General features: G+C 60.9%; 11 protein-coding genes and 4 long non-coding RNA genes across 26 annotated transcripts; 5 read left to right on the top strand and 10 right to left on the bottom strand.

Moving 5' to 3' along the window:
- The first annotated feature begins 940 nt into the window (after positions 1–940).
- LOC120324689 lies at positions 941–3,581 on the top strand. The gene is made up of 3 exons (XR_005566182.1): positions 941–1,119; positions 2,857–3,353; positions 3,431–3,581. It is a non-coding gene; the product is annotated as an uncharacterized LOC120324689 (long non-coding RNA).
- Positions 1,143–5,997, bottom strand: LOC120324688. The gene is made up of 5 exons (XR_005566181.1): positions 5,961–5,997; positions 4,283–4,431; positions 4,125–4,201; positions 3,459–3,526; positions 1,143–3,326 (listed from the first exon to the last, which is right to left on the bottom strand). It is a non-coding gene; the product is annotated as an uncharacterized LOC120324688 (long non-coding RNA).
- A 1,196-nt stretch (positions 5,998–7,193) lies between these two features.
- LOC120324687 lies at positions 7,194–8,134 on the bottom strand. Its single transcript, XR_005566180.1, has 2 exons — positions 7,907–8,134; positions 7,194–7,667 (listed from the first exon to the last, which is right to left on the bottom strand). It is a non-coding gene; the product is annotated as an uncharacterized LOC120324687 (long non-coding RNA).
- A 698-nt stretch (positions 8,135–8,832) lies between these two features.
- LOC113986340 lies at positions 8,833–23,963 on the bottom strand. Of its 4 annotated transcripts, none has more exons than XR_005566177.1 (4): positions 23,836–23,925; positions 23,430–23,568; positions 22,935–23,167; positions 8,833–8,869 (listed from the first exon to the last, which is right to left on the bottom strand). It is a non-coding gene; the product is annotated as an uncharacterized LOC113986340 (long non-coding RNA). The 4 variants fall into 4 exon arrangements; XR_005566178.1 differs by lacking the exon at positions 8,833–8,869 and adding an exon at positions 21,814–21,850; XR_005566179.1 differs by lacking the exons at positions 8,833–8,869; positions 23,836–23,925 and adding an exon at positions 23,940–23,963 and having other exon boundaries at positions 22,915–23,167.
- A 5,549-nt stretch (positions 23,964–29,512) lies between these two features.
- Positions 29,513–31,869, top strand: MPEG1 (macrophage expressed 1). The gene has a single exon (XM_027717967.2). The coding sequence runs from the start codon at positions 29,521–29,523 to the stop codon at positions 31,675–31,677; it is 2,157 nt and encodes a 718-aa protein (XP_027573768.2). The 5' UTR covers positions 29,513–29,520; the 3' UTR covers positions 31,678–31,869.
- On the bottom strand, positions 31,808–40,993 carry DTX4 (deltex E3 ubiquitin ligase 4). Its single transcript, XM_027717968.2, has 9 exons — positions 40,660–40,993; positions 37,536–38,259; positions 36,643–36,704; positions 36,334–36,495; positions 36,150–36,211; positions 35,716–35,868; positions 34,889–35,050; positions 34,493–34,582; positions 31,808–34,178 (listed from the first exon to the last, which is right to left on the bottom strand). Exons 1-9 carry the CDS (start codon positions 40,868–40,870, stop codon positions 33,945–33,947), a joined length of 1,860 nt encoding a protein of 619 aa, XP_027573769.1. The 5' UTR covers positions 40,871–40,993; the 3' UTR covers positions 31,808–33,944.
- Positions 40,994–45,279: 4,286 nt separating this feature from the next.
- CNTF (ciliary neurotrophic factor) lies at positions 45,280–48,227 on the bottom strand. The gene is made up of 2 exons (XM_027718024.2): positions 46,561–48,227; positions 45,280–46,265 (listed from the first exon to the last, which is right to left on the bottom strand). Exons 1-2 carry the CDS (start codon positions 46,672–46,674, stop codon positions 45,795–45,797), a joined length of 585 nt encoding a protein of 194 aa, XP_027573825.1. The 5' UTR covers positions 46,675–48,227; the 3' UTR covers positions 45,280–45,794.
- Positions 48,228–48,310: 83 nt separating this feature from the next.
- ZFP91 (ZFP91 zinc finger protein, atypical E3 ubiquitin ligase) lies at positions 48,311–61,573 on the bottom strand. Of its 2 annotated transcripts, none has more exons than XM_027718010.2 (11): positions 61,209–61,573; positions 60,547–60,572; positions 56,337–56,552; positions 56,091–56,127; positions 55,545–55,637; positions 55,087–55,209; positions 53,538–53,588; positions 52,865–52,943; positions 52,556–52,670; positions 51,920–52,019; positions 48,311–51,577 (listed from the first exon to the last, which is right to left on the bottom strand). In XM_027718010.2, exons 1-11 carry the CDS (start codon positions 61,556–61,558, stop codon positions 51,064–51,066), a joined length of 1,704 nt encoding a protein of 567 aa, XP_027573811.2. In that variant the 5' UTR covers positions 61,559–61,573; the 3' UTR covers positions 48,311–51,063. The 2 variants fall into 2 exon arrangements, with proteins under 2 accessions (XP_027573811.2, XP_027573808.1); XM_027718007.2 differs by having other exon boundaries at positions 55,545–55,634.
- Positions 61,574–65,136: 3,563 nt separating this feature from the next.
- Positions 65,137–68,416, top strand: LPXN (leupaxin). The gene is made up of 9 exons (XM_039388472.1): positions 65,137–65,149; positions 65,936–66,048; positions 66,154–66,203; positions 66,480–66,570; positions 66,645–66,788; positions 66,872–67,045; positions 67,117–67,198; positions 67,382–67,530; positions 67,608–68,416. The coding sequence occupies exons 1-9, from the start codon at positions 65,137–65,139 to the stop codon at positions 67,872–67,874; spliced, it is 1,083 nt and encodes a 360-aa protein (XP_039244406.1). The 3' UTR covers positions 67,875–68,416.
- A 489-nt stretch (positions 68,417–68,905) lies between these two features.
- On the bottom strand, positions 68,906–97,845 carry CTNND1 (catenin delta 1). 8 transcript variants are annotated; one of them, XM_039388468.1, is made up of 20 exons: positions 97,806–97,845; positions 83,888–84,009; positions 82,763–83,077; positions 81,632–81,703; positions 81,198–81,356; positions 80,449–80,981; positions 76,699–77,162; positions 76,417–76,600; positions 76,056–76,173; positions 75,490–75,643; positions 75,085–75,102; positions 74,756–74,824; positions 73,481–73,608; positions 72,909–73,059; positions 72,519–72,711; positions 72,297–72,411; positions 71,626–71,713; positions 71,226–71,273; positions 70,993–71,090; positions 68,906–70,850 (listed from the first exon to the last, which is right to left on the bottom strand). In XM_039388468.1, the coding sequence occupies exons 3-20, from the start codon at positions 82,955–82,957 to the stop codon at positions 70,743–70,745; spliced, it is 2,895 nt and encodes a 964-aa protein (XP_039244402.1). In that variant the 5' UTR covers positions 82,958–83,077; positions 83,888–84,009; positions 97,806–97,845; the 3' UTR covers positions 68,906–70,742. The 8 variants fall into 8 exon arrangements, with proteins under 8 accessions (XP_039244402.1, XP_039244401.1, XP_027573796.1 ...); XM_039388467.1 differs by lacking the exon at positions 97,806–97,845 and adding an exon at positions 86,116–86,877; XM_027717995.2 differs by lacking the exon at positions 97,806–97,845 and having other exon boundaries at positions 68,906–70,597; positions 70,773–70,850; positions 83,888–84,165.
- A 4,311-nt stretch (positions 97,846–102,156) lies between these two features.
- BTBD18 (BTB domain containing 18) lies at positions 102,157–103,661 on the top strand. Its single transcript, XM_027718021.1, has 3 exons — positions 102,157–102,245; positions 102,502–102,638; positions 102,756–103,661. The coding sequence occupies exons 2-3, from the start codon at positions 102,509–102,511 to the stop codon at positions 103,574–103,576; spliced, it is 951 nt and encodes a 316-aa protein (XP_027573822.1). The 5' UTR covers positions 102,157–102,245; positions 102,502–102,508; the 3' UTR covers positions 103,577–103,661.
- Positions 103,662–103,663: 2 nt separating this feature from the next.
- Positions 103,664–104,828, bottom strand: SELENOH (selenoprotein H). The gene is made up of 5 exons (XM_027718029.2): positions 104,806–104,828; positions 104,330–104,482; positions 104,101–104,246; positions 103,914–104,027; positions 103,664–103,837 (listed from the first exon to the last, which is right to left on the bottom strand). The coding sequence occupies exons 2-4, from the start codon at positions 104,479–104,481 to the stop codon at positions 103,927–103,929; spliced, it is 399 nt and encodes a 132-aa protein (XP_027573830.1). The 5' UTR covers position 104,482; positions 104,806–104,828; the 3' UTR covers positions 103,664–103,837; positions 103,914–103,926.
- Positions 104,829–105,002: 174 nt separating this feature from the next.
- TMX2 (thioredoxin related transmembrane protein 2) lies at positions 105,003–107,208 on the bottom strand. The gene is made up of 8 exons (XM_027718022.2): positions 107,002–107,208; positions 106,649–106,709; positions 106,372–106,485; positions 106,049–106,125; positions 105,862–105,968; positions 105,710–105,775; positions 105,473–105,602; positions 105,003–105,385 (listed from the first exon to the last, which is right to left on the bottom strand). The coding sequence occupies exons 1-8, from the start codon at positions 107,188–107,190 to the stop codon at positions 105,239–105,241; spliced, it is 891 nt and encodes a 296-aa protein (XP_027573823.1). The 5' UTR covers positions 107,191–107,208; the 3' UTR covers positions 105,003–105,238.
- A 179-nt stretch (positions 107,209–107,387) lies between these two features.
- Positions 107,388–109,827, top strand: MED19 (mediator complex subunit 19). Its single transcript, XM_027718023.2, has 5 exons — positions 107,388–107,621; positions 107,983–108,239; positions 108,315–108,411; positions 108,492–108,586; positions 108,685–109,827. Exons 1-5 carry the CDS (start codon positions 107,426–107,428, stop codon positions 108,745–108,747), a joined length of 708 nt encoding a protein of 235 aa, XP_027573824.1. The 5' UTR covers positions 107,388–107,425; the 3' UTR covers positions 108,748–109,827.
- Positions 109,828–110,370: 543 nt separating this feature from the next.
- On the bottom strand, positions 110,371–121,270 carry ZDHHC5 (zinc finger DHHC-type palmitoyltransferase 5). The gene is made up of 11 exons (XM_027718004.2): positions 120,863–121,270; positions 115,398–115,519; positions 114,889–115,046; positions 114,625–114,797; positions 114,422–114,524; positions 113,928–114,019; positions 113,693–113,825; positions 113,179–113,302; positions 112,266–112,378; positions 111,257–112,137; positions 110,371–110,843 (listed from the first exon to the last, which is right to left on the bottom strand). Exons 1-11 carry the CDS (start codon positions 120,964–120,966, stop codon positions 110,684–110,686), a joined length of 2,163 nt encoding a protein of 720 aa, XP_027573805.1. The 5' UTR covers positions 120,967–121,270; the 3' UTR covers positions 110,371–110,683.
- Positions 121,271–122,451: the final 1,181 nt, after the last annotated feature.

Here is a 122,451-nt window from a genome sequence, read left to right as displayed (position 1 = left end):
CCAAAGTTTCCCCTTCCAGCCCACTCCTGATTACCTTTTCTTGAACACAAAAGAGTCATTCTCTCCCCTAGAGATCATCTCCTTTTTAACCCCCTAAGTCTTCCTTACCTGCACACTCCTGATTATCTCTTTTGGACTTCCAAATATTCATTCTCTGCCCTGCAGATTTGCTTAAGTTTGACACCCGAAATTTTCCCTACCTCTCCACAGCTGATCCCCTCATGTATACCTAAATATGTTCCTGCTCTACCCTACAGACCACCTCAAATTTACTCTCCAAACTTTCCCTACCTGCTCACCACTGACTACGTCCTTTTGACCTCCAAATATTCATTCTCCACCCTGGAGGGTTTCTCAAGTTTTCCCTGTCCACTGATGACTGCCTTAGTTTATCCCAAAATGTTCATTCTCTCTGCCAGACACTGCCACACATTTTACCCCCAGAACCTTCCCTTGGCCTGCTGTGGTGTCCACTCCTGATTGCCTCCTCTGCACCTCTCAGGATTCATTCTGGACCCTGGAGATTACCTCAGAGATTTCTGCCCTAAATGTCCCCACCTGGCCACCACTGATTACCTCAGTTGACCTCCTGATGTCCTTTCTCTCCCCTGGAGATAACCTCGTTCAAAACCCCCAAAGTTTGAACTCAAAATATTCATTCTCTGCCCTGGACGTTCCCTCAAGGTTTACCCCTGTAATTTTCCCCATATGTCCACAACTGATTACCCCAGTTTACCTCATGGTGTACATTCTCTCTGCTCCACGTGACCTCAAAGTTTACAAACACAAATTTTCCCTCCCTGCCCAACACTGACTGCCTCACTTTACCCCACGGTATTCCTTCTCTCTGCTACAGATTCTACTCCCAAAATTCTCCTTACCTACCCACATGTAATCAGCTCCTCTCTACAAATACATGTACATTCTTTACTCTGTGGGCTACCCCAAGTTTACCCTAAAACACTCCCCAGCTGTCCACCACTGAGCACCTCATTTATCCTTCAAAATATTCACTCTCTGCCCTGGACGTTCCCTCAAGTTTTACCCCCAAAGGTTTCCCCTCCTGCCCACCCCTGACTGCCTCAGTGTCCAGCAGGAGGTACATCCTCTCTGCTACAGGTGACCTCACACTGGACCCACTGCATTTTCCCGACCCCTCCACATCTCAGCAACTCACTCCTACATCAAGATGTTCATTCTCCACCCAGCAGATCCCCTCCAGTTTACTCTCAACACTTTCCCCACCTCTCCACCACCCAGGAACTCATTTTCACCTCACAAGATTCACTCTCTGCCCTGCAGATTCCCACAAGTTTTACCCCCCACATTTTCCCTGCAGGTCCGCAAGGTTTACCCCAGTTTAGCCCAGGAGGTGCATTCTCTCTCCTCCACATGACCTCTGATTTTACAAACACAAATTTTCCCTCCCTGCCCACCCCTGACTGCCTCACTGGACCTCAAAAGGCTCCTTTTCTCCCCTAGGTGACATCCAGACTTACCCTCACAGTTTTCCCTGCCTGCAAACTACTTATTACTTCATTTTTACCTCCAAAGATTTGTCCTCTGCCACAGAGATTACCTCAAAGTTTCCCCCAAAACCTCCTTACCTGTCCACTACTGATTACCCCAGTTTACCCCAGGAGGTGCATTCTCTCTGCTGCACATTACCTCAGGGTTGACAAACAAAGATTTCCCTCCCTGCCCACTACTGACTGCCTCACCTTACCCCAAAAGATTCATTCTCTCTGGGACAGATTGCCCCACATTTTACTCCCAACATCTGCCTTACCTGTCCACGTCTGACCAGCTCCTTAGTACCTACAGAGGGTCATTCTGCACCCCACAGACACCTCAGGCTTATCTCAAAGCTCTCCCCACCTGTCTGCCACCGAGTGCCTCATCTTTACCTCAACAGGTTCCTTCTCTTCCCAGCAGATCACCTGAACTTTAACACACACAGATTTCTGTGTCTCTCACCACTCATCACCTCAGGTTACCTCAGTGTGTTCATTCCCTGCCCTGGAGAGAATGAACCTCCTTCTTAACCCCCAAAATCTCCCCTTTCAGCCCACTCCTGATTACCTCTCCTTGAACACAAAAGAGTCATTCTCTCCCCCAGAGATTACCTCCTTTTTAACCCCCAGAGTCTTCCCTACTGCACACTCCTGATTACCTCTTTTGGACCTCCAAATATTCATTCTTTGCCCTGCAGACTGGCTCAAGTTTCACCCTCAGAAATTTCTCAGCCTCTCCCCCACTGACTGCCTCACTTTGTTCCAAAATGTTCCTTCTCTCTGCTGCACATTGCCACAGATTTGACCCCCACAATTTTCCCTACAAGTCCACCACTGAGTACCTCATGTTCACCTCTCAATATTCATCCTCTACCATGCAGATTACCTCAGATATTTCCCCCCCCAATTTTCCCTATGAGTCCACAAATGATTACCCCAGTTTACCTCAAGATGTACATTCTCTGCTCCACCTGACCTCAAAGTTTACAAACAGAAATCTTCCCTACCTGCCCGACACTGACTGTCTCACTTCACACCAAGGTATTCATTCTCTCTGCTACAGATTGCCCAGATTTTACTCCCAAAATTCTCCTTACCTACTCACATGTAGGGGTAGGTCAGCTCCTCTGTACAAATACATGTTCACTCTCTACCCTGTGGGCTACCCCAAGTTTACCCTAAAACACTCCCCAGCTGTCCACCACTGAGCACCTCATTTATCCTTCAAAATATTCACTCTCTGCCCTGGACGTTCCCTCAAGTTTTACCCCCAAAGGTTTCCCCTCCTGCCCACCCCTGACTGCCTCAGTGTCCAGCAGGAGGTACATCCTCTCTGCTACAGGTGACCTGAAATTTTACACACACAAATTTTCCCTACCTGCCCACCACTCACTGCCTCACTTTATCTCTAAATGGTCATTCTGTCCTCTACAGATGAGATCAACTCTTACACCCAACATTTCCCTTCCTCTACATCACCCATTTTCTCTTCCTGACGCCCCAAATTTCCCTTCCATCCCTACACATTCCCTGAGTGTTTCCCTCCCAAGCATCCTTCCCTTCTTCCCTGTTTAAGAACTCACACTCCAGCCCCAGGCTCTCCACTCCCCCTCAGTGGGACCCCTCCAAAATGCCACCTCCCTCCCCTCTGCAGCACCTCACCTTTTCCTTCAGAAACAGTTGCTGGGGCCCCTCGAAATTACCCCAAGTTGGCAGCTACAAATGTCACCTCTGTCCCTGCCATGTTCTCCCAGGTTTCCCCAGCTGGGAGCTGCAAGGAATTCAGGCCAGGGAATGGACAGCAGGGAACAGCTGTACATGCAAAGGCAGAAAGAGAAGGTCTGTCAGCAAAAGGCACAAAGAAGGGGACAGGCTCCAGAAAACATTTCTGCAATCTAATGAAGAACTCTTTCCAGTTTCCCAGGGAGAAGAACAGGAACTCACAGCCACCAAGGCCTGACAGTCCCCTGCAGCCAGAGCTCAGCACACACCCAGAGAGGCAATTCCAGCATCTAAAAGGAAAAAAAAAAAAGAACAAAAAAAGTGATTTATTTTGTTTTAAAGTTACTATAAGTCGTTCCAAGCAAAGCAAGCCCTGCTCTGGTTTCAGTTGGGTGAACAGTGAGTGCTGGGCACAGGGCACGTCATTAATGCCCAGGGGATGGGGCTTGGTGGGGGAGGGAAGAGCAGCTGATGGAGTTGCCCAGTGCAATTCCTGCCCAAGGCCTGATGGCCCAGGACAAACCCTCTGGCAGGCAGTGGGTTTGTTCCCTCTCATGGTCTGTGCCCAGTGTGTCCCTGTGGGCAGTGCCAGGCTGGGGACAGGCACACGCAGCTGGCAGCACTCTCTGCTCCAAAGACACTTCTGGCCTCCTTGGCAAACTGCCTCTGACACTTGGTTTTCTCCAGCAGAAATTAAGGAATTGCTCATGGCAGTCTGGAGATGAAGTTATCCCAAAGGGAAGGAAAGAACAAATATTCCTGTCAGAGCCCTTGGGATCTGCTGGGCTGAATTGGGAAGGGCCCCTTATCTGCAGAGCAAATACAGGACAACCTCAAACACAAAGCCCAGCCTGTCCAGTGGGGTGTGAAAGCACCACTGGGACAAACCTCCACTCTCCTGATTCTTTCCAGGGGCTGCTCCGTCCCAGCTCTGAAGCTGCCAAGCCCAAACTGTCCCCAGCGCTCTGGAACAACAGGATCTTCCCAGGGATGATGCACTGGAAGCACAGCCCTCATTCTCACCCTCCACACGCTCCCAGGCTCACCCCAAATTCAGGACAAGGGGCCAAAGGCCCCTCGGGCCGGGGCTCTCTCTGTCTCTGCGGGCTCAGGGACTGCAGCCACCAGGGCCCTCCAGCACGGACAGCCTGGACCCAGAGCAGATCCCTGGGCATTGGCAGCGTCCTGGGCACACCTGGAGACAGAAACCATCAGCCTCTGGGGACAGCACTTCATTGCCAGCACACACAGCCTGCCACATTTAGGGGGGCAGCTCTCGGAGCACAAAGCCCAGTCTGACCCAGTTCTCCTGGGCACCAACACGGACTCCACAGACCCACAGGAATGAGAATGTTCTGCTGCTTTGACAAACTTCAGCCCAGCTTTGCAAACCTCAGTCCCTGCAGCTCCTGCTCTCCAGAGCCCCGTTCAGGGCTGGCTCCAGTTCCCTGGAGAACCTGCCCCAGCCCCACTCTGGGCCAGCCTGAGCAGAAGCCACTGGGCTGCACAAGGAAGAACCCTCCCCTGGCTGCTGCAGCTGGAGGCAGATCCAGCTCCCAAGGGAACCCTGGCAACAGCCTCCCAGATGGTCTCTCCCCAGCCCTTGGCAGTGGCTCAGGATGGCAGCAGCTCCAGTGCCAGCTGGGTCCCTGCACGAGTCCTTGTCCCAGCCCTGCCCCACGGACACACACGGGAGACACCCACGGGCACACAGGCCTTGCTGGCACAATTCCTCACCCACAGCTGAGGGAAAGCCACACAATAGTAAGAAATACCCTGGGCTGAGAGCACTCATCACTCCAGTCCATCAGTTTGGTAGGGAACACACCCACATTCTAACCCCACCTCTGCATTTCTAACAGGTTCTCTTAGAAAGATCCTGGACAGGAACTCAGACAACAGAACCCAAAGACTGCCCAAGCAATAACAGCAGGTTTGCCAGGAAGAACAGGAGTTCCTTGTTTTCCTTAACACCCTGGGACTGTAGGACCCAATCTTTGCAACCAAGGGACACCAGAGATGTGATTAATACTTAAACCTCTCCCCCACGGATCTGTCTCAGAGAACTGGGCCAGCCCTGAGCTACTCCCAGGTGCCTGCAGTGCTTTGGGGAGGGGCAGGACAATGTCCCACTTCTGCTTGGAAACATCCAAGATGAGGAAAAGCCACTTCCCTTCTCTCTCTCTGACCCAGAACCAGAACAGTCCTGTAGGACAACACGGACTATGCACGGAAGGCCCGAGTCAGTGGGGGAAAAAACACCCTAAACAAACCAAACCACCCCAAATTTCCAGATAAAAACATGCTGCTTCCTTAACAGGAGCACACCAAACTCATTGAAGCCAGAGAGGAAATTACAAACAAACAAAGAAAGACCTAAAAAGATGCTTTGCACTGATACATTCCCTGGTTGATCATCCCAAAGGAAATTCTGCAAAAATCAGAAGGAAGTACCAATTCTTTGTCCTCTGTGGAAAATTAACAACTTGAGGGGCTGGACATGTCCAGTGAGGGTTCAGGGTCTGGTGGGTCCTTTATGGCTGATCCCGACTGGCCCAGGCCAAACCCAACCACCCCCATGGCTGCTCCATCCCAGACCTGGGGCAACATTCAGACAGTTTGGAAACGCTCCCCTTCCCTGCTACTCCCTCCTTCCTTACACACCCAGTGCCCAGGGAGCAAATGCCAACAGCAGGAGGAGAGAAAGGTGTCCCTCTGACTTACCCCCCCCCACGGGCAGCACCAGGAGCCCCCAGCCCGGCCGGCGGGGCTGCAGCCTCTTGCCTTTGGCTGCTCCCAGCCCAGGGCACTTGGCAGAGCTGGGCTGGATCAGGGCTTTGGCCTGGCCTGGAAGACAGGAGAACAAGGCAATTAAGGGCACTGGGCAAGTCAAAGGCTCCTGCCCTTCACCCTTCTGTTCAATTGCTCACTAGAGAGTTTGAGCCATGAAAAATCCAGGGGGACAAAAAATAAAATGTGGCCTTCTCCAGCATTTCCATTCCTATCTGTTTCAGGCACTAAAAGGAGGCTCACCTTTCTTACTGCATTCCTTGCCCCATTGGAACAGAACCCTTTTCATTCCAAACCCCCCTTGTGAGTCAGTCAATGCTCTGCCACTGGACTTTGGACAAAGGAAGAGACACCTGGGATGCTGGAGCCCAGGAAATGAGGGAGAGAAACCTGGCAGGGAAAGGTTTCAAGGCACTCCAGAACTCAGAAATGTGTTCATGCCTTGCCAGCCCACCCCAATTCTGTGCCACCCACCTGAGCTGGGCAGGTGAGGCCAAGGCTCCCCTCCCTCCTGCCAATCACTGTCCCAGCACACGGATCCCCAGGCTGGGCAGCACTTGGGAAAACTTGGGAAAGGCAGAAGGGAAATGGCACTGCCTGTCAGAAAACGAGTGTCTGTGAACATCCCTTCTGCACCAATGGAATCCCATCCCTCTGCTCCAAGAAACCCAGGGCAGGCAGGTCTCTCCAGCCCAGGGAGAGCAGGAAGGAGAACTGCAGGAACACAGGCAGGCACGGGCAGCTCTTGGCACTGATTCCCTGCAGACCTCTCTGCACTTGGGGCTCTGGGCACTTCAGTTCTAAGCAATGGGGGAGCAGCAGCCCAGGAATGCCCCTCAAAACCAGGGGCCTGGGCAGCTGGAGATCATAGGAGGGGAGTTGGGAGGGGAGACACAGAGAGAGAACAGGAACGGGGGCTGTTTGGGAACAGGCTGTGTGTCCAGCAGGGATGGGAACTGGAAACACGGGAGGCTGGAGGAAGGCAGGGGGTGAGCACGGGCCTGCCTTGGATGGATCCTTTTTCCCTTGGCTCAGGGGCCTCAGCTCCACCCTCTCTGAGAGCAGCAGGGAACTGCTGCAGGGGAAGAGTTCATTTAGGCACAAGGCAGTGATGCAGCCACGGGGGCAGGGGAAGAGGGGAGAGGAACTGACACCAAAGTGACACAATCACCACTGAAAGGGACTTTATTGAGCTGCAACACAAACACCTTCCCAGCAGGCCAGGGCAGGAGGTGCCCCCAGGACCACCAGCCCAGCAGCTGGGCTGGCAGGAACACCATCTTCTCAAGGGCTGGAGCCAGGGGCTGACAGTTGGGATCCAGCCTGGGGGGCTGGAGAGCACTCAGGCATCAGGGCCAAGTCCTGCCCCCTCACTGCACACAGTTCAGCCCCAGCAGCAGGGGCATTCTCTGCCTCTCCCTCCACTATTCTTTGGGACCCAACAGCTCAAGGCTGTGGAATTTTAGCTCCCTAAATGTTTTACACAGTTGAGCTTCACAAGAAATGGGACACTTGTCATTATTCCTCATGCCTCCAGGGCTGCACTTCCAGGCTCCTTTGGGCACGAGGAACCCTCCAGACTGCTCCAAACCTTCACAGGACACTTGCTCTTCTTGCCACAGCTGGACCAGCTCAGTGTCTCTGCAGAAAGAGAAGACAATGATCCTTTCTGAAACCAGAATCTCCCCCCCTTTGCTTTCCCATTCCAGGTTTGCTTCCCTACACAACTGAGGCCCTTCCATGCCTTGCCAAGTGGCAGCCAAGGAATCCAACCCAAGAACCTGCCAGGGAGCAACATCTGTGCCACAGCAACATCATTCCAGGCCTCTCCCTGACAACCCTCCGCTTCTCCCAACAGCTCCAGTGCCAACACAACTTACCCTGAAGGCACAAAGGCTCCTTTTGGGAGCACCACGAGCCATCTGCTCTGTAGCACTAGAATTCCATCTCCTGGGCAAGATGGGAGAAGCAGAAAAGATAACCAGGCCCTTACAGGTGAATTGCAAAAAGTGCTATAAATGTGATCCACAAGACCTGCAAAGGCCCTTCCCACTTCCCCTGCAGGGCTGGCAGTGCCACCACTGGACACGGCCCCAGGGGCTGGGCAGGAACGGAGGGGCTGGGGCGTCCAATCCATCGGCCCAGGCGGCACCAGGAGTTCCTGGAGTTCCTGAGGGGAGAGCCTCAAGCCAACAAAGGATTAGGAAGAGCATTTCAAACTTCAATATGTCTATCTCCTGGAAGATGGGGAGTTGGACAAGGCCTACTGGGGCAACAAGGACACACTCAAGGCTATCTATTAAAAGGACCTACCAGCACTCAAAAGCTGTCACTGTCCTTCTGTCAGGGGGAACTCAGCAAACTCTCTTTGCCAAGAGCCTCCAGCAGGATTTCCAGCTTTTGGGGCTCTCTTTTAACTATTTTTCCCATCACTGGAGCTGGGACTGTCACCTGCCCTACAGGGGGAACAGCCCACAAAGTTCACTTGCAGGGATGCCATTAACTCAAAGTCCCTTCTCAGGGGGGTCACTGCACACCTTGGCCTTTCTTTGCCCTCCCCACCAAAGATGCTTCCAACACTTCTGACACATCTGGCAGACCCAGAGCTCTCCTCAGGGAAGGCTTCAGCTGCTTAAAGGCTGCCCTTGCACCATCTAGCCAAGGCAGCAAATGCTTACAGGCTGTTGGAAAAGTTGGCATAACAGTCTTACCACACATGCAGAGGGAGCAATCCAGAGTCCAGCCCGTCCCACCATTCCCAGGGAGGCAGTTCAGGGGCTGGCTGGGGCTCAGGGAGGAGTCATGGGGCTTCTCTTCTTCCTGCCCACTTGCCCCAGTTTCTCCTGCAAAAGCAAAGCTTTCTTGGCTTTCCTTGTTCAAGGAGATGCAGCAAAGGCCATCTTTGCAATCTAATCCTGGAAACCACTCCAGGTTGTCATTTCAGGGGCTTCTCTCAGGTCCTGCACTAATCAATCCCCTTGGCCATTGGTTTCCTTGGCAGGTTCTTGCCCTCACCTTCTACAAGCAAACCAGGAGGAGCAAATTCAGCTGTTCCTGCAACCAATCCAAGCTGCCATTCTGATTTTAAAGGATACTGGCTTGGCCTTACCAGGAGAGATCCCACATCAGGGGTAATACCTACAGGTTCTGCCCTCTTCCACTCTCCTGCAGTTCCACTGGCCCACACCACAGGAACAGCTGCAGCTGCCACTTCAGTCGGGGCCTTGCTGCTGACAGGAGTTATTCCCTGCACAACAAGAGCTGCTGCTTGGACACACTGAGTTACAGCAATTACAGTGTCAATAGCCACAGTTTTCAATTGCATTTCTGCCTCAACTTTTACACTCCATCTCTTCCTAGCACAGGTCTGGAAAACAGACAAACTCAGGAATTACCCAATGTTTTCCCAGTTTAACCCCTGTCACACCAATCACCTGAACACTGCCAGTCCTTCATTCTCCCTCTATTGTGTTTAGTACTGAGGAAGTTGGACCTGTGTCTGACCAGGACATGTGCAAACCAAATGCTGGGGACTGGAACACACACCTGGCACTCCTGCAGCTCTCACCAACACAGTCAAGAGAAAACAGCCAATTGGACCCTCACTGCTCATTTCTTAATCCCAATCCCACACTTCTTTGGCACTTGGAGCACCACTTTTATCACCCAATTCCAGCCCATTAGAGAGCTCCCTGTCTAGCAGGGACAGGGACCCCTGGGATACTCTCAGCAATGCCTGAATCCATGGCAGGGACCTTGCTTTGAGCGCCCCAGGGCCGGGCACCCCGAGGATCTCCCCGAAGAATCCTTTCGGTGCGCGCTGGAGTCCTCGGGGTGCCCCAACCCGGGGGGCACCCACAGCACTGTCCCTACAGGGGGCCAAGTTGGTCCTAAACTGCAGGGGGATCTTGCCTGTGTCCCAGACTGGTCCGGGGATCTGAGGCCCTTCCCGAGAAAATCTCGGTGCCGGCGTGAAGGGCCAGAGATCCCTTGGAGCCACGGGAGAGCAGGCACAGAGTCCCTCCTGGGGGGCAATTCTGCTGCCTCAAATCAGCTCTTCAAAGAGGCATTTTAAGACTCAATTTATGAGTTTTAGAAGCCAGGTATTCCTTGCTTACAACACCCTGCCATGATCCCAGCCCCACGGGGGTCCTGGCAATCAGCTCCCAAAGGGCACACGGAGGGGTCTCCACTGCAGCTCATGGGAGGGGTCACCATTACAGGAGGGCTCATTTTCCTTCCCTGCATTGCTGTTTCACATTCAGGACATTTTCCAACACTTATCACCATACACACCTACCCTTAGAAGGTTTCCAAGGGCCTTCCCAGGTCTTCTCTGTCTGGAGCCCTCAAAGTCCTCAGGGCCTGCCTCAGGAACCTCAACACAACTCACCTGCTTACACAGCAACTTGGTGCTGCTTGGCTGCTGCCTCACTTCCCTTCTTCCTTCTTTCTTCAGCTCCCTTGCTTGGTCCCTTTCAATCCCTGGGCTCAGCTCTCTGCAGTTTCCAGGCTCCATCCCACTGCAAAAAGGATTAGCCCTTGTTACATCTCAACACTCAGATATCATTCCACCTTTTTTTCCTTCACATTGGGCCACTAGGCCAGTGTCTCATAATTAAAAGCACAGTTTGACTCCTCAGTGACAACAACTGACAGCCCTGAATCCTAACACAGGCTGAGACACAAACACGGATGGGAACTCTGAAGGATCCACTTTGTTCTGCTCACCAATCAAAAGGAGCTTTCCTAACTCAAGAATAACAGACCCCAGGTCCTTTTTCTGCAACTTTACCTGCTATAAATGTGATCAAACAGACCTGGAAAGGCCCTTCCCACTTCACCTGCAGGGCTGGCAGTGCCACCACTGGACACGGCCCCAGGGGCTGGGCAGGAACGGAGGGGCTGGGGCGTCCAATCCATCGGCCCAGGCGGCACCAGGAGTTCCTGCAGTTCCTGAGGGGAGAGCCTCAAGACAACAAAGGATTAGGAAGAGCATTTCAAACTTTAATATGTATATCTCCTGGAAGATGGGGAGTTGGACAAGGCCCACTGGGGTAACAAGGACACACTCAAGGCTATCTACTCAAAGGATCTACCAGCACTCAAAAGCTGTCACTGTCCTTCTGTCAGGGGGAACTCAGCAAACTCTCTTTGCCAAGAGCCTCCAGCAGGATTTCCAGCTTTTGGGGCTCTCTTTTAACTATTGTTCCCATCCCTGTAGCTGGGACTATCACCTGCCCTACAGGGGAACAGCCCACAGAGTTCACTTGCAGGGATGCCATTAACTCAAAGTCCCTTCTCAGGGGGTCACTGCACACCTTGGCCTTTCTTTGCCCTCCCCACCAAAGATGATTCCAAAACTTCTGACACATCTGGCAGACCCAGAGCTCTCCTCAGGGAAGGCTTCAGCTGCTTAAAGGCTGCCCTTGCACCATCTAGCCAAGGCAGCAAATGCTTACAGGCTGTTCTTAAAAGCTGGTATAACAGTCTTACCACACATCCAGAGGGAGCAATCCAGAGTCCACCCTGTCCTACCATTCCCAGGAAGGCAGTTCAGGGGCTGTCTGGGGCTCAGGAGGAGTCAAGTGGCTTCTCTTCTTCCTTTCCCCTTTCCAGATTTTCTCCTCCAAAGGCAAAGGTTTCTTGGCTTTCCTTGCTCAAGGAGATGCAGCAAAGGCCATCTTTTCAATCCAATACTGGAAACTCCTCGAGGTTGTCATTCAAGGTGCTTCTCTCAGGTCCTGCACTCATCAATCATCTTGGCCATTGGTTTCTTAGCAGGTTCTTGCATTCACGTCCTACAAGCAAACCAGGATGAGCAAATTCAGCTGTTACTGCAACCAATCCAAGCTGGAATTCTGATTTTAAAGGATACTGGTTTTGCCTTACCCATATAGATCCCACAGGAGGGGTAATACCTACAGGTTCTGCCCTCTTCCACTCTCCTGCAGTTCCACTGGCCCACACCACAGGAACAACTGCAGCTGCCACTTCAGTCAGGGCCTTGCTGCTGACAGGAGTTATTCCCTGCACAACAAGAGCTGCTGCTTGGACACATTGAGTTTCAGCAATTACAGTGTCAATAGCCCCAGTTTTCAATTCCATTTCTGCCTCAACTTTTACACTCCATCTCTTCCTAGCACAGGTTTGGGTGAGTTTGGAAAATAGATAAACTGAGGAATTACCCAATGTTTTCCCAGTTTAACCCCTGACACACCAATCACCTTAACACTGCCAGTCCTTCATTCTCCCTCTCTTGGATTAAGGACTGAGCAAGTTGGACCTGTGTCTGAGCAGGACAGGTGCAAACCAAATGCTGGGGACTGGAACACACACCTGGCACTCCTGCAGCTCTCACTATTACAATCAAGAGAAAACAGCCAGTTGTTCCATCATTGCTCATTTCTTCCCAACAGCTCAAGGGGCACCAGAACTTGCCCTGAAGACACAAAGGCTTTTTTTGGGACCACCACGACCCATCTAGACTCTAGCACTGGAATTCCATCTCCTGGACAAGCTGGGAGAAGCAGGGAAGAAAACCAGGACCTTCCAGGTGAACTGGGGGCACCTCTTCATCCAACAGCAGCTCCAAGAAAGGTACTGAGTCAACACCTCACCAAAGACACAGGAAAACAAGTGCCAACACCTCGACAATCACTTCAGTTTTCAACTGATAAAGCAACACTAAAGAAAAGCTTTTCAGACACTTGGGAAGAGTCCATCCCACTTTAACCAGTGTGTGGGACTCGTTCCCAGCCTCCTGAGGTTCATTTCCCACCTCACTCAGGGCTGCAGAACACCTGGTTCTACACACACACACAGGGAGCTGCTGCTCCTGGATTCCAGTCTCCTGCTTCTCCTTGCAACTCCTCCAGCTGTTTGCCCAGCTCTCCAGTGCCCATTCCTTTGCCCACTGCACTTGGTCACAGCCCCAGGGCTCCCAGGGCCACCCTGGGCTCTCCCCTGCCCTGACACTCAGGGACCTTTCCCAGCCTGACTCCATCCAGCACTGACCCAGCTGCTGCACCTGCAATTCTCCTGCTCCTGCCCTCCCTCTGCCTGCAAAACACCCCTGCCAGCTCCTGCACCCCCACCTCTTACCTCCCAGACAACAGGAGCTGCATCCTCCTGGATCCTCCAGCTGGATGCTGCTGGCTCTGGGCAGCTCCCACCCTTCAGCAGGGGATGCCAAAGGCAGCTCTGGGGACTGTCCCGAGGGCAGGGACACCCACTGTGGCTCACACCAACACTCAGCCATCTCAGGCCTGGGCTCTTCTGCCTGCAGGGCAACAAACAGCCAAGCAGGGACACTGGGACACTCCAAGGAAACAGGGACAACAAACTCAGGAGCCTGGGACACCACAGCCCCCAAACCTGCCCAGGCTCCAGCTGCTGCACAGACCTGTGGCCACACAGGACCCAAACCCACCCCCAGCACAGACAACCCTGGGCAGGTCAAGCTGCTCATTCCCCACCACAACCAAACATCCAGTGCCACTGTCTGTCAGCCCCTGCTCCCAGCAATCAATCATCTTTGTCATTTGCTTTCCCTACAGGTCCTTGCATTCACCTTCTACTATCAAACCATGAGGAGCAAACTTGGCTCTTACCTGGAACCAATCCAGCTTGGCTTCCTAATTTTAAAGGATGCTGACTTTGCCTTACCAGTACAGACTCTGGCTTAGGGGTAATACCTACAGGATCTGCCCTCTTCCACTCTCCTGCAGTTCCACTGGCCCACACCACAGGAACAGCTGCAGCTGCCACTTCAGTCGGGGCCTTGCTGCTGACAGGAGTTATTCCCTGCACAACAAGAGCTGCTGCTTGGACACAATGAGTTTCAGCAATTACAGTGTCAATAGCCCCACTTTTCAATTTCATTTCTGCCTCAACTTTCCCAATCTTCTCCTAGCACAGGTTTGGGTGAGTTTGGTAAATAGAGAAATGAGGAATTACCCAGTGTTTTCCCAGTTTAACCCATGACACACCAATCACCTGAACACTGCCAGTCCTTCATTCTCCCTCTCTTGGGTTAAGGACTGAGCAAGTTGGACCTGTGTCTGAGCAGGACAGGTGCAAACCAAATGCTGGGGACTGGAACACACACCTGGCACTCCTGCAGCTCTCACCATTACAGTCAAGAGAAAACAGCCAATTGGACCCTCCCTGCTCATTTCTTAATCCCAATCCCACACTTCTTTGGCACTTGGAGCACCACTTTTATCACCCAATTCCAGCCCTTTAGAGAGCTCCATGTCTAGCAGGGACAGGGACCCCTGGGATACTCTCAGCAATGCCTGAATCCATGGCAGGGACCTTGCTTTGAGCTCCCCAGGGCCGGGCACCCCGAGGATCTCCCCGAAGAATCCTTTCGGTGCGCGCTGGAGTCCTCGGGGTGCCCCAACCCGGGGGGCACCCACAGCACTGTCCCTCCAGGGGGCCAATTTGGTCCTAAACTGCAGGGGGATCTTGCCTGTGTCCCAGACTGGTCCGGGGATCTGAGGCCCTTCCCGAGAAAATCTCGGTGCCGGCGTGAAGGGCCAGAGATCCCTTGGAGCCACGGGAGAGCAGGCACAGAGTCCCTCCTGGGGGGCAATTCTGCTGCCTGAAATCAGCTCTTCAAAGAAGCCTCTAACACTCAGCTGGGGACTTTTAGAAGCCAGGCATTCCCTGCTTACAACACCCTGCCATGATCCCAGCCCCACGGGGGTCCTGGCAATCCGCTCCCAAAGGGCACACGGAGGGGTCTCCACTGCAGCTGATGGGAGGGGTCAGCATTACAGGAGGGTTCACTTTCCTTCTCTGCATTCCTGTTCCACTTTCAAGACATTCCCAACACCTGTTACCATATACACAAAGCTTTGTAAATCTACGAAAGGCTCAATCAGGGGTCTCTGGTGGTCCCCTGTGCCTGCAGCCCCCAAAGTTCTCAGTGACCACCTTAGCAACTTCAACACAACTCACTTGGTTGTGGAGGAATTTGGTGCTGCTTGGCTGCTGCCTCAGTTCCCTTCTTCTTTCTTTCTTGACTTTGCTTGCTCAGTCCCTTTAAGTTCCTTGGCTCAGCTCCATGCAGTTTCTAGGGAACATCCCACTGCAAAAACTACCAGTTCTTGGTACATCTCCAAACTCAGACATCAGGGAGCGAGGCAGAAATCAACTAATCCAGGGCACTGCCTCCAAATATTGGGAAAAAAACACCAGAATATTCCATGGCCTCCCTTGGAAAATTAACCCCAAACTGCTCAGACACAAACAATACCCTGCACACCACAACAATCTGGCACTGCTGGTTCAACCCGGCCAAGTCAGTTGGGAAATGACACAAGGTCAACTTTCTTCCAAGTTTCAGTTATGATACAACAATCAGGGAGATCACAGACTCCCCTGGACAGTTTTACTCTGAGGAGAGAAAGAAACCAAAGCCATCCCCAGGGCTGCAATAGCTCAGGCTCACAAAGAGACCCAGGGCCTTCAGGTTTCTGAGTGGCTTCACTGAGGGGCTTCCCAGGTCTGCTCTGTCTGGAACCCTCAAAGTCCTCAGGGCCTGCCTCAGGAACCTCAACACAACTCACCTGCTTACACAGGAACTTGGTGCTGCTAGGCTGATGCCTCAGTTCCTTCTTTCTTCACCTCCCTTGCTTGGTCCCTTTCAATCCCTGGGCTCAGCTCTCTGCAGTTTCCAGGCTCCATCCCACTGCAAAAAGGATTAGCTCTTGTTACATCTCAACACTCACATATCATTCCAGCTTTTTTCTTCACACTGGGGCACTAGGCCAGTGTCTGACAATTAAAGCATGGTTTGACTCCTCAGTGACAACAACTGACAGCCCTGAATCCTAACACAGGCTGAGACACAAACACGGGTGGGAACTCTGAAGGATCCACTTGGTTCTGCTCACCAACCAAAAGAAGCTTTCTGAACTCAAGAATAACAGACCCCAGGTCCTTTTACTGCAATTTTACCTGCTAGAAATGTGACCCACAAGACCTGCAAAGGCCCTTCCCACTTCCCCTGCAGGGCTGGCAGTGCCACCACTGGACACGGCCCCAGGGGCTGGGCAGGAACGGAGGGGCTGGGGCGTCCAATCCATCGGCCCAGGCGGCACCAGGAGTTCCTGCAGTTCCTGAGGGGAGAGCCTCAAGACAACAAAGGATTAGGAAGAGCATTTGAAACTTTAATATCTATATCCCCTGGAAGATGGGGAGTTGGACAAGGTCTACTGGGGCAACAAGGACACACTCAAGGCTGTCTATTCAAAGGATCTACCAGCACTCAAAAGCTGTCACTGTCCTTCTGTCAGGGGGAACTCAGCAAACTCTCTTTGCCAAGAGCCTCCAGCAGGATTTCCAGCTTTTGGGGCTCCCTTTTAACCATTTTTCCCATCATTGTAGCTGGGACTGTCATCTGCCCTACAGGGGGAACAGCCCACAGAGTTCACTTGCAGGGATGCCATTAACTCAAAGTCCCTTCTCAGGGGGTCACTGCACACCTTGGCCTTTCTTTGCCCTCCCCACCAAAGATCCTTCCAACAGTTCTGACACATCTGGCACACCCAGAGCTCTCCTCAGGGAAGGCTTCAGCTGCTTAAAGGCTGCCCTTGCACCATCTAGCCAAGGCAGCAAATGCTTACAGGCTCTTGGAAAAGTTGCCATAACAGTCTTACCACACATCCAGAGGGAGCAATCCAGAGTCCAGCCCGTCCCACCATTCCCAGGGAGGCAGTTCAGGGGCTGGCTGGGGCTCAGGGAGGAGTCACGGGGCTTCTCTTCTTCCTGCCCGCTTTCCCCATTTTCTCCTGCAAAAGCAAAGCTTTCTTGGCTTTCCTTGCTCAAGGAGATGCAGCCAAGGCCATCTTTGCAATCTAATCCTGGAAACTACTCCAGGTTGTCATTTCAGGGGGTTCTCTCAGGTCCTGCACTAATCAATCCCCTTGGCCATTGGTTTCCTTTGCAGGTTCTTGCCCTCACCTTCTACAAGCAAACCAGGAGGAGCAAATTCAGCTGTTCCTGCAACCAATCCAAGCTGCCATTCTGATTTTAAAGGATACTGGCTTGGCCTTACCAGGAGAGATCCCACATCAGGGGTAATACCTACAGGTTCTGCCCTCTTCCACTCTCCTGCAGTTCCACTGGCCCACACCACAGGAACAGCTGCAGCTGCCACTTCAGTCGGGGCCTTGCTGCTGACAGGAGTTATTCCCTGCACAACAAGAGTTGCTGCTTGGACACACTGAGTTTCACCAATTACAGTTTCAATATTCCCATTTTCAATTTCATTTTCGCCTCAACTTTTCCAATCTTTTCCTAGCACAGGTTTGGGTGAGTTTGGTAAATAGAGCAATGAGGAATTACTCAATGTTTTCCCAGTTGAACCCCTGTCACACCAATCACCTGAACACTGCCAGTCCTTCATTCTCCCTCTACTGTCTTAAGGACTGAGGAAGTTGGACCTGTGTCTGAGCAGGACATGTGCAAACCACATGTTGGGGACTGGAACACACACCTGGCACTCCTGCAGCTCTCACAGTCACATTCCAGAGAAAACAGCCAATTGGACCCTCACTGCTCATTTCTTAATCCCAATCCCACACTTCTTTGGCACTTGGAGAACCACTTTTATCACCCAATTACAGCCCATTAGAGAGCTCCATGTCTAGCAGGGACAGGGACCCCTGGGATACTCTCAGCAATGCCTGAATCCATGGCAGGGACCTTGCTTTGAGCTCCCCAGGGCCGGGCACCCCGAGGATCTCCCCGAATAATCCTTTCGGTGCGCGCTGGAGTCCTCGGGGTGCCCCAACCCGGGGGGCACCCACAGCACTGTCCCTCCAGGGGGCCAAGTTGGTCCTAAACTGCAGGGGGATCTTGCCTGTGTCCCAGACTGGTCCGGGGATCTGAGGCCCTTCCCGAGAAAATCTCGGTGCCGGCGTGAAGGGCCAGAGATCCCTTGGAGCCACGGGAGAGCAGGCACAGAGTCCCTCCTGGGGGGCAATTCTGCTGCCTGAAATCAGCTCTTCAAAGAAGCCTCTAACACTCAGCTGGGGACTTTTAGAAGCCAGGCATTCCTTGCTTACAACACCCTGCCATGATCCCAGCCCCACGGGGGTCCTGGCAATCAGCTCCCAAAGGGCACACGGAGGGGTCTCCACTGCAGCTCATGGGAGGGGTCACCATTACAGGAGGGTTCATTTTCCTTCCCTGCATTCCTGTTCTGCATGCAGGAAAATTCACAACACTTATCACCATACACACCTACCCTTAGAAGGTTTCCAAGGGCCTTCCCAGGTCTTCTCTGTCTGGAGCCCTCAAAGTCCTCAGGGCCTGCCTCAGGAACCTCAACACAACTCACCTGCTTACACAGGAACTTGGTGCTGCTTGGCTGATGCCTCAGTTCCTTCTTCCTTCTTTCTTCACCTCCCTTGCTTGGTCCCTTTCAATCCCTGGGCTCAGCTCTCTGCAGTTTCCAGGCTCCATCCCACTGCAAAAAGGATTAGCTCTTGTTACATCTCAACACTCAGATATCATTCCACCTTTTTTCCCTTCACATTGGGCCACTAGGCCAGTGTCTCATAATTAAAAGCACAGTTTGACTCCTCAGTGACAACAACTGACAGCCCTGAATCCTAACACAGGCTGAGACACAAACACAGATGGGAACTCTGAAGGATCCACTTGGTTCTGCTCACCAATCAAAAGGAGCTTTCCTAACTCAAGAATAACAGACCCCAGGTCCTTTTTCTGCAACTTTACCTGCTATAAATGTGATCCACAGGACCTGCAAAGGCCCTTCCCACTTCCCCTGCAGGGCTGGCAGTGCCACCACTGGACACGGCCCCAGGGGCTGGGCAGGAACGGAGGGGCTGGGGCGTCCAATCCATCGGCCCAGGCGGCACCAGGAGTTCCTGCAGTTCCTGAGGGGAGAGCCTCAAGACAACAAAGGATTATGGAGATCATTTTAAACTTCAATATGTATATCTCTTGGAATAGGGGGAGTTGGACAAGGCCCACTGGTGCAACAAGGACACACTCAAGGCTATCTATTCAAAGGATCTACCAGCACTCAAAAGCTGTCACTGTCCTTCTGTCAGGGCAGAACGCTGAAAACTCTCTTTGCCAAGAGCCTCCAGCAGGATTTCCAGCTTTTGGGGCTCCCTTTTAACCATTTTTCCCATCACTGGAGCTGGGACTGTCACCTGCCCTACAGGGGGAACAGCCCACAGAGTTCACTTGCAGGGATGCCATTAACTCAAAGTCCCTTCTCAGGGGGGGTCACTGCACACCTTGGCCTTTCTTTGCCCTCCCCACCAAAGATGATTCCAACAGTTCTGACACATCTGGCAAACCAAAGCTCTCCTCAATGAAGGCTTCAGCTGCTTAAAGGCTGCCCTTGCACCATCTAGCCAAGGCAGCAAAGTCTTACAGGCTGTTGGCAAAGTTGGCATAACAGTCTTACCACACATGCAGAGGGAGCAATCCAGAGTCCAGCCCGTCCCACCATTCCCAGGGAGGCAGTTCAGGGGCTGGCTGGGGCTCAGGGAGGAGTCATGGGGCTTCTCTTCTTCCTGCCTGCTTGCACCAGTTTCTCCTGCAAAAGCAAAGCTTTCTTGGCTTTCCTTGCTCAAGGACATGCAGCCAAGGCCGTCTTTGCAATCTCATACTGGAAACTACTCCAGGTTGTCATTTCAGGGGGCTCTCTCAGGTCCTGCACTAATCAATCCCCTTGGCCATTGGTTTCTTGGCAGGTTCTTGAATTCACCTTCTACAAGCAAACCAGGAGGAGCAAATTCAGCTGTTCCTGCAACCAATCCAAGCTGGCATTCTGATTTTAAAGGATACTGGCTTGGCCTTACCAGGAGAGATCCCACATCAGGGGTAATACCTACAGGTTCTGCCCTCTTCCACTCTCCTGCAGTTCCACTGGCCCACACCACAGGAACAGCTGCAGCTGCCACTTCAGTCAGGACCTTGCTGCTGACAGGAGTTATTCCCTGCACAACAAGAGCTGCTGCTTGGACACATTTGAGTTTCACCAATTACTGCTTCAGTATCTCCAGTTTTCAATTCCATTTCTGCCTCAACTTTGCCAGTCAATCTCTTCCTGGCACAGGTTTGGGTGAGTTTGGCAAAGACAGAAACTGAGGAATTCCCCAATGTTTTCCCAGTTTAACCCCTGACACACCAATCACCTTAACACTGCCAGTCCTTCATTCTCCCTCTCTTGGGTTAGGGACTGAGGAAGTTGGACCTGTGTCTGAGCAGGACATGTGCAAACCAAATGCTGGGGACTGGAACACACACCTGGCACTCCTGCAGCTCTCACAGTCACATTCCAGAGAAAACAGCCAATTGGACCATCACTGCTCATTTCTTCTCTGCCACAGCAACATCATTCCAGGCCTCTCCCTGCCAACCTTCCGCCTCTCCCAACAGCTCCAGTGGCAACACAACTTACCCTGAAGGCACAAAGGCTCCTTTTGGGAGCACCACGAGCCATCTAGACTCTAGCACTGGAATTCCATCTCCTGGACAAGCTGGGAGAAGCAGGGAAGAAAACCAGGACCTTCCAGGTGAACTGGGGGCACCTCTTCATCCAACAGCAGCTCCAATAAAGGTACTGAGTCAACACCTCACCAAAGACACAGGAAAACAAGTGCCAACACCTTGACAATCACTCCAGTTTTCAACTGATAAAAGCAACACTAAAGAAAAGCTTTTCAGACACTTGGGAAGAGTCCATCCCACTTTAACCAGTGTGTGGGACTCGTTCCCAGCCTCCTGAGGTTCATTTCCCACCTCACTCAGGGCTGCAGAACACCTGGTTCTACACACACACACAGGGAGCTGCTGCTCCTGGATTCCAGTCTCCTGCTTCTCCTTGCAACTCCTCCAGCTGTTTGCCCAGCTCTCCAGTGCCCATTCCTTTGCCCACTGCACTTGGTCACAGCCCCAGGGCTCCCAGGGCCACCCTGGGCTCTCCCCTGCCCTGACACTCAGGGACCTTTCCCAGCCTGACTCCATCCAGCACTGACCCAGCTGCTGCACCTGCAATTCTCCTGCTCCTGCCCTCCCTCTGCCTGCAAAACACCCCTGCCAGCTCCTGCACCCCCACCTCTTACCTCCCAGACAACAGGAGCTGCATCCTCCTGGATCCTCCAGCTGGATGCTGCTGGCTCTGGGCAGCTCCCACCCTTCAGCAGGGGATGCCAAAGGCAGCTCTGGGGACTGTCCCGAGGGCAGGGACACCCACTGTGGCTCACACCAACACTCAGCCATCTCAGGCCTGGGCTCTTCTGCCTGCAGGGCAACAAACAGCCAAGCAGGGACACTGGGACACTCCAAGGAAACAGGGACAACACGCTCAGGAGCCTGGCACACCACAGCCCCCAGACCTGCCCAGGCTCCAGCTGCTGCACAGACCTGTGGCCACACAGGACCCAAACCCACCCCCAGCACAGACAACCCTGGGCAGGTCAAGCTGCTCATTCCCCACCACAACCAAACATCCAGTGCCACTGTCTGCCAGCCCCTGCTCCCAGCAATCAATCACCTTTCCCATTTCCTTTCTTTACAGCTCCTTGCATTCACATTCTACTATCAAACCATGAGGAGCAAACTCGGCTCTTACCTGGAACCAATCCAATTTGGCTTCCTAATTTTAAAGGATACTGACTTTGCCTTACCAGTACAGACTCTGGCTTAGGGGTAATACCTACAGGTTCTGCCCTCTTCCACTCTCCTGCAGTTCCACTGGCCCACACCACAGGAACAACTGCAGCTGCCACTTCAGTCGGGGCCTTGCTGCTGACAGGAGTTATTCCCTGCACAACAAGAGCTGCTGCTTGGACACACTGAGTTTCAGCAATTACAGTTTCAATATTCCCATTTTCAATTTCATTTTCGCCTCAACTTTTCCAATCTTTTCCTAGCACAGGTTTGGGTGAGTTTGGTAAATAGAGCAATGAGGAATTCCCCAATGTTTTCCCAGTTGAACCCCTGACACACCAATCACCTTAACACTGCCAGTCCTTCATTCTCCCTCTACTGTCTTAAGGACTGAGGAAGTTGGACCTGTGTCTGACCAGGACAGGTGCAAACCACATGTTGGGGACTGGAACACACACCTGGCACTCCTGCAGCTCTCACAGTCACATTCCAGAGGAAACAGCCAATTGGACCCTCACTGCTCATTTCTTAATCCCAATCCCACACTTCTTTGGCACTTGGAGAACCACTTTTATCACCCAATTCCAGCCCATTAGAGAGCTCCATGTCTAGCAGGGACAGGGACCCCTGGGATACTCTCAGCAATGCCTGAATCCATGGCAGGGACCTTGCTTTGAGCTCCCCAGGGCCGGGCACCCCGAGGATCTCCCCGAAGAATCCTTTCGGTGCGCGCTGGAGTCCTCGGGGTGCCCCAACCCGGGGGGCACCCACAGCACTGTCCCTCCAGGGGGCCCAATTTGGTCCTAAACTGCAGGGGGATCTTGCCTGTGTCCCAGACTGGTCCGGGGATCTGAGGCCCTTCCCGAGAAAATCTCGGTGCCGGCGTGAAGGGCCAGAGATCCCTTGGAGCCACGGGAGAGCAGGCACAGAGTCCCTCCTGGGGGCCAATTCTGCTGCCTGAAATCAGCTCTTCAAAGAAGCCTCTAAGACTCAGCTGGTGAGTTTTAGAAGCCAGGTATTCCTACACACTGTTAGATATTTTAAGAGCTTACTGACTGAAAACACATAAGGCTTTTATCATGGACATCTGAACTTTCACAGACAGCTCCTTTCCCCTTTCAGTACAAAATTATTTTCATAGTATCATTTAATAAGAAGTGCCCAGGAACCCCAGACCATGCTTTCCAGAACAGAAAATAAACAGAGGGAAGGACAAGTGTAACACACTCCAGAACAGACCTGACTTCAGTTTTACTCATTGTGTTCAAATACAGCAGACAAAAACTTCAGCAGGAGAGTGCTGGCACATTCCCAATGCTATCTTGAAAGTCCATCCTACAGCTGCAGTAGGCAAGTTGGAGTCATAGAAGTCCCTTGTTCCTGCAGATGCCTGGGGATCCTCTCCATCCGTCTCGTGCTCTCCCAACAGGAGAAAGGGGGACCTCAGGGACACGGTGGCACTCGACATCCTGCTGAGAGAGCAAGGAAACCTTTTTTTGCTAGAGAGCACAGCAACCCCCCTGTCCTTGCAAACTGCCTCCCTGCAAACAAGGAACCAGTTCTCCTGGACATTTCTCCAACACTCAAGGTCTTTTGAAGCTGCTCTCGTGGCACCAAACCTGCTCGGGGTCTCTCCCAGCTGTTGGTTCTCCGTGGAGTTAACAGGCACACACTCCATTCCCTCCTCCCCCAGCCAAACCCAATTCTCACCGGCAGGACGGGCCCTGCCCTTACCTGTCCAAGCTCCCAGCTCGGCACAGCCGTGGGGACAGAGCAGCTTCCCAAGGCAGCTCCCGCCCGGCAGGAAGCACAACTCGCCACACTCCACCAGCCGCTGGGCACGGACCTGAGCTGAGCCCCAGGGAGGGCACGGCTGGACAGAGAAGGAGCAAAGAGCATTAATGCAGCACCGAGAAACTGAGACCAGTCTTTGCCTTTGAGTCTAGCCAAACCCTGCACGGGGAAAGACTTTGGGATTCCGAAGCAAACCCTGAGACACCCAGAGAGTAACAGCCCCGCAGCCCTGCCACGGCTCCCCCCGGGGGCACCCGGCAGGTAACAGGTTTATCCGGCCCCCAGCTTATCCGGCTGCCCAGCACAACGCGCCCCTAAACGCCCCCCGGCTCCCCCGGTCACAAACCCAGCGGCCAAGGCGCTCTCCCCTCCGCAGCCCGGGCAGCAGCGGGGCCGCACCCTCAGCCCTCACACACAACCGCCCGCACCCGCCCCGCCGGCCCTTTATACCGCGGCCCGGCAGCGCTGCCCAATCAGCGCTCGAGCGCCTCCGCCCAATCCCAGCCCGCCCGGCCCTGCGGCCCCGCCCCGCCCGCTCAGCCCGGCCCCGCCCCTCGGCGCGGCCCCGCCCCCCGTTCCCTCAGCGCGGCTCCCGGCGGGCGCTGCTGGGGCCGGGGAAGGGCGGGTGGGAGCTCCGCGGTCACGGCCCGGCCGGGAGATCTCCCGGGACAAGGGGAGCGAGGCGGGCAGCGGGGCCTGCGGGGACAGCGGCCTTCTTGGGGGCGGGCAGGGCGGGGCCGGGCGGGCCGGGGGGCGGGGCCGGCGCGAGCCGGGGGGCGGGCCTGGGCGGGTGGAGGGGCGGGGCCGGCGCGATCCCGCGGGGGCGGGTCCCGCGGCTGCGACCCCGCGGGGAAGGGACCCCCGGGCCGGCCCCGTCCGGCCCCGCCGCTGGCCCTGATCGGGCACCGCCCCTCGACCACAGTTTTAACATTAGAGAGCCAAGTTTAACCCAGAGCCTGCAAGCTCCCAAGTGCTGGGCATTTCCACAGACTTTTTATTTTTCTCTTTTTAATGACCGCGTTGCCAAAGTTTGGGAAATACAATCAGCGTTCCCTAAACACCGTCACTTCCATAGCCACCTGCTGATGGGCAGCAGCCTGCCCTGGACGGGCTGCGGGGATGCTGTGAAGGCCACTGTTGCCCAGGTTTGAAGGACTCTGGCCATGATCCCCGGCCCGTGGGCAGAAAGCCCAGAGCCAAGGGGAACTCCAGCCAGCTGCAGGCAGATGTTACTCCGTCCCGGTGCCGGGGGTGGGGGCGAAGGTGCCCTTCCCCGGCCGGCAGCGGCGGTCGTCCCCTGGGCAGAGTCCGCCCTGATCCTCGGCGTCACTGGAGCCAATTCCCCTGTCCCCTGGGGCACAGGATGATCGTACATTGGTCTCTCCGTTATTTCTCAGGCACTCACACACCCAGGTCCTGCCTCTTTTTGACCCCCCCCCAGGGGGCTGCATTTTGCCAGTGGGATTTTCCCACTTTTCAGCAGACCGGGGATCATTTTCCAAGGTCCCCAGGACATTTCTGGAGCTGACCCGTTACCGAGCACAGAGCACAGGACAAGGGAAGAACAAAGTTTTTAGCCCCTACCACACAACATTTTCTTTTCCCGTAGCAACTCGCTCCAACTCTTCCCATCTCGGAAGGTTCCTTGACTTTGGTCAGCCTCCAAGGATTCTGGGAGGAGATTTCACACCCACAAATCAAGATCCCAGACCCAGAGGGCTGTCCATGGAGGTGGAGGAGTGCTGGCTGCTCCAGTGAATTTCCTCCATGTGCCAACATAAAATTAATGGCATCGCTTTCCAATCCTCTTGGGCTGGTACTGTCACAATGGAAAACTCCTTTTCCATGTCCAGAGGCAGGAGATTGTCCTGGTCAGGCTGTGGGACCTTAAACTGCACGTTTCTCTGGGGGCTGTGACTGGGATTCCAGCAGGGAATGAGCCTCCTGTGTGTGGGACTGGGCAGGTTTTCCCTCAGGGAGGCTCTCACTTTACTCCTTGGCACATTTTCTCTGGAATACGAAATGAAGATTGTTATCAGATACCCACGGGGAAGCAAATTACTGTTTCTTGTTCACCAGCTACGAACAAAACTCTTCCAGAAACCAGCACTGGAAAGGCTGGAAGCTGCTGCTTCACCCTACGGTGTCAGAAAAAGAGAGAAAACACAAAATTGTGTATCCCAAAATAACGATAAAACGATTCCACCTGCTCTTAGTGCGACCAGGGATAACTCCGCCATTCCAGTGACACTGAGGAATTGGAAGTGTCCTAAAGGCACCTCCACTCAGACCTCCATTTTGAGCCTTCTGCCACCCGTGAATTTTGCTGTTCTTTTGCCAGGAACACTCCACCCCTGCTTCTTTAGGCATCTCCACCTGGGGGATAAAACAGACTTGGAAAAAGTTTGGAATGCTGCTTCCAAGTCAGGTTCCCTGCTAGGAAATGACTCCAGCTGGGAGGTAAATGGATTTCTCAAGAGTTCTCTCATTATCTCCCATTTGTTGGGACATAAGAGGAAAAACCCCCTGGGATCTGACTCGGATACAACCCCTCCAGATATTCCACGAGGAGAACACTCCTTTGCTTTCTCTGCGAATCTCTCAGAGCAGCTGAAACAGGGTGGCTGGAACAATATTTATGGGAATGTTCCAGCCTGTGAGTGAGCAATCCCTTATCCTGTAACTCCCATGGACTGAAATACCGGAGATCCAAGCTCAGTATTGGAGCTGAACTCACCAGTCCCTGGGTCTCCCTGTGGCTGTGCTCGGATTGCTCCTGCCTGGACATTTTGAACACTGACCAGTTCCTGCCCAAATGACAAAAATCAGCATTTGCAGTCACATCCCATTCGTTGCCCCCTCCCGTTGTTATTTCTGTGATATTCATTATTGTTGCAGTGAGAGAAATAAACTGGAGGGGAAACTTGAGAGATAAAGGATAAAAAAATGGATTTTGTGGTGCATTTTTGGGGGGAACTCAATTTGATTTTTGGGGGGATGTAAGTCACCTAAAAAGGCTGGAATTTCAGTGGGAGCAGGAGAGAAAACACCCGGAGAGCCCATTGGATCTGACAGAGCTGGGCAGGTACAGAGAGTGGCTTTGGGAGCTCCTGGAGTCAGTGAGGAGGGTGCAAGGACCAGCTCAGGATCAGAGCCCACCAAGGCTCAGCCGGGGAGGGTCTGCAGGAGCCAGATCCCAGCTAAGGGCATTCCCCAGGGAATCCTCCTCCAGGGAAACGGGAGTACCTTCCAGATCCTGACACCTCTGCACAGTTAAGGAAAACTGTCAGCTTTGCACAGCTGTGCCATCCCCAAACCACGCTCCTTTCTGAAAACCAGAAAATAAGGAAAACACCTGGGGAGCAACGGGAAGAAAAGCTGCTGGAACAGCTCTGATTTCCCAGGTGGGTTTTATTATCCATTTTATCCAGGCTGGGATTTTCCCTACCTGTCCACCGCCGATTCCCTCATTCTTACCCCAAAATGTCCGCCCTCTCCCCAACATGTCTCCTTTGTCCCCTGCAGAATCCCCCCGACGGTGACGCCCCGGGACCTGCGTGGGCGAGCGGAGCCTCCGGTGCCCCGAGCCCTCAGCTCCCGGTGCCGCCGCCTTCCCGGGAATCCCACCGGGACACCGATCCCTGCACCGGGACACCGAGACCCATCAGGGACACCGAGACTCAGCCGAGACACCGAGCCCCCCGTACTCCCCGCTCCTTGCCCGGGCAGCCCCGCTCGGTTCATCCCCGGGCAGTGCCGCTCCCCGTCCCATTCCCGCTCTCATTCCCGGTCCTGTTCCCATTCCCTCTCCCGTTCCCATTCCCGCTCCCATTCCCATTCCCGGTCCCGCTCCCATTCCCGGTCCCGCTCCCATTCCCGGTCCCGCTCCCATTCCCAGTCCCACTCCCATTCCCGGTGCCGCTCCCATTCCCGGTGCCGCTCCAATTCCCGCTCCCACTCCCATTCCCGGTCCCACTCCCACTCTCGGTGCTGCTCCCATTCCCATTCCCGGTCCCATTCCCATTCCCGCTCCCGCTCCCAGTTCCCGGTGCTGTTCCCGTTCCCGGTGCCGTTCCCATTCCCGATGCCGCTCCCATTCCCGGTCCCGTTCCCGGTCCCACTCCCATTCCCGGTGCCGCTCCCGCTCCCATTCCCGCTCCCAGTCCCGTTCCCGGTGCCGCTCCCATTCCCAGTCCCGCTCCCATTCCCGGTGCCATTCCCATTCCCGGTCCCGCTCCCATTCCCATTCCCGCTCCCATTCCCGCTCCCGTTCCCGTTCCCGAGCTGCAGTGCCGGGCGTTCCCCGCAGACGGCAGCACTGAGCGCAAAGAGCAGCCGTGGGTTAATTAATGAGCCCCCCCTGAAATCCCGGCCCAGATCCCGGATTTGGGGAGTCACAGCGAGGGGAGAGAGAACAAACATCTGAACACGCAGAGCTGTTCCCAGTTCCTTCCTACGGGTCGCCTTCCCCTACGTTTCCGAGCCCTTTATTGTTTTATTTATGTACACAAACCCTTTTATTTGTGTTTTCAGTCCCTACAGATCCATAATCAGAATTCCTCTCATAGTCCAGAATCCTGTCTATAATACAGCAGATACGTGGGTTTATTTTGAAATCAATTTATATATACATTAATGGTATTTCCTGGTATATATAAAAATGAGGGACTTTACAGTTTGCAGTGTTTTACACACACACACCCCATGTGAATTTTCAGGTGTTTTGGGGCTGTCACCTCCCTTTTTGGGGGGGAACCCACATGACCACCCTCATCCTCCACTCACCTGCTCTGTGACACCATCAGCCCCCAGACTCCCCCACCCCCAGAGAAGGCACAAAACGAGTCCAGCTGCCCTGACCAGCAGCTCAGTGCTTCAAGAAAGCCCTTGATACATGGACATCCCCCCAGAAAAAGCAGGAAAAATCAAGGGAGGGCAGGGCAGCCCCCCAAGGAGTTGGAGTCCCCCCCCAGCTCCCATCCAGCTGCCCCACAGCCCAGGGAATGTCCCCAGGGATGGGGGGCATTTGCCCATCACACAGTTCAGAGGGACCTCTGGCAGCAGCACTGCCCAAGAGAGATGCATCTATGGTCTCCCCACCTCCATCACAGCTCTGACTTCAACCTCCTCCTTGCCAGAACTGTCCTGGAAAGAGGAACCAACCAGCAAAACCAGGGGAAGTGAGCCCGTCTACGTGGAAGGAGTCACGGCTTTCACATCACAAACTGCTTCAACTGTTTCTTCCCCAAAACGTGCAGCAGGTGCCCCGTGCCACTGAAACCAGAGCCCAGCCACTCACCAGCATCCCCGGGCAGAGCTGGGGCAGTGCCCCTGGCACCAGGTTCCTGGGGTTCAGCATTCCCGAGCAGGAGGTGGTTTCCCCAGTGCTGCAGACCCTGGGGGAAGGACAGGAATGGGATAGAGGAGGCTGCAGAGGGCCCAGACACCTGTGCCGTGGGCTGGGACCTCCAGAACCACCGGTGCCTGCCCCAGGGTCTTGTGCAGCCTCTTCCCCAAGAGAGAAGGGAGACAAGCATTGCACTGTCCCCCACACTGCACCACCTCTCCTTTTCTGCCAAGGAAAGCCTTGGAGTCGGCAGCAAAGCCTGTGTGAGCCAGATCCCACGAGGGTGGGACCCCAAGGCTGTGGGGTTGGGGACAGGTCCCTTGCATTGGCACCAAGGAACCAGGGGCCACCCAGGGGCAGGGGGGAGTCACCCAAGCACTGGAGGAGGGAGCTTTACACAGTGAAATTCCCTGGGTACAGTGAAGAGCTGAAAGCCAGATTTCTCCCTGTCCCACCCGTGGCAGAGCAGCTTTCACAGGAAGGGAGCTTCTGCAACAGGGAGGGCAACGAGCTCTGTGCACCTCAACCTCCTGCTCCCCACACCCTTGTCTCGGTTCCACTGTCATTTCTCACATGCCTCAGCTCTCACTTCTCCTTTCCCTTTCGTTTATCCCCCAGCCAGCCCCTTTCCCCAGCTCCCGCCTCCCCGCTCAGACTGGTGGAGGGTTCTGCACCGGTTCAGCCATGGGCTGGGTGCTCTGGGGGGTCTTGCTCACCTGGGTGCCCACAGCTTGGGTGAGAGGCGCTGAGCAGCCCCAGGAGCTCTCCCCCTCTTCGGGGTTTCTGGAGTGCAGGAAGGCCCTGAAGCTCTCACGTCTGGAGGTCCTGCCGGGAGGGGGCTGGGATAACCTCAGAAATTTGGATATGGGCAGAGTCATCAACCTGGGCTACTCGCTGTGTAAGACCACAGAAGACGGATCTTATATCATCCCGGACGAGATCTTCACTATCCCTGTCAAGCAGAGCAACCTGGACATCCACTCTGAGATCATCGAGTCCTGGAAAGATTATCGGAGCCTCACCTCTGCCTCCATCAACCTGGAGCTGTCCCTCTTCTCCTCCATCAACGGCAAGTTCTCCTACGACTTCTGCCGGACCAAGACCCACCACGTGAAGGACCGCGCTGTGACCACCCGGGTGCAGGTCAGGAACCTGGTTTACACCGCCAAGGTCGACCCGGGGGCAGCCCTGGACCCGAGCTTCAAGAAGCAGCTGCTGACCATCGCCAGCCACCTGGAGAACAACCAGACACGCATGGCCGATTTCCTGGCCGAGGTGCTGGTGCTCGACTACGGCACCCACGCCGTCACCTCCGTGGACGCCGGAGCCAGCCTGGTGCAGGAGGATCAGATCAAGGTGACCTTCCTGCAGGACAGCTGGGGCGCACGGAGCGCGGTCACCGCCTCGGCCGGCGCGGCCTTCCACAGCATCGTCAGCGCGGAAACCCAGGAGACCCTGGACGTCAGCTCTGGCTTCACCAAGCAGTACCTGCAGAACCGCACCCACTCCAGGGTGGAGAGCGTCGGCGGGACCCCCTTTTACCCGGGCATCACCCTCAAGACCTGGCAGGAGAGGATTCAAAACCAGCTGGTGGCTCTCGACCGCTCAGGGCTGCCCCTGTACTACTTCATCAAGCCCAGCGTGCTGCCAGAGCTGCCCACCCCGACGGTGAGGAGGCTGGCCCGGCGGGTGGAGATGGCCATCCGCCGCTACTACACCTTCAACACCTACCCGGGCTGCACCGACGCCTCCTCGCCCAACTTCAACTTCCACGCCAACACCGACGACGGCTCCTGCGAGGGCGCCGTGGCCAACTTCACCTTCGGGGGAGCCTTCCAGGAGTGCGTGGGGCTGGCCGGCCCCGACACCAGCGCCCTGTGCCGGGGGCTGGAGCAGAGGAACCCGCTCACCGGGGCGTTCTCCTGCCCTGCCCCCTACACCCCGGTGCTGCTGGGCGTGCAGGAGCGGGAGGAGGGCCACAGCCACCTGGAGTGCCACAACAAGTGCGTCCTGGGCATCTTCTGCCACCGCAAGTGCCAGGACGTCTTCTGGCTCTCCCGGGTGCAGTTCAGCGCCTACTGGTGTGCCGCCAACGGGACGGTGGCCCCGAGCTCGGGATACCTCTTTGGGGGGCTGTTCAGCACCCACGGCGCCAACCCCGTCACCGGTGCCCAGTCCTGTCCCTCGGGGTACTTCCCCCTGAAGCTCTTTGGCGAGCTCAGAGTGTGTGTGAGCCAGGATTACGAGGCGGGGGCCCAGTACGCGGTGCCCTTCGGGGGCTTCTTCAGCTGCCAGGCGGGGAACCCCTTGGCCGGGCGGCACCAGGGCACCGCCGAGGACCCCCACGCCAAGGGCTGTCCCCCGGGCTTCAGCCAGCACTTGGCACTCATCAGCGACAGCTGCCAGGTGGAATTCTGTGTCCGGGCCGGGCTCTTCACGGGGGGCTCGCTGCCGCCCGCCCGCCTGCCCCCCTTCACCCGGCCCCCCGCCAACCTGCCGGCCGTGGACACCGTGCTGGTGCGGGACGGGGACAGCAGCTGGGTGAGGGATGGGCAGAGCCACGTGTGGCGGCTGGCGCGGCCCGAGGAGATCCGGCACACGACGCAGATGGTGGGGGAGCAGGGGCTGACGGGGGGCGAGGTGGCCGGCGTCACCGTGGCGGTCCTGGCCGGCTCGGCCACCCTCCTGGTGACGGCCTGGTACGGCCACCGCAGGTACAGAGCACGGGGGTACCGCGCCCTGGGCACGGGGGACGGCGCGGCCCCCGCCGGGCCCCCTGACAGCACCGTGCTGAGCGTGGGCGAGGGGTACCAGCAAGAGCCCCAGGGGCTGGCGGCCTGAGTGCCCCCTGCCCGCATTGCGTGCCCCAAACGTGGGCAAAGCCCCCCCCCGGCTCCACCCCGCGGGGAAGGAGGGAGCGGAGGGGCCGCCCGGCTTTGTATATCTATCGGGATAGATATACACACGCATGCACGGAGCCACGGAGCAGTTTTATTTCAGCCAGCAACCGACTGTGTAGTCAACAGAGCATTAAAAAAGGAAAAAAAAAAGTCACGTCGTGGAAAGGCTTAGTCACAATAAAAGCCACCGGGCTGGAACCGCGGAGTGGGGGGGGGGGGGAGGACCCTCCCCTTCCTTGCCCGGATCACGGCAGGGTTTTGCATAGCTCCAGACGGGGTTTGTGTGCACCGGGGAAAACCCAGGGCTGGCGTGGGGGAGGAATCACACTGCTGTGCAGCTCCCTGGGCGGCCGAGCCGCCCAAAAAGGGGGGTGGTGTTCCTGGGGAAAAAGGTTTTCTCCCTTGAGGTAGAAAATAACAACCCAGGCTAAGGACGGCCGGGGACGGATGGGTGCCAAGGGGCTTCAGGGGGACGAGGGGTGCCTGGCCCTGCCCACGGTGCCCCTCGCTCGCCTGGCCACACAGACGACTGACAGAAGACAACAGAGAGGCCAGGCCGTGCAGGGACCACGAGGGTCCCCTGCCATTCGCTTTATTGACCCCCCACCCCCCTCCACGGGGTGGCCAGCGGGGGTGACAGACCCCCCCGGACCACGGAGAGGGAAAACAGCAACGACAACAGAACGATGCACAGAAGGATGGGCCCCCTTCCCGCGCCACTGTCCCCAGCACAGAGGGCGAGGTGTGACCCTCCCCGGGCAAACCAGGAGGGAAATGCAACAAAACCGGCTGGGAGGCCCCACCTTCCCCCGGGGGGCAACAGCACAGGGCTGGGGGTAGCCTGGGCAGCGGTGGGTGCTGCCCCCCCTCTTGCTCTCCAAGCCCAGGGGTCTCGTGGGCAGCCAGACCCCAGCAGTGGGGACAGTGCCCCCGGGGCAGCCCTCAAAACTGTGGGGACCTCGCCAGCACCCTGGCACAGGCAGCTCTGAGAGGCCCTATGAATCCCACACTGGTTTGGGCTGGAAGGGACCTCACAGACCATCTCATCCCAACCCCCCTGGGCAGGGACACATTCGGCCAGCCCGGGTCACCCAAAGGCCCGGGGAGCCCAAGATGACACAGAACACACTTCCCCCACCCCCCCATCACCCACACTCTCCTACCCACACCCCAGCCCATGCCAGTCCCTCACCAGCCCCTCCAAGGCCTCTCTGGGGGCAGCAAGGGGAACAGTTCTCAGCCCTGCCTGCACCTTGGCCCCATGGGGACCCACAGGTAACAGCCCTCCTGTGGGGCAGAGCCCTGTTGGGGTGGGGGGTCTCCACAGCCCCTGTCCCATCCCCAAGCACCACCGTGCCCAGTCCCAGTCTGGCTGCAGCACCATGTTCTCCCAGGCCTCAGGCTGCCTCCCAAAACGCCCCCCTATATGTACATATATACGACAAAACCCCAAAATTCGAGGTATTATAGAAATTCAACGCGGGGACACCCCCATACGAACAGTTCAAGGAACCCACTGTGGTGGGGGTGGGACACAGGCCAGAAAATGTCCATCACTGTCCCCCCCTCTCCACTTCCTAGCACCCACCAGCCCCTCCCTGGCATGCAGAGGCGGGGGCAGCCCAGACAAGGGGACCCTGCAGGGCACAGCTCAGACACAGCCAAGAGGAGCAGAGGGCACAGGGCTGGGGGGCAGCCCAGGGCCCCCCAACCTCCACGGACACAGGAGACCAGAGGGAAGGTACCGGACAGAACGAACAAACAAACGTCAGAGGGACGAGGCAGAGCAAGGGGGACTCCCACAGCTCCAGCTCCCGCCCCAGGCCAGGTCCCAGCCCCAGGAGGGTGTCAGGGGAGTTGGGTCAGGCTGGCACCGGTGTGGATGAGGAGGGAGGGGAGCCTGGCACCCCCCAAGCCCTCAGCACAGTGGCAGCGAGGATAGCACACCATCCAGAAGGGTGGTCACGCCAGCCTGAAGCCCCACAGCTGCGTGTGGGGAGGTTCCCGCCCCGCAGGAGTGAAGGGGACGGCCAAAAGGACCTTCTCCCGCATTCCCGGCCAGCCTGGGGATGCTCCCACCGCGCAGGCACCACTGGGAGCGGGGGGCTCCGGGTGCACCCCGAAAAGCCCCCAGGCGGGTTTCTCCAGCAGCTTTATCCTGGTGGGTGCCAGCACAGGCAACCCTTTCCTTGCCTCCTCGCCACGGTGTCAGTCCTTCTCCTGTGCCAGGCTCTCCTCCGTGATGCCCTGGGCCGCCAGCTCGGCCAGGACATTGTCCAGGTAGTTGATGTCAGGGTAGCCGTGGCCAGTGAGGTTGGAGCCGAACTCTGTCTTGTGGTGGATCTCGTTCCAGATCACCGTGTCCGACTCGCCCGTGGTGCTGGAGGTCCCAATGGCGAAGATCAGGCGCCGGTCCCAGGCTACCAGCAGCAGCCTCAGCACCTGTGGGGGCGGGAGAGGGGTCAGGCAGCAAAGCAAACACCGGGTGGGGAAGCACCCGCTTCTGTTCAAGGCACGCCCGATCATCCTGGTGTGCCCTGGCAACGTGGGCAACTCACAGCCAAGCCCTGCAGGGAGCTCGGGATCCCAGCACAGGGTCCTGCCCCGGCCAAAACAGAGGGACCAGCCTGCTGAGCTCCCCCCGGCGCACGGGAAGGTTCTCCATGGGAAAACCTCCCCCTGAGCAAGTCCATTTTTCCCCACGCTCCCCCTCGACACGCCTGGGCCAGCTGGAGCTGCCCAGGTGAGCCCCTCACCTTCCTGCCCTTCTCGCTGTCTGGCAGGTAGCAGTGCCGGGGGAAGCCACGGGCCGTGAAGCTCTTCCCAGGGTTTGGATGCTCCGGTCCCTGCAATGTGGCAAGCGGGAGAAGAAAACCCTTTTGGAGCTCAAAAGGATGCTCTGGGCACAAGGTAACCCCCCCCCAGCCTCAGTGGGCACTGATTGCCGCCATCCCCCTGCCACCAGGCAGACTGGGACAACACTCCCACGCAGACACAACCCAGGTTTCCCACAACATCCTTACGGACAAGCAGCTCCTGAGCGGAGGCACGAGCTGCAGCACGACCCGGGGGGTAACACAGCAGCAACGAGGGCCGCCAGCCCCACGGGGGATCTCCCACACACCCGCCCTGGCCACGGGGCCAGGCCTCACCTGCACCCCCGGGGGGATGTTGTAGATGATGCGGATGGTTTTGCAGTCGGCGTGGCCGGGCAGGGCGTGAGGGATGATGTGATACTCCATCTTCCCCGGGGGCTGCGTCCCCGTCTTCACCCCGTAGATGGTTTTGCAGGTGGGACACTGCAGGCTCCCGTCCTGAGAGCAGGAAGAGGGGAACACACTAAAACCCATGTCTGCAAGCCACACCCAGTGCCTGGGCAGCACTGAACACTGCTTTAACCGTGAAAGCCACCAAAAAACCACCCAGGAAGCGCAGGATAGGGCTGGGGGAATCACTATGGCTACCCAGCTTCACCCAAAAACCTGGGGTCTGTGTTCCTCTTCCCCATCAGTTTCTCATTGCTTTCCCTACCTCTGATTTCATGGTTTGTTTTGTTTTGTTTGTTTGTTTGTTTGTTTGTTTTTAAGGGAGAAATACAATAAATATTAAACATCTCCAAGCGATGTGGAACACATTTTCTAGGGAATGTCAGGCAATTTACAGCGGGCTCAGGAAAGCCCTCCTGTGGCTGGAAAAGCGCTGCCTGGCACCAGATTCCAGGCAGCCCTGCTCAAACATTCAGGGGATGAAAGTTCACCCCGGGAAGGAAAGCGAGCAAATAAAACTGGGCATAGTGGGGGTGAAAACACACCCGTGCAACCCCCAGGTTCTGACTCAGCAGTCCCAAAGCACCTGCTGCTGATAAAAATTAAACTGTGCCAGGGTGGGAGGTCAGAGTCCTCTGGGGCAGCAGGACTCGAGTGCTGCTCCCCGGGAGCAGGGGGAGCTCAGCACAGGCTGCCGAGCCGAGGCCTCTCACCTTGTTGCCGTTGTTGTACATGGCCACCAGGCAGTGGAGGTGGAAGACGTGGCTACACTTGACCAGCTTCCCCACGAGGTCAGGCTTGACGGCTGGCTGGGGCCCCTTGTAGCCAGAGGGGGCAGAGAGACGCTCCATGCAGATGGTGCAGTCCTGCAGGGAAGGGGAGGAGAGGGATCACACGGATGGATGCAGCCAGAGCCGAGGACACGGGGCTGATGAGCTGCCCTGGGACCAGCACCCACCCCTGGGGCTGGGCTGCCACCCCTCTTTGGAGGGGACAGGGACAGGGAAGAGCCATGAGGGATGGTGGGACACCCCTGCACGGGAAGGGAGGAGATCCCCACGTGGCCCAGGGCGTTGTGCACGTCCCGCTGCCCATCCCAGAGCAAAGCACCCTGGGGACACCCCAGCACAAGCCCCGGCGCTCGCACCTCGTCCGGCGGATGCCGCACCTTCTGCAGGTACTTTTTCAGTACCTCCTCCGGGGTTTTACCTGTGGGAGAGCAAGAATCAGAGGGAGAAACCCACTGCCAGGGGCAGCAGAGGGGACAAGGGGCACAGGGGAACCAGGCAGGGAAGGGGGGACTGGGGCCAAGCAGCAAAAGTGCCTCTCACCCTTCTTGGCCTGTTTCTTGGTGGTCTTGCGGCAGGTGTGGGAGATGCCGGGGATGGACTGGATCTCGCTCTTGCTGACGGGCGGGGGGTGCAGCACCAGCTTGGGGGGCCGTGTCAGGCACACGGGCAGCCCGGCCGCGCTCATCAGGATCCCTGTGATCCCTGGGAGAAACGGGGCTTCAAAACGGCGCCGAGGAACCAGCCACGCCTCAAACCCCACGTGATCCCCAAAAACTGCCCCCTACCCCGGGGCTGTTTATCCTTCCACCCCAGGGAACCCACAGGCACCCGCTGTGGCCCCATCCTCACCTGCCAGTGCTGGGTTGACGGGGCTGGAGCCAGTGAGGTTCTTCACAGGGACAGTGGGGACCCTGAGGGGAGCCAGCAGAGACCACATCAGGAGCGGTGGTAGCACCCACGTCCCCACGGGGCCCAGGGGCCAGACAACAGTTGCCTGAGCAACTGCACGGGCCCTGGCTGGAAACAGAGAATCCCCCGATGGGGTAACATGCCCCCCCTGCCCCACCACCGCCTTTTCTCTGGCGCTTTAGAAACCCTGCCTGCATCTCCATTCATGGCCCCTTTTTGTCACTGCTCCCCGGGCCAGTCTGTTGTTTCTTTTCCTCTTTTCTCCTATGGCCACGTCACTGCCACAGCTCTTTTCCCCCCCTCCCCTTGGGGCTCTCTTCCATGGGAAAGTTTCCCGGCAGGTCAGGAGCAGAGGGAAGGGGGAGGATGGAGAGGGAGAGGAAAGGGGCCAGGCTGCGACAGAAGGCTGACGGCAGAGCCAGACAAAGGGGAGAAACAGGCTCATTAAATGTCCACCCCCTCACAAAAATGTGTCTTTGGTGGGTGGGGGTCTGGAGGGACCCCTTCTCATGGGGCATGAATGGCTTTTCTTCGGGCCTTTCGCAGTCCCTCACCCAACCCCTGCCTCCAAGAGAAAGAGCAGCCTCAGCCTCTCCATTGAGATGCAGGAGCCACCCCGTCCCCGCTCCAGTCCCCAGGCACCTGCGGGGAAGGCGAGGGGCCCAGCGGAGCCCCCCGGCCCCGGGAGCTTGGGGAGCACCGAGGTCTGTCTCCCACCAGGCTCAGGGCTGGCAGGGCCCCTCCGTGCCCCGGGGAGGGGGAAAAGCTCACGCTGCCCCTCCCTCTGCCCAGGCACCCCCTCGCTGGCACTGCTGGCACACGGCAGGACTCACCCCGAGGCGATGAGCACGCGGGACTGGGCGATGGCCAGGCGCTGGAGGTGGCTGCGGTTCAGGGTGCCCAGGCCAGGACGGGCTGCTTTGCCACTGCCGGCACCGGGGGGGCTGCCGGTGGAGCCGGCCGAGCTGAGGGCGGGCGTGCTGGCCGCCTGACGCCGGCCCCCCTGGGCCGCCAGCGGCTTCAACGAGCCGCGCACCACGGCCACGCCGTCGGGCGCCTTGGCCGCCGGGGCGGGTGCCGGGGCTTTGGGGGCGGCCGGCGGCGGGGCGGGGGCTTTGCGGGGCTGCAGGGTGGCGGTGCCGGGGCCGGCGGCCGACACGGTGGCTTTGACGCTCATGACCAGGAGGCACTGGGGGCAGGTGCAGGCGGGGACCGGCGGGGCTGCCGCTGCCCCGGGGCTGGCCGGCCACGACTGGGACTTGGGCAGGGTGCCCGAGACCAGCGGGTAGACCATGTCGAGCCTGCGGCGGACGCGGCGCTTGCGCTGGGTCTGCCGGTTGATCTGGCCCATGGTGGCGAAGTCGATGACGTAGCAGAAGCCGATGGCGCTCAGGTCCACCCAGGGGTGCTGCTTCTCGTAGGCGCGCTGGATGGTGATGCCCACGTCCATGTCGTAGGGCGTCCACGTCCCGCTGTCATTCTCCCACTCCCAGACGACTCCCTTGCCGGGCGCCGACGATGGGTCGTAGTAGCTGCGCCGGACGGGGCGGATCGTGCCTGAGGGAGGGCGACACAACAGACGCCGTCAGACCCTGGCGCCAGCACCCACCCGTGGGCAGGGAGCAAAACCACCCCGACCTGCCCCGCCGGCACCATCCGCACGGGGACAGGACGGCTTTCTGGCTCAGCTGCTGTCCCCGCCCTGCCAGGGGACTGGCGTGCCTTGGGCTCCCCCGGCTGCTGCCTGCGAGCCGCCCTGCCACAAAGCACCCCGAGGTCCGTGCACGGCCCGGGGGTGCTCCCACAGTGCGACTGGGCTGAAGGGGAGGGCGGATCTCCCGCCCAGCGCTCTCAGCCCCGGCTCGCGGCCACTCAGCCCCGCTGGGGAAACACGGCAACACAAGTTTGGCTGTTCCATCCCTCTCCCGGGGACCTCCCGCGGGAGCCTGAGGAAACCAGGCATTAGGGCACCGGAGTCCTGCAGCGCCTGGCACTGTCTCCCTCTCAGCTCCGGACTGGAAGAGGTTTCAATAAAAGATTTCAGGGTCATCTCCGAGCCCCCCAGCAGTGGCACACACGGGCACTCGTGCACCCAGGGGAGCGGGGCTCGTGCCAGCCCCACCATCTGCAGCTCCCGAACCGGCCCACGATGAAAACCCAAACTGTGGCAGAGGGAAAAATCCCCATGAGGCCAAGCAAAGGAGTTTGAGCAGGGCCCTGTGCCTGGCTCCTGCTCCCCCATCAGCAAACATCAGGAGTGGGATGAGAGCACACAAAGCACAAAGGTTCTGTGCCCTGCATCCATATTTTTACTAGGTGATTCCTTTCCCAGCACTCCCAGTCAACTAGGAGGCATTCAAAGCGTGGACAGAGATTTTGGAAACTCCTACAATGAGGAGAAAACCTTCCTCTTTGGGATGTCTAAAGGAATGGCAAGGCAGGCTGAACATGGCCAGGCTCAGCCCCGGGGTCCCATCCTGAGCGTGTCATTCCAGAGGTGTTTGTGTAACAGGTGGGATGAGCTCCCGAGCAGCGCTGCCTCCACATCCCCGTGCAGAACCCCATGGCTCAGCCCTGCTGCCAGCACTGGGAACAAGAAAGCTCAAAGAGAAGAAATAACAAGCCTGCTGCTTCGGCTTTTCACCACGTGTCCTGCAAAGCCTGCAAGAATTTCAGTGCCTTTTCACCCCCACCACTCCGCAGGGAGCAGCCACCACCGCCGGTCCCGCAGGGCCACGTCTCACACACCAGCGGGCTAAAAACGAGAAGGCGTTTGTCAGCACCCTGCTGTGGTGCGTGGGGTACAGCTACACCCCAGGCGAGCCGAGCCACCGGCCCTGTCCTGCGAAGGAGCACCCAGGTCAGAAAAGCCGCCGGCGCTGGGCGCACAAAGCGGCCGGAGGGTGATTTATCCTAATCCGGCGGTGGCATGCGGCATCTGGCGGTCCCCAGGCAGCAGTGTGGGAATGCTGTGTGTTCCCCCAGCCCCGCGCCGCCAGCCGGCCTCCCATTCAACAGGGGAAGAAAGGGAACAATAGCTATTCAGGGCCTGCCAGGGTCGCGACCCCCCCAAATCAGAGCTGTTTAATGACCCAAAATACCAACATCCCCAGCAACCCAGGGAGAGACAGAACAATCTCCCTTTCAGTCCTCCACCCTGGGCAACAATAGCCCTCAGAAGCTGGCCCCCAGCCCCCTCTCCGCAGAGGTCCCCTGTCCCCACACCCCCGGGCAGGGGAGGGTCGCCGCCAGCCCCCAAGGCTGCTGGGGGAAGAAGGACAAAGGAGGGTGTCTGGCACTCTGCTGCACCCAGCACCCCCTGCCCCAGGGACAAAGCACACTGGCCAGCACGGGGCTGCTGGGGGGTCACAAACCCCGCTGTGCCAACCCCCCTGCCACGGGTGCTCGTGGTCCCGCATCCCAGACAGCCCCAGGGCCCCCCGCCTGGGGGGACAGACAACCCCCATCACCCGCCTGTGCCCTCCTTGAGCATTCCCCCACCTGCCTGTGCCCCCTCCCTGGGCACCCCAGGGGCTGCCATCCCCCGGGGCAGGATTTGGCACCCAAGCACCGCTCAGCTCTCTAGGCCTTCGTGCCTGATGGCGGCTCGGTGGCAGCACAGAGGGAACGGGGAAAGGTCTGCTGGGGACGGGCTTCCCCCGCGCGCAGGGACGAGAAAAGCCCGCGGGGCGGGGGCGAGGCGGGGGCGCCGCAGCGGGGAGGGGGCCGGGCAGCACGACCCCCCCGGGGCACGGGGGGCACGGGGAACGGCGGGGGGCACCGCCGGCAGGGCCGGGCGGTGTGCGGGGCATCGCGGGGCATCGCGGGCACGGCGGGGGCCGGCAGCGCCCCGCCAGAGCCCGGGGAGCCCCGGGAGCATCCCGGCGGGGCGGGGCGGGCGGGGAGCGGCGCGGGGGCCGCGGCGGCCGCTCGGGGCCCGGCGCGGGGCCGACTCACCGGTGTCCTGGCGGAACTGGTGCATGGACTGCAGGTCGATGATGTAGGGCGCCAGGCGGCTGTCGGCCTGGCCCAGCACCACGCTGCCGCCCGCCCGCGGCCCGGCGCGGGCCACCGCCTCGATGTGGTGGCTGACGGCCGGGCTGTAGGGCCGCCAGCGCCCGTGCTCGTTCAGCCATTCCCACACCACCACGGCCGAGGCCAGCAGCATGGCTCCGCCGCCGCGGGCCCGGCTCGCCGCCCCGCCGCAGCCCGCCCCGCCGGCTCTCGCATGCTCGGCGCGGCGCAGGGATCCTCCGCCCGCCCCCGCCCGCGGCCGGGGCCGGAGCCGCGCACGGCCGGGCCGCCCCTGCGCGCACCCGCGGCGCGCTCCCGCCGCCGCTGCCGGACCGCCCCGCCCGCACCGGAGCACCGGCGGCGGCAGGGCAGGGCACGGCACGGGGACCGCCCCGCCCCGGCGGCACCGGGCACCGCGGGGGGAGGCGAGAAACACGTCCCGTGTCTGTCCCTGCACACCCGCCCTGCACGCCTGGGACATCCCCGCTGTCCCTGTACCCCCTGGGTCGCTGCTCCTCCATCCTGCACCTCTGCGACACCCCACTGTCACTGTACCTCCTGGGTCCTGGGACCCCCCACTCTGCACCCCTGCAACTCCCCACTGTCCCTGGACCCCCTGGGTCCTGGGACCCCCCACTCCACACCCCTGCAACACCCCACTGTCCCTGTACCTCCTGGGTCCCTGGTGTCCCCACCCTGCACCTCTGTGACCCCACACTGTCCCTGTATCCCCTGGGTCCCTGGTGTCCCCACCCTGGACCTCTATGACCTCCTACAGTCCCTGTACCCCCTGAGTCCCTGGACCCACACCCCACACCCCTGGGACTTCTCCCAGTGTCCCTGAACCCCCTGTACCCCCACCCTACACACCTGGGACCTCTCCCAGTGGCCCCTGTATCCCCACTGTGCACTCCTGTGCCCCTGTACCCCCACCCTGCACCCCCAGGATGCCCCACTGTACCCCCTTTGCCCCCACCCTGCATCCCTGGCATCCCTCCCAGTATCCCCCACACCTTTAACCGGGACTGCATCCCAGGGAGCCCCTGGTGTGCTCCCACCTTTGGGGTCCCCCATGGCCCCCACCTGCCAGTGATGGGACTTGGGGTGCTGATGGGTTACATGGACCCCACTTCATGTGCTGTGACAGAGAAACGTGGTCCAAGAGCTTCTCCCATTTCCCTGTCTAGGCCACAGAGCTCGCAGGGAGCAGCCCCCTGAGCTCCCCTTTCCTGTTGCCCACGATGCATAAAAATGGCTTCGAAGCCCAAAATTGCCTCATGTCTCAAGGGGCACCTGGGCTGTGACCCCAGGTCCTGCGCCCCAGCTCTCCCAGCTGCCTGCCACAGCTCAGTTCCCCTGAGAAGTACTTTTCCTGGAGATTTCACGCAGCTTCAGCCCAGGGTGAGGCTGCAAATCCTTCAGGATTCTGCTGCTCCAACTGAGGCAAGCAATGAAGGCCAAATTAAAACCTGTGCTGCTCCCACTGTGACAGAGGTACCCCTGTGCTGTGGCAACTCTGGGACTGGAGCAGCCCAAGAAACGTTCCTGAGCTTGTTCTTCCACTGAGCTCCACGAGCATCTTCCCAGGGCAGCCCTGAATGCCAGGGTGTTGGTGACAGGCACGTGCCGGTCTCACCTCCTTTTGTGCTCCTGCGCTCCGAGTCACGAAATTTCCTTGGATATTAAACACCCATCATTCCCTGGTTCGGAAGAACTGTACAAACTGCATCTGTGTGTTCCACGTGCACAGGTTGCACAGCAAATCCCCCGGTCCACGGTCCCCCTCGGCTCGGAGGGCAGCTCATCCCCAGGCCACGGGACACTGCCGAGCTCTCGGGGCTGGTGCGGCTCCTCTCCTGGCAAACCTGTTTCCCAGGCACTGCCCGTCCCGCTGAGCGTCCGCCAGCGGCGCTTGTGGTGAGAAACCATTAGACAAGATCCAAACAGAGGAAAAAAAAATGAAGGAAGAAGTGGGGAAGAAACAGGTGGGGACCAACTGCGGCGGTGCCAGCTGGCGAGCGCTGTGCTGGGGCAGGACGAGGTGAACCGCACGGGTTCTCCTTCTCCCAGCTCATGCAGGGCTACGCTTGGGGCACCTTCTCCTGCAAGAAGGGAGGGCTCCCGGCCCTTCCTGGGAAGGGGAGCCCCTCCTCTGCGTTTTCACCTGTTCCTTCGGGCGAGACAAGCTGAGCCAAAGCCGCGGCGGGGAAACCCGGGGAAATCCTTTCCGCTGACTCAGGCGGGAGGAAAAGGTTTTCCTGCTATTAAAAAGGAAAGTGTTGGTGAACATCCACCCCCCCCTGGCTGCGGCTCAGGATCAGGGAGCCAGGAGCCAGAGCTGCACAACTGAACCCCACCAGCCTCCAGGGCGTGGTGGGCAAGGGGCAAATCCATTCTCGCCTGGCACCGATGCCAGCACCCAAGTGGGTATGCCTGAGGTCAGGGAGCAGCCTCGGTCGGCTTGAAACCTTTCCAACCCCACAAAGTGTGCCCAACCACACGTTAAGCCCAAATATTTATTGTTTTGAAATTAAACACATCCACGGGTTGCTTGTGGTGGCTCCTTCCCTGCTGCAATTTGGGAGCGCAGCCCTCTGCCCCCCTTCCCCCTTCCCACCAGCACTGCAGAACCTTTCTCTCTTCCCAAAGCACAATCTTGGATGGTTTTGGTGGGTCCTCAGTTTGCAGGAGGCCATTGCATGGGGTCCTCAGCAGCATTAGCCACACGGGTACGATTATCTTCCTCTCAAACTCTTCATTTCTGTTTCCAAAATAAACAGCTTCAGTCACCTCCAGCCACCCAGATCAACTTCTTTTCAGCCTGTGGCAAAGCAAGTCCAAAGGGCCTCCTGGCACCGAGGGAGCTCAGCTGTCGGGTGCCCCTGTTCTCGCCAAATCACTTCACTGGTGATTCCCTCGGGGCTGCAGCTGAAAAACAGCATTAAATCCCATCCAGCTCAGACTCTCTGTGGCACGTTGGGGGCTGGCTGGCAGGGAAAGGCCGAGAGCTGGAGCCTCTCGCTCAGCCAGACCATGGAGGTTTGGATTATGGATTGCTTTTTCCCACTGTTTCTGGTGGCCATTCCCGAGCGCTGCGGCTGCTCCACAAACACAGACACACCCAGCACCGCAGGCCAGGTAACAGGGCAGGAGCAAGGAAGGTTGTAAAAGCGGTGTTTCCCAGGATGGGGAAGTCCCTGGAGCAACATCATCGTCCCTGTTGCTGCTTCCGCCCCCAGAGAGCGACTGCAGCGCCGAGCTCAGCTCAGTGCCAGCAGCTGAGGGGGAAGGATCGAGTTGCAAGCCAGGGCTGGGTGATCCCAGCTCTCCCGGGATCTGAAGGTCACCTCGGACCCAGCCATTGCTGCTGAGGGAGAAAAGGGGTCTGTTCCCACCTGCTCGTGTCACAAGGTTCACTCGAGATGCCTCTGCCCACCTCTGGGAAGGTGAGGGGCAGTGGGTGGGGAAGGTGTGAGCACTGCTGAGCAGGAGGGTGCAAGGGGGCAAAAGCAAGATGGCTTCAAGTGCACAAAGCAGAGGACACTGGGCAAGAAAAACACCTGTTGGGAAAGGGACTCGCTTTCACTAACCCTGAAAAAAATAGTGGCCAGAAATTGTTATTCCTGAGTGCAGGGAAGCAGAAACATCCCAATAATCCAGTCTGAGCCGCAAAGCTGAGGGCAGGCAGTCAGTCAGTGGCAGTGAAGAAGGGGCACATTCTTCCTCGTGGGCACCACCCATAAGCAAAGAGGCAGCACCAAACCGCCCTCGGACCCGACCCCGCGGCGCCGGGTGCCCTGATGTTGCCAGAGGGGTGGGCAGGATGGGCTCTGGGGCTCTGCCTTGGTGCTGTACCAGGGCACCGGTGCCAGCACTGTGCCCGGTGCCGTCCCCCCCTGCCCTGACAAAGCCGCTTTGTGCGGGGCCAGCCGGGCACGTCCCCAGCCTCCTCCCCACGCTGTGGCCCTGCTCTCCCCCCGTGTTGCCTTTCCTCTCACAGGCCAGGGGAGAAGGCAGGGCCACACCAGGACAAGGCACAACCCCAGCAATCCCCCCACCTCCTCCTCATCCTCCCACCACCACGTCCTTCATCCCCAGCTCCTTCATCTTCCCCACGGCCTCCCAGTGGGTCCCGTCCCTCCCAGACCTCTCACCCTGCCGGGACTGACCCTTCCCTGGTGTGTGCACAGGGCAGCCCAGGCTCTCCGGTGAGGTTGAGCCCCACTGTCCCACCTCCCCTAAGAAGTACCTCACCCCGGTAGATCTCCCAGCCCTTTTATTCACTCAGCAGCCAGCAGCCCTCACATCCAGTCGGCACGAGAACCACGGCTCAGGCAGCTGTGAAACTGCAGCACTCCACAGGGTGAGCGATGTGGTTGGGGCTGTTTGATTCTCCGTGCCATTTCCAGTCCTAAAATAACCCTTGGAGGCACTAACCTCCTTGCAGAGGGGCTTCTGAATCACAGCCTTCGGTGAAAAGATCCTCTCCGTTACCATGTCCAAGAGGTTAAGAAATCCCCTCCTGATCATACCCCCACTTCCCCCCCTCCCCAAAAAGCCCCCAAGCAGTTAGAGCAGAAATCCAATGAGCAGCCAACACAAGCTAGGCAGAAGAGTTCACGTGCAGGAGGCAAAGCCTTGCTCCTTGCAGCTGTGGGGCAGGTCCCGAGACTCCTTTGGCCAGGTGACACTTTGCTGTCCCTTGGCTCCTGCCTCGCATCCGCAAGAGCCCCCAGGGTGGCCACAGCGAACCAGGCAGTGACCAAATTCCAAAGAAAAGGACCCCAGCTGAGGGTCACGGCCTCCAGGCCCTGGGGTGAGCAGCAAAGCCGCTTCCCAGGGGATAGTTCCTACTGCCAGCCCCAGGACCACTGAGGATTGTCCTGCCTGGGGATCCCCGCTCCCTCCGGGGTACACCACGGCCCGTGCCTCAGCTTCCCCACAGGGAGCGGCACCAAAAGCACGGGGGGCCCAGGGGTTAATGACCCGGTCCCTCCCATCCACCTGCCCTCCTTCGCTGTCAGCTGCCCCCCACTGTGCCCCAGTGGCACCCCAGACCCCCCGCCCTGCGCTCGCCTTCACGGGCTCTCGGCCGGGCTGGGGGCCGAGCCGGCGCCCGGGCCGGGCTTGGCGAGCTGCCGCAGGTCCCGCGCAGACCTCACGGCCCACTGGGCCAGCTCCCGCAGCACCCCCAGGCCCCGCAGCTTCTGCTCGAAGACGCTTTGGGGCTGGGGGGGTGGCCCGTCCCCCTCGTCGGTGGGGGGCCCGCGGCTCTCCAGCCGCAGCAGCTCCTCGAGGTGGTAGGCGAAGGCCGAGACCTGGAGCAGCACGGCCGCCAGCGCCCGGCCCAGGGCGGCGTCGGCCTCACCCAGCTGCTCCCGCTGCTCCTCCAGCATCTGCGCCAGCAGCCCGCGGAAGGCCCTGTACGCCGCCAGGTTCTCCAGCAGCCGCTGGGTCCCCGTCTGCTCGTCCCAGCGCTCCACCGCCGCCGGCGGCACCCCCTCCACCGCCGCCACGCTGGCCGAGGCGTCCAGGCCCTGCTGCTCCACCTGCGGGGCGAGACCCACCGGGGATCAGCGGTGGCGGGAGCAATTTGGGGGGTACCCCCCGCCCCGAGCCACGCCGGCGCTGCTCCGGGGGGCCCAGTCCAGGAGGGGTTTGTGGCAGCGCAAGGCCGGGTGCCCGAGGTCCGCCCAGGCATCGGCAGGCACAGAAACCGGCAGCGCTTCATCCCCCATCCCTGCCACAGGACAGGTTCCTCGCGCCCCACAGCTGCCAGGAGCCCCCCGGACCCCACCAGCGCTCCCAGCCCCACAGCAGCCAGAAGGAGCAGGGCAGACTCACGTAGGCGTCCAGGAGGTCGACGACGTCCGAGCGCATCTTCCCGGCCAGGCGGATGCCGCGGGCACACAGGTCACGGCGCCGGAGGGCGGCCGAGGGACTGTCTGCTCCCGCCATGGTCCGGGCAGCTGTTGCGGCCACCAGGCTCAGGGCGCAGCGCCCGCCCGGCCCGGGCAGGACAATCCCTTGCTGAGCTGGTGCATTCCAGCCGGGAGCTCCGCTCACACGTCCGCTGGCCCGGCTCTCCCCCTCTTCCGTGCCTGGGGCCTGGCACCACGCTGCAAATTCCCGCCTCTGGGATCAACAGCGACAGATTATTCCCCCGATTCCCCCACGCATCGCCACTCCAAGTGCTTTGCCCAGAACCGTCTCGCCCGGCAGCAACAGGCTCCCAGCCCCGGCTGACCCACTCCTCCCTCCCGGCCACACAGTGGGATTAGCGGCACGTTAATCCCTCTGGCTCATGCCAGAGAGCGGGAAACCACTGCCGGGAAGAGACGAGCAAAGCCCGGACATTGCTCAACACCTCAGCCCAGGCAGGCAGCGGGGGCTGAGCAGGGCCAGGAGTGGAGGCTCGAGGGGACCCCCCCCAAAGCTGGAGATCCAGCACCAGCCAAAAGCTGAGCTGCAACCCAAACCCTGGCAGAAGGGTCTGTCCCAGCCACCTCCAGCCCTCTTACTGCCCCACAGCCATGGGACTGATCCCCCAGGTTTAACCCCCCTTTCCCAAAGGGGGAAAGATTTAACCCCCCTTTCCCAGAGACACCTTCCCCAAAGAGGGGTTGAGGGACAGGACGTGGTCTCTCCTCATGCCCCCAGAATGCAGGACTCAGTCACTGCTTCTCAGCCCTAAATGTGGCCACGTAAGGCCAGCAGGACTCAGTCTCCATTTCTCACCTTCAGTACTGGTCATCCACAGGACTCGGTCTCTGCCTTAAAGCCCCCAAAGTGCAGGACTTGGTCTCTCTCTGTGGGCCCAAGCACTGGCTGAGTGACCCTCGTTTCAGGGCTCTAAAACACAGGACTTAGTCACTGGTTTTTGAGGCCTTAAAATGCGTCACTTGGTCTCTCTTTGTGAGCCCAAAGACACGAGACACGCTCTCTGCCTCAAGCCCTGAAAGCAGGATTTAATGGCTGTTTCTAAGCAAGACTGCAAAATGAAGCATTTAGTCTCCGTTTTTAAGCTCTGAGCCCCATTTTGAGCCCCCCAAACATGGCCCTGAGTCTCTCTTTGGGAGCCCAAAAAATAAGTCTGGTTCTGAGCCCCTAAAACTGGCCCAGGGTCATGATTCAAACCCAGTTGGCAGCTGGCCACCAGCAGCCACTCACTCACCCCCCCAAGTTGGATGGGGTAGAGCTGCCCCAGGACAACACCAGCCAGCCCACAGATGAGCTGCATGCACCAAGACAAAAACAGCCCACTGGGTTGGGTTGGTTTTTCCTCAGTATGTTTATTTTGGTTACGTATTACCCAGATTAAGAGGGGAAAAAAAACCCCAGGAGTTGAAAAGCAGCTTCCCACAAGTACCACAGTGTGCCTGGTCGGGGGGCCCCATACCCCCAGCAGCCTCTTTGTCACCCCCTGGCTACTGCAGAAAGTGCTGCTGAGCTTTGGGAGCCCCTGGCCCCGGCAGCCCTTGACCCCCAAAGTGCTGCCCATGTCGGGCACAGCCCCGAGAGTGGTCGAAGGGCCCTGTGTCCCCTCCAACCCCTTCCCCGGGAGGAGAAAAAAAAAATAAATACAGGGGAAAAAAAAAATACAAAAAAGTTTATTGCAAACTACTACAATAATTTATTGAAGCAAACTGCATGCGAGTGAAGGAGAGACATCGAGGGGAGGAGGAGCTGCAGGAGGGCTGTGTCAGTTTTAGGGCTTCAAAGGGGCGTGGGAAGGGAGCTACACATCTCTCCTGCGTCAGGGGCGAGCAGGCTGTGGTTAGAGGACAGACAGACACCTGGCCAGGGCCAGAAAAAGAAAAGGGAGAGCTACGAGAGGTGTCATGGAAGGACGAGGCGGGGAGCGGCAGGATCAGGTGTCCCGGCCGGGAAGCAAAGGAGATGTTTGATTTTGCATCCCAGAAACGCGTCCGGTGGCAAAGTCTGCTCCGCTCGGGGCGGCTGCAGGACCAGGCCACCTCCCTCAGCTCCCAGCCAGGTGCCAAGCACTGAGTCAGAGGCAAGCAAGCCTTTGACCCAAAGGCATTTTAGTGCCATCCCTTGACCAGTAATCCCCGGGCTCTCCAACTTAGTGTTCTGTGCAAGGCTCTGCCCGCCCCGCACCTCCCACGGGCACAGGGGCTGGCAGAGAAGCAGCTCCAGCTGGAAATCACAGTAACGTGATCCAGGCGAGAAACTGGATCATCCCAACTGAAGGAACTGGTTTAGTTCAAACACCACTGCACCGCCGACCTGCCTGCACTGTCCCAGAGGACCCACCACCAGGTGTGCTGGGCCCTCAGCCCGTGGCAGGCCTGGGAGCCAGGCTGCTGCCACGGTGAGCACGTGGGATGCCCACGCCCAGGGCACAGGGCACCCAGCTGCTCCGCCACGATCCGCCCCGACGCCAGAAGTGTTTCGACTTGCTCTGACAAAGGTATCCGTGTAAGGAGGGAAGGGAGGGGGCAAACCGGGACAAACGGCCCAACAAAAGCCACCGTGTTTGGGCCACAGCTGGATTTCCAGGCAGCACAGGGGACAGAGTGGGTGTTCAGAGTCAGTTTCCTGTTAAGTTTCCGATTAAATTCCACGTTTTATTGCGGTTTCCTAGACCCCAGGTACCCGGTTTTGCCAAGCTGCTGTGTGCTACAGACTAACTCAGCTGATCTTGTGCTCGGACGAGACACTTCAGCTCTGCTCCCAACCACAGAAACCCAACCAAAAAAAAAAAAACAAGCAAACAAACAAAAAGCCAGGTTATTCTTCACCTCTTCCAAAACCACTACGAATTCAAGGCCACTGAATCTCCACACAAAGTCTCAGAGAAGAGCAAAAAAAAAAAAATCCAAGTCTCCATAGCAGACACCTCTTATCCTATGTAAACTTTTCCAAGGGCTCAGAGCTGCCCTAACTACACCGGCAGGCAACACCTGGCCTGCCACATTTCAGGGACAGCAGGGGTGTCTGTGCAGAAGAGAGAACCTTTGAGAACACAGCTACACAACACCCTCCCCCACAATGGGGGCAGGGAGAGAAGCTGACAGCCCCTTAGTCCCACGTCAATCTATTGCCTTGGATAAACAAGCCTGAGAAAACCATATCCAGTCCCTGCTCCTGTGCCTTTGTCTAGACCTGGAAAGGAGAGGCAGAGTCGGATGAGGAGCACCACATCCCCCCAGCAGCAAGCAGCTCACGACTGTCCCAGGCCACGAGAACAAGTTCCTGGCCAACAACATCCTTCCCCGAAAGGCCGCAGAGCATTTAATGCAAGGAGCTCACCCGGAGCCGGGAGGGAGGGAGACGACAGCCAGCTGTTCCATCACTCACCTCATCCTCCTGCTAACACGCTGCTGCAGAGACTCCCACTGCACACAGGGCTCTTCTCCAGGGGCTCTCCCTCCTCTACTCTGGAAAAGCTGCGAGACACATCTGACTCCAGAGCGCTGCCCAGCCGCTCTCCCAGCCGCTGTTACGATGGCACACCGTGCTCCCTGCACCGGAGCCTACTGGGAAACAGCCTTGAACCCCTTCCACGCCCGCCCCCTAAGAACAGAACTAAAAAATACCGACCCTTTTTTAATCAATAAATAAGGAATCTTGTTACCACAACACAAAAACGAAGCATGTTCAAAGTGCAAATTACTGTCGTCAAACTGGGATGCTCCTCCTTGCCTCTCCCACGCAGGGCTCCTGTAGCCCCCGGGCCTCTCCGAGCAAACATGATCTACGAGCCAGGGCGTTCCCTCCACTTCCTGCCAGGGCTGGAGCAGGGGAGCGCGGCGGGTGGGAGCGGGACGTGCTCTGCTTCACAGCTCACCCTGCCGAGGGGCTAAAGTGCCAAACTCCCAGCCCCGGGAGGAAGGAGGACACTGCAAGGACCAGAGTGCAGCGGTGCATAGAAGTCGGGACCAGGGGCAGAGGGAGTCCTAAGAAACTTCTCCAGAGCACGTCCAACGCTTTTTTTTTTTTTTTTTTTTTTTTTTTTTTGCCAGTGGGGCCACGTCAAGGAGCCAGAAAGGCATCTATCTGCTTTGGGGTTAGAGCGAAGGGTTTCGGCAGTGCCCCCTCCCTTGGAGAAATCCGTCGCTCAGTCCAACTTGCTCTGGTAATGGCAGCACGTGCCCCTTTCCACAAAGGGGCCGTGGGAGAGAGAGAAGTGGTTGGGAGAAAGAGGATGTGCTGTGATCCGCGCTGGAGGGGAGCAGACCCTTCAGTTATTTACTAGTATTGTAAGTTTTGTTTAACTTTCCTCTCTTTCAGTAAGTGCCTCCTCTTTTTTTTTTCTTTTTTTTTTTCTCCTTTTAAATACAGAGTCCCAACTGTCCCAGCACCCAGGTGCTCCCCCTGCCACTAGGGTCCACCAGTGGAGTCTGAATCTTCGATGAGCACCTCCGTGCTGGCTCCCAGGATCTCCGTGTTCATGACCAGCCCCTCCGGGTTCGCGCTGCTGCCGCTGCCCACGAAGAGTTTGCCATCGGCCACCAGGCTCACGCGCTCCGCCCCGCCACAGTAGGGCTTTGGCATCCCCTCGGGGCTCAGCAGCAGGCAATCTGCTGGGGGGGCACTGCCCAGGGGGTCCGGGAGCAGCGGGAGGCCCTGGCCGTCGGTGGGCGGCGCGATGGCCTCGGGATTGGTGCCCAGGATGTCGGTGCTGGTGATCAGGGCACCCGCGTTGGCAGCCAGCGCTTCGGCTATGAGCACTTCGGGGTGGCTCTTGGCTTTGTGGGCCACGACGCTGTCCTTCTTCTCGAACTTCTTGCCGCAAATATTGCAGGAGAACTGGTAGAAGGAGTCCGCGTCGTGCTTCTTCATGTGCCAGTTGAGGGACGCCTTCTGCCGGCAGGTGAACCCGCAGATCTCACACCTGGGAGCGGAGAAGGGGGAGGTCACAACAAAGGGACGTCCCCACACACTCTGGGGACAGCAGCAGCAAGGAGGCAGCCCAGGGAAACAAGCAGGGGCTCACTAATGTCACTGCAGCTCCAGCTAGGGCTTTATTTGCTGAGGGCTTACGATCCCAGCTCTGCCCCGAGGAGCAGGTGAGACAAGGGGCAGCTCAACACCGTGTGCGTTTAGAGAGCTGGGACACCAGCAACAGGCTCCAGCCCTGACTTCAGAGCTGCCCCTGCTCTGGGTGCAGCCCCAGAACGGGTGTGTCGGGGGTCCCTCGGGGCAGGAGGGCGAGGCACAGGCAGAGGGTACTCACTGCAAGGGCTTCTCTCCCGTGTGGATCATCCTGTGCACCGCCAGGTTGTGGGAGCTCTTGAACGCCCGGGCGCAGTACTCGCAGATGTAATCCCTTTGATCTGAAAGGCAACAGCAGCTGCAGCACTGCTCTCCCACAGACCTGCTCCCTTTCCCAGCTCCCATGTGGTGCAGGTAAAGCTGCCTGAGAAGGAGCAGAACTAGGAGTTCTGGGAGGCCAGCAGGCACAGCCAAGGAGAAGCCCCACAAGGCAGCGCAGCAGCTGATCTGGAGAGGCCAGCCATGATTAAGACTCTTCTGAGAGCTACTTATCCACTCTGACCAACACTGAAGGACTGGCAAATTAGGATAAAGCAGACTTTATCTGTAGAGTCTTTATATGCAGATGTTTATTCCTCTACAGAACCCCTGAGTGATACTTGCCAGGAGGAGAATTAAAAGCCTCTATAGTCTTATTTCTTTCACTTCCTCAAAAGATGATAATCCAGAAGACAGTAATACCCTGCTGCTCCTGCAAATCTATGCCACCTGACTTGGCTTCACTCTCCCCAGAAATCCTAGAGGCTTTTCCTTTTTCCCCCCTCTCTGTTCACTGACCTGAGGAAGTGTTTTGTACCCATCTCCCACCGCCCTGTACCTGTGTGATGTTTGGCATGTCGCAGGAGCTGCTTCTGGAGCCGGAAGAGCCGACCACAGGAGGGGTGAGGACACACATATTTCTTCTTCAGCAAGTGCTGGTACTTTATGTGATGCTGAAAAGGAAGAGTGAAAGTTTGCAGAGTCCCTGAGAGAAGAGCCGAGACACAGCCATCCCAGACGGCCCCTCAGCAAAAGCAGACACAGCGTCAAGGAGGAGTGTCAGTGCAGTGGGGGCTTCACTGCCTGTTCCCAACAGCCCTTCCCTGCCCTCACATGTGCCATTCAGGACGGGAAAAGCTCCACCAACCTGCAGGTACCGGGGGTGAGCCAGGACCGTGCCACATCCTTCCATCTCACAGCGCACGTACTGGATCGGGGGCTTCTTCCTGGGAAGTCGGCAAGGAAAGGGGCAGAGTGGTTGGCTGCTTCTGTGACTGAGTGATTCTACAGATAAAGACTCTCTACATATTCGATACACAGAATCACATGAACTCCAGAATTCTGTTTCTGTGAGGGGCAGAGATTGGCTGATGCCCCTGATGCCACGGCAGCAGCACAACAAAGCACAGCTCAGTGAAATGAGAGCCAAGAATTACTGCTCCAGTACTGTCAGGGCTGTGACAGAGCCTCTGCCCAAGTGCCACCTCCACTCCTGCCACTTACTTGAGGGCTCTCCCTAGAGCTGGGAAAACCCCAGGAGACCCAGATTTCCCAGAACCTTATTGCTGGGCAATGCCAGGGTAGGGATCAACTGAGAAGCGGGGAGGGGGTTGGTTCAGCTGGAAGAAATCAAACCCACACCTACAGGGGGAAGGAAAAGAGGGGAGGGAAGACAAGGCACGCTATTTTTGGGGTTTATTCTCTTCAAGGCAGATTTCTGGACTGTGCAAGAGAGATGGCTTTGGGACAATCCCCATCTGTGTGCAGGACACAAGGGAAGCAAGTCTGCAGAACAGAACTGGGTGGAGGGGATCACTTACCTTCTCTTGGGCAGTCTTGGGCTCTTGTCATCTTTTCTCCTCCTTCCCCTCCTGTAACAGGGATACAGAAACAGAACTGAGAGAAGGTTCCTTACATTAGCAGTGGGCAGAGACTTTGAAGTTTATGCTGTATTGCCTCATTAACTGCGAGATCTAGAAAAAAAAACTGAGTGCAAGTTGGAAACAGATTCAGAGGAAGGAGAATTCTAGAGAAATAAACACTTCATGTGGTTTGCTCTCTCAACCCTTCCCGTTTCCTAATGTATTTCTTATAAACATGTAATGGTGCCAACATAGTCCAGAACCTGCAGTGCATCCTATTCCCTCTGCTCTGTTGGGGAACATTCCATACCATGGGAAAACACCAACCTGCATGATCAGGAAGAACGGGATTAATGATCCAGCAGCTATTTTACAGGCCTCTGACAGCAGCTTATACACCTGTCAAGGCAAAAATCTAGACTCTGTCTGAGCAGACCTGTGCTCACACACAAACTGCAGCCTCCTAAGCCACAGCTTGATCCCACTGCTGCAGAGGTACTTGGAGCAGATTGATGGAAGCATTTTCTGGACTCTACTGAGACATCTTTATTGATGGCAAGCCCATGCCAGGAACCTGCTGAACAGGCACTCAGCATTCAAGCCAAGCCCTCAGAAGAGGCACAGGTTTTATTACACACAAAAGCGGTGTCTGATCCAAACAATAAAACCTCAAGGCACAAAAAGCGATCTCCAACAGACAGAAATGTTCTCAAAATACCAGCCTGCTCACTCCTCTCTGCTGTGAAGCAGCAGCAGCTTAGGAACAACAAGAGAAGCAGCACCAGCAGCGTGTGGCCCCACGAGGCAGGTCAGCAGAGGGAGCCCCAGCTGTTCCAACCTCTCAGAGAGGTTCAAAAGCAGCTCCTTTTTCTTTTTTTTCTCCCTCACATCATCCCAAAGAATGGCTTGGACAGACACATAAAGCAATCTCCCTCCTCTGACAGGAGGAAAGCTGCAATGCTGAGTCCCAGCGACAGCACACCCGGAGGTGTCGAGACTCTGGGGAGCAAAAGTTTCTTGGTTTACTCCTCCAAAGAGAGGGGGAACCTAAGTGGTTTTCCTGAGCTCTGGGATAGTCCCACATGTACAAAGAGGACGCTTACCACACATGCACATCCAAGGTATTGCTGTGTCTGCCCCACAACACACGGCAGGAACGCTGCCCTCTCACACTGGATTTCTAACACTGATCCACTTCAGGCATCACAACAAAACCCGTTGTAAGGGTGCCCTGAAGAGTTTCCCGCTGTGTGGTCACACCCACGGAGGCTGAATAACCACAGGATGAAGAAAAACCCCTCAACTTAAACTAAACCTAAGTCCCAACTCTGATTTTTCTAACACAGGCGAGACGTGAGGAAGCAGAACAAACAGTGCTGCCCCATCAGCTCTCAGGTCCAGAGGAGGAGGAGGAGTGGGGGAACCAGCAACAAAACACTGTTGTACACTAGCAAGAATGCAAAATAAACAACACACACTGCCAGGTGTAACTGCACAGTTTACTCACTTCCTTGGCGGTTCTTCATCTTCCTGAAACTCATTCTCTTCTTTCACTTCCACTTTAATCTCTTTCTGCCTTTCTTTTTCCTCCTTCCCCTTGTTAGCTTTTCTCCTTTGCTTTGGTGCTTCCCTACAAAGACACAAACACAACATATTACTCCAATGCTCTTCCTGCTGCCTGCTTTCCACAAAGACTTGAGCAAAAACTGGATGGAAGCTCAGGCTTATTTCTCAAGTCCCACTTCTAAGCAGAAGCATGAACGAGGATTAAGGAAAAACCTGGCAGACAGCAAGGCTCTAAAGGCTTTAGTCCCTGAGAGAAGAACAGTCCTGGTTATTCTACTATTTAGAACCATTCCCCCTGAGCAACCTGCTCAGGTGCTTTGGGGCATAGTAAGTTCATCCAGCTAAGATGTCCATTTTTTTTTTGGTCTAAACCCCCAGTAAGTACAAAATCCAATATACTTCTCTAGGTGGGGCTTGTAGGTTTCATCTCTGGGATCATCTTTGAAGGGAACTTCTTCCTCACTGATGAGCATCTCCTCATCATCATCACTGCTGGGAGAAAAGGAGAAGAGAGGACTTTGGCAGCACCAGCTTAACCACTACTGCAGAGTACCCGTGCACCAGCCCCCAGGATGGGAAAGACACTACTCCACGGCACTTCCTCATCCAGCATGACTGGGGAAAGCCTGCACCGACCAAGGAGCACGATGGCAACCAAAACAGGCCAGGCAGAGCAGCGTCCTCTTCTGAACCCACCCACCTACGGCATCTGCTCCTACAGGAATAAAAGCGGAATGCCCACATCCAATCTCACTGTCCATTCCTCCACAGTATCTCCTGAGCCCTGCAGCCCACGCTGCAAACGCAAAGGCCCAGGGTGGAACGAGACAGAGCTGCTGCCTGTCCCACAGAACACCTCACACGGGCATTTGTTTTCAAACAACTCAGCCCCTTGTCGCGAGACACCGAGTCGGAAGAAACGCCGCAGAGTCAAGAGCGTCCTACCTGACTCCAGCTGGAGACTGATGCTCTTCTGTGACCTCTGAAAGGAAAAGTCACCATTAGGTTTCAGCGTGTGCTCGCTGCAGTGAGCTCATCTGTCTCACGACACCGCCGTCGCCATTCAGAGCCAGGAGTGCTGCTGGCAGAAGGCACCCGTGACCAAGCAGCACCGCGCCTGCACCAGCCACAGCCAGCTCCCTCCAGAGGCTCCCCACGCCTGCCTGGCCCCCAGCACTCGGTGCCACGTACCGTACTCCAGCTGGTCCGTGTTCGGCTCCGACTTGCAGACGAGCTGCAGGGAGCCGGTCTTGGATCTGGAGGCGCGGGAGTTCTCCGTGTCCCGCTGCCGGGCCACCGTGGCCGACCTGCTGCTGCGCCAGCTCCGGCTGGGCCGGGCCGTGCCCACGGCAGAGCCATGGCTGAGGACGCTGGAAACCTCCTCCTCTTCCTTCTCTTCTTTGGGATCTGAAACAGCCGTTGCAACCCCTTTCATAATAATAAAAGAAGCCTAAACCCCACCGTCAAATCACACTCCTCGCTCCCGCGCGAACCCGCTCGCGCCTCTCGCAGACATGGAGGGCAGGCCCTCCAGGCCCCCACTTCAAACTGTCCCAAGTAAAACCAACTAAAACTCTCTGTGTAAAGGCAGCAGGAGTGTTTAAAACTGTCTACTCATATTTGAAAGCAGCTTGTATTGCCCTCGGATAAAGGCCTGCAAGACGATGACTCGCTGGCTCTGAGCTCTACAAAAGAGACGCTCGTAAACCTCAGGAGTGCTTTGTGAAAGGCCAGCTTCGTGTGAAAGGTCATGCTTGGAGAATCCCCCAAACACGGAACTGTACACCTGCTAATGACCCTGAGGAATCCGAGCTGGATGTTTCTGGTCCTGTGCAGAGCAAAAAGCATCACAGACGCTGCTACCCTGAGGCCTTTGCACTCCTTTTTAGCTTGTACAGGTGGTTTCCTTTTTAGCTGATGGCTGGTCTCCAAATATGTTTTGGCAAGATAACAGAACTGCCCGAAATGTCTATGTGAGCAAGTTAATCCCTTAAAAAGTAAAATTCCCAAGTACAGTTCACTCGATCTCAGTTTTTGGTGCTTGCTGTGACACTGGGCCCTTACAAATTCAAATGCCTTTAGAAACGTCACAAATCGTCACAGACTGGTTTGGGTTAGAAGGGACCTTAAAGCTCATCTCATTCCACCCCCTGCCACGGGCAGGGACACCTCCCACTATCCCAGGTTGCTCCAAGCCCTGTCCAACGTGGCCTTGAACACTCCCAGGGATGGGGCAGCCACGGCTTCTCTGGGCAACCTGTGCCAGGGCCTCCCCAGTAAAAACTGCTCTCCATCCCTGTTCTCAGTCCTAATGGTGAACATCCCAGGTTTTACCCAAAGGCACTTGAAACCAGTTTCTCCTTCCTACTTCCTCTGCTTCACCACCTCTGTCTAACAGATCCAGGGCATTTTTACATGCTGAGAACACCCAAGTGCCTCCAAGCCCCCATCGTTAGGAGATACAGCAAACATTTTCTCTGCACCAGAACTCAGGAGAGTGATACAGAGATAATAGTTAAAAACCCTTTTAATTCTAGACTCTCCCAACATGGTCACTGGTCCCCATCCAAGGGTCAGAGCTGCACCAGGAAACTTGTGTCTGTCAAGGGTTCAGCTGCAGGAGCAGCTGCCATCAGCACTCACCAAGGCTTTGCCCAAAATCTGAGATTGCAAAAGGGAAGTCCCACATTTGTAATATTTTTTTTTTCTCTTTCCCACACCTAAACTTCCTTTTCTCCTTCACAAAAGCAGATTTCTGATGAATCCAGCCTGCCCCTCAAAAAACGACGACGACAACAAAATAAACCAACAACCAAACCAAACTAAAGGGGGAAAAAACAACCCCTTGCCCACCACAAGTGCTCTACACACAACCCTGTTTGTACCATGCCATGGAGAAGGATGTGAGCTCTGCTGGAATCAGCCCCCAGCCCACACTGTGCAAAACCTTTGGGTTTGAGAAGGGACTTCCAAGGAGGTGACACTCGGTGCACGTGGCACTGATCTCTTCTGTAAATAAAAGCTTCATGTGGCCCTTTCCACTCAACACTCCCTCTGGAACAGCGACACAGCCCGTTGTCCCAGCTGCTTGGAAGATTTCCTTCCAGCTCCTAAAGGAGCAGCAGAGGGAAAATCTAAGAAAAACATGGATGGAGTCAGAAGCTGGTTTGGGTGTAAGATCGGATTGGAGAAGCAGGTTCTGTTCAACTGCCAACAAAGACTCACAGAGAATTTTCAGTCCAGTGATGGAAGGACATTAAGTGTATCCATCAACTCTGTATTTCAGTAATTACAACCGTTCAGGCCTAACTAAAATCAAAATTTATTTCCACGGGAATACAGAGCGCTGTGGGAAGTCGAATGTGAATTGTACCACACAGTGAATCCGTTTGTAAGCCGAGATTAAATGTTCTACTTATGCAACTAATATTTCTACAGACACACGTTGGGAAATCCTGCCACTCCATGACTAAGCAGATGACAGGGAATACTGTCAAGGTCCAAGAAGCCTGGCTCTGTACAGAGGGAAAATTCGGGAACACAGTTCCACTGTCACAGCATCCTGGATACCATCGACAGCACCCATCACCCCGAGCTTTCCTCACCAATATCAGCTGGAGATTTTCCTTCAAAACGTTATCCCAAACACCAGGCAACAACATCTGCTGAACAAACCCTGGCACAGCACGTTTTCCATTTGTCCCATGGCTATGCAGGACCTGTCACCAGGTGCACCCCCTTTGTCCTCCCTGCCAAGGCTCAGTTCTGGCTGAGCTCAGGCCAACCGAATATTCCAAACTGGAGTTAGTATTTGGTAGTAAAGGCTAACAGTGTAACACAAATAATCACCATGAGAAATCAATTCCACGTCAGAACTCATGCCAGGGAACACCAGCACGAAATTCCAAGCCTTCACCAGAACCACTCAGCTCCTCATCCCAACTCCATCCAGGGTGAAAGGACAGATGGGATTTTGCCTTCCAGATTTACAGGGCACTCCTGGCTGCTAAAAATCCCTGTTGTGCAAGGAAAGCTGCTGTTTGCTCACACCTAGTCAGGCTCCTGCTAAAGGCTAAGGGGGGGAGCAGGAGGGAATCTCCTCTCCTGCTCCATCTGCCCAAATTTTTTGCACGTCTTCCCCGCACAAGGCGCTCCAAGGGCTCCATCCAGTGAGCAGCCAGGACACAGAAGTGCAGCTTCCTCACTTCTAAAGACTTTAAAAAAAAAAACAAAACAACAAACAAGCAACAACCCAAGCCCCACCAAGGCAGATTTCCTCCGGCCCAGAAGCTGTCAGCACTTCTCGGCGCCAATTTCCACGCAAACGTTCCATCCTTTTGGCTGCAAAATCTAACTGAGGGGGGAAAAAAAGAGCCCCAGAAATTTAACAAACTCCTTTTCCACTCTCACGTTCAAGCACGGCTGAAAAACCTCCGAGCCCAAGTTAAAGGCTAGCAGGTCCTGAGTGCAGAGAGCCCACAAACTCTGGAATTTCACACCAACAACTGCCATTTCCTAACACATCCTAGGAAACGGGGCAAAACCGGAGTGTTCTGCCTGTTTTCTACCACTACCATGCGAATATTTCTGCTTAAAGGTACCCAAAACACCGAGCTTCACCATTATAACATCAACAGCACACACATATTAAGCTTTCCTACACGTTTCAGCAACTTTGCTTTGAGGGCAGCCTCTGAGACACAGCTGCCTGCAAACCAACCCGGACGGTTCCAGCAGGAAGGGGAATTCATTTGCACAGGTGTGTGACCTCCTTTCCTCACAGTTCCCATCACAATCCTCTGGTGCCAGATCAAAACCAACACCACACAAAGCCCTGTACTTGGAGCTGTTTCAGGAGCTATCAGCAAAGCCCACAAACTTTTTTTTTTTGGTTTTGTTTTTCCAACAAGAAGCTGTTAAAGAGATGCGACAAAGTTCGCAGTTTGCACCGGAAAACAAAAATTCTGCTCCAGGTCTCAGCTCCCCATAGTTGAGGCTTTTGTGTTCAGACCCCTTAAGCCACTGTCTCCCCAAATTCTGAAGAATTTTCTCCTTCCCCCCGAAGAAATGAGCGTAAAAAAATCCACGATCCACTGAGAGTTTGAAAAGAACAAGTGTAAATAGCTGAATACTATCATTTCCACACGGCTCTGGAGGACCTACACCTGTACTCGTGAGCTCCAGAACAGAAGAGAGCCCAGGATTTGCCTGCTGCTTGGGACTGCTGAGCAACAAGAGCTGTCAAACCACCAGGCACATCATCTAGCACCAAAACATTCTTTAAAAGGAAGATCTAAGACATATCTGGCTAACTCAGGGGGACAAGACAGACATCTGGCTCCGGGAGAGCCCAGACTTCCCGGATGGAAGAGACAGCAGGAGTGAGTAATTCAGCTCTTACCTTTACCAGCTGCTTTATCTGCACACCTGAAAAAAAATACAAAACCAAGTATAAGAGCCAGATTCTGCGGCACAGGGGCAGAAACAAGGAACTGCACAACACGCAGATGAGCTCCCCAAATTCCCAGTGCCTCGCCCTGGGATCGCTGCTTTCACTCCTTCGTGCCAAGGTGGATTATTCCAGCGGCAGGGAGTTGAGGGGAACTCCAGGAACATCCAGCAGCAAAGGGTCAGCCCTGCCCACCGTAGTTACGCCCGAGCCAGGGGGATTTTGAGCTTGGGACAGGGCAGAGCAGCTGCACTCCCAAAGGCTCCACGCGTGCACGTGGCCGGGGTCCCGCTCCGCGCCGAAGGTGCAACATCCTCCCCCGGGAATCTGGATCCCGCCGCCCCCTCCCCGAGAAGGACGGGGCCAAACCGCGCTGGCTCCGCGGGGCCCCGGGACAGCGGCCGCGGCGCTGCCGGCGGCTCCCGGGACGCGGCGCTTCCTGGGAAGGGACCGGCGGCGCCGGAACAAAGGGGCGGCGGCGCGGGGCGTCCCGCGCCCGGAGGCGGCCCCGGGGCCCGGGCGCGATGCCGCCGGATCGCCCGCAGAGCCCCCCACGCCCGGCCCCGGCCGCGACCCCGGAGAGGTGCGGGCCCAGCGGCGCCGCAGGGACTCACCCGGCCCGGGGGCCCTTCCTGGCCGCGGGCGGCGTCTCGGCGGCGGGCTGCTCGGCGGCGGGCCGCGCCCCGGGGCTGCTCCGCCGGCGCCGGGGGTATTCGGCCTTACGGCGCCGGGACGCGGCGGCGGCGGCGGCGGCTCCCCCCGCGGCCGAGGCGGCGGCGGCGGCGCGTCCGCGCTCCCGGCCGCCCCTCAGCACCCGGCTGCCGCCGGACTCCTCTCCCTGCTCGGCGGGCGGCGGGCGGCGGCGGCCCGAGGCGGGCGGCCTGTCAGCGGCGGGCGGTGGCACCGGGGCGGGCGGCGGCGGCTCGGCGGCGGCGCCCCCCGGCTGCTCGGTGCCCGCCGGCATCGGGGCGGCGGCGGCGGGGCCGGGGCGGCCGCGCTCCTCCCTCGGCGGGACGGGCCCGCCCCCGCCGCCCGCGCCCAATCAGCGCCCGCCGCCCGCCTTCACGCGCTGCCCCGGCGCGCCGCCGGCGCCCGCACCCGCCAATCGGCGGGCGGGACGCGAGGGACGGCCCCGCCCCTAACCCCGCGAGACCCGCCTCCCCCCCGCGCCCGCCGCGCTCCCGCCTTCCCCCGCCGCTCGCGCGCCGCCCCGGCCAATGGGCGGCCCGGCTGGGGCGGGGCCCCGCCCCCTACGGAGCGGCCGCGCGGCCAACCAGCGCGCGGCTTCCGCGCGCGCGCCCCGGCCGTCCCCCGCCCCCCGCGCAGGCGCCGCCGCGGCCGCCGCGCTCGCGCTCCCGCTCCCCCCCCGGGCCGGCCCCGCTCGGCGCCCACTCGAGCGCGGCCCCCGCCGCCCGCCGCCCCGGCTCGGCCCCCGGCCGACGCCCGGCCCCCGGCACCGCCGGGCTCCCTACCGCCGCCGCTGTGTGCGCCCCTCCGCCTGCCCCCGGGGGGCCCCCTTCGCCCCGCGGGCGAGGCCCGGCAGGGGGAAAGCCGTTCGCCGCCCCGGCCCCGCGCGGCCGCTCCGTGCGGCGGGGCTGCGGCGCCGCCCGCGGTGCCGGCGGGGCCTGGCGGCGGGGCCGCTTTTTGGCTGCCGCTTCTCCTTTAAGAAAAAAAAAAACCGCCCCGTCGGGCGGCGGGTGAAAGTCGGTGACAAAATGGCGGCCGGCGCAGGGGGGCGGGGCCCGGGCCGCGCGGCCCGCCCACTTCCGTCCCGGCGCGGCGCACGCGCGGGGCCTGCCGGGAGCTGTAGTTCCGCGTGGGGCGGGGAGGCCCCGCCTCCCGGTGGCGCTGCACCTTCCCGGTTCACATTCCCGGTTCCCGTCACCTGCCCCGAACGGCCCCTGGGCAGCACCCCCGGGACCGGCTCCGCGGCAGGACCCGGCCCTGCGTTCTGCAAAGCCCGTGTTCCTCCCCAAAGGAACCCCGTGATGCGGTTCCGCGTCCCGATCCCCGCTCTGTGCCCGGTGCCGGGAGCGGGGTCCCGGTCCAAGCAGCCTCAGTGTCCAGGTGTGCCCTGGGACCTGGAGCGATCCCTCGTGTGCGCCCTTGATCCCCCGGGCCGGGAGCCGCGCGTGGGGTTGGGCAGGGGGTTGTGCCGTGGTTCCTCGGGAATGGGTGGCTTGGCCGACCTTACCCCCATTTTACACATCTGACTCACATTCTAGGACAGGAGAACAAAGGGTGACATTCCCAGGCCAGGAAATACAGCTTTCCCCCCAGTCCTTGAAAATATTGGCTAAATTGGCTGGATTTCTCTTCATTCCTCTACACGGGTCACCAGGGATCCCCATCCCTGATCTAAACCCCTGCTGCCACAGCGCTGCCGTGACCCCCGCACGCTGTCCTGGACGGGAGCGTGGCCGGTATCCCAGCCCGTTCCTGCTCTGCCAGAGCGAATGGAGAGGGAGCGACACCCCCTCGGGCTGCGGCTGGAAGAGCCGAGCAGGGGGAGCTGCCCTGGCTGGGCATGGGAAGCTCCTCCGCTTCCACGTCCACTGTTCATCCCAGGGGAAGGAAACCGGGAAGGAAACAGCGCCCCTCTGGAAAAGGCGCCCCATCGCGGCAGCAGAGCGAGGTGCTCCTCATCCTCTCTCCGGAGGCGGCAAAAATCACCGGGGTTCAAAGAGCCCGAGGCGTTTAGCTGGTAAATCCTGTTTGCTGAACCGGTTCCCACCAGGGAAGAGGGCTCCGGCTATCCCGCGCTTCCTTCTGCTCCCGGGTTTCGAGTCCTGAGCTCTGTTTCGTGTTCCTAGAAGACAAAGGTGTGTCCAGCTCTCCCTTCCTCCGTTCCTCTAATAAACCACCTCACCGTGAAGTGCCTATTCCTCTGAGCAAGACACCGAGCCCAGGGAAGGGGGGGGAACCTGTGAAAGTTAAAGCAAAGCTCGAGGTACTTGCACGGGGATTCCTCCTGTCCCTGCCAGACCCAGGCAAGAGGCTCAGCACAAACCTTCCCCACAGCTGCTGACCTGGGCCGGGTCCTGCTTTCTGTCAGCCCGATACCAACCTGCTCTTGTCATTGTCACGACTGATTTCCCCTCTGCGGGCAAGGCTGGGGTTGCTTAATTCTGGTTGAGCCACTGCAGGGGGGCAGAGCTGTGGCCAGGGAGCAGCTCAGCCTTTTGCCTCCGAGGGGCTCATAAGGGGCAGTTTTACAATGAGGAGTTCCAGCGCCGGCTCCTCCTGTGCCCTCGGGCTCACAAGTCCCCAGCGGGGAGAGTAAATCACTGAGAAGGCTAAAAATAGCCCCAAACGTTCCGCAGGCAGGAAGGTTCTGGTGCGTGCGGGGAGGGAAGCGCCTGACGCAAGGCTGAGCGATACCAGCAGTGCCCCGGCTTGTCTCTGGGTGGCTCTCAGGATTCCTGCCCTGAAACACGTCCCGGTGAATGTCCCGCGGGGCTTTCCCCGAGGTGCCGCCGGGCTGGATGGCGCTGCTGCGGGCAGGGAACAAAAGCGCCGTCACCGACGTGGTAATTAACGCGTCAGTAATTCAGTGAACCCCGCCGAGGCAGCTCGAGGGGCTCGAGCCCGGCCCAGCTGAGGGTGCAGGCGGGCTCAGCAGAGCCTGGGAGCGGGGCCGTGGTGGTGTCAGCCCGGCCCGTGGGAGCGGCCGTGCCTCGGCGGCCCCGGATGCTGCGGTTCCCCGCTCACACGGGGGTCGTGGCCCCGCCGAGAGGACGCGCTTGGCCACACAGCCTTTGCTCCCGAGGTTTTTCTGGCACCCTTGAACCCCCGGGGAGATGGACTAAGGAGGAGCCAGGCCAGGGCACGGTGAAGCTTTGCTGGTAACCAAGGGGCTGGAGGTGTTATCCATCACCTACAGGGCGGTGCCTCCTCCAAACACCCAAACAAGAGCCCAAAGGACACACCAAGCCACGTGCACATCCCCTGCACCCACCTCTGGCATTAACCCCCCCCCAGCCACGCTGGGGAGGCAGGGGCACTGAGAGGGGACGACAGACCAGCCCCCCAGGTTATGAACCAGTCCCTCGGAGCTGTTCCCACATCCACTGGCCACTCCCAGGGGATTTCTCTGCCCAAAGGGCATTTGCTCTTACCTGGAAATCCAAGATGAGGCTGCAGTAGCGTTCCCCAAAAGGCACTGCTCTGTCACACCGTCACAGGGATGCCATCCCTCGGCACACGTGGCCAGTGGCTTCTGGAAAAGGCCTGGCTCTGCAGGACACCCGCGCTCCGGCTCCCAGAGCATCCCAGTTTATACCCAGAGCTCCTCGGACAACTCGCTGGCCAGTTTCTTCCCTCTGCAGCCCCAGCCCGGGGCTGTTTGTGGCTCCCCGTGCCCCAGCTCTGCCCCGTCACACGTGGTGTGAGGCGCAGAGCCCACAAAGGGAAACCCTGAGCGACACAACCCGGCGCGGGGGGCGGAGGCGGCACCGGAACCGAGCGCCTGCACGGCCCCGAGCGCCAGCTCACCTCCCTGCGGGTGCTGCCCCGGCCCCCGGGCCCCCGTGCCAGGGCAGGATGGAGGATTTGGGTAAGCTGGGCCGCTCCAGAGGCGGTCCTGCAGCCAGGCTTGGCGTGGGGCCGTGCCTGCAGCGCCTGGGGGGAGCCTTGTCCTTCCTCTCCCCCAGGGCCAGGTGGGGATGCTCTAAGGGGGCAACAACGGGGGCAGCAATGGGGCCAGGCTCCCTGCAGTGCCTCCCCCATCCCAGGGGGCTGATGGGGTGGTCGAGCAAGAGCTTGGCCAAACACGGAGCGAGCTTGAGAGCAGGAAATGGGCCATGGCAGCGCTGCAATCCCGGGACTGCAGCACAACTTCTGGGGGTGCTGGGAGCCGGCCCTGGCCTGGGGCGGGGAAGCAGCTGTGCCATGGTGGGGAGGGAGGGGCATTCCCCGTTTCCTGATGTGAGGGATGGCCAAGGTGGCGAGACAGAATTGGGAAGAACAAGCTCTCGGCTCTTCCTGGGGGAAGCAGCACTCTGGAACCCACCGAGGCTGAGCCCTCCCCTTCCAGGGCTCGTGCTGGATGAAGTGAAGGGCTGGTGGATGTTCCTTGGCAGGTCAGGGGTGGTGTGCAGGGGCAGGACCCTTTGCCAGCAGTGCCCACACTCCAGGAAGGCTGCAGGAAGTGGCGGGCACATCCTGCACTGGGGATGGGGATCTGGGTGCCCTCAGGGCACTGGCACCTGCCCTGCAGAGCCTGCTGGGATGCTCCTTTTGCTCCTGGGATTTTGGAAGTCATACAAGACCTCCCAAGGGGGTGGCAGCAGGGTGGGCAGCCAGTGGCTGTGGTGCCTGAGGGGAGGGTCTCTCTGTGCAGATGCTTTGCTGGCAGAACTGGAGCAGAGCTCCCTCCAGGCCTCCAAGGACCCTGTGTGGCAGGGACCGAGCTCCTGCCAGGATCCACCTGCCCCCCGTGGCTCTGAGCCTCCTGCCTCAGCAGCCCAAAAGGTACAGAGGCCTCAGCACAGATCCCCTCAGCTCGTGATGGAGCTGCCAGGGGAGCTTGGCTGCAAGGGTTTGTCCTCCCAGGTGCAGCTGCTGCCTCAGGCTCAGTCTCTGGGAAAGGATTTGGAGACAGTGTACAGGTAAAAATGGCCATGGGAGGGCAAAGCCATCTGGGGGTGCCCACTCATTGCTGGGATGTGCCACCTGGGGTCACGTCAATGCCTGAAAAATAGGTCTTTCTGCAAGGTGGGGCAGGTTGTACCCTGCATCCCTGCTGGGGTAAGGGCTGGGCTACGTGTTCCCTGCAGTGGGAAAGGGCCTTTTCTCTGGGAAAGGGCCGTGTTGGTGGGGCTGGAGGGGTCTCAGTCCTAGAAAAAGTGGAAACCTCATCACCACCCCCCCTGTACCGTGTTCAGCAGCCCCATCCCGGTCCCACAGCCCCCACCCACGACGGCCGCCCAGCAGCTGGATGAGCTCCTGGCCGACCTGGGCCACATGCAGAGCAAGGTGAGCTCGGCCCTGGGGAAAGGGGGTTGGGAGCCTGACCTTCACCCAGCCCTCACCGTCCTGCTCCCCGGCAGCTGTCCGGGCAGGGGGCCGGAGTGCCCGCAGAGCCCTCCCTGGACAACATGCTGGGCAGCCTGACCCGGGACCTGCAGGAGCTGGGCATCACGGCCGCCCCCGCGGGGGTCTGTGCCGGCTGCCGCAAGCCCATCGCCGGCAAGGTGAGCCCCCCGCCGCCGTCCTGGCATCCCCTCCCCTCAGCATCCCCCCGGAGCTGCCCTCAGCCTCCCCCGCCTTCTCACAGGTGCTCACAGCCCTGGGCCAAACCTGGCACCCCGAGCACTTCACCTGTGCCCGCTGCGGGCAGGGGCTGGACAGCCAGCCCTTCTTCGAGCAGGGCGGGCGGGCGTTCTGCGAGGAGGACTATCACCAGGCCTTCTCCCCCCGCTGCGCCTACTGTGCCGGCACCATCCGCGAGGTAAATCCCCCCCTGTGCTCCCACGCCACCCCCTGTCACCGCCGGCCGCCTCACCTCACCTGTTCCCGCAGAAAGTCCTCACGGCCTTGGACCAGACCTGGCACCCCGAGCATTTCTTCTGCGCCCACTGCGGGAAGGTCTTCGGGGACGAGGGTATGTCCCAGGGGACGGGCGTGGCAGACCTGCCCCCACCCCAGGTAGCCCCTGCCCTCACACCTACCGCCCCATCTGACATCCCTCCACGGTCTTTCCCTTGCCTCCTACCCCGGGCAAGCCCACATCCATGCCCTCTGCCCACCCCCCCGGTGGGTGCCCATCCCGATCCCCTCTCCGCAGGGTTCCTGGAGAGGAACGGGAAGCCCTACTGCCGCCAGGACTTCCTGGCCATGTTCGCCCCCAAATGCCAGGGCTGCGAGCGCCCGGTCACGGACAATTACCTGTCGGCCCTGCAGGGCGTGTGGCACCCCGAGTGCTTCGTGTGCACGGTGAGTGTGGGCGGCGGGGTGGCCCTGCCCGGCGTTCCTGAGGCCGTGCCAGCCTTTCCCGGTCTCCTTCCCCCCAGGAATGCCTGAGCGGCTTCTCCGGCGGCTCCTTCTTCGAGCTGGAGGGTCGGCCCTACTGCGAGCTGCACTTCCACCGGCGGCAGGGCACCATCTGCCACGGCTGCGGCCGCCCCGTCACCGGGCGCTGCATCACGGCCGCGGGGCGCAAGTACCACCCCGAGCACTTCGTCTGCACCTACTGCCTGGGCCGGCTGCAGAAAGGCACCTTCCGCGAGTGGGGAGACAAGATGTACTGCCAGGCCTGCCACGACAAGCTCTTCCTCTGAGCCCCCCAGCCTGGGTGCCCCCAAACTCCTCCTCTGACCCCCAGTCTGGTGTTCCCAAACTCCTCCTCTGACTCCCAGCTTGGATGTCCCCAAACAAACTCCTCCTCTGACCCCCAGCCTGGATGTCCCCAAATAAGCTCTTCCTCTGACTCCCAGCCTGGGTGCCCCCAAACTCCTCCTCTGACCCCCAGCCTGGTGTTCCCAAACTCCTCCTCTGACTCCCAGCTTGGATGTCCCCAAACAAACTCCTCCTCTGACCCCCAGTCTGGGTGCCCCCAAACTCCTCCTCTGATCCCCAAGCCTGTATGTCCCCAGACAAGCTCTTCCTCTGACCCTCACCCTGGGTGTCCCCAAACTCCTCCTCTGACCCCCAGTCTGGGTGTCCCCAGACAAACTCCTCCTCTGACCCCCAGCCTGGATGTCCCCAAATAAGCTCTTCCTCTGACCCCCAGCCTGCACATCCCCAAACAAACTCCTCCTCTGACCCCCAGCCTGCACATCCCCAAACAAAATCCTCCTCTGACTCCCAGCCTGCATGTCCCCAAACAAGCTCCTCCTCTGACCCCCAGCCTGTGTATCCCCAAACTCCTCCTCTGACCCCCAGCCTGCATGTCCCCAGCATGGTCCCCAACTATCAACACCCCTGCCGTTGTCCCTGCTGAGCCCAATATGCCTCCTTTTGTCCCACCCAGCCAACTGTCCCAGCCTTGCTGGTGCCAGGCATCCCAGGCACCATTCCTTGCCCGCATTCTCTCAAGACATTCCTGGCATTGTCCCTGCCAAGCCACACATCCTGGGCATTGCCCCCTGGACCTGAAGCAATAAAACAGCCGGTCCTGCCTTTGCTCTGCTCACTGGTGGCTTTGGGGACAAAGGTGCAAGGCAGGGTGGGAGGGCTGGGAAGTGTCACCCTCAGACAAGAAAGGGTTTGTCACACAACGACACCTTTGGGAGTCCTGGAAAAGGCCCTTGTTCCCAACAGGAAAGCCAGAAACACCCGAGAGTGCAGCCAGGGGGGGCAGGCACACCGACACACTTTAAAAACTTTATTTATATAAAAAAATCATTTTGTTTTCAAAGCGTTACAAGAGTGTGCACAGGAATCAGACAAGGAACGGCTTGGTGCTTCCCCCTCCTCCCCTCCTTAGCCCCCCTCCCCAGCAGGGCCGAGGAGGAGAGGAGGGGGACGCTGTCTTTTTGGTTCATTTAGAATTAAAAATTAAAAAAGGAATTAGTGTTTTACATATTTAAAGGAAAAGAGAAGAGTTAGACCCCAGAACAAAACCCAACCGAGCTGAGGTGGGGCTGGAAGCAGGGAGGGCCCAGCTGGTGCTGGGGGGGGAGATTCAAGGCAGGAGCAAGGCACCAGCTCTGCCCCTGCCACCTCCCCACACCCCTCCCGGGGGGAGCCCCGGGCTGGGAGGGCTCCTGCTCCAGTTTGCAGCCTCCTACAGAGACTTCCAGTTGCACAGGGAGCAGCAGGGCCCCCCAGAAGATCACAGCACGTCAGTGTGCCCCAGCACCACAGCCAAGAGGAGGAGGAGGAGCACATCCCAGCTCCCGTGGCAGCCCAGGCTCCCCAGGCCTGGATGGCAATGCCCTGAACCCTCTCAGCAAGGGCAGGGGGGGTGGGTTCCCCCCAGAAACAGGCTCCCAGCCCCACTGCAGACAGGGAAGGCTCCCGGTGGGGAAGGGAGGAGTTCAGCCCTGCTGGAAGCCCCGGGAACTCCCCTTCCCCAGGGAAGCAGCCGGACAGTACGATTCAAACAGCTATTTCACAGTGGCAAAAGAAAGGCACGTGTCAAGAGAAAGTCAGGGGGGGCAGCGCCGTGGGGGTCCCGGCTCCAGCCGCCCGGCACGGCACACCCCGAGCCCTCTCCCCAAAATCCTACCGCGTCTCCTCCCTCCGCAGGGACCCCTCACACCTCCGCCCCGGGAGGCCCGTCCCTCGCCCCAGCACTGACCCTCTTCCCCACATAAGGATCCTCCTCACACAGGCACCGGGTGGGAGCTGGGGCTCCCCCATCCAGACCCGTCCGCAGGATCCAGAGCCACATCCCCCTTCCCACACCCCCCAAAGCCTCGTCTAGAGCAAAGCAAGAGAAGTTATTGCTGGCTGCTGGCTGTCCTTCCTCTCGCCCTCCCCACCACGGCTCCAGCCCCTGGACCCCGGTCCTGCAGCCCCCAGGGAGGAGGGATGTCTGTGCTGTCCCTGGCTGAAGAGTGATCCCGCACGAAAAAAATACATCCTATAGGCAACGAAACCAAACCAAAAACAAGGCGGCGGCGAGTGAGGTCCCAGTCCCTGTCCCTGCAGATGCCTTGCAGCAGGGGGAAGGCGTGGGAGAGAAGGCAGCTCCTGGTCAAGGCAGAGATCCGAGTCCTTGTGCAGCATCCACGCCGGCTGATCCGGCAGAGTCAGGCAGGAAGAGGTTTTACCCCTCGGGAGGAAGGAGGTGGTGGTGGAGGACGGGAGGAGGAGCTCTCAGTCGTGGTGTCCCGGGACGGGGAGGTGCAGAGGCCCAGAGGAGGCCGAGTGGCCCCCGGGGAGCCAGCCCAGGCATGGTTTGGCTGGATGGTTGGCACAAGGAGTCCAGCAAAAATTCCAACAGTAAGACAAGGTAAAAGTCGGTCCATTCCACCGTGAAGAGTTATATATTTATATATATAATATATTATCAACCCAAACGGAGCGGAGGTGGGCAGGCCAGCTAGATCTTCTGCTGTGGAGAGAGAGGGAGAGGCGTTAGCAGGGCTGGGGCGGGAGCGAGCGGCGGAGGCGGCACCACGGCAGCAGAGATCGATCAACGGGAGCAGGATTTGGCTGGCCAAGCACCCCTAACAGCACAGCAGGATCTGTCACCACTGTCAGATTGGGCAGGACACCGCGGGACATACCGACACGGGGGAAAGCACAGCAGCTTCTTCCTCCGCCTCCTCTACCTCAGGCTGCGGCTCCTGCCCCTCCTCCTCCTGCTGCAGACACACGGGGGTTAGTAGGGGCGAGGGGGCGGGGGGGGGTGTTAGTTGTGGGAGCCCAGCTCTCCCCTCCTCCTGCCAGCCAGGACAGCGATGTGGCATCTCCTGTGCCCCTCCCTGGTCAGGGACAGCTGCTCACCATCAGCGGCGCTGCCTTCACCGGCTCCATCTCTCCCAGGTCACCGGATCGCTCCAGCGTCCTGCTGTGGTCCCTCTCGTTGAGTGTGGAATAGTTGTCTGGAGCAGGAGAGGGGACAGTCAGCTGTGTCGCCTCCAGGGAGGGCTGCCCCATCCCCACAGGAGATGTGAGCTCTGCCCCCCTCCCTGCACACTGAGGGGGCGAGAGGCCCCTCATTCCAGTCCCTCTCCTACCTGGTCCCATGTTGCTCATCTGGATCTCCTCCCGGGAGGATTTCTTATCTACAAGTACAGGAGAGCAGGTCAGGGACAGTCCCTGAGCCGTGGAGGAACTGCCACCTGCCCCAGCTGGGGGAGCCCAGGCCCAGCTGCAGCCACAGCTCTGTGACCCAAGGACGCTACAGGCCCTACCAGTGACAACCCCAAGGAGCCACCTAAAGCCCAAACTGAGGGCCTCGATGGCCAGGAAAGCCAGCTATGGCCCAAACTGATGGTGATGGCCCTGTGTGAGCAGCTGTGGCTGCCAGGGAAGCCCGGGCTGAAGGGCAGGGAGGGGACAAAGGCCAGCTGCCCTGGGTACCCACACGGTGTGGGGGGATGATGGCGGGCACAGGTGCTGAAGGCAGGCACGTACCTGTTTTTTGGTTCCTGTCGATGAGAGGCAAGGTGCTGTCATCAAATGAGTTGCCTCCCTGGGTCCGAGAGGCATTGCTCAGGTTCACCTATAGCAACAGACAGTGACCAGTCACACCCTGGGTCCAGATGTTCCTTCCCCATTGGCACATCCCACCCCTACAGCGCCAGGATGGACCCAGGAGCTCTCCCACAACCCTTGAGCAAGGGGCTCAAAGTAACCAAAGGGTGCTCGAGCCCCCACCACATCCCCATTAGAGCAAGGGGGCCCTGCCTGGACTGGGGCAGTGCCCAGCACTCCAGGAAAATGGGTAGTCCCTGCTTTTGGGAAAGAAACTGAGCCCAGGAGAACCTTGTTCTTCAGCACTGCCATGGCAGAGTTTAGGGTGACAAAATTCCTGCCTGTGGAGCCACACGCTGGTGTGGGACACAGGGTGTGACACTTCAGAGTGTCCTCAGCAGAGCCTTCCTGCTGGCCATCAGCTGAGGAGCAGGGACATTCCCCTGAGGCACAGGGACATTCCCCTGAGGCACAGGGGACACCTCTGTGGGTGCCCAGTCCCACCAGCAAGGCCAAGGGCTGCAAACTGGTCCTGCTGAGCTCCAGGAACACCCTTCTCCCTGCTGCAGGACCCCACCGCCTACCCCAGCCACCACAGGGCATCCCCACACCTGGAAATCTGACTTCTTCCAGCCTTCCTTCTCGAGGGGCTTCCGCAGCTCCTTGTAGCCCCAGACTGTCTGCAAGACGAGGGCGGCTGCTCGGACTTCTCTCTCTGAGCGGTTCCTGGGAAGAGGGGAAGGAAGAGACGTTTGGAAACGGTCACAGCCCAGGGGAGGCTGCTGGAGAAGGCCCTCTCCACCCCTTGGCATCACCCTTTGAGCAGCACCTACCCAGATTTGTTGATCAGCACCAGCTTCTCAATCCCCTGCGTTTCCCGCAGCTTCTTGGCGGCCTCGAGGTTGTCCACGATCACTTCGTTGATGGTGTTGAGGATGGACACCACCGTGTCCTCAGAGAGGTTTTTGGCAGGGGTCTGCTGGCCTCCAGGCAGGTTCTTCACCAGGTTGGGGATGGCGTGCTTGCCTGGGAAGGGGAAAGAGCTGGGCATGAGCAAGAAAGAACAGGACTGCTGGGAAAACCAGCGCGGAAGGTGACGGGCGGCCCATTTGCTCTCGAGAGGAGCAGCGGGCAGAGGCTGGGCTGATGTGTGCCCACACGCTCCCTCAGCAGGGCAGGACGCTCCCGCCCGGCCCGGGGTGGGTGTGCAGAGCTGTGCTCACCGATCAGCTCCTTGTTCCGCAGGTCCACGGCCAGGTTGCGCAGGGCGCCGGACGCCGCCTTCACCACGCGCTCGCTGTCGTGGCTCAGCAGGTCGGCGATGGCAGAGAGCCCCTTCTCCTGGCGCAGCGCCGAGCGGATGTACCGGCCGTACTGCGGGGCAGGGACAGCACCCCCGGGTCACCCGGGGCTGGGTACCAACCCTGGCAGCCCCCCTCACCACGGGCATCAGGGGCCTGCTGCACCCACAGAGCCCGCTCCCACCCCAGGGCCCCCTCAGGGGACAGGCCAGGCTTCCCAGAGGGTCTCTGCATACACACCGAGGTAATGCAGGTTATTATCTTCATTCCCTGCCCCCAGGAGGGCACAGGCAGCTGGCAGTGAGCACAGAGCCCTTCGCAGCACGGGGGACCCCGTGCACACCTGGGCTGTGCCGTGGGATGGTGGCTCCTGGGGCCACGCAGGAAGGGAACAGCCCGGGATGGCATCCACGGTCCCACTGCCCACACCACTGGCGGTATTCCCAGCTCCCCGGGCCCCTTCCCTGGACACAGCCAGCTCCAGGGGCACTCACCGTCCAGCTGCCAGCACACAGGTTCTGGATGGCTCCCGCCGAAGCCTCCAGGATGGCCGGAGTCTTGCTCTCCTTCAGGAGGGAGATGTATATCCTCACCACTTCTGGCTGGAAGAGGAGCTCGTAGCCTGCCAGGAGAACACGGGTGGGAAGCGCTTACCCCAGGGATCCACCAGCACCTGACTCATCCAAGGGAGCACTGCTGGCCAGACAAGGCTGGAAGCTTCTACCCAGAAGCTTCTACCCTTCTATCCTGGAGGCAGGATACCTGGCACAGAGGGGCTGCCCCAGGGTACCAGATCTGGGATCAGGGACACCACAGCTGCCACCCACGGCACCCAACACAACACTGCAGCTCCAAAGGGAGAAACTTGGGAAACACCCCAAGTTGTGCCCACCAGCACCCCTCACCCTCAGGGAGCGAGGGCCCAGGCCCCCAGCACACAGGCAGGGGTCAGGCATTCAAGCATCAACTCTTTTCCATGGCAACATGCCCAGAAGTGACTTGTAAAGCAGCACTAAGGCTGCAGTTCGTAGGTGCAAGGCCGGGTTTTCCATCTTGTCCTCCCCTGCCTTGAGGGATGGCCCCAAAGTCAGAGCAGGTGCTTCCTCAGTCTTCCACCAGAGATGGGAGCTGACTCTTCCCACAGCTCAGGTCAGCCTAAGGAGCCACCACCACCATGTATTTGAGCTGCTCACAAGCTCAGGCCTGCCCTAAGTTTCCTTTGGTTCCTCTGGCTCAAATCTTTGTAGCCCCAGGAGCACTGGGGTCCTCCTGGGAACCACAGGGTGCTTTGGGGGCAGGAGGAGCTGAACTCAAGCCCTGGGCTAGTGCTCACTGCTTGGCCTATGATTCACTGGCAGCAGGATGCTTGTCCCCAGAGGTTTTTTGTGGAACGACCCTTCCTCACGCTCATGCTGGAGAACACTAAAGGCAGAGATTTTGGCTTTAAATCCTGCCTGCTCTTCGTGCCCAGGAGAGAAGAGCGGGTAAGAAGGCCACTGTGCTGGAAGTCTGAGACCATCACAGAGGGCTGTGTCACTCTGCTGCCCCTCAGCCCCTGGGGCAATAGTTCCCTCTGAAGCCTGTCCTGAGCCAGCACTGACCTCCTCTATGCACGAGCATCCTCACAACTGCTGGCAGAGCTCGTAGTTTTAACAGGCCTTTGGGTAGCCAGGAACATTCCTGCTCCAAGACCAACCTCTGCCCCTTGGAGAGGCTCGCTGGGGGAAGAGCTGCCCTAACACCCAAGGCAAATCATCCAAGGAACACACCTTTGGCAGGAGTTGTTCTTTTGGGAAAATCCACTGTGTCGGCACCAGGGTCTTCTGGGAGCTTTTTACCTTCAAAAAGGGCAAGTGGAGAGGCGTGAGATTCCTCCTCTCCCCACCCACCTCAGCCCACCAGCTCTTTGCCACTTGCAGGAACAAGCCCAGAGGCTGAAGCCAAGCGACCAGCACGTCCCAGGAGGGGGCACTGGGGGCATTAGCCACACTGCAGGCAGAATGTGCCCAGCAGGGGATGGGGGGGGGGACACACAAAGAGAGCTGGAGAAAGCACCCAATCGAACCATGGAAAAAAGTAAAACCAAGAGCGCACTCACCTCTGGAGAACCACTCGTCTATTGGTGAGGCGGAGAGAAGGACAGGAGAGGGGGGAGGCAGGAGGAGAGAGGTGCCGACAGCGTCATGGGGCAGATCATTTGGCAAGAAAGCGAAGGGAAGGGGAAGGGGCAACACAGGAGAAAAGGGAAGGCGTGGAGTTAGTGGACACGTAGCCATCACCATCCCACCACCAGAGACACCCAGCACAGCCTGTGCCAAACGCTTCGGGCGAGCCAAGCAGCAGCTCCCAGAGCCAGGGACCACTGCACCCCCGGAGAAAGCTGCAGTTTAGGCTCCATGTGAGATGCCCAAGTAGGAGCACAGAGACCCCAGGCCACCCTCCAGACGTGCTGCAGCAGGGCTGTCCCTATCCCTTCCCTCCCTGCCGCTGCTGGCCCACAAACCTTTGCCCTTCTTGGCACCGAAGCAGCTGGCGGCGTGGGGCCCGGCGTTGTTGGCAGGGACCAGGGGAGTCTCCTGGTAGCGCTCGGCGTGGGGGATCTCCCGGTGCACTTGGTAGGACAAGTTTCTCAGCAGGCACACACAGTTCTCCACCAGCTGGGGAGAGAACCAGAGTGTCTGACTGGGAGCAGCACCCCAAGTCTCCGAGCGAGGGCTCAGCACCCGGCGTCCAGGAGGATGTGCAGCTTCATCCCAGATGGATGGAGCACACCCCATCCCAAAGCTGGCACGACCAGTGCTGCAGGCATGAGCTCGTACCCCGTGGGCCAAAACCCTCTCTGCCATAAGCACGAAAGGGCCAAGGAAAATTCAAGCCAGCACCTCATCCAGGTAGATCAAAGAGCCCTGAGCCAGGGGACAGCGGTTTGGGGGTGAGGGACAAGCAGACCCCTGCTGGGGGGCCAACATTCCTATCCCAAACTGCAGGGTGAGTGCCAGACTGCTCCAACAGTGCCAGGTACACCCCAAACAGGCTCTCCCTTCCCCGACACCAGCCCCACCGTGGTACCTTGCTGTCTGAGTCCTTCTGGCCGATCTCGGACTGCACGATGTAGATCAGGGCGTCCACCAGCCCGTCACATTCCCGCAGCTTCCGACGGGCCTCGCTCCGCTCCGAGCTCACGTTCCTGGCAGGTAGGAGAGAAACGTCATGGCAGGGGCAGCTGAGGGCAGGCGAGGGGCAGCCCGCACCCCACAGAGCTCAAGAGAGAAAAAGGCTCTTGTAGCTCCCCTCAGTGAGGGAAACTGCTCCGAAATCAAGGTCTGCATCACCAGCAGCTGTCTCCACAGAGCTCCAAGAGCTCTGGCAGTCCCAGGAACAGCCAGGAAGGAGCGTTGCAGCCCAGACCCAGGCCAGGGCTCTCCCATACCTAAGGCAGCCGGCGGTGTTGGTGAGCACCGACTCCCACTCGATGTGGCGGGGTTTGGAGTCCTCGTTGGGCTCCCGCTCCCAGCCGGAGCGGGGAATGACCACCTCGTCGGTCAGAGCGTGTAGCGCGTGATCCACGATGGCCATCTTGATGGAGTCGTGCGAGGACAGGTTCCACAGCGTCCCTGCAACGCCGCAGGCGCGAGGTGAGCGCTCGGAGACCCCGACCGCAGACCTCGCCCGCGGCACCACCAGCCCGTCCCGCCCCGCCCGGAGCCGTCACCTGTGATGACCTCCGTGAGGTCCATGTCGTGGGCCTTCCGCAGCAGGCGCACCAGCGCGGGCACGCCGTCGCAGTTCTTGATGGCGATCTTGTTGTCCTGGTCCTTGCCGAAGGAGATGTTCTTGAGGGCCCCGCAGGCGCCGTAGTGCACCTCCTTCTTGGGGTGGTCCAGCAGCCCCACCAGCACGGGGATGCCCTTGAGCCGGCGCACCTCCGTCTTCACCTTGTCGTTGCGGTAGCACAGGTGCTGCAGGTAGGCGGCCGCGTTGGACTTGACGGCGTCCAGCCGGAAGCTCAGCATGGCGATCACCTCCGGCAGCTCCGGCTGGCGCCAGTTCCCCGGCGCCGGAGCTCCCTTCCGCAGGCTGTCCAGGCTGGCCAGGCTGCCCCGCTCGTGCTGGGCCAGCGGGGCCCAGTAGTACCGGTCCGGGGCCACGTCGTCCACCAGCATGTCTTCGTAGCTCCTAGGAGAGAGGGCGGCGGGCGTCAGCACACGCCCAGGCCTTGCTGGAGCTCCTCGTAAGCTCCTTGCTTATCCCCCTGTGACAGCCTTGAAGGATTTGTTCCTACATCTATTCACGCCAATCCTCCGGAATTACATCTGTTCCTCAAAATAAGTTCTGCCCCTTCGGACCGTAATTCCTTCTCGTTTCGTCAACTAAGCTGTCCAGTTCTCACATTTTCCCAGCTTTTCGACCTACTTTGCAGATTCCATTTTTACACGTAGGCCCTAAATCAATCATTTTTACATCAGCTGGTTAGCGGTGGATTTACTTCTCTTTCCCACCAAGTTTTCCATCTTATCTTCTATGGTCAGAGGCAGAAGGAATTGTTCACAGCCAGACCTTCAGGTCTGATCCAGGACCGAAAGAGGAGGAAGAAATTTCCAGCCCTTTTCATCACCTTTTCCTCCAACCCACCAGAAGGGATGAAGCTGGATCCTGGTCTGATGCCTGTGGAGGCAGGAGCCAGCCCCAGGGCACAGGCAGGAGCCAGCCCTGGAGGCAAAGTGTGCTAACTGCCTGAGGGACAGGCACCAAGAGACACCTGGGCTCCAGGGATCAACCTCGTGGCTCCTGGCTCGGGCCCAGGGAAGAGCCCTGGTCCCACACCCTCACCCCGGCCAGGAGCAGCTCACCCTCAGACTGGCAGCGCTGGGAATGAGCCCCAGCAAGCACATGGAAGCTCAAAGTGCAACTACTGCCCCCCATGCTGAAGTGACACTGAACAGCCCGTGGCACACACCTCACAAAACCCCTGATTCTCCCCTATTTCTGCAGTCACTGCCAATATAATCCTTCTCCCACCCGGGCAGAGGAATCCAGTGATTTCCAACAGAAGGAGATGGGAGGGGACGACTCTTGCCCCTGTTGTGCCAGGGCACTGAGGACACTCAGATAAGACCCAAGGAGAGGTTTCCACCCTCCGTCTCACACCTGCCCCAGGGGCTGCTCAGCAACCTCTGAGCTCCCAGACCAGGCACAGGCAGGGAAAGGTCTGACACGATGGGTGGCAGGTCCTGCTCCTGCCACCACTTCCCTACCTACATCTTGTGGTACAGAACTTGCCAAAGCCACCAGACACAGCCACGTGCCAGTGCTGCCAGCAAGCCACTGACACTTGCCAGCAGGGCTGGCAGCCGATCCCGCTCCCTTTCCAAGACTAACTCCCTGAATGGAAGCCCCTGTCCCACCGTGAGTGTCTCAGTGCCCCTCCAGGCAAGATGGGGCTGTCAGGGAGGGGAAGCACCCCCCTTCCCTCCTCCCTTGCAGAGGGAGCTCTGGGAAGAGCCCCAGGGCAGGGACCAGGCGCTCTCTGTGGCTGATGGCAGCCAGCACTCGCTGCATCCCTGGGCTCAGGGCACTCCTTCTGCTCCAGAGTTCCTGGCCAGCTGCCTCCCCGAAGGAAGTCATTAACAGCCAGGCCCCTGCTCAAGACAAACATCTCTGAGGCAGGGGGGACGCTGCTCTCCCTGCTCCCATTCCAGCAAGCTGGGCAGAGAGTGTGGATGGTAACTGAGAAGGTGGGGGACAAGCCAATCTCAACAGTGCCTGGATTCCACAGATTGCTGTGATCTTTATCTGCCTGCCCGGGGAGGGAGAGCCGGCCCAGGGGCCCACCAACCCATCCTTCATACCCTGCACTGCCCCCGCAGGACAAGCTGACATCCCCAACAGGGTTGTCCTTGGAAGCGGAACCTCCTTGCTCTGTTGGACCCAGGTCCCCAAGTCTCCCACCCGGCTGCAGCTCCTGCACTTGGCTCCTGTAACTCCCCTCCTCCAGGACCTGGAGGGGCAGGAGCACAGACACCTTCCAGCCCAGCAAAGAGGGCTCGTGGTCTCAAAGGCCACACAGGGAGGGCTGGGTGCTGGGCAGGGCACAGCCCAGGGAAGGTTCGCAGGCCAGAGCCTCTGTGGAACACACCTGTGTAACCCCTCCTGCCCAAGGTGCTCACTGAGGGGCGAGATGTGACGGCCACATGCCCAAAACTGCCAGAGCTGGCCTCTCCCAGGCTGCCCGAGAAGGCAGAAGCCTGGAGCAGCCCTGCCTGCCCTCCTCCAGCCGGCACAAGCTGCACAAAGCGAGGTGGCCGGGGAAATCCACCTGGGTGAGCAACCGCCCCGACTGGTTCGGCACAGCCCCGCAGCACTCGTGCTGGCACCAGCCACAAGGACAGACAAAGCTGCTCTCCCCTTCAGCAGCCAGGAGCCAGCGTGGATTCACAGTGCCTAGATGGGGCAGATCTCCACAGGGGATGGCCAGAGCCTCCTCTGCCCCAGGTTGCCTCTGGTTTATGTCCCAGGAGCTCAGGCAGCCTGCGCTGAGCCTTACTTGCCTGGCTGGGCCCACACTGGGGCACTCAGGAGGTGCACATCCATCCCAGCTTGCCGAGATCGTCCCCTCCCCATCTCCAGGAGCCTGGCTCAGCCCCTTGCTCCATTCCTACCTCCCCATCCCTGGAGCCACCCCCCAGCACCTGCCCAAACCCTGCCTGACAGCCCAGCCGGGAGCAGGGAAGGGAGCAGAACAGCGCCTGTGTAGGAGACAGCTGGCACGGGAGACCAATGGATAGGAGTCATGGCCTCAGGCAGGGGACATTCCCAGGTGCCTGGCAGGGCAGGAAGGACCACCAGGACCCTCCTCCAGCCCCCAAAGGCAGCACAGCATGGCAGGGCAGGTGCTCTGCAACCAGGCTGGGGGAGCCGCCATCGCCACAGACACACATGAGGGGAGAAACTGCTGCTGCTGCCAAACAGGTTGAGCAGCTTCTCCCGCCCTGCCCTGCAGCAGGGTCGGGCTGTGCAGGAACCAGGAACACTCCTGGGGCACCGTGGGGCTGAGTCCTGCTCACCCCAGCCTGGGCTCAGCTCCCCTCCCTGAGGCTGCCCTTGGCTCGGGGAGAGCACGATCACGGGGCTGCTGCAGACCTGCACAGCAGGGTGATGATACAGTGGGATACTCCGGGCTGGCGCACAGACAGACCAGCCAGGTGGCACAGAGGGAAGGGCCCGGAGCTACATCCAGCTGCCCAGTGGAACTCCTCGCTGCAGGAGGACCGGCTCAATTAGCACCCGGGTTTAACCACCAATTAAGCAGACAATTAGAAGCGGATGCAAGTTTTCTCCCGCATGAGCCGCCTGTGACTCACCTCACCGTGTTGTGTCCACCATCCTCCCTCCTCCAAGGAGCACGAGGTTCAATGGACCCCACAGCACCCCCCAGCAGCCCAGAGCCTCCTGCTCCACGTACCTGAGCCGCCGCCGGGCATCCGAGGGGGTGCCCGCCCTCCTGGCCGTGCCGTAGTCGGACATGAGCCCGTAGTCCACGTCCTCGAAGCCCACGCTGCGCTGGTCGTCCTCCAGGCCGTACGGCTCGGGGTGGAAGTGGTTGAGGTCCATGTTGCTGCCCCCGACGCGCACCTGGGGCTGGGGGCCGTAGATGTCCTGGCGGCTGGGGGCGCGGTAGGTGTCCATGGAGGGACGGTAGCGCTCGTCGATGCGGGTGACGCGGGACAGGCTGCCGTAGCTGTGGTCGCTGCCCGGGTAGCCGTCCTCGTAGGGGCGGCCGTAGCCGTCGGGGTAGTGGTAGTTGCGAGGGAGGGTGGCCGTGCCTGCCTGGCTCAGGTAGCTGCCGGGGCCCCCGTTGCCGTTCTTGCGGAAGTTCCTGTCCATGGTCTGGACGTAGTTGCTGGTGACGGGGGAGGTTTCCAAAGGGAGCCCGTCGGGCCCCACCGGCACCTGCTGCACTGTCCGGGTGGTCACGGTCTTCACCACTTTCTTCACCTGGAGGGGGTGACACGCGTGCAGGACACGCTCCCATAAGGGAACTCGCCACAGCCCTGCATCCCCGGATTCCCCTGCCAGCCCAGCACTTTACTTCAGGCACATTTCTCCCCCTGTTTCAGCTCGTGGCACAGCAGGCTGTCAGACACCGCTGGCAGACAGCCATCATGGTCCCCAGCCATGCCCTGTCCCGCCACGCTCTCCCCAGGCCCGTACCGTGGTCTCCGTACGCCGGGTTGTCCCATCATCTGACGTCTCCACAGACACGACTGACATGGCCCCTTCCGGGTCTTCCTCCATGGTGTACGTCTCCTCCACGATCTGGCCCGGGTCCTGCATCCTGGGGATTGTGCTGTACAAGAGGTGGCTGTGGTCCTGAGGGGAGAAAGCGACAGGCAGGGAGGCCCCATCACCAACCTGGACCTCCCTGGAGTCCGCTGGATGAGAGATCTCCCTCCTCACAGGGAGCTCCGATATCCTCTTGGAAGGAGGTACCAGCAACCCCATGCCCGAAGCCCCTTCAAGCCAGGGTGGCCACACTGGAAGCACAAACCGCCCTCTTCCAGTTGGAACAGGGACACTGGAGCACTGTCCTGCACCCTCCCCCAGCAAGCAGGCTGCCCACAGCCAGAGGGCCGAGCTCCCCTTACCTGTGGCCCGTTCAGCTTCAGATCTGAATACTTCTGCCTTTCCAGGTCAGCATCGCCCAAGAAACGTCCGTTCTGAAACACAGCAGGCCCGTTACCAGACTGACCTCCCACATGTCCATCCCTGCTTCCCTTCTGGGCTCCAAGCAGCCCATCTCCTGCACCTCACAGGGTGAACTCCCAGGGGCGTAAACACGCTCCTCGGGGGTCTGTGCCACGTGCAGCAAACCACCCCCATGCCAGCCCGGGGAAGAGCGGGAGGACACGCCACTCAGCCCCCTCCAGACATCCCAGCTCTCCCACGATGCCCACACACTCCCGACGGAATGGCCACGACACTTCCCTGCTCCCCAGCAGGGCCCTGGACACCTTCCACATGTTCTGATGCAGGAGCCACCAGTGACACCCCAGAGGCCCCCCCGGGGCCAGAGGGAACCACGCGGGCGCTCAGCGGCTGATCACAGGGTGCTGCTGTTTGACACTCGCACTCCTCCTTCCTCTGCCCACCCTGCCCTGCCCCGCACGGCTCTCCTGGCACCACAGCCAGAAAGACACCTGCCTCCTGCACAACACCACACACCAGCCCTATGAGCACCCCTCTCCAAGACTGAGCCTGAGAAAGTCAGAACAGGAGACACCTCAAGCCAAGGCAGATGAAACCACGTTTCCAGCCCCTGTAGGGATGATTTCCCCCAGCCCCAGTCTGGCTGTGTGGGGACAGACCGAGACTCCAGGGCCTTGCCCATCATCACACAGAGGGAGACACACACGTTCCCCCACAGCATCTGCATTTCGGCCGCCCTCCAAGCAGCCGAGCGGGATGGGGAGCAGAGATGCCCAGGAACCGAGCACAGCACACCTCTGACCTTCACAAAACCAGACCAGAGCCCGCCTGGCATCAAAACCCTCCAGGCTGGCTGGCACCTCCACCCCCGAAGGCTCTGGCTGCCGAGGGAGGTCGGCACACCCCCAGATCGACTCCGGTACACCAGTGTCACAGGACCGGCCGAGCCTTCCTCCACCTCCCGCGTCCAGGGAGGGCCAAAGGCGGGAAGCTGCCCCCTCCGAGGCAGGACTGACACGGCTGGGGGCTCCGGGAGCCTCTGCCCCCGCTCTGGCGAGGGGGTGTTTTACCTGGTGCCGCCGGGTGAGCGTGCCGTTGGCCAAGCCCGGCCCGGCGTCCTGTGGGGAGACCCGGACTCGCTCCAGCTGGGCTGAGACATGGCGCCGTTCCTCCTCCAGGGCCCGGGTCAGCTTCTCGAACTGTGCCTCCTGCTCCTTGACAGAGGCAAGGATGCTGGCGGTCGACTCCACTTCCGAGTCGTCCATGGGTGACGGGTGCCCGGGGCAGGCAGGGCGGGGGGCGCGGGGACGCACGAGCGGAGGCGGCTTGGAGTCAAGGTGAGGGGAGGAAAAGTGACCCAGAAGGGGCAGGAGCCCCTCTCTTCACTGCACGTGATTTGGGGGAGGAAAAGGAGGAGAGAGAAGAGCGGTCAGAAGAGACTGATTTCGTTAAGACAGATTCTCAGAACAAGGGAAAAGTAAAAAAAAAAAAAAAAATCTTATGGCATTAACACCCACTCCCACCCATCACCAGAGAGCTGGCAAGAGGGTCCTGGAGCAGCACAGCCCTGGGCAGGACTCAGATGCAAACTGCCCCAGCATTTAAGCTTGGAAAAGTGGCACTGTGGGGACAGAAGGTCCCCCCAGCACACCCAACAGCTGGGGCTGAGCTGGGTTTGGAAGAGCTGCTGTGGGCTGAGGGGTTCTCTCTTCCCACAAGGGTCCTCCTCAGGCCGCAGGAAAAGCTCAGGGGCAAGGAAAAGCTGCAAGTGCAGTGCAGGAGGGGAGGGCATATCCCTGGGGCAGGGCAGGGGACACTCCCGGAGAACGAGAAGTGACCCACATCCCACTGCTTCCTTCAGGGAAGGGTGGAGGGAGAGGGCTGTGTCACTTATCTGTTCCCTCCTCCCTGGTGTGATAAATGGTGGGGAGACAGCCCTGGCTCCACAGCTCCTTCCTTACGCAGGAAAGGGGATGAAATGGGACGGGATCCCCCTAAAGGGGACCCCATGAGCCCCCGTGACTGCTGCCAAAACTCACCACCCTCCAGGCTGCAGCCCCCCAGGGGGTCCTGAGCCCGCAGACCTAGGGATGGGCATTGGCCTGGACCCCTCCAACACCCCCTCCCAAAGGAGAACAGCAAGTGAGCCGCAATCAACATTTCGGTAGAGAAAGGCAATATTCTTCCATACAGACCTGTCAGAGGAGGAAGTTCAGGTTTGATTGGCAAAGGCACGGGGACAGCCAGATCTAGACGCAGAGAGTCATGGGAGAAACAGCCCAGCCACCACAGTGAGGAAGCAGGAGGGAAGAGAGCTCTGCAGGGACAGCGGGAGCAGGTCAAAAATCACACGCGGGAACCCCAAACAGAAGGCAGGGCGGGCACAGAACCGGGAAAGGGGCGCCTCTGTCCCACCCCCTCCCCTCGGAGGGATGGAGCAGTGTCTGGGACGGCCGGCAGGGTGGCAAAGGCTGCCCTGCTCCCACAGCTCCACGGAGACCCCGGCACCCCCGGCAGAGGCGGAGAGGAGCGGCCGGGGCTCGGCCCTCCGCCCCCCCGCGCAGCCCGGCCGAGTCCCTGCAAGCCCGAGAGGTTTTCCCAAACCCGCTGCAGTCATGGCAGGCGTGTGGGGACTCGCTCCAGCCAGGCAGCCAGCACTGAGCCTGCTTTCCCACGGTCTCCAGCATCGGCTCTGCCCACTCCCCGGTGCCACCCTGCTGAGATCTCCCGCCGGCAGCATCCCCCTCTCCTGCCCGCATCCCCCTCTCCCGCCCGCCCCTCGCAGCCCTTCACCCCTCCAGAGCCTGCCTGCAGCACATGCTGGTGCACAGCAGCTCAGAACAGGCCTTTTTTCGGTCTTTTGAACCATTTGCCACCCTCTCTCAAAGTGCATCCCGATCAAACCCTTCCTAAAATGCCCTCCCCACTCCTCCTGTGGCTCTGCCTCCCAAAGCCTCCCTTGGACACAGGCAGCCCTGGTGGCACCAGCACCACCACCACGGAGCCCAACGACACAGAGCAGATGTTTTCCAAGCACTTTGGAAGGCACATGCAGCACGTTCCACCATCTGGTAGCCACCACCCTCTCATCTGCCTTCATCAGCAACAAATCTCTCGATAAAAAACACCAGCCCCCCGTGGGCTGGGATGCTCTCTGGCCTGTCCACATCCTGGGAAGGACGCAGCCCACTGCCTCGGCAAGCTTTTGGAGGCTCCCCAGACATGACTCCTGGCTCATGCACGCAGCTTTCCACCCCTCCCACCTTGCAACAGGTACACCCCGAGGCTTTCTCAACAGATCGGCTCCCGAGCCTTGTATGGAAATGTATGGAAATGCAGGGACGGCTCTGACCCTTCAGCTCACCTGCCCCACGGATTTGTGGGATTCTCCAAAGGAGAGGCTTGGTGCCTCCCAAAACAGCGCTGACACATCCCAGCTCTCACACCCCCGAGTCAAACACTCCCCATCTCTGGTGGGACCCCCCCCCCCGCTTCCAGCAGGGACGCAGATCCTCTGCATTCCGGGGCTCCCGGATGTCCCTGCCACAGAGACCGACTGCTGGGAGGCTGCTGCAGCTCCCCAGCCCTCTCCCCAAGGAAGGGGAGCAGCTCCTTGCCACATCCCAGTCTTGTCCAGCAGGACAAGGGATGGTCCTACCACCCAGACACCCTACACGACTGCAGCATCCAAAACCCCAGTCAGAAGCCCCGCTGGCTTGTTGGGATTCATTTCAGAGTGGTATTTCAGCAAGTCCTTCATAAGAGAGGAACAACCCCCTATGAAGGAGGGATTCTCCACAGTGTAGCCTTGCCCAGGCTGCTGTGCTTCCCAGCCTGCCCTCAACTGTCCCAACAGAGAAGAGGCAGATTTTTGGGGTGCAGGAGGACAGAGGCAGCACCCTGACTTCCAGGAGAGACTTTGCTGAGCCCCTGCTCTTGTGAACAGGCTCACACTTGTTTGTGAGTGGCCTCAGTACCGAGCAGCAAGCGTGGACCAGCGGGGTCTGGCTCTGTGGGGGAGCACGGAGAGGAGAGACGGGATCCCCAGCAGAGCCCTGTGGCTGCCAGGCAGGGCCCTCACAGCCAGCAGGGCCTCCCCAGCCCCGGGTCCCCACCTCTGCACGTTCCCTGGGAACAGGGCTGGGAAACGTGGACGCTAACAATGAAGCTTGCAGGGCCGTTTGGGCCCCAGATAAGGGGCCGGAGCAGGCGCGAGGCTGTTTCCTTCCCGTCCCTTCCACAGGGAGTAAACACTCCAGCAGCGGAAGGAACGGGACAGGTCCCGCACCCTCCACCTCTCCTGTCCCCCTGCACAAACACCCCTCCAGCCCTGGCAGGAGGAGGTGTGGGGACACACACTGGCCCTCCCCTCCCCTTCGGGCCACCAGGTCCCAGCAGAAGGGTTTAGGGAGAGCAGACTCACGAGGGGCTCTTGGGGGCAGGTCTCTGTCCCATCGGGGCTGGCTGTGCTCCCAGGCCGGGTGAGCCCACGGCTGACATGGACCAGCAGACGCTCAGCGGGGGCCACCCGAGGGTCTCCCAGCAGGATCAGGTCGTGTTAAGCAGAGGGGCAACAACTCTTGAGTGCCTGGGGCTGCCCCGCCTACACGGTTGTCACTCCTGCCCTGTGAGCACTGGGCACAGCTCCACGACGGGCAAGAGGTGCCAGCGGAACAGGGTCTCTCCCAGCTTTCCTCTGCCACCAGGGCATGCCACCTCCCTCATTCCAGCCGCTGTCTTCATCGATCTGGGATTAAAGACATAATTACAGAGAGGCAGTGCCAGCCCCGGAGAGGTCAGCGAGCGCCATCCTGGCTGGCACACAAACCCCAAACTCAGCCCTGCACCGTCCTGGCTGGCACATAAACCCCACACTCAGCCCTGCACCGTCCTGGCTGGCACACAAACCCCAAACTCAGCCCTGCACCCGCCCAGCTGGGAGTGACCTGCCCCACATCCCTCCCGGTGGCTCACAGGCCAGCACCCAGGGACAGGGGCTCCCTGGGCACAGCACAGCCCCTTGCCACGTCCCCATGCCAGTCTGGGGCACTCGCTGGCCACCTCTGCAGCAGGACAGGGAGGGCAGGAAGGGGAGAGCCTCAGCCAGGCAGCCAGTGAGCTGCTCGTGTGACAGAGCAAAGCCAAGGACGCCGGAACCCGCAAGGGTGAAATTCCAGGGATCGCTTTGCGCCCGTTCCCCCCTCCTCCCCCCCCAGCCTCTGAAGATCCAACTACAGAGCATTCTTCCAGAGCCAGACCCTGACCAGCTCTGAGGACGGCTCATGAAAGCCTTTTCATCATGAGAGAGGCACTTGCTGACACACCCGTTACTTAAAAACCCCAGCAAGCCAAAAATATTTCGGCTGGCTCGGTTCAGGGCAAACCAAAAAGCCTAAAGACAAAGCACACCCTGAGCAGCTCCTGCCCCAGGGGCAGAACTCCCCTCTGTCCTCCCCCCTGCCACAAGGGGACCCCAGGGACCAATGCAGCGACCCAGAAAGCTTCACATCCAACCCCCCCTGGCCTTATCTCCCAACTTCCTGGCATCAACCCCACACTGTGCTGTGCCCAGAGGTCCCAAAGCCAGAGCGGGTCTACTGGAGAGATGTCACCCCTGTGGAGCCTTGGAAGCAGAGCCTGCTTGTTGGCCAGGAGACAGCTGCCAGCCCACCTGTGTGCACGGAGCTTCCCTCCTCAGAGGGACCCACCCTGATCTTCCTGGCTGGATTAAAAGCTTGATAATACGGAGACAGGCACCCTAAACTCTGAGCCCTCCAGAGCTCTTTCACTAGGGGCAGCTTTGGCATGGGATATTCTTCTAAAACCCCTTGCCCTGGCTTCTCCAGGGAAACTGCCTCCCCACAGAATAAATGTTTTGCCTGGAAAAATAAAAAGCTTCCAGGGCCAAACCACAGACATACCCACCTAGAGTTCACCTGCACCTTCCTCTGCCAGAGGATGGAGTCCAGGCCTTGCAGGCTCCCCACCAGGAGTGTTTCCCTGGAGTCAGCCACAGAAAGATTAACCCCAGGGCCCAGACTGAGCCAGCAGATGGGGAACTGCACTCCACAAGCCAGGGAAAATGGACAAGATCCGACAGATAGGACTCGGGCAGGAGGCTTGACAGGCAGCACCGCTGCAGCCTGTGGGTGATGGATCTCCAGCACACAGCCCTCTGCTTGGGTCCTTCCAACGACCTGCTCCAGCCCTGCTCCATGCCCCAAGTCCCCAGAGAGCTGTCACCCAATGCTCCTGGGATCCCTGGGGCTAAGGCCACGGCCTCAGCACAGAATACTCTGGGCAAAGTTCAACCCAAGCACCTACAAAGCCAGAATCGCCTCTGCCACATCAGCCCTGCCCTGGCTCCCTGCTAAGGGACACACCAGGCGCTCACTCCCATCGTCCCACCGCCACCAGGGAGGGGGGACAGAGCTGCATCAGCCCTCCCCTCTGCTTTACTGCTTGTTTGTGTCCCCCAGGCACCTGTTTGGCACGTGGCAAGGTTTGTCACCGTGGCTGGACACCCCTGGCAGCCCCCCATGCTGTGAGGCACAAGCTCCATCAGAGCCAGGATGGACCCAGCCCCTCGCCCAGGCTGGCTGAGCCCCCGTGGGGGCTGCCAGGCTGACAAGGAGGGAGGCACTGCCTGAGGAACTTGCTCCTGCTCCAACACAGTCCCCAATACCAACATGAAAAATGGCAACACCGCTCCTGTAACTGGCCTTTCCCTCTCAGTCTGAGAGCCTGAGAAGAGCCAGCTGGCTGCCCGCCCTCCAAAAGCTCTCAACACTAGACCCCCGTCCTCAAGAGAGAGAGAGGAAGCAACAAATTCTCCTGGTTCCAGCTGCCAATCACGATGCACTCAGGAAACACAGAGACTCCATCAATAATTCAAGCCTGCAATTGTCCGAGCGCTTGCAGTGCACTTGCCCTGCACAGGCTCACGGCCCTGCTAATTCACCACAGGCTCCTGGTCAGTCTCAATTACCTAAAAAATAAATGAACCGGCAGCGTTGGCATCTTTCCCCACCCCGAGTGCAGGGTCCAGGCTCAAACATCAGCCCTTGGACCTCAGCCTGCCCGAGGAAGCAGGTCCAGGCTCACCCCATCTCACCCACGTCTGTGTCCAGCCCAGAGCACCCACGGTCCCCAGGGCACGGGGGAACCAGGGCGGCTGATGGCGGGCAGCAGATCCCACATTCCTGCGTGGGTGATGAAGAGTTTTGGCTGTTTCTCTCCCACCCACAGAGGCAGGAAGGTGCCCACAGCCCCCTCTGCGGAGCAGCCCACCCACGAGGGACCCCTACCCGGGCTGACGTGTCCTCACTGCCAGGCTGTGCGAGGCACCATATTCCCACTGCCCAGCCTGCCCTGGCCCTGCCAGACCCCACTCCAGGGGAGAGGTTCCCCCACCTCCTGCCCCGGGCTCCAGCTGCCTCCCTGGCCCCCGGGAGGGCTCTTCCCGCTGGCAGGTCACAGAACACAGGCAGTGGACTTTGGGCAGGCTGGCAGGTGGCCAGCGGCCCTCCCTGGGCAGGAGAGAGCTGCTCCGGCAGCGGGTCCGACACCGTCCTGGGCTCCTGCCTGCCCTGGAGCAGCCCCACCTTCCTCGGGAGGAGCTGTGCCCCCGGTGCCCGGCCCAGCGGGGGAACACCCAGGAGCGGCCACCGCAGGCAGGGAACGGGCAGGGAGCCGTTCTCCTCCGCCCATCACACCCAACTGGTTGGACTGGCAGCGGGATCGCCACCCGGCCTACCTACCTCACCTGCCACCCCCAGCGCCAGGGACGGAGGCCACGTAGCCGGGATGGGTTGGGAAAGCCTCCCTCCGGAGAGGGGAGTCACCTGGAGATGCAAGCCAGGACGCAGATCGCACCTTATAAGGGAGCAGGCCGGGAGCCAGGGAGCAGGATGAGGAGGGAGCGATAAGGGCAGGGTGGGGCTGGAGGGAGGAAGCAGGAGCGCGGGTCGCTCCCCTGGCAGGGCAGGGGGCCGGGATCGCAGATACCGATCGGGGCCACAGCACAGGCCTGGACAGGCGGTTGTGAAACACGGTGGGCAATCCCCCGGGGAAGGGATCCGTCCCTGGCTGGGCTGAGGTCACCAGGCCTGTGCTGTTGGCCATCCCAGCACAACGAAGAGCGGCGCAGGGTGAGCCACAGAGAGCTGTGATTGTTCTGCTGGTATTCCAGCAATCCTGCGGCGGGGCAGCTGTCCTCCCAGGCACGCCAGGGGCCACTCGCCCCTCTCCAAGGAGCTCTTTCCCTCCTTGTGGGCCTGGGGCAAGACCTCCAGGCAAGCTGGGAAGCTGCTGACTCTCTGCACCGGCTGGACAGAGGAGCCTGGGCCCCAGCAAGGGGAAGGGAGATGAGCTTCCCTCGGCACTTTTGGGGAGGAGAGGACTGCAGGAGGGCAGCCAAACCATCGGGCTCCGGGCAGAGACTCTGCCCACCCGCAGCCACGAGGCTGGAGCCTTCCTGCCAGCAACATCCCGCTGCATCCCACTGCCCACGGACGCCCCAGCAGCCCCGCTCCCCTGGGTCCCCCACCCTGGGGACGGCAGCAGGCAGGGTCCCCGCCACCCCTGTGCACCAGCCCCACGGCTCACACCCCGGGGCCCAGGAGATTCACATGTCGGGAGCCCTGCAGCAGCACAAAGGCGGCTCTCTCCTCGCTGTGGGAATTCGCAGCTGAGCGCTCGGCAGGGACAAAGGGATTTCACAGGCACATCCCCAGCCGGCGGCCGGCCTCCCTCCCCCGGCGTCCCCGCTTCCTGTCACAGTAGCACCAGACCTCGGGGGCGCAGCAGCAAACAAACACCCAGCGCCGGATTCTGGGAATGGGGCCAGAGCATTCCCGGGGCAGGCCACGCTCCGGCAGCCAGCGGGCTCCTGCTTCACCCCAGCGGCTCCCGGGCCACGGCGGGGGGAGGCAGCAGCCCCCCGGCTCTGCTGCCCCAGCCCAAGGTGAACCAGCGGGATCACAGGGCAGCCCCTGGCTCCTTGCTGCACCCAAGGAACAGCAGCCACCTCGATGGGGGACGTGAGCTGTGCCCACAGCCAGGACCCCGGCGCTGGGATGAAGGTCAACGTGCCCCCCCTGGCTCCAGCCACACCAATGTCCCTGCCCTTCACCCGTTCCCCCACCCTCTGCCAGGCTCAGCTTTCCCATTCAGCTGCCTCTCTCCCGAAGGGAAAACAAACACAGCCCAGTGCTACAGAGATAAGGGCTGTGCTGGCAGAGTCCAGGGAGCAAAGTCCCTCTCAGCGAGACCCGAGGCTGCAGCGCTGCTGCAGGAGCTGCCTCCCCGAGCCAAGGGCATGGCAGACTAGAGAAACTGCATCCCAGGAGCACACGAGCTCCTCCAGGGCTCACACGTGCCTCTGGCTGTCCCCAAGCAGAGAGGCCGCAGCCCGGTGGCCAGCATTCCCAGCAGGATTAGGGGAAGCCTCCCTCCACCAGGCCATGGGCATGAGCACCCACCGCCAGCTGTGCCAGCCCAGCACCCGAACACACGGATTTGGGCCCCCTTCCATGGCAGAGCCCTCTTCCCAAGGAAGCCACTTGAGATCATTTCCTGTGCTGACACCTGCAGCCCCAGCTCTGGTTACCCTGCTCCAACCCGTGGACAAAGGAGCAGGGCCTGAAGGCACAGGGGGAATCTCAACCTGCATCACTGGGCTTGGCACTGCCTGCCCTCCCTGCAGGAAGGAGCAAGTCACCAAGGACCCAGGACCAGGAATGGGGAGAAGGGCTGGAGCACAGGGCCCCCCACCCATCCCGGGAACCCCATGCGGGGTCTCCCCGCCCAAGAGGGACCCTGAGGCAGACAGGGTGCCCTTCCCTCTGCCACACCAGACACACTGCTCTCCCCTCCCCACGCTGAGCAAACAGGGGAAGGAGCATTTGGGGAGGGAGTGGCCAGGAGGGAATTGCCGAGATTAAGCCGAGCCGGCCCAAGGGAGCGGCCCAGGAGGAGTGGGACCCCCTGGCCCCACCTCAGCCCAGCCAGCCCAGACTCCCCGAGCAGGTAGGGTGGCCACGGGCTGAGTCACAGCACAAACCACGCGGGGCTGGGCTGCACGGCTGGGCCCTGGCTCTGCTCAGCATGACCTCATCAGGTGCCCGGCGCTCTTAATTGCAAGTGTGGAGATGGCTCCGAGGGCCCTGCCAAGAGCAGTAATGAATGGGTGAAGGAAAGCCACTGGAGAATCATCAGACAAGAGCCAGGGACTGAATCAGGGTTGGAGGTGGGGAAGGGGGCCGAGGCAGGGTGACACCAGGTCCCCCAGAGCTCTCCAAGGCCCTTTAGTGCCCACGGCCAGGCAGGAGCCAGCGCCCACACGACACTGGACACTGGCCAAGCGACGCTCAGAGGGACAGCAGGACTCCATCCCACCCCAGCCCCCTTCCCAATTGTTTGCTCCTCCAACCCTCTCCCCGAGAAGCAGCTTCCCAGACTCCTGTGCGAGCCGAAGGGAAGGAAGCCTGCGCTTCCTGGTCAGACGGAAGATGACATCGTGGCTTCCCTTTCCTGTAAGCTTCTAAACACGACGTCCTGCCAAGAGGAGCCACTCCCCACCGTCCCTGGACCGCGAGCTGGAACCAGGCTGGGAATGCTGGGCACGGGCACCAACACCAGCCTCAGCTGTCAGCTGTGCCAGCCAGGAGGTCAGCACGGCCCACCAGGAGACCAGATGCCTGGTCAGCTTGCTGCAAGTGTCCTGCCTCTGGGGAACACATCCAAGGGTTCCTCGTCCACAGTGGTATCACATTCCTGGCCAGGGCTGGGAGCATCCTACTAGCAGAGGGCGGAAGGTGCTGTTTTCCAACCTCCTGAGGATCTGGCTGTGCCCCAGAGACGGGCTGGTTGCCTGCAAAGCTGCGGCAGCACCAACACCACAACCCCAGCACAACATCTGCCCCCTCAGACAGCCCTCCAGCCCCCCCTCACACACCTCACCTTGTCCACACAACTCCACCACACCCCCTGACACTGTGGGGGGTTGCCAGGGCTCCCAGAGGCAGGACAGGGCATCCCTGGGATGCCACAAGCCCCCTCACAGCTCTTGCTGATGCCAGAGCTTGGATGCCCAGGGCCATCCACCTGCCCTGCTCAGGGTAGCTCCTCTTGTTGCTGAGGGAAGGAGAACGGAGAAGGGAAGTGAGTGGTTTTCCACCCAAGCCAGCTGCTGGAGACAGACCCTGGGCAGAGATCAGGGGAGAGCAGGTGTCTCCCCTTGCCACACCAGTGTGCTCTGGAGGGAAGCTCCCTCCTGCAGGTAAAAGCAGAGTGAAAAAGAGAAAAGAGAGAGGAAGGAGGGTACAAAGCCAGCCTGGAGCAGGCGGGCTCCCCACATCAGAGAGGATTTCTCCCAGAAACACCCCTGGGCTCTCCACCTCCTCCTGCTCAGACCCCAGTCAGCAGGAGGGGGACATCCCTCCCCCGGGAGCGAGCCGGCCCGCCTGCAGCCGAGCCAAGCATGGCAAGCAGCAGCCCTGCGTGCAGCAACACGCTCGCAGGAATGCGTTACCCCACTGGGCAAGGGGCCTGCCAGCAGCATGCAAACACCCCCGGTGACCCACCCTTCCAGGTCGGAAAAACTCGTCTTTGCAGTTCCACGCACTCCCTCCCACCCACGGCAGCTACCCACCCACACGGGGCTCCAGCAGCACCACCTCCCCTTTCTGACCCGGCCAGGACCAGAGCTGGGAACACCGGGAAGCAGCTGAGAGAGCTGGGGGCTCTTCTCGGAAAAGACCCACCCCAGCACCACGTGAGACGGGGGCGAGAGGAAAACACACGGGCTGGGGACAGCCAGACGCCTTCCTCCTCCTGGACAGGGTGGGAACCAGTTCCCCACAGCCATCCACGCTGAGGCCATCCAACTCGCCTCAGGTAACCGTCCTCCTGCCCAGGAGGTGCTTCTGCAGTGGCAAAAGCTGTGTGGGACTAAGGGAGAAGGGAGAGCTGCCCTCCTGCTGCCCGCTCCCCCACGCTCCAGCGGCTTTTCCCCCCTGCCCGGTGCCCACAGCCCAGCCCTTGGGGACACAGCAGAGGCAGGTACAGCTCAGGTGTGCCCAGGAGGGCCAGTGAACTTTGAGCAACGTTCGCTGTGACCGGGGCCAACGCCCAGAGGAGCGGGAGCAGCCGGGGCCGGGATGGCGGCACACAAACAGCTCCTGCCCTCACACAAACGAGCCCAGCACGGAGCTGTCACCAACACCAGCACACCCAGGGCCATCTCATACCAGCCCTGGAGCTGTGGATGTTTCCAGAGCACCACCACCCTGGCCAGGCTACAGGAGAGCTGTTCCCAGGGCTTGGCATCTACTCCAACTTGTCCAGACCCTTCCCTGCCTGTGCTGGAAAAACAGTCACACCTGGCCTGGACAAGCACCCCACCGAGACTGCTCCTGTCCCAGGATACCTGCACACCCACGGACTGCCCTCAGAGCCACCTCTCCAAAGGCCAGGCCGCAGTGCCACAGCAGAAACACCCCCTGGGCCATCAGCACGAACATCTGGGCGCAGAAACACTCAAACCAAATGTGGGGTGAAGGGCTCAGCCTGGCTCGTGCCCCCAGGCCCACGCTGGCACGGGCATTTTCGCAGTGGGTCAGAGCTCTGCAGTGCAAAGTCACCGTGGACCCGCAGCACAAGGTTAGGGACAGGGGGACGAGCTCCTGGGCACCCAGCACTCCACGGGAGCCAGCGTGGAGGCTGCCTGCAGGGCAGCACAGACCAGTCCTCCCCACCTCGGTCCAAGGTCCGCACACGCCAGGCGTCCCGCTGCCAACCTCCGAGCAGCAGCTGCTCTGGACCGGGAAAAGCAGATGAAAGCAGAGGTGCCAGGCACCCCGGTTAAGGGTTGGCCCATGCTGGCACCACGCCTGGCAGCTTGTGTTCCTTAGTCACTGGTTTGCCCCCACACCCAGCAGCCACCTCATCTCGCCCCTCCTCGTACGGGCCACCACGAGGAAGGAATATTCCTCACGGGGAAAAGTTGCTTCCTCCACAGGGAAAGGGGGACAGGAGGATCACATGGCACCCGCTGCCACCCCAAAGCCCCCCTAAGGGCTGGGAACACGACAGAGCACACTAATCCACAGGTTACCCCCCCCCACAGCAGTCACTGGACAGGGCAGAGGGACAGGCCTGTGCCAAACCAGCAGCCTTCCCGGTGGGAAGGAAGGCGGATTAGCAACAAGCACAAGACAGGCAGGAGCCAACGGACTCATCAGCCTGCTGCTGGGGGTTTCCAGCACCAGAACTGGCTCTAAGAAACCATTTCCTCCCCCAGACAGCCTCCTCAGATGATAAAAAGCAAGAGAGAAGATTGTGGCCACCTCGGAGAACTTGAAGACTTTGGTTGAGAGCCCGTAAATCCAACCCCTTTCCGACAGCCTCACGCTGAGGCACATTCCTGCACTCCGTGCCAGAGGACAACCTCCTCCGCCGGCCAAGCCCTGTGTCACACACGGAGGAGTGCCTGAATCACCCAGGTTTGGGTTTTGTCATCACATCCAGGCAACACCTGTTGTCTTTTATTGACCCAAACCAGCTCCAGGTTCCGCTTCCCCGCTGTCAGTGAGGCGGGGATGGTGGGACAGCCACCACGCTGCAGAGACACGGGACTCCAGAGCCAGGAGGGCTCTGCACTTCCCTGGAGACGGCATCACCACAATCTTGGGAAAGGGCTCTGTCCTTGCCAGCAGTAAATGAGAGACAGTTATGAGGGGTTGTTGGGAAGAGAAACCAAGAGCTTTACCCAGCACTCTCCCCTAAGGCCACAGACACTGGTGAGCTATTTCGAGAAGCCAACAGCCCTCCAGGCACGATCCAAGCCACGCTATTATTTTCTGGGTGTCCTAAAGCCACCTCCAGTGCAGATACAATGGGCCAAGGCCTTATCTCCATGCCAGAGGCTGGAAGAGGGAAGAGATGAGAGGCAATCCAGGGACAGACGCCGGGCTCCGTGGTCTGGGCTGGACCATTCATCTGACTGCCAGCCCATCTTTAGGGAAGGGATGGCCTCAAGGGCTCCTCAACCACAAAGATCAGGCCCTGACCTCCACGTCGGAAGGGAGGAGGCTCACCCCTCTGCGGCAGCCCAGGCAAGCCCAGCACGCTCCACTAAGCGAGCACTTTCATCCTCCCACCCCTTCCAGGAAGGCTCCGTGCAGGATTCCAGCGCTGCTGCACACGGCAAAGGACACTCAGAGTTTGCACACACAGAGCCTGGCCAAGCTCGGCCAAGGGGACAGGGAGCAGCTTCTTAAGAACTGCCTTTCTGCTGTTCACAGAGCGTGGGCAAACGCCCCACAGGTAAGGAACCTGCCTCAAGAAAGCCCTGGGAGCAGGATGGAGCAGCAAGGTAACGCTGGGGAAGGAAGACTAACAATTGCCCTGCCCGGGCTCTTCCCGTCACATGGCTTCCCACAGACCTGGCGGACACTGCCCCACACACCTGGCAGGAGCCCCGGCCATGCAGACCTGCCAGCACGGGAGCTGCCGGAATCAGAGGCAGGAGCCTGGGAGTCTCCAGCCAGCCACTGACCCCACCTCGCCACATCCCAGAGGGAAGGCACGGACAAGGAAGCTCCAAATGCACTCTGTGAGCACGGCCTGGAGGTGCTGAGCTTTCCGTGCCTCCTGCAAAGCCGAGGACAAGCCTGTTCTCAACTCCACGCCGAGGCCTGGGCAGCCAAGGCCGAAAGCATCGGCGCAGCACAGGGGGTGCATCGGTGAAACCACGGGCAGCTGCAGTTCCATGACACCACAAGGCTCCGTGCACCCAGACGCTCCCCTCCGGCTCACAGGGACCGGGGCAAGGCTCGGTGCCACAGCCCTGGGACAGGAGCCTCCAGCCCTAACACGGGCTCCCCACCGGGGACAGGACAGCCCCGGCCTCCCAGATAAATCCCCGCGAGCTCCACCGTCACCGGCTCCCTGGAAAGGCATGGGCACTGAGCCCTTGGCAGGCTCTCCAGGAGGTCCACCCCTCTCTCCAACAATCAGAGGAAGCTTTGTTGTCCAGGCTCCCTCGCCCAGAGCCCAGGGGCATAACGGAGGTGCCCCACTTCCCTTCTGCCAGCCCGCCGGTGCCTCGCAGATGCCAGCGGTCCTCATGACTGAGAGCCACCCAAACTTTCTCACCCCGAGCTAAGTCTCCTCTCTGCAACGCTCCGAGGAGGCTCAGGAGTGCCCACGGCGCGGGGCAAAGTAACGCTGGAGAAGGTCACCGACTCCTGGCACGACGGGCGCTGGGCAGGGGGGAGGCAGTCGGGCCGTCCCTAAATGACAGCGTGGGCAAGGGGGGGGGACTCAGAACGAGCCGGCGGCTGAGCAGACCCCCGGGGCCGGCCAAGGCACCGTCCCGCCGCCCCTGGAAGCGTTTCGGTGTCGCTTGCGAGCCGCGGCGGACGGGTCTGCCGGGCTGTTTTCGAGCTCAGAGCGATTCCACGAGGAGGAGCCGCAGCCCCACCCGCACACACTTGACCCCCCCCGGGCACACCGGCCCCTTCCCCGCCAGAACAAAGGCGCGGCGAGCGACACACCGGGCGGTCGGCCCGTGCTCCGGCGGGCAGGGGCCAACCGGGCGGCGGGCACGGGGCTGCCCCGGAGAGCCGGGCGAGTCCCCGCGGAGGGGCCGGGCCGCGGCCGCCGCCCGAAGGGAGGGGGGCCCGGCGGTGCCGGCCGCGGGAAGCTGGCACACGGGCCGCCTTTGTTCCGGGCAGGGCGAGCGGCGGCGGCCCCGGGCGGGGAGCGGGGCGGCCGCCCGGCCCAGCCGCCTTTGTGTCGCTCCCCGCGGGCTCCGGGCGCCGCCAGCGCCCCCGCCAGGGCCCGGCCCCGCCGCCCCGCCGGTCCCGCGGGGCGCGGCCGCGCCTGGCACCGGTTCCCAGGCGGCACGGGGCTGCCGGGGCCCGGCACCGACCGCACCGCGCGGCCGAGCCCCGGTTCCGTCCCCGCCGGGCGAGGACCGGCTCATCCCCCCCCCGCCCCGCCGCGGAGGCGTGCGGCGCCCGGCAGGCGCCGGCCCGCCCCGGTCCCGGTCCCGCTCCCTCCCGCCCGCCCCGGTCCGGCGGCGGGGACGCCGCGAGCGGGACTCACCGTGACCGGGCTCCTCGGCGGGCGGGCGGGCGAGGGGGGGGCGGTGCCGCCCCGCGGCGGCGGCGGCGCGGCCGCCCGGCCCGGCCCGCTCCGCTCCGCGGGTCCCGCCGCGGCGGCGAGGCGAGAGGCGAGCGGGGGCCGCCCCGGGGCGGCGGCGGCGGCGGCGCGGGTCGGGGGCCGCCGGGCGATCGGTGCGAGCGGAGCGCGGCGTCGGTCGGGTCCCGCCGTGCGCCCGCGCCTCTCCCGTACCTAAAATGGAAGTTGGTCCGGCGGGCGGGGCGGGGCGGGCGCGGGGCCGCCCCCGGCGTCAGCGCCCCGCGACACGGGCGGGCGGGGACGGGGCGGGTCCGTCCCGGCGGGGTCTGTCCCGGCCGTGCGTGCCCCGCAAACCGCGGTCCGCCCGCAGGTGGGCTTCACTCGGGGGGATCCCGCCCCGGGAGCGGAGCAGCTGCTCCCCGGGGTGCGGGTCTGCCCCGGGAGTGGTGGGACGAGGGGCTCTCTGGGAGCAGCCCGGCAGACCCCCGGAGCAGAGCCTCCTCTGGCCTGTCCCGCGGCGGGAGACGCGTGACCCCGTCCAGGATGGAACTTTTTTCCATAAGCAAGATTTCATGGGCATTTGGGCTGCAGAACCTCCCTGGGGGTGATCCTGGCCCCTCTGGCTCCAGGGAGCGGGTGTTGGCAGGACCCCTGCCACAGCTCACCCTTGGGAGCACCACGAGGCCAGGAGCTCATCCCAGGTGGATTCTGTCCCTGTACCCCCACCAACGTGTCCCGTGGACTGACACGAGCTCTGTGGAAGCACAGATCAACCCAGCCAGGGGCTCCATGCGGTGGGTGAAGCCCAGGGGCCCTTGGCACACAGGGAAAGAAATGGCAGCACAGCCCAGCCGAGGCAATCCTGCTCTGCCCAGCTCCCATGGCTCCAAACCAGTACTGCCAACCCTGAGAAAGAGCAGGAGGGGACCTGGAGGTACAGAGACCCGGGGTGGGAGATTTAAACACGAGGTTTAATGATTGCAAGTAATCCAGCTGGAGAAATGTAACTCTGGAACGATCAAGAAAAGCCATCCTGCCTGGCCTGCCACTGCCATTCCATGGATAGGGGATGGAGGCTGAGCAGGAGGCTGCTGGGAGCAGGGAGGGTTTCCCCTTGGCTGGAGGGCAAGGAAGTGACGCCAGAGTAGCCCCATCCCAATTTCCAAGCTGCTCACTTGGGAGAAATCCAGGTTCCCCAAAGCTGACAGTTTTCTGCCTCATCCCTGGCCAGGCACTTGGGGACGTGAGAAACCTGCCTGCTCCTGACTGCCAAAGCGAGATAATGACAGAGGAAAAGAGCTGAGGAAGGTTTTGGGTGGGACAGGTGATCCTTGGGGTAAATATGCACTGGAAGGTGGGGTGGATGTGATAACAGCCTGTGGATGGACGTGACAGGGAGGTGATCCCCAGCTGGGTGGGGGTTGCTAAAGACAGCACAGAAAGGTGTAAGGAGGAGAAATGGGGATTCAATGCATGCAAAAGGCACCTCTAGGGAGATTATCAGGGTGTGGGACAACCCTCCCTGGTGTTTGATTTGTAAAATAAACCATCCGACCTGCTGGCTGCAGAGGGCAGGGAGAGCTGGCGTCCACCCCTCCTAGGGAGGAGAGGGTCTCTCCATCCCACAACAGGGGACTGAGACTTTCCTGTGCCCCTTCATCCTCATTGTCACCCAAAATGAACAAGTTGGGTTCCTTCTCGGCCCTGTGCCTCGAGTGAGGACTGCTCTCAGATCACAGGTAACCCTCTACGGCCCTCCCCTCCTCTTGGCCTGCATAAGGGGGAAGGTGGGTTCATCCCCTGAGTCTCGGGGACAAGGAGGGAAAAGAGGTGCTCTCACAATTCCTTCTGGGAAGGAGAGTCCTTGCCCACCTGACACGTCCCAAGGAAGGTGGGTGGCCCAGAGCAGGGCCCCAGTGTAGGAGCATGGGGGAGGCAGGCAGTGTGCAGGGCTCTGGCTGCTCCAGGCAAAGACAGTGTTGCTGTTTTGATCAGCCCCGAAATTTAACAGCCTTTAAGGTCTTCAGTTTCTTCAAAGACTAAACGTGCTCTTGCAAACATGCCTCTGACGCTGGGCCGCTGCCTCCCGTCCCCAGGGCTGCGGGATGGAGCTGGACAGGGTCTATCCATGCACTGTCAGCCCCAGCCCTGCCCCAGCAGCTGGAACACCCATCAGCGTGTGCTTATTTTGGAAGGCAGGCTGGACCCTGATCCTCCAGCTCCAGCTCACCCTGCAGCAGATCACACTCTTGTTTGAACACAACTCCGGCGGCAGAGGAGTCTGTCCCTCCGCGTCCTGGGAAGAGGAGAGGAGATGTGTTACCAGCATGGGAAAATCTGCCCTCTTTTCCAGTAATTGCGTGTAATAACATCTTGCACACCCCCTTTCATCCTCCGGCTGATGCCTTTCCCAGATGAGACGCCCAGAAGCGCAGCTGCCACCGGAACAGAGCAAGACAACTTGTTTACAAGGCAGCCCTGCGCTCCTCGGCGGCCGGGGGCAGGAGGAAGGGGACGCCGCCGTCTCCGGGTCCGAGGGATGGCCTGCATTGTTCCAGGTCAGGATAACAAGGCCCTTCCGCAGCCCCTTTCCTATGGGAATCCCCACAGGTTGCTGTCCCTCCCCATAGGAGGGGAAGTGCGGCACCAGGGGGGGTGGAACGACTCATCCGTCAGACGAGGGGAGGAGGAAAGCAGGGCCTGAGGGAGCTTTTCCAGCCCTAGCTGGAGGACGTCAGAGAATAAAGCAAGCCCAGAGCCCACCCTGACACCTTCCCAGTGCAGTGTCCAGCAGCTCCATGTGCTTGGTGTGGTCCCTCCACCAGCCTCCGGCTGTGCCTGGGCCCTCCCATGCCCACGGATCATCCCACTGTCAGCCTTTGGCAGCATCCCATCGTGCTCTCGGGCTGTCCAAATTCCTGTTGCGCCTTTTGCTCAACGAAGAACACACAGAAACCTCCTTCCCTCCCAGCCCCACAAGGGTCCATCGCCACTTACAGTCTCTCCTTCCTTTCCCCACCTCCAGCTCCTTTCCCAGGCTCAGACCCTGCCTTCATCCTTCCCTTCTGCGAGGTCCCTCCGGGGAGCAGGGACTCGGAGGCAGCTCCTGACCTGCGGAGTAGTGACACAGGCAGAGGGGACATTGCTGAACATGATCCCTGCTGTGAGACCTGAGACAAGAACTTCCTTTCTCTTACAGAAACTGGCTCAGAATCTGCTGATTTGAGGGCTTGGGAGACACTGGGATGAGGGGACTTGTCCTTTCCTACCAACCAGAGGGAGCCTGGATAGCCAGTGTAGTCTTAGGCCTTGCCTTCCCTTCTGCAGTGAATCCCACCAGGAGATAAACCCTGCTGGACATTCCCGACCCTCAAGGGGCTCAAGCCTGCAGGCAGGGCCCTCCATGGCATCTGGATCCAAGAGCTCCCGAGTGCCTGGTGAAGTCAGGCTTTCCAAGCGACAGCTCCGATCACTGTAATTCCAAAGGATTGCAAGGGGTGGGGGAGGAAACGTCTCTATTTTCCTTCTATTTCTGTGAGCACATGATAGCACTTTGATACGAAATTACTTGTTTTGCTGCATCCCTCGGTATTTTTAGGCCGGGCTCCAAGCCACCCGGGGGCAGGGACAGAGACTGCCACTGACCTCAGCAGCCGCTGGCCTGGGCCTGGCACCAGCCACGTTCTTCCTCGGTTTGTGCCCATTTTGCAAAAAACGGGGGAGGAAAACCACCGTCACACGTGCAACCAGACCCAAAACCCCCCCCTCTGCAAGACCACGTCGGAGAGCTTTGCACGGATATAAAATCCACGGCAACCCTTGGGCTCCCGTCCTTCTGGAACTTCCACCCATTCGGAGCGTTCCGCAGAAACAGCGGCTGTCTCCCGGCGATGGGGCCGGGCTTGGTACCGCCGCTGCCCGGGCGCGGCCACGCTGACGCAGGGCAGCACAATGGGCGCCTTATGAGGCGGCGGAACGCTCCTGGGGCAGCGCCGTTCGCTCGACGGGCGGCTCCCAGCACATGCTCGCCGTGGGCCGCGTGCCCCGCTCGCCGCTCCTGGTGCCCCCAGGGCCGCTCCCGCCGCGCCGAGGGCCCGGCCCGGTGCCCGCGGGGCCGCTCCCGGCGCCCCCGGAGCCGCTCCCTCCGCGTCTTCCTCAGAGCCGCCATGGCCGCGCCCCCGCCCCGCCGCGCCGCCATTGGCCGGGGGGGCGCGCTCGGCCGGCGCCGATTGGCTGGCGGGCGCGGCGGGGCGGGGCGAGGCGGCGGCGCCACGCGAGGCGGAGGGCGCGAGGGCGGCATCGGGCCACTGCCCCGGCCACTGCCGGGCTCGGGATCGTCCCCACGCACACGCCCCGGGGCCTCCGGCGCTGTCCCTCGTCCGCCCACCCTCCTTCCCTCGGCAGGTACGCGGCGGGCTCGGGGCGGGAGGGGGGGTGTTTCTCGGGCCGCGGCGGCTCCAAAGCGGCCGCAGTGTCGCCGCCTTGGTGGCAGCGCCGGCCCGGTGCTGCGGGGACCCGGTGAGGTCCGGGGAAGGGTCACGGGGGACACGGAGCTTTGCTGCACCCGCAATTCCAGCCCCGGACCGTCCGTGACGGCCCGCAGAGCACAGCAGGTGCCCGAGCGCCCGAGTTGCCGATGCCGCACTGTGTGTCCCCGCAGGCCACCCATGGGCTCCGTGCCAGCGCCCCCGCCGCTGCGGTACCGCAGCACCCGCCTGCTGCGCGCGGCTTTCCAGCTCCTCCACCAGCAGCAGGAGCGGGCGGACGTGTTCTGTGACGTGGTACTGCGGGCTGAGGGTGAGTGGCGAGCGGGCGACACCGCCCGTGGGGGTCCCTGTGACCCCCATCCCCCCCGGAGGGATCGGGGCGAGGAGGAGGGGCTGCAGGGCAGTAACAGCCGCCGTTGCTTTGCAGGCGAGGCGGTGGTGGCCCACTGCAGCGTCCTCTCTGTCTGCAGCCCTTTCTTCATGGAGCAGCTGGGCCCGGAGCTGCCCCCTCGGGGCTGCAGGGTGGTGCTGGAGCTGGCGGGGCTGAAGATCGGGGTGCTGCGCAAGCTCGTCCGCTTCTTCTACACGGCCGAGCTGGAGGTGGCGCAGGAGGAGGTGCAGGAGGTGCTGGCGGCCGCCCGGCGCCTCCGCATCACCGAGCTGGAGGCGCTGCAGCTCCAGGGGGGACGCCTGGTGAGGCTGGGACCCCAGCGGCAGCTCAACCGCTCCTGCCTGTGCTCCCCACAGCAGGGCTCCCCCGCCACGCTTCTCCACAGGGCTGTGCCCAGCGGTGCCAGCATTCCCCCTGGGAGCACCGGGGTGTCCCCCCAGGGGCAGCCATGCTCTCTGGGGCCCACACACCTCAGCCCCATCAGGCGGGTGAGGCTGCGGAAGGTGGAGAGCAGGGGGTGCTGGGAGGTGGTGCAGGACACGCAGCCCCCGCCCGCCTCTCCCACGGTGCCAGTGGGCCATGTGGGGGTGACGGAAGCACAGCCACCCCTGGACGTGGGTGAACTGGGAAGCGGGCAGTCCCCGCCCTGGCAGAGCTCCTGTGCAGCCTGGAGGCAGCAGGGTGGGGAGCCCCCTGCACCCCAGCAGGGCTGTGGGCAGGCGTTCCCTGGAGGCGACCCTGAGAAGGAGGAGGAGGTGGATGTGGGCACAGTGGAGCCGTTCCTGCCCGCAGGCACAGTCTGCCTCTGGCCCTGCCCGTCCTCCGAGTCAGATGAGGAGGTGGATGTCCTCACCTAGGGCTGGCTCTGCCCCCCGCCGCTGCCTGCTGCTCAGGGCTGCACCCCCTGGTCTCTGCATTGTTGGAATAAAAGGCTGGAGCTGTGCTGTGGGGTGTGGAGCTTTATTGGAGGTTGGAGGGAACAAGGGGGCATAGGGGGAGCCAGGGGTCCGGCTGTGGCAGAGCTGCAGCATCGGGGACGGGACTGGGGCTGGCAGTGCCCCCCAGTTGGTCTCGCCTCTTCATGGACGCTCGTGCCGCAGGTGCCGGTCCTGGCTGGGCTGTGGGGAGGGGGAGGTTGGTCCGCATCCCATCCATCCCATCCCGTCCCATCCCATTCCCGCTCTCCCCACTCACCTGGACAATGCCCCTATGCCAAGCTGCTCTTCAGGGCTTCCACCACGGTCTCCGGCTGGGGGAACTTCAGTTTGCGGGGCGGCCCCTTGGCGATGCCGCTCCACAGCTCCACGGCTGGGGAGGGAAGGGGGGCCGGGTCAGGGGGGCCGGGGAGCCCCCGCCGCCCCCGCCCCGGGCCAGCACTTACTGCTGCCGTCCTCCTTCACCAGGGACACCTCGAAGCTGTTCCTGCGCGGCGGCCGAGGGTTGATGTCCACGGCGAGGTGGGCGATGGCCCCGCGCAGGGCCTCGCTCACCGCCGCCGCGTTGCGGCCGTACACCCGTCAGCTCTTGCTGTGGGGACAACGGGGGTCAGCGCCCCGGGGGGCACCCCGAGGGCCTCCCCCCACCCCCCGCCCGGCACTGGGGCCGCTCACCAGTGCTCGATGACGACGCGGGGGCCGGTGCCCCCCGGGCTGCCCTCGTCCTGGGCCTCGGCCCGCGCCCGCTTCTGCGGGGCTTCCGCCGGTTCCGATGCCTCGGACGCCGCGGGCTGCCGGGCCCCGCGCTTCCTGCCGCGGGGAGCCATCCTGCGAGAGCCGGAGTGGCGGGGGCTACGCCGAGGTCCCAGCGCGGGGAGCGGGGTCCCGGGGATCCCGCTGGGGGGGGGAGGGACTCTAGGGATGCCGGTGTCCCCCGCCCACGCGGACCCTGCTTCGGGATGGGGTCAGGAAGGGTCGGTTCCCGGCGATGCGCCATAGGGGGAAAAAGGGGTGTTCCTGCTGGGATGCTGCTGAGGGGGGCGGGAAGGGGGTCCCCAGAGATGCCACCACGGCGTGTGGGTGGGAAGGGAAGGGAGAAGGGAAAGGGGGGTGGGGGGTCCCGGAGAAAGGGGGGGAGGAACAGGCCCTACCTGCCGCTGGCCACGTGCCGGGAGCGCGCGCCGCCGGGAGGGGGCGTGGCCGGAAGAGCCTCTGGCTCCGCCCGCGCCCGCACCAGCCAATCAGAGCGCGAAGCGTCCGCATCGGCCCCGCCTTCGTCGGCAAGCCCCACCCCCCTGCACGGACCGGGACACGGGACACCGGGACGAGGGACACTGGGATACGGGACACCGGACACGGGCACCGCATGGACCGTTTATTGTCAGCGATGAGAGAGAGCGAGCGTTACAACCGAGGCGGGGCCCCTCCTACCGCCCTGCCTGCACCGGGCCGGGGGGCCCTGCCACTCTCCCGGGGCTCGGCCGGGACCGGCCCCCACAGAGAGCGGCGCCGGGCAGGGCCGGGCGAGGCCGGTGCCACCAGGGTGATGGCGGCGTGCTGATGGGCGACAGCGCAGGGCAGCTTCTACTTGTCCTTCTTGGTCTCCCCCTCGGGGTGCCCGGCGGCTGCGGGCGCGGGCGGGGCCTCCTCGGGCCCCTCCTCCCGCGGCTTCGACTGCTTCTTGGCCTTCTGGTAGAGCTCGTTGAGGTTGAACTCCCGGATCACGTTCTCCTGTGGCCCAGAGGCAGCATCAGCACCCTCAGGGACCCCCACGGCCCCCTTCCCTTCCCAGGCACAGGCCAGGAAGGTCCCACCCACCTCAGAGAAGGTCCAGGACACGGCCCGGCCCTTCTTGTCGATCTGCGGCCGCCGCATGATCTCCGTGCCCCCCTGGAACAGGATGAGGGTGGGCAGCTGCTTGGTGAGGGGCGAGGTGCTGACCTTGTACCTGCAGTAGGACAGGCCCACGGTGAGCCCTGGGCAGCCCAAGGGGGCCAGGGGGTCACAGGGGCTGCCCTGGGGTGGGCCCTGCCACCCAGGCCGTGTCCCCCACACCTGGTGCTGACGTCCGTGTACCGGCCCACATCCACCTTCCCAAACTGCAGCCCCTGGCAATTGTACCTGGGCAGGAAGGGACACAGAGCTGGGAGGGACACGGGGGACCACAGCCCCCGCGACCCCCCGAGATCCCGGCAGGCACCACTCACTTGAGAGAGAGGTCGGCGAAGATGGGGGCGAAGGACTGGCACTCACTGGACCAGTTGGCGAAGAACTCCACGATCCACGTCACCCGCTTGTCCCTCTCCAGCTCCTCCTGCCACAGGGGCAGGGGCTCAGGGTGGGGGAGAGGAGAGCAGAGCACCCCAAGACCCCAGGGATGGGGGGGATACTCACATCGATGGTCTTGTCGCTGAAGTACTTGATGTATTCGGGGCCCATGTACAGAGGGGGCTTGCAGGTCATCAGGAACACTGCAGGGACAGCACCCTGAGCCCACAGAGCCAGGCTGAGGCTGGGCCAGGGCTCCTCTGCCCCAGAGGCAGGACGCAGCGAGCCTGGGGCAGGGAGATGTCCCCCCAAGGATACTCTGCACACCCACAGCCCCATCCAGCCATGAGGGTCACCCGGGGGCAGAAGGGGGCTCTCCCGGGGGCACAGGCAGGGCACAGGCTGGGCTGGGGGCTCCAGGGCTGCCCCAGGGCCCCAGCAGGGCTCACCTATGCAGAGCGTGAGGTAGAGCAGCCCCATGCGGATGTCGAGGCGGAAGAACAGGATGGCGTTGGCCACTTTGCTGAACATGAAGATGTTCCCGATGTGCTGCTCCACGGTGACTGCAAACGGCACGGAGGGATGAAGGGACGGGGCCCAGATCCCGCCCCAAGAAGGCTGGGGGGGATCCTGAGGGAGGGCTGGATCTGGTGCTCCAGATTCCATCCCACTCTGCTCCTTAGAGGAAGCCCCGTAAGCAGCCCCCTGTGCCCCCCCCCGACTCACTGGAGCGCCGGTTCTTCATCATGACGATGGCGCTGAGGAACATGAGGATCTCCACCTCCCGCTAGCACAGAGAGGGGACAGCGTGAGCCTGCGCCCGTGCCAGGCCCTGCCAGAGCCCGCGTCTCGGGGAGGAAGCAGCGAGAAGGGGCTGCCCCGCGGCGACGGGCTCGGCCAGTGCCCGGCAGCCCCCTGGGTCATGGGAGGGCACCGACAGAGCAACAACAGGGGCTACGGGGCACCCCCTCCCTCAGTCGGGCCGAGGGGCTGCGCGGACAGGAGGGGAGCCAAGGGGTGCGGGACAGGCGGGGAGTGCGGGACAGGCCGGGGGTGCGGGACAGGCCGCGCCGCCTCACCCAGTCAAAGTCGCAGGGGTTGCCGTCCTCCCGCTGCGAGGGCAGCCCGCGGCAGAGCGGCGGGACCTTGCGCACGATGAGGAAGGCGGCGGCGAGCAGCGCGGATAGCGGGTAGTAGGGCCGTGCGAGCCAGCGGCACAGCCCCGGCAGCGCCCACAGCAGCGCCAGCAGCGGTGCCACCACCGCCATCTTCCCTGCGCCCCGCCCACTGCCCCGCGGGGGGCGGGGCCTCGCAGAGTCAGCCAATGGTGAGCGGTGAGCCGGGCGCTCCCCTGCGCCGCGGGCCAATGACAGAGGACACAGAGAGACAGAGGCCGCCAATCAGAAGGCCGGAATGAGTCTCCCTTAGCAACGGTCGCAGGGGCGGGGCCGGCGCTCGGCCAATGGCGGGGCGGGGCGGCCCCGCGCGGGGCACGCCGGGAACATGGAGAACTTCTCGGCGCTGTTCGGCGCGGCCGAGCCGCCGCCCGCCGCCGCCGCCGCGCTCGGCTTCGGGCCCGCCAAGCCGCCGGGCGCCGGGGCCGCGCCGCCACCCGCTGCCGCCGCCGCGCCGCCGCCGGGCGAGGACGCGGCCCGCAAGGCCGCCGCTGGCCCCTTCTACCTGCTGCGGGAGCTGCCAGGTGCGGGCGGGCCGCAGGGGCGGGGCGAGCGCCGCGCTCGACCAATCAGCGCGGCCGTGGGGTGAACTGACGGCTCGACCGGTCAATGAGCGCGCGGGAGGGCGGGGCCAAGTGGCGCGCGGCCCCGGGGGAAGCGGTCGGCGGGGGGTCCCCGGGGGGGTCCCCGGGGCTGGGCCGGAACAGGACACGGGGGTCCTGGGCACGGGTGGGCGGAGGGGCTGAGAGTCCCGGGGCCGGGGCAGGGCAGGGCAGGGCAGGGGGATCCCAGGGCTTTGGCAGGGGTGGGGATCAAGGCCGAGGGGTCCCCATGCCCCGGCAGGGCGATTCCCCCTCCTCGCCATCCCCTCCCGCGGCCGCACAGGCACCACGGAGCTGACGGGCAGCACCAACCTCATCACGCACTACAACCTGGAGCACGCCTACAACAAGTTCTGTGGGAAGAAGGTGAAGGAGAAGCTCAGCAACTTCCTCCCCGACCTACCCGGCATGATCGACCTGCCCGGCTCCCACGACAGCAGCAGCCTGCGCTCGCTCATCGAGAAGCCGCCCATCTGCGGCAGCTCCTTCACGCCCCTCACGGGGGCCATGCTGACCGGGTTCCGCCTGCACGCCGGCCCGGTGAGCCCGGGGCCGGCAGGTGGGAGGGGGGTGGGAGGGGCCCAGCCCGGCCTGACCGGCCCCCTCTGTCCGCAGCTGCCCGAGCAGTGCCGGCTGATGCACATCCAGCCCCCTAAGAAGAAGAACAAGCACAAGCACAAGCAGAGCCGCACGCAGGACCCCGTCCCCCCAGGTAAGGGGCTGTCACAGCCACCCCCGCTCCCCTCCAGTGCTGCCGGAGCCTCGGCTCATCCGGCACTTCTGCTTCCCCAGAAACCCCCTCAGACTCCGACCACAAGAAGAAAAAGAAGAAAAAAGAGGAGGATCCGGAGCGGAAGAGGAAGAAGAAAGAGAAGAAGAAAAAGAAGGTGGGTAGGGAGAGCCAGGGTCCAGTTCCCAGCCCGTGTGTCCCCAGGAGGCTACTGCCCAGCAGCTCTCAGGGGCTCTGTCTGTCCTTCCTCCACAGAACCGGCACAGCCCGGAGCACCCGGGCGTGGGCAGCTCCCAGGCCAGCAGCAGCTTACGGTGAGACCACCCCAGCACCGCCCCGGGGACCCCCTGGCCGATGGCCCTGGCTGACCCTGGGCAGGGGCACTGGGCTGGCCTGTCCACCCCTCCGGCAGAGAGGACACCCCCACAGCCCCCTGGGACCAGAGGCACAGACTCTGCGGGTGCTGACCTCGGGCTTTTGTACCAGAAGACCCTGGAGCGTCGGGGCCTGTTTTTTAGTTACCTCTGAACTAAAGTCTCTGCTCTGGGGAGGGGCTGGGGGCCACAGCTGCTGCGACCCTCGGCCGTCACGGCACGGGGAGCAGCCCTGAGTGAGGGCTCCCTGGAGTGTGCGCCATCAGCACCACCCTGAGCTCCTGCCCCGGCTCTCAGCCTGGCTCCTACCTTGGCTTTGGCCCTGTCCTGCTCTGGCCCTCACCTCCCAGGCCTGCTGAGGACGGGGGGACCCCTGGAGAGGCACCGTGTCCCTGCGCAGAGGTGGCAGCTGCCGCGGGCACCGGGATCTCCAGCAGCAGTCACAGAGACACCACAGCCCTCCTCCGGATCTCGAGCCTCACCAGCACCTGCCACACCTTCCCTGGAGCAGCTTTCCCCATGCCTGGAAAATCCTTACCTTTTGTGGGAGCAGTTTGCCCAAAAGCAGCCCGAGGAGGTGCCTCCCCAAAACGCAGCTGGGCTTGGCTATCCCCAGGCCTCCTTCCCTCTCCCCCCTCAGGATGGGGAAGGCTGAGACCCCAAGGAACAGGAGCTCCTCCATCCCTGGACGCCAAACAAAGCACACGCACGGCCCCGGGGTGGCTCATTAAATATCCTTTTATTCCTCGTTTTTAAAATGGCTGATAATAATAAAAAACCCTGGCGTGGCTCTGCGGGGCCACGGGAGCTGTTGCCGTAGAGAAAAGAGTCCGGTAGTGCCTGCGGGGCCACGGCTTTGCCCAGGCAGGGCAGGGGATGGGGAGCACGGGGCTCCTTGGCTGCGGCTTATTTTTTTTTTTTTTGGCATGTGATGAGAAAAATATTGCTTTCCGGGGATGTGCCCCACGGACCTGCCTCTTCCCCGAGCAAACGGAAATAAAAACACGCCTGTGACAGCGAGAAACCCCCATCGGAATCATTAACAAAAAAAGGCAACAAAACCAACACCCGCACACCGTCCCCCCCCGCCCCGACCACAGCCCTCAGGGAAAGGCAGAAAGAGCAAAAACCGTGGGTGGGGGAGGCTGGAGTCCATGAGGGGCTGGGGGCGTGGGGAGGGGGCTGCCCCCGTCCTACCTTGTCTGTGGGCCCCCGGGGGGCTGGAGGCTGCGCACACAACGGACCAAGGGGGGAGAGCATCTGAGGCCTTGGGATAGGGCACCCAGAGGGGCACCTGGCACCCCAGAGCCCTGTGGCCCAGGACCAGCAACGCCCAGGACCTGCACTGGAGGCCCCACATCCCTCCTTTGGGGACGGGGACAAGGTGGGGGGGGGGTGCAGACCCCCGGGCAGGGAACGGGGTAGTTTCTTTCTCTCTCTCTGGGTAAGATATATAATTTCTGCTTCTTCTTCTTTTTTTTTTTTTTTTAATATTTATATTTATATATATAGATATTTATATATACACACACCTGGTAACTCGGAAAGAGAAAAAAAATAGAATCCGTAACAATAATAATAAAAAAAAGTATTCTGGTTTAAAAACAATCCGTTCCTACCACGCCAGGCGAGCGGGTGATTGCACAAGGCCCACAAGTGGCTGGCGCAGCCGAGGCGGTGCCGGGGCTGCAGCCCCCCCCTCCCTTTCCCCCACAGCCCCCCCCCCGAGGGTGTGTGCCAGCCCCTGCGGCCCAGGGGGTGGAGAAGGGAAGGGCAGGGGGAAGTGCCCCCGCCCGGCTCCCCCGGGAGTCCACAAGCGTCCGGCAGCGCGTCCCTGGGGGCCGCCAGGGAGGAGGGGAGGGGGCGAGCGGCTCTGCCCCTCATACCGAGATCTCGTAGGTGGTGCCCCCCACGCCCGACACCTTCTTGACGCCGCCGCGGGTGGGGCTGCTGAGGGGCACCGGGCCCGGCGGGGCCGAGCCCAGGCTCTTGGGCTGCCCGTTGGACTTGCTGTAGGCTGTTCTCATCTGCACCTCGTCCCTGCGGGGAAGGAAGGACGGACACGGGGTCAGGAGCGGGGACGGCTCACCTCAGCCACAGCCCTGCCCTCCCCAGGGACCCCCAGCCCACTCCAGCTCCCGAGGAGCCTGTGGAGGTGTGGGGGGCACCAACTCCGTTCCGGGAGGAGGAGGAGGATTTCTCTTGCCCTCCCCAGGGACCTCCAGCACTCATAGCCCACTCCAGCTCCCGGGGGGGTGACCAAGGAGCTGTGGGGGGCACCAGCTCTAGTTCTGGGAGGAGGATTTCCTTTGCCTTTCCTCAGGCAACGTGCAGCATCTCTCTGCTGCCCCAGGGGGTTGGAGGGGCACTGGGCAGGGGGGCACTGAGCAGCCACTTCCCTGCAGGGTGAGGGTCCCACCCCATAGGCCCCGCTGTGCCTGTGCCATACTCACTTTGGTGCCAGTAAGGGCTGCAAGGCCACCTCCTCCGTCTCGGGGCCGCCAGCCTGCGAGGCTGTTTTTTGGCTGCTGTAAGACACGGATTTGCCCAGGTGGGGGGCAGCGGGCTGGTCGGGGGAGCCCAGCGAGCGCACCCGCAGCGCCGGGGGGGGCTCGGGCTTCCCGAAGCGGGGCAGGGCCGGGCGGGTGAGCGGGTTCTTGCCCAGCGGCGAGCGCTTCGAATCGTCCGAGGAGGAGCTGGTGCGGGGGGCGTTGCTGGAGGCCGGCGTCGACTGGATGCCCGAGTCCGCCAGCTCCGCGTCCTCCTCCCGGCCCGGGGCCGGCGGCTGCTGCAGCAGCTTCTCCCGCTCCTGGATGGAGGCCACGATGTGGCGGGAGAGATTGTCATAGCGCACGGGCGAGGGCTCACGGGGCGCCGCGTGCTTGGGGGAGGCGGCGCCGGCGAAGCGGCCGTGCAGGTCGGTCTCTCGCTGCTGGGCGATGCGGGCCGACAGGAAGGGCGAGGTGTAGCCCACGGGCGGGTCGGGCTCCGGGCCCGCCTGCACCGACTCGAAGTCAGGGCTGTCGGAGGGCGTGAGCAGGCTGTCGTACGAGAGGCTGCCGTTGCGCGTCTGGTTCACCAGGCTCTTGTAGGAGGTGGAGGTGGTGCCCTCGGAGCGGATGGACTGGAGGTGGCCCGTCTCGAAGCCCGTGCCCTGCGCCGACTTGAGGCTGGAGGAGCGGGAGCCGCTGGACAGGGGGTCGAAGTGGAAGCTCTTGCCGAAGGTGGGCGAGCGGAAGCTCTCGGGCTCCAGGCTCGGCTCCGAGCGGTAGCTGGGCTTGTGGCCGCTCTCGCAGATGGAGTTGGGCTCCTTCAGGCTGTTCACTCGGCTCAGCTGAGGGGCAGAGGGACAGCAGTCACCCACAGAACGATAACAGGGTCCCTGCAGAGCTCTGGACACCCATCCCACACCAGGAACACCATCCCCTCAGGGCTGGTCCTCCACACTGGGCCCAGCCTTACCTTGGCGCTGGTGGAGTGGGGCAGGGCCGCCGAGCTGCTGCTGCTGCTGTAGCCGGGCCGGTACTTGTACATGGTGGGAGTCGGGGGGCTGTCCTTGCCTAGCAGGCTGCTGTCTGCACCGGGAGAGAGGGGCACGCTCAGGGGGGCAGCGGCTCCCCGGGGCTGTGGGGAAGGAACGCGCCCAGCCCTTCCCTCCCTGCCCAAGAACCGGCTCCGAGCCTGGGGCGGACAGACCGGGGAGGGAGGGACGGGCTGGAGGGGAGGCGCAGCGGGGCGGGAGAGATGGAGCGGGATGAAGGGGTGTCCCCACAGCCACGTGTGTGGGGCTGGCACTTCCGCGCCCCTGCGGCAGCCCCGGCTGGGTGACACCCCGGGAGGGTGCACTGCACGGGGGTGCCAGGGTGCTCCCTCCAGGGACACACACACTGCAGCCCTCGGTGGGCAGTGGGGCTGGGCGGTGGAGCCCAGCCGGGGCCGGGAGAGCTGTGGGGTCTCCAGCCGCTGTGGGAAGCAGCTGCCACAGGCTCTGCCCGTCACATCCCACCTCTGGCCGAGCCCACGCGGGAGCCGGCCGAGACGTGCTGTGCCGCCGAGCCGGGCCCGCCACCGCTTCGCCTCCTCCGTCCCGGCAGCGCGGTGGCTGCAAGGCACAGCTCCCCGCTGGCTGCAAGGCACAGCTCCCCGCGGCTCCGGGCAGCGCCGCGCCGGCTCGGCCTTCCGGCTGTGAGCGTCCCGCAGGCTTCTCCAAGCATGAGGGGCCGCACACAGCGGCCTGGGAAGTGCGGCGGTGACGATGTGCTCCGGGTCTGCCCTGCAGCCTGATAAAGCCGCCTACGGCCCTGGCTCCTGGCCTGCCTGGCACAGCCCTGGGCTCCCTTCCCAGCGGCTGCCGGGGCCCTGGTGCCCTCCTTACCCTCGGTGGTGGCCAGGGTTAAGTGTGTCCTCAGGCCCGTGTAGCGGCTGAGGTCGGGCTTAGGTGGGGGTGGCGGCTCGGCGTCAGCAGACTGGCTCTCCGTCACTTCCAGGCTCCCCTTGGACTGCAGAGACAAAGCGCAGGGGGGGTCAGAGGGGGCCGAGGGCTCAGCCCCCCCGGGCGGGCAGGCAGTGGGCAGTGGTGCTGGGGGCTCTCGCTGCCCCCCGGGCCATCCGACAGACCGCACGCTCGGGGCTGGAAGTGCCAAGGAGGGGGGACCTCCAAAGGGTGCTGCGTGGGGAAGGACGGGACCGGGAAGGGCAAAGCCTCGTGTGGCCGCTGCCACGTGGGAGGGACACGGTTTCCGTCTTGTGGGGACACGGAACAAGACGACACAGAGGGGTCAAGGGACGTGACCAGGCTCACTCGGTTCTCTACTCACGGATGCAGGCTCGCACCCCTGGGCTCCGTGGAGGGCCCCAGCACGGGCAGCGCTGGTCCCCACCTTCCTCACCTTCGTCCTCTTCAGCTCTGTCTGGATACCGTTGTCCATGATCTTGACGGTGATCTGACCATCCGACACCTCGGGCCGCAGGAAGGGGGGTCTCACCAGCACCGTCTGCTCAGCCTTCGGGCGCCCGAGGTACCTGGGGAGGGGGCGGGAGGAAGGTCACGGCCTGGTGGTTTCCCTGTGGACGCCAGGGCCGGGTGTGATGGGGGCCAGGGGTACCTGCACTGCCTGGGCTCACCTGGGGGCCGGGGAGCTGCAGAGGACCCGGCTGACGTTCTTACAGCAACCGTTGGTGAAGGGGTTGACACCCCCACGGAACTTGCCCGTTACCTGCGGGGTAAAGGAGTGTCACAGCCTCGGGGCAGGCAGGGACCGTGGGGGGCTCGGCCCAGCCAGCCATGCCAGGGTTTGTCCAGCAGCCTCAGGACAATCTCCAAGGACAGAGATACTCAGAGAGCCTCTCCCTTATCCTGTTCCCTGTTTAAGTGTTCAACTATACCCTGGAGGGGGAAAGGTCTCCCTGATTTCGCCTCCCGCCCCCCAGAAGTGCCCGCCCGGCTCCATCCTCTGGCAGCACCCCCAACCCCAGGCTGCCCCTCAGGCAACCTGTGCTCTGCCCCTCCAGCTCAGGGGCCTCCCCCTGCCTCAATCCAGCCCATCCACATCCACCCTGCTCCGGGGAGCCCCAAAATGTGTTCGTAGGTGGCCTCACCGTAGCCCCACGGGCCCTACCTGTTCGTTGGTAGTGCGGCCCCTGGCCACGAGCACCACGTGGAACCCCGTCAGGCCAGCGACGGGAATGAAGAACAGCCCGGCCACGCACATCACCACCATCCTGCCACAGCCAGCTAAGGAGGAGCCGCAGCCCTGCTCGGCACCACACCAACCCACCAACCCCCGCCCCCACCGCCCCCCACAGCCCGTGGGGAGGATACGTGACGGCCATGCGGACGCCGGAGAGCTCCTCCACCTGGTACAGCACGTAGAGCAGCCCGAAGCCAAAGACCCCCATGATGTGCGTGGTGAGCGACAGCAGGAAGAGGAAGAAGTAGCGGTAGTTGCGCCGCCCAATGCAGTTGTTGACCCAGGGGCAGTGGTGGTCGAACTCCTGCCGGGGGGGTGGGAGGGCTCGGTGAGGGGGTGCTGCCGGGGCTCCCTGCCCTGCCCCGGGCACGGCGGAGGCCCCGGGAGCTCCTCACCTCCACGCAGTTGTCGCAGACGCTGCAGTGGGAGCAGCGCGGCGGGCGGTAGAAGCGGCAGGTCGCGCACCACTTCATGCGCACCTGGATGCCCTTGATCTCCACCGTCTTGTAGAGCGGGGCCCGGAAATCGTCCTCCTTGTCCTCGTCCTCCTCAGCTGGTGGGGACACCCCGGCACGGCCACGCGTCAGGGCCCGGCCAGCCCCTGCCTGCCCGAGCCGGAGGCACCCGGCATTGCCCTGCTGGCACCCGGCACAGGGACCCCCAAACACAGCCTGGGGGGCTCTCCCCAGCCTTGCCCTACAACCTCGACACCACCCAAGCCCCAGGGACCCGACACAGGGTGCTGAACCCAGAGCTGGCATCCATGTCACTGCCCGATCCCACCGGGCAGGGCGAGGAGAGCTCTCCACCGTCCTTTTGGGACCCAGAAATGCCCTTTAACTCAGAGGAAGGGTGCAAGGAGGCAGCTCTACCCGAGACCCTGGCTGGTCGGAGCCGGACTCACCTCGTGGGAATATGCCCGGGTCCATGAAGGTGGCCATGCTGAAGTTGGCGAGCACGAAGAGGAAGACGACGGCATTGTAGGCGGGGATGATGGGGGAGACGTAGAGACTGAGCCCCGGGCACCTGCGGGCACAGCAGCAGTGAGACCCCTTGGACCCCCCCACTGTCCCTACGGCTCCACCCAGTGCCCCCCACACTCAAACCGGAGCTGTGCCTGGGCCACCTCTGCAGCCCAGGAAGCACCCTGAGGGCACGGTGGGATGGCTCCAGGCATCATCCATCAGGGAGCGAAACCCCCACTCGCCCCTTGTGCCCACAGCCCCTCGGGATCCCACTGACACACGGAGCAGCCGTGGCGGGAACAGGGAGAGCCAGGCTGTTGGCACGGGGGAGATCCACCAGAAAATGCCTGCACTTCGCCCTCCCTGTGCCCCACCAGCTGCACGGGGCACAGAGGGGACCTGTGAGAGGACACGAAACCAGCGCCAGCTCCGGCGCCTCCAGAGCTGCTCCTGCTCCTCACAACCCAGAGACAGCTCTGGTGGGACACTGGGACCCCAACCAGCGCCCAGCTCCTCCAGGAGGGAATCACCCTGCTCCCTCCTGCCCCAGCAGGCAGCACGCTCAGGACAGCGGGCTTCCCCCTCGGAGGCGCCAGCGTAATTCCCTAATCTGCTTTGCTGCTGGGATTTAATCCCGCAGATCTAGGGCAGCATCTGTCCCTCTCTTCCCCCTGCCGCGCTGAGTGCCGATGGATTTGGGTGGCCGGAGCAGCGCGGGGCTGGGCGGGCAGGGCGACATATGGTGCCAGCGCCGTAATCCCCTGCAGGTTGGGGTCAAGGGGCAGGCACTGGGCCCGTCCCCTCCTCCACCACCACCCGCGGGGACGGGTCCCACTGGCGGCCAGGCAGCCCCTGTCCTTGTCACTGCAGCCCCGGGAGCGCCGGCAAGGCTCCAGCTGGGAACAAACCCTTGGCGCGGGGCTCTGCCCCCAGTGCAGGGCTGCCAGGGCCCCAGGGAGGGCACAAAGGCAGCCCCGGGTGAGGGGCAGGGGCTGCCCCGGGCAGGGCAGATGTGGCAGGGGGTGGAGGATTGGGCATACCTGCCTGGCACACACCTGCCTGGCACACACCTGCCTGGCACACACCTGCCTGGCACACACCTGGCAGCGCAGAGGGCGAGGAGGGCAGGGCGCTCCCAGCACCAGGCACGGCTCTGTGCCCTGGGGAGGGTGGGAACCATCAGTGGGACCTGCTCTCACAAGCCAAGGCCAAGGCTGTCCCCATCCAGGTGCAGCAATGAGGGCAGCAGGAGAGTGGGAAGGCAGACCCTTGGCTTCGGGAGAGCGCTGAGAGCAGCGCAGCGGGGCCAAGCCCTGCTCTGACACCCACACACTCCTCCTCCTCCTCATCTTCCTCTGGGACACCTCCAGGCCCCACACACAGGACCAGGCTGCTCCTGCAAACCATCTTCCCACCAGAGCCCCTTCCTCAGGAGCCGCCCTCCCGGGCACGCCGGGCGCTGCCTCCCCGCTCTGTATCGGGACAGCATCTCCCAGTGTGTCACCCCAAGCTCTGCTCCAGGCTGGGGAGCGGCTCCAAGCCTGGCACTGGCCCTGCCAGCCCTGCTGCCTCCTCTGGAAGCCAGCCAGGAAGATTCTCCAGAGCTGGGACAGGCTGGAGAGGAGGAGCCCTCTCCGATCCGTGCTCCAAAACCCTGGGAGAGCAGTGCTGGAGGCACAGGACCTACGTGACAGCTCAGGCCACAACCTGAGAGAGGGAAGAATCACACAATCACGGAAACACTGAAGTGCTCAGGTTGGAAAAGCCCTCCAAGATCACAGAGTCCAACTGTTCCCCCAGCAGTGTCAAGGCCACCATTGAACCGTGTCCCCGAGTGCCACATTTACACTGGTGTTTTTTGAACACCACCAGTGAGTGGGCTGGTGACTCCACTGCTGCCCTGGACAGCCTGTTCCAGGACTTGACAACCCTTTCCATGAGGAAATTTCCCCTAATATCCAACCTCAATTGCAATCTGAAGCAATCTTGTCCCATCGCTTCTTCCCTGAGAGAAGAGACCGACCCCCACCTGGCTCCAACCTCCTGTCAAGGAGTTGTGGAGAGTGAGAAGAACACACCAGAGCCAAGGACCCCACATCCCTGAGCTGAGCTCCCCAGCTCTGCTCTCTGCCAGAGGGAGAGGGGCAGGAGGCTCAGAGGAACCCTAAAAGTAGCAAATGCCCTTCCAGGAACCCTGTGGAAGGAGCTCCTCTCTCCAGGAAGGGAAATCCCAGCCCAAACCTTTGCTGGAAAGAGATGGAGGGGAGCCAGGAAGGCCCGTGGCTGGGCAACCATCCTGCACAGGGAACAGCCAACAGCCAGGCCAAGCCAAGCACACGGCCTGGATCCTCGAGAGACAGGGAGAGATCCAGCTGCCTTGGAAAGCTCTGGGGCAGGCAGAGAGGGAAGAACTGGGGTGCAGCATTCCTGGTCATGAGCACAACACCGGGGTCTCCTCCCCAGCAGCCCGCTGCCCTCCCGGCTCTCCCACACCCAGGCACCCCCGTGCTGTGGGAGACAGGAATCCCCACGGAGCCAGTGGCCACAAAGCCAGGGAGTCACCTCCCGGGACCAACCCCACCCACAGGAGGGAGCAGGGTCCTCCACAGGGAGCAAAGGTGCTGCCCATCCCTGAGGGAACCTCCTTATTGGGAGCAGGAGGTGCTCCTGGCCTTTGGCTCTCCCGGACAGAGAGCGTGGGGCTGCAGGCCCTGCCTCGACCCCAGGGACGGCCCCGGGGAGAGCGGGCGCCAGCTCCTCAGGAGCAGGAGGAGGAAAAGGAAGATGAGGAGGAGGAGGAGGGAGGCTCCTCGCCATCACAGCCACGCAGGTCCCGCAGCACCCATGGGGTTCCCCCTCGGGATTGGACCGGGATGCAACACGCCCATCGCCAGAGGAGCTGTCGGGACTTGTCCCTGGCAGCACATGAGAGAACTCTGGGAACCTCGGGCACCCTGAGTCACACCTGGATGCAAGACAGGCTTTTTGCCACCAGTCATGCCTGGAGAAGCCCGTCCCTCCCTGCTGGCTCCCCGTCCCCTCCACAGCCCCTCATCCCCTGCCCTCTCCTGGAGCACAGCCATTCCCAGGACGCCTCTCCTCCCTCCGGCTCTCCAAGGCCCTGGCACCAACACGATCGATCCCTGCACGCCCTGACCCTCCTACAAGTTTGGGTCCCACTGGGAGCGCACACAGCACCATTTCCCAATGGCACCAGTCCGTGTCCTGGCTCCAGAAGGGACAGGGAGCCTGATAACCAACCACACCAGGAGCTGGGACTGGCCAGCAGGGAGATGAAGGAATGGACAAATGGACCCCACGAGGGAGTTTCCATCCTAAATCAGCACCTCTCTGAGAGCCCAGCAAGCCTGGGACCCTCGCTCCTCCCAGAGAAAGGCAGGAACATTCCCTCTCCCACTGCCCCCCCTCCAGCCCAGCCGGCCTCGGCTCATTTCCACAGCCACGTGCTCGGCAGCAGCTCCTCATTAAATTAATCAATTAAAGAGAGTTCTTGGCCCAGAGACACAAATCCTGGACGGACCAAAAGGCGTCCAGTGGATGTGTTGGAAGTAACGCAGCCGGAGCCTGGAGAGCCGTGCCGAGCCCTGCCTGCTCCCAGAACACCCCTCCCCAGCTTCCACCGCGCTTCCCAAAGGATGAGCCTGAGGTGGGATGCCAACAGCGAGCAGGGCAGCTGGCAGCTGCTCCAGCTGTCCTGGTCCAGGCGGGCAAGGCTCACCCTGGCCCTCGGAACCGTGCAGGAGGCAAACCCCGGGCCCCGTGTCCCTGCCACCCCGCTCCAGCGCCAGGCTGTTCCCAGGGAACAGCAGTGCCGCTGCCCCCCGGCTGAGCCCCGTGTGAGCGCCGTGCCCGGGCTTTCACGGGCTGTTCTCAAGTAGGTTAAACAACACCGCTGACCTGTAATTACAGCGACCTGCCCAGCTGTTGCTGCCCTGGCCAAACCTGCTCCGCGGCGCCGGCTCCGGCGCTGCCTCTCACCCCGTGCTGATAAGCGGCTGCTCCCGGCGCTGCCACAGCCCGGGGCCGGGATGGGCTTGGGGGTCCAGCTGCCTGGAGGGCCCCCCAAAGCACGGCTGCAGAGGCAGGCTGTCCCTCCCAGGTCACGGCGTGTCACGCACGGTGCAGAGGGCATCGCCCACTCCCCCCGCTTCTCCTTCATCCCTCTGGAGTGGGAGCACAGCCAGCGACTTCCGCAGGCGTCTGGCAGCCTGGAGCGGCCAAACCTGGAGCCTGGGAGCTGGGTGACCGCTCGGTGTCCCAGCAGGGGACGGCCACACGTGCTGAGTGACACCACCAGCTGCACTCGAGCCGGACAGGGCGAACCAAACCCACTCTCCCCTTCAGCTGTCAAGTTTCCCTGTCACTGCCCGGTGGCTCCCAGGTGCCAAAGCCACAGTGACCTTCCCACCACCATCACAGGGAGTGGCAGGAGCCACCACACCCAGCCCTTCAGCCTCCTGCAGCTCCAGCTGACCCCCAGCAGGAAAACCCCAGCGAGCAGGAGAGGCTTCCCGGAGCAGACGGTGCACCCCCTTCCCACCAGCTAGGACCCCAAACACATCACCACTCAGAGCCCACCACAGGGACAGGATTTGATAGCTGGTGCGGCTGCCACGCTCCAGCTTTCCTGCCCGGCACACCATTCCTGCCCAGCACACCCTGCCTTGGCTGCCGCCGCTCCCTCCCGGGCTCAGAGCTGGCACAGCAGCCTGGCCCCCTCCTCAACACCCCCAGGTCCTGCCCCCACGCCTGCCACCCCCGGGGCACGTCACTAAGGCACATGGCACAGGGCAGGGAGGCCCTGCAGGAGAGAGCAGCCCAGGGACATCCCCATGCCTCCCCAGCAGCCGGTACCATCTCCCACCCTGGCAGACCCCCACGGCCCTGGTGACCCACTGGCCACCCCCCAGGGCCCTCTCCAGGGACACTGAACCCTTGTTTGCCCAGGGCAGGGCTGACACTGACAGCCAGTGATCCGTGCAGGGGGCAGAGTTCTCCTCCCTGAACTCTCCTTTGTGGCTCACAAATCGATTACAAAGCTCCAAAAATAACACGGATCCTGCCCCGGCCCAACCAATCCACCCTGCCTGGCCACAAAAGGGAAAGTGATCCGGGTGTTTTCCACCCACAGGTCACAAACCAGCGTCCAGCCCCGCTGATCTGGAGCTGAGTGGTGACACGGTGCCTCACCAGGACCCCCGGCTGCGGAAAACTGACTGACACGGGGGTCCTGCTGCCCCAAGGGCCACCAGGCCACTCCACCACCCGGAGCACGACATCCCCCTTCCCTCTGGGAGGAAGTCCCAACCCCTCTCCCTATTTCCCCACGTCCCCTGTCGCCCCCTCCAGCCCTCCCCGCTCCGGCCGAGCTGCCGGGACTCACGTGAAGGCAAAGAAGAGGGTGGTGGCTCCCACTAGGAAGATGGCAGCAGCGGAGACCGGGACGTACTTGCTGGGTTTGAATCTCTTTCCAGAGGCTGCTGGCATGTTGGAGCTGTGGTGGGGGGTCCGCCCCGCAGCATAGCCCAGGCCCCGCGGGAGTCAGAGCAGGACGAGAAGGGGAGGGGGACAAGGGCCGACCCCTTCCCGGCCTCCACGCCCGCTCCCAGGCCAAGCTCCGACCTGGACGGATAATCCGGACAAGTCTCTGGAGCTGGTGGCCCAGGAGAGGAGCCCACCCTACGCCCTGCCCGGCAAGAGCTCGCGGGCGCAGGGGAGGAGGTTTAAAACCATCAAAAATTCAGAGCAGAGCGGGGGATTTGAGTTTAAAACAGCCGTCGGAGCGGGAACGCCGGGAGCCCTCGCGAGCCTCGCTCTCTGTCAGGAAACAGGCAGCCAAGGTTCCCAGGGGAGGGGATTCCCTAGGCTCGCTCGGCGCTTCCCACCCGGCCAGCACCCCGGGAAGAGCACGGGATCAGCAAACTCCTTGCGAAAAAGCCACTCCGGGAGCCTCAGGGAAGCCACTTCTCCTTTTTAATCCGCCTCCTCTGCGGTGCCGCAGCCCCCGGTGCTGCACGGGAGGAGGGGGTGGTCTCCAAGCAATCTGCCCGGCTTCCTCTCCGCTGCCGTGCCTCCTCCTCCTCCTCCTCCCCTCGCTGGAGGGGTCACGGAAACACTCTCCCTGATTTCACCGGGATCCGGGGCTGGCTGGCGGTGGCCGTTTAATTTTATTTATTTCTCTCTTGTCTGTTAAAGCCGAGGAACAGCTGGTGCAAGGTTGAGCTGTAAATCCTTTCTTTCGAGGGGGGCGGAGGGGAAGGTCTGGCAGACTGTGGGTTTTCCTACTTGCTCCTTTCTCCTGAAGCCCCAGGCCCTTCCACGGGCTCGGTATCCACTCGGCGGTTGGGAACCGACAGGAATGGCATTAAATCCTCTCGGCAGCGACCATTTCCCAGCAGGTGAACTGGGGGGACCTGGAAGGGGGCGTTCAGGGAGCGCCTTTACAACCCCAGCAGACACCCAAGGGTGGCAGTGGTGCTGAGCAGGTCTGTCTCACCCATGGCCCGGGCGGTGCGGGGGGAAGATCTCAGTTTGTTCCAAACCGCTTCATTTTTTCCTCCCCTTCCTTCAATAAAATCCTTCTTCATTCATCCATTCGTCTTTTTTTTAAAAAAAAAAAAAAAAACAAAAAAAAGCTACATAAAAACCATTAAAACTTGAGGTCTGGCACGCCACAGCTCACCTGGAAAAAAAATAACAGCAGGAATTACTATGGCAAGAGAAGGGACAGAGCCATGTGTGAACACCCAGGGAGAGGCCAGCGAGCTCCCCAGTCCCTACCCCTTCTGTGACCCCCCCAAGAAACCACCCTGAGCCCCGAAGGAGTGGAGGGACCCCACAAATTCCCTCCTGCAGCTCCTGCTCAAATCCCAGCGCCAGCGAGCGCCGGCTCCCTGAGGTGCAGAGGCTGAGCAGAAGCTCCAGGACTTAACACAGGGGTGGAGATCACAAGAGGAAAAGACATCCAGGAGT

This window comes from Pipra filicauda, unplaced genomic scaffold (assembly GCF_003945595.2).
Source record: "Pipra filicauda isolate LSUMZ 115617 unplaced genomic scaffold, ASM394559v2 scaffold651_size339498_pilon, whole genome shotgun sequence".
NCBI lineage: Eukaryota > Metazoa > Chordata > Aves > Passeriformes > Pipridae > Pipra > Pipra filicauda.
Note: the sequence above shows the minus strand (reverse complement) of the source record. Positions and strands in the feature narration are given on the sequence as shown.

Bases quoted from the DNA above. Each gene is read 5' to 3' on its own strand.
- LPXN (XM_039388472.1), top strand. The intron at 66,204-66,479 runs GTAAAAATGGCC...TACCGTGTTCAG, and splicing joins GATTTGGAGACAGTGTACAG to CAGCCCCATCCCGGTCCCAC. The intron at 67,531-67,607 runs GTGAGTGTGGGC...CCTTCCCCCCAG, and splicing joins CCGAGTGCTTCGTGTGCACG to GAATGCCTGAGCGGCTTCTC.
- ZFP91 (XM_027718010.2), bottom strand. From the start codon at position 61,558: ATGCCGGCGGGCACCGAGCAGCCGGGGGGCGCCGCCGCCGAGCCGCCG. The intron at 55,210-55,544 runs GTATATTGGATT...GTGTCTTTGTAG, and splicing joins TACAAGCCCCACCTAGAGAA to GGAAGCACCAAAGCAAAGGA. The intron at 52,944-53,537 runs GTAAGTGATCCC...CCGACTTCCCAG, and splicing joins CCAAGACTGCCCAAGAGAAG to GAAGAAGCCCCCGATCCAGT.
- MED19 (XM_027718023.2), top strand. From the start codon at position 107,426: ATGGAGAACTTCTCGGCGCTGTTCGGCGCGGCCGAGCCGCCGCCCGCC. The intron at 107,622-107,982 runs GTGCGGGCGGGC...GCGGCCGCACAG, and splicing joins CCTGCTGCGGGAGCTGCCAG to GCACCACGGAGCTGACGGGC. The intron at 108,412-108,491 runs GTAAGGGGCTGT...CTGCTTCCCCAG, and splicing joins GCAGGACCCCGTCCCCCCAG to AAACCCCCTCAGACTCCGAC.
- ZDHHC5 (XM_027718004.2), bottom strand. From the start codon at position 120,966: ATGCCAGCAGCCTCTGGAAAGAGATTCAAACCCAGCAAGTACGTCCCG. The intron at 115,520-120,862 runs GTGAGTCCCGGC...CTGTGCCCGCAG, and splicing joins ACCCTCTTCTTTGCCTTCAC to GTGCCCGGGGCTCAGTCTCT. The intron at 110,844-111,256 runs GTGAGTATGGCA...CCTTCCCCGCAG, and splicing joins CAGCCCTTACTGGCACCAAA to GGACGAGGTGCAGATGAGAA.
- MPEG1 (XM_027717967.2), top strand. From the start codon at position 29,521: ATGGGCTGGGTGCTCTGGGGGGTCTTGCTCACCTGGGTGCCCACAGCT.
- CNTF (XM_027718024.2), bottom strand. From the start codon at position 46,674: ATGGCGGGAGCAGACAGTCCCTCGGCCGCCCTCCGGCGCCGTGACCTG. The intron at 46,266-46,560 runs GTGAGTCTGCCC...CTCGCCCCGCAG, and splicing joins TCGACCTCCTGGACGCCTAC to GTGGAGCAGCAGGGCCTGGA.
- BTBD18 (XM_027718021.1), top strand. From the start codon at position 102,509: ATGGGCTCCGTGCCAGCGCCCCCGCCGCTGCGGTACCGCAGCACCCGC. The intron at 102,639-102,755 runs GTGAGTGGCGAG...GTTGCTTTGCAG, and splicing joins CGTGGTACTGCGGGCTGAGG to GCGAGGCGGTGGTGGCCCAC.
- CTNND1 (XM_039388468.1), bottom strand. From the start codon at position 82,957: ATGGACGACTCGGAAGTGGAGTCGACCGCCAGCATCCTTGCCTCTGTC. The intron at 81,357-81,631 runs GTAAGGGGAGCT...TTCTCCCCTCAG, and splicing joins TGAAGCTGAACGGGCCACAG to GACCACAGCCACCTCTTGTA. The intron at 71,714-72,296 runs GTGTGGGGATGC...CTGTTGCTATAG, and splicing joins GGAAGAAGTCAGATTTCCAG to GTGAACCTGAGCAATGCCTC.
- DTX4 (XM_027717968.2), bottom strand. From the start codon at position 40,870: ATGCTGCTGGCCTCGGCCGTGGTGGTGTGGGAATGGCTGAACGAGCAC. The intron at 36,705-37,535 runs GTGAGTCCTGCC...GGCTCCCCTCAG, and splicing joins CGCGTGCTCATCGCCTCGGG to GGTCCCCACTGTCCCTGTGA. The intron at 36,496-36,642 runs GTGAGGATGGGG...CGTTTCTCCCAG, and splicing joins CGTCAACCCAGCACTGGCAG to GGATCACAGGGATCCTGATG.
- TMX2 (XM_027718022.2), bottom strand. From the start codon at position 107,190: ATGGCGGTGGTGGCACCGCTGCTGGCGCTGCTGTGGGCGCTGCCGGGG. The intron at 106,126-106,371 runs GTGAGCCCTGCT...CTGTCCCTGCAG, and splicing joins CTACCTCACGCTCTGCATAG to TGTTCCTGATGACCTGCAAG. The intron at 105,969-106,048 runs GTGAGTATCCCC...CCCCTGTGGCAG, and splicing joins TCAGCGACAAGACCATCGAT to GAGGAGCTGGAGAGGGACAA.